Source organism: Sturnira hondurensis, unplaced genomic scaffold (assembly GCF_014824575.4).
Source record: "Sturnira hondurensis isolate 20B ecotype Veracruz unplaced genomic scaffold, ASM1482457v3 Scaffold0020237, whole genome shotgun sequence".
NCBI classification, from domain to species: Eukaryota; Metazoa; Chordata; class Mammalia; order Chiroptera; family Phyllostomidae; genus Sturnira; species Sturnira hondurensis.
Window position 1 is genome coordinate 3,158,327 of NW_028092868.1, and position 124,957 is coordinate 3,283,283.

General features: G+C 56.4%; 5 protein-coding genes and 1 pseudogene across 17 annotated transcripts; 4 read left to right on the forward strand and 2 right to left on the reverse strand.

Moving 5' to 3' along the window:
- Window positions 1–1,665: 1,665 nt before the first annotated feature.
- On the reverse strand, window positions 1,666–10,967 carry DNPEP (aspartyl aminopeptidase). Of its 2 annotated transcripts, XM_037029254.1 has the most exons (15): window positions 10,858–10,965; window positions 9,926–10,019; window positions 9,756–9,844; window positions 9,526–9,639; window positions 9,136–9,261; window positions 8,798–8,928; window positions 8,491–8,566; window positions 8,269–8,376; window positions 7,444–7,521; window positions 6,164–6,247; window positions 5,081–5,241; window positions 4,662–4,701; window positions 4,463–4,564; window positions 2,167–2,334; window positions 1,666–1,803 (listed from the first exon to the last, which is right to left on the reverse strand). In XM_037029254.1, exons 1-15 carry the CDS (start codon window positions 10,861–10,863, stop codon window positions 1,753–1,755), a joined length of 1,428 nt encoding a protein of 475 aa, XP_036885149.1. In that variant the 5' UTR covers window positions 10,864–10,965; the 3' UTR covers window positions 1,666–1,752. The 2 variants fall into 2 exon arrangements, with proteins under 2 accessions (XP_036885149.1, XP_036885150.1); XM_037029255.1 differs by lacking the exons at window positions 1,666–1,803; window positions 2,167–2,334; window positions 4,463–4,564; window positions 4,662–4,701 and adding an exon at window positions 4,711–4,859 and having other exon boundaries at window positions 10,858–10,967.
- A 22,254-nt stretch (window positions 10,968–33,221) lies between these two features.
- Window positions 33,222–34,832, reverse strand: LOC118975292 (transcription elongation factor A protein-like 3; annotated as a pseudogene).
- Window positions 34,833–36,564: 1,732 nt separating this feature from the next.
- On the forward strand, window positions 36,565–43,661 carry DES (desmin). Its single transcript, XM_037029220.1, has 9 exons — window positions 36,565–37,142; window positions 38,107–38,167; window positions 38,286–38,381; window positions 38,537–38,698; window positions 38,891–39,016; window positions 39,421–39,641; window positions 40,896–40,939; window positions 42,583–42,665; window positions 42,857–43,661. Exons 1-9 carry the CDS (start codon window positions 36,565–36,567, stop codon window positions 42,896–42,898), a joined length of 1,413 nt encoding a protein of 470 aa, XP_036885115.1. The 3' UTR covers window positions 42,899–43,661.
- Window positions 43,662–50,197: 6,536 nt separating this feature from the next.
- On the forward strand, window positions 50,198–105,887 carry SPEG (striated muscle enriched protein kinase). 4 transcript variants are annotated; one of them, XM_037029077.1, is made up of 43 exons: window positions 57,439–57,515; window positions 58,657–58,699; window positions 59,579–59,608; window positions 60,199–60,288; window positions 60,371–60,707; window positions 63,434–64,737; window positions 66,518–66,661; window positions 66,983–67,165; window positions 75,844–76,019; window positions 76,243–76,331; window positions 77,237–77,412; window positions 79,778–80,038; window positions 81,093–81,251; window positions 81,355–81,544; window positions 81,635–81,858; window positions 84,433–84,552; window positions 84,795–84,899; window positions 85,500–85,706; window positions 86,106–86,229; window positions 86,343–86,518; window positions 89,062–89,174; window positions 89,523–89,691; window positions 89,941–90,037; window positions 90,158–90,358; window positions 91,374–91,431; window positions 91,984–92,061; window positions 92,169–92,347; window positions 92,863–92,889; window positions 93,554–93,706; window positions 93,887–93,929; window positions 94,952–95,020; window positions 95,284–97,270; window positions 97,645–97,776; window positions 100,461–100,577; window positions 100,721–100,888; window positions 100,999–101,121; window positions 101,292–101,459; window positions 101,590–102,211; window positions 102,662–102,901; window positions 102,988–103,211; window positions 104,057–104,132; window positions 104,360–104,509; window positions 104,844–105,887. In XM_037029077.1, the coding sequence occupies exons 1-43, from the start codon at window positions 57,483–57,485 to the stop codon at window positions 105,034–105,036; spliced, it is 9,558 nt and encodes a 3,185-aa protein (XP_036884972.1). In that variant the 5' UTR covers window positions 57,439–57,482; the 3' UTR covers window positions 105,037–105,887. The 4 variants fall into 4 exon arrangements, with proteins under 4 accessions (XP_036884971.1, XP_036884974.1, XP_036884972.1 ...); XM_037029076.1 differs by lacking the exons at window positions 57,439–57,515; window positions 58,657–58,699; window positions 59,579–59,608 and adding an exon at window positions 50,198–50,703; XM_037029078.1 differs by lacking the exons at window positions 57,439–57,515; window positions 58,657–58,699; window positions 59,579–59,608; ... (3 more) ...; window positions 66,518–66,661; window positions 66,983–67,165 and adding an exon at window positions 74,784–74,942.
- A 2,364-nt stretch (window positions 105,888–108,251) lies between these two features.
- Window positions 108,252–110,713, forward strand: SPEGNB (SPEG neighbor). Its single transcript, XM_037029090.1, has 5 exons — window positions 108,252–108,359; window positions 108,488–108,615; window positions 108,955–109,262; window positions 110,139–110,280; window positions 110,471–110,713. The coding sequence occupies exons 2-5, from the start codon at window positions 108,488–108,490 to the stop codon at window positions 110,607–110,609; spliced, it is 717 nt and encodes a 238-aa protein (XP_036884985.1). The 5' UTR covers window positions 108,252–108,359; the 3' UTR covers window positions 110,610–110,713.
- Window positions 110,714–111,275: 562 nt separating this feature from the next.
- On the forward strand, window positions 111,276–118,973 carry GMPPA (GDP-mannose pyrophosphorylase A). Of its 9 annotated transcripts, none has more exons than XM_037029083.1 (14): window positions 111,276–111,356; window positions 112,205–112,265; window positions 112,347–112,444; window positions 114,104–114,207; window positions 114,507–114,693; window positions 115,057–115,116; window positions 116,215–116,345; window positions 116,898–116,912; window positions 117,296–117,430; window positions 117,535–117,632; window positions 117,816–117,862; window positions 118,065–118,157; window positions 118,270–118,438; window positions 118,705–118,973. In XM_037029083.1, exons 2-14 carry the CDS (start codon window positions 112,226–112,228, stop codon window positions 118,803–118,805), a joined length of 1,278 nt encoding a protein of 425 aa, XP_036884978.1. In that variant the 5' UTR covers window positions 111,276–111,356; window positions 112,205–112,225; the 3' UTR covers window positions 118,806–118,973. The 9 variants fall into 9 exon arrangements, with proteins under 9 accessions (XP_036884978.1, XP_036884979.1, XP_036884983.1 ...); XM_037029084.1 differs by having other exon boundaries at window positions 111,283–111,356; window positions 112,211–112,265; XM_037029088.1 differs by having other exon boundaries at window positions 111,330–111,353; window positions 112,211–112,265.
- Window positions 118,974–124,957: the final 5,984 nt, after the last annotated feature.

A 124,957-nucleotide genomic window follows, 5' to 3' on the forward strand; every position in this document is an offset into this window, starting at 1 on the left:
TGTAAGAATAGTACGATGGACACCCATCATCTCTCCATCTGCAGGCAACACTTTTGACCTAGAACCAACCCACATTACTATTTTGTATTACTCACACACACATACATCAATATGGTTTTGCTGAACCCTCTGAAGCCAAGTGGCAAAATGGACCAATTATTTTTTATTATCCCATTTTCCCCACTCAATTAGTTCGAAGTTGTATTAGTTTCCCAGGGCCACTATAACAAAGCATCAAAAATTAGGTGATTTAAATAAAATAATAGAAATTCATTGTCTTAAAAGAATTCGCTCGGGAAGCTAGAATTTTGGAAGTCAGGTTTTGGCAGGGTCGGGCTTCTCTGAATCCTGTAGGGGAACCCTCCTCACCTCTTCCTAGCTCTTTGCCAGCGATCCTTGGCATCTCTTGGCTTGTCAACGCATCTCTCCAGGCCCCCATGGCCACATGGCATCCCCAGTGTCTTCACGTCATCTTCTCTGTGCCCACAGTTGTCCTTTTTGTAAGGAGACTGTCATATTGGATCAGGGCCCACCCTGATGACCTTGTCTTGATCATCTGCAAACACCTATTTCCAAATATAACCACATGGGCAGGTACCAGGGTTTGGGTTTTAGCATCTTTTGGGGGGAATGCAATTCAACCCATAACAGAAGCTACATGCTCTTAATATGCTTTTAGTGGTTTTCCTAAAACTCACTGTAGGTGTCCTTGACCTCAAAGTATCATATTAACCAGTTCCTTTGCTCTCTTCCCAGACAGTGCAAGAACCTGAGTGCACTCGAACCTGTTGCCCTCTCCCGAGTCTTATGCTATTGTGATAATAGTCCTTAATTACATATATTTTAAACCCTATTAGCATGGTAATTGTTTTATGATTATATTAAAAAACAAAATGGTTGTATTTATATAAAATTTTTAAAACTGGCATCCAAAGAACTGACAACACTTTGGTTAGAACAATTATTTTGATAAGAGTCTGTAAGGGGTCTGTGACTTTTCCTACTTTGGTATTTTCAGTGGCAACCGTTTTCCCTGGTAATACAGGGTGGGCAAAGGTGGGTTTACATTCGTAATACAAAAAAAATCATAATAATAACGCAAGAATAAACTGTCATGTACTCACAACTGTAAACCTACTTTTGCCCACCCTGTATATCAGCAATCAAGTCAGGCCAGCAGATGCTGGGAAGTGGACTGGATGATGAAGGGCGATGCTGAAGCCCCGCTGTGCCCCTCTCTTTGCGGTGCCTGGGAGGTGTAGGGAGGGGAGGTGGAGGGTGGGGAACAGCCTGGGCTGCCCAGGGCAGCTGCTGGGCGGGAGGAGGGGCAGCAAGGGGGCCGATGCTGAGCCCTGCTGAGACCTCAGAGGGTTGAGCTGGGCTTCAGGATGATTCTGGGCGTGGACGTGGGGAAGAGCACTGAGGTCACTTCCTCGGGAAAGGACTGAGGATGGGAGAAATGGCCTTCCCACTGTGGACCCACCCACCCTTTGCCCACTTCAGCTAAGAGCTTAGGAAAAAGAGATTGGAAATCATGCCTCCATCAGCTCCCAGGAGCAGTGGTCTCCTCTCCCTGCACCCCAACCTCCCGGCCGTTCTGGCCCCAGAGGTTTGAGGTAGGCCGAACCTCCACCCTCCCCATTGGCAAATAAGCACGACAGAAAGTTTGAGTGAAAAATGCACTGTAATAATCTATCTTCAGCTCAGCTGAGAACTTCTCTCCAAGTGAAAGAGTTGTTTTTCCAGGAGGCCTCAATCCACCAAGAGGTTTCGGCTCAGAGAAGGGTACAGTTCAAAAAAGCCCTAAAATGGGAGGCAAATGGGATCTGGAATCAGTGGAGACCAAATGGGGTGGCCCCCCAACTTGCCTCCTACCAACAGAGGCCCCAGCAAGAGAAGCGTAATCGTTTCTCCCACCCATGACAATGGCTCCAGTCTTCCCATCTCTGGCCCCTTCTCTGTCCCCTCATTATCCTCTGGAGGCTGATCAGGGCCCTGAGCCTTGAGAAAATTTGGAGACCCTTCTTTTTCTACATGGTAGCACCAAGAAAACCGGTCCCACCACCTAGGCCAGCCACTACTGGTGGTGGTGTTGCCCAAGCAACCAACCCCCGCACGGCAGGGGGAGGGAGCCTAGCCCAACGGTGGTGAGTGGGGGAGAGTCACCTTGAAGAGGGTGATGGTCTGGAGGACTCCAGTGGTGCAGGCTGTCTCCCGGATGGAGTGCATGGCCAGCTGTGGGCTGCCTAAATCCACAACACGCAGACCCAGCCGGGAGGCTAAGATAGGTCCAATGGTGGTCCCACAGGGGGAATCATTCCGCACCATGAGATCCTGGGGACAGGCAAAGGGGTTTATGAGCAACATGCAGTCTGCGCCATTGAAGTCCAAGAAGGAAGTCACCTTACAGTTGCAGGGCCGAAAGGGGCTTGGCAGGTGGTCTGCTTCTGCCCCCTTGGAAAGCAGATGTGACCAGCATAAAATCACAAACCCAGCATTGAATGGCAGGCCCACAGGACAGTATGCTCTGAATGGGCCCCTTCTCTCCATCTGCACTACCACTACTTAGTTCCAGCCACCATCATCTTGCCTCCCATACAGAATCCATTTTCGCCCTGGCTGGTGTGGCTCAGTTGGTTGGAGTGCTGCCCCCCAGACGCAGGGTTGTGGGTTTGATGCCCAGGTAGGGCACATGCCTAGGTCGTGGGTTCTACCTCTGGTGGAGGTGCGTACGAGAAGGCAACCAATCCATGTTTCTGTCTTACATCGATATCTTTCTCTCCCTCCCTCCTCTCTCTAAAAAAGCAATGAAATAACATGTCCTTGGGCGAGAATAAAAACAAACCACCACCAACCAAGAGAAAACCCAATCGCACGGTTTAGTAGCCACCGGCAGTGTCCACCCTGTGTCCTGCTTCCTTGCCACGCTTCCACACAGGCCACTTTAGGCATTCCTTGCTAGCTGGTTGCATATCTTTTTCTTTTTTTATTAAAGTAGAGAGATGGGAAGGGAGGGAGAAAGAGAGGGAGGGAAACATCAATGTGTGGGTGACTCTCACACACTCCTAACTGGGAACTGGCCCAAAACACAGACGTGCGTCCTGACTGGGGATGAACCAGCGACCTTCAGGTTCCTAGGCCGGCACTAAACCCACCAAGCCACTCCAGCCAGGGCTAGTTATTTACACGTCGTAAAGCACCTGCAACGTTCAACTCAATCTCAAAGCTAGAACCACGCTGGATTCTTAAAATGTTGTCTCCAAACAGTATCCTGGGGAGAGATGGCATATGCAATGATCAGCTAACTTCACATCTGGCGACCTCTTGATGTGGGTCTTGGTCACCATCAACTTCCAGGGCCTGAAGGAGAAGTCCCAGTGGCAGCTCTGGGAGCCACGGATCACAAGGCCGAGGCAGGGTGCTTGGGGACCGGTGGAACAGGCTGGAGAAGTGGCAGCAGTGGACCAAAGGGCCCCTGCCTCCATGTGGCACAGCCTCTCAGCTCTGGAGCTGTTACCATGCCTGGCCATGGTAAAATATTAACTTTATATTAATAAAAATTAATATAAATTGATTAAATAATTAACAAATCAATTAATAATTGATTAATGATTAATTAATACCGCCCCTCAAAATATTGCTCCTTATTGCACCTGGTCACCCAAGAGACCTAGTGGAGACTACTGTTCTAACTCCTGCTAATGAAATACCCGCTCTGAAGCCCAGGGATTGGAGAGTAATTTTGACTCTCAAGTCTTATTATCTAAGAAATACATTTTGGCCCTGGCCGCTGTGGCTCAGTGGACTGAGCACTGGCCTGAGAACCAGAGGGTCCCCAGTTCAATCCCAGTCAGGGCACAGGCCTGGGTTGCGGGCCAGGTCCCCAGTTGGGTGTGTGCAAGGGGCAACCACACATTGATGTTTCTCTCTCTTTCGCCCCCCCATTCTCCTCTCTCGAAAATAAATAAAATAGAAAGAAAGAAAGAAAGAAAGAAAGAAAGAAAGAAAGAAAGAAAGAAAGAAAGAAAGAAAGAAAGAAAGAAAGAAAGAAAGAAAGAAAAGGAACACTCAGAGTTCCAAACTCCCCAGCCCTGGAGTTCCCGTGTGGAAGTCCCCAGGGTGTGTAAGAGAGACACAGAGGAGCCAGGGGGTGCTGGCTCGGGAAAGGGCAGGACTAACTCACCATGTGCTTTAATCGTCAGAGAAATCCAGCAGAACAGCCACTGCTATCAGCCCCCCATTTCACAGGTGTACAAACTGAGACTCCGAGAAATCAGGAGACTAGTCCAAGGTCACGGGGCTGGTAGCACCATGTCTGAATCAGCGCCAATCCCAGCTCTGTCTGTATTCAAAACCCGTTCTCCTCACTCTCCTGCAACCCTCTCCACTGAAGGTTGCCTACCATGCTCCCTGCTCACTGGGGGCCCACCTAGCACCCCTCCCAGGCAGGGCCTGCCCTCACCTGCAGGGGCACCCCCACATTGTTGGCCACCTTGCGGATCAGGGCCTCTGAGACCGCATTCGAGGCGTAGCGCTGCTTGCTGTTCACCTTGATCACGGGACCCTGGGGAGAGGAAGCCAGGGATTGAGAGTGAGGCACAGATGAGGCCCGGAACTGGCCAGGCTGACGAGTCTCTAGAGAAGAAACCGGAGCGCCTCACCTTGTGGAATAAGGGCCGGTGGTTCTCTTCATGCTTGTCCCTGTGAGAGATGGTTTAAGGGCAAGGGCGGCAAACAGGAGCTGGGCCTGTCAACACCCACCAGCACCCCCATGGCAGACATGGCTAATGGGTCGCAGCGCGCTTTCCCACCAGGCTGGCAGGACCTCGCAGCCATGCCGAGAGTGTCCCAGGCAGCCTCTAGCAACAGGTGGAGATAAGTTTGGAGAGAGAGAGAGAGAGCCCGTTCACCATCCCTGGCTTAGGGCTTACATGACTCCACCCAAGCTCAGCCCTGGAGCCGTAAAAAGGAAGTCTCCAGTGCACCTCTGGGTGGATGAGGCAGCGGAAGGGGGAGGAGCCCAGGGCCCAGGTCTCCAGAGTGTGCAGACGGTGTGACTACCGCCTGGCTCGGCACTCACACGTAGTTGGGGTGCACGGCATGGGCCATGTCTGCGCTGATCATGTAGGACTTGGGAATGGCTTCCTCGAAGGCCGTCAGGTGCTGGGACGAGGCTGAGATCCGCCGTAGCACCAGCTCTGTCAGCAGGGACTGGGCCCCCTGGGCGCTCTCAGACCCCACCTATCAACAGCAGAGACCTGGCTCTGGGGGTCTGTGCTGAGGGCCTGAGTCACAGGCTTGGGAGAGGGGCCCGATGCCCATACTGGCCCAGGACCCCACTGAGTCAGTGGGGTCTCATCCGCAACTTTCCCAGTCTCTGCCACCAAAACCCTGACGGTGGGCTGGGGTCAGATTAACCCTCGATCATCTCGGGGGCAGAAACCACACTTTCCAGTGGGCTTCCTGCACTGCCCGCTTCCTTCTCCCCTGGCGCTTGTAACCAGGGCTCAGCACGCACGCCCCACCATGAGGATGAGTCTTCTCTCATGGGTGTGACAGAGACTCCAACTGTCCGTGATACCATCCATAACAGAACACCACAGCTACAGCTAAGCACGTGACCTCCCAGGGAGAAAGGACACTCCCGGCTTCCCCTGAAGCCACTTGTGGCCACGCTAGGCTCTGGGCAATCAATGTAGGCAGGGGTGAATGCCTCCTTTGGGATGGGCCTATAAGACGATGGGCACACATGCCCCACGCGCCCTTTCCCCACCTCCTGCTAACTTAGAACAGATGTGATGGCATGAGCTGGAACAGCCCCCCCGGACCCAGACATCGAAGCCCTGTGTCCTGAGCGGCTAACTCTGACCTGTGCTGCCCCATGAGAGAGAACTAGCCAGCTGCTCCCGTTCCGTTACGGCGCCCAGGAGTGACCCCCAACACAAGCAGGCAAAATGTGCTGAGCCCCAGGGCTCTGAGGCTGGAAGGGCACTGTACACATGGCACACAGGCAAACAGGAGAGGGATGGTAACACTAGAGGCAGATAAATGATGAGCTAGAGTGGACCAGTGCTAAGGGGGCACAGGCCTCCCCTGCAGGCTCAGTGTGGGTGCCTGGTGCAGGCTGGCTATGGAATGCCCCCCAAGGCTCCCCCCTGAATACCTCTTCGTTGTCATAGAGGGCAATCACGCGCACGTGTGAATCCGAGGCCAGGGAGGCAGGGGCTGCACAGGAGTCAATCAAGGCCTGGTTTGGGGAGGGATCCAGAGCATCATCTTCACCCCTCATGCTTCCATAACAGCCCACCAGCACCTCAGAGGGGCCACCCCAACCTGCCTGCTGTCGCCAAGGCCAATGAGAAGCAGGAGTGGGCTTTCACTGGCCTTCCCCTCCGAGAGCACTGCCTGGGACGGGGGTAACCTCTGGGATGAGAGAAGCCACCCTCCGGGTGTCCTTCTCCCACATTTTCCCATGCAGAAGACAGGCGGGTGTGTACGGTGAAGGGGGAGGGCTGAGAGTCCTATAAAGTCAAAGGAACCACACAGATCACGCAAACTAAGTGGCCTCAGTGAAAAGATCAGGGTCCAAGAGCGTGGCAGGAGCTCCATCAGGTGGCATGACTGGCTGGCTGGTGGTAGAAGTGGGTACAATTCCCAGGTCTGGCTGTGGTCTCAACTACAGCCGAAAGCCTATCTCTAAGGACGGGATGGGGAGGGAGGAGGCGTGCAAATAGCGGAGGGAGGGGTTAGTGAAGAAGGAGAGAAGGTGGGAATATCAAGGTGGCTGGGAGGAAGAGAGACCACGCCCTGAGATCCCAAGGCACAGAGAAGGCTGGGGGGGGGGGCGGGGGGGCGTAAGTCTGGGGTATAGGGGGAGGTGAGTGACACTGCCTGATGGGCTAAGGCACAGGTGGCAAACACAAGGCCCACGGGCCAAATCCGGCCTCCACCTTGTTTTATCTGGCCCAGCACCTGTTTCTACTGGGCAGCAGCGCTGAGCTCTCACTTAACTTTAAGGAGTAGTTACATTTATACAGTCCTAACGTTACATTCGGCCCTTTGAAGGCAACCATGAGGCTGATGTGGCCCCCAGTGAAAATGAGTTTGACACCCCTGGGCTAAAGTCTTTCCCTGGAAGCTGAGGTTAACTTTAAAGGCAGGCAGCAGGAACAGGGTTAGGACAAGACACTGTGGTGCCCGAAATAAGCTCTCAGCCTCCCCCACTGCAGCCCCAGTCCCCAGACCAGTGCGGGGATGGGGCCGAGAGGAGTGATGCTAAGGCTGCAGCATTCAGGCCCCTGCCTGTGATCCACCAGCACCAGCAGACTGCGGGGCTGGCCGGCAGCTGTCTCACAGCTTGCTGGGGCTGGAGGCCGTCCCTGTACCCCAACATCCCATCTCTTTTGGTACTGTGTGCTGCCTGGGGGTGTCCCAGCTCCTCACCTGCAGGGCACAGAAGCAGCTATGCAGGTTGTCCAGGCGAGGGGCAAAGATGAACTCCTCATAGGCACCACCCAAGACCTAGAAAGACAGAGTAAGTCAGTCTGACCTTTAAACCCTCATCCCAACCTACCAGCTTTTCCCTGCTCTCAAGGGCTGAGCTGAAGCTACCTCCTTGGCACCTTGCACAACCTCTCCCTGACCTCTGGCTTAGGACTGCGACACTGCTGTGCAGGGCTGAGTGGAGAATGGTGGGGGGGGGGGGGGGGGCGGTGTGCTGAGGGATAGAAGTTGCAGTCCTGTAGTTCCTGACCAGTTCCTATGGGACAGGAAAAGGGTGAAACCGAATGGTCACAAAAGCTAAAGAGATGAGCAAAGAAGGAGACCAGCTAAGACACAGGAGCTCAGTGCATGTTCAAACAGGATCGAACGTCCAGAGCCTCAGCAATCTCCTGTGGTCGGGAACTGGGAGGGGCACAAGGGCAGACTCCAGGAAAAGGCCACCTCGAGGCCTCTTGCCCTCAGAGGTCAGAGCCAGTGTGCGTCACAGTGGACAGGGCCACCCGTAGTAGAAACTCCAAGGGAATCTGTGGGAAAACTGGTTCCCAGGCTCCATACCAGAGTTGGAGGAGGCAGGTCTAGAGTGGGGAGCGGCCATTTTTGAGAACCACTGCCCTGGAGGCAGAGGTGAGTGGTGTCCACTGGGAAGAACAGGAATGAGAGTAACTGGGGGACTGGCAGAGCCGATGAGTGCTTCAGGGGACACGCTGAGGCAGGCCGAGATCCCCGAGGTCTCCCCCCAGCCAGGTTCCTGCAGCCACTCCTCACCGCAGGCTGGGTGTCAGCCAGGCAGAGCTCCATCTCCAAGATGTCCTCGGGGCTCAGCCCCAGATGGCTACACAGCAGGGAAATGAGGACCGAGTGGTGCCGGTCATCCTGCAGGGCAGAGGATGCTGGTGGGAGGATCTGCTCTCCCACTCCTCTCCCCTTCTCGGGACAGGTCCCCTCCCCACCTGCTCACCCTTCCCTGTGAGCAGCGGACTGTCTTACTGTAGCACTGAGAGGCCCTGGCTCGGGAGTCCCCTTCTCCAGCTCCTCCTGCACGGCTGTGGCAAGAATGGGGACTCTGTGGGGAGACACAGGAGGAGGGGTTGTGGGGAGGGCTAGAGGGCACCGCAGCGCAGGGCACCCCTGAGCTCAGGCATCTCCTGCTGGGGCCCTTGGACATCAACTGAGACCCAAGAGGAGAACCTGACTGTGGCCACCACCAGGCAGCATTCTCCCAGGTTCTACCGGGGCCTATCACCTGGTGCCACGCCCACCCCTCCTGTTCACCACAGCCTGTGCCCAGTCTCACAAGTGCATCTCCATGTTGGGCCCAAAGTTCTCGTTGACATTTCGCTGCAGATGGATGGCCAGGTGTGGGATGCGAAGGATGGGCCGCTCCACATGCACTAGCCGCTGCTCCAGTCGGCCTGAGGTAGGGCACTGTGGCCAGGCAGGCCTGGTCAGTCCAGGGGGCCTCTCAAGCACAGCTGGTTAAAGCCCCCACTTCACACAAACTAAACGAGGGGTCCTCTGACCTGGACTGCCCCTACCCACCTTCCCCAGGGCAGGTCTCCACAGGCACCCTGCCGCTCAGTCAATCTTCAGGCAGCTGAAACTGAGAACCTCCCAGGTTCAACCTGTTACTACCTTGACAATGACGCGTCCAGCCAAGGTCAGGTCACGGTCAAACCAGGTACTCCAGATCCCACCACCATAGGTCTCCACACCAACCTGGTGGAAGCCCACCTGGCTGCGGCGGGACCGCCGTTTCACCTGAGGGTGAAGGCAGGGAATGAGAAGTCAGAGACCACTGAGTGACATGGTTTGGAGATGAGACAGGCTGGTCACAAGCTAAGTAACACAGAATGAACACTAGTGACACAGAAGGGCCTGAAGTATGGAGGAAGAGGGCAAAAAGCCTTAGTCCTTGCTCCGCAGAATGGTGTCCCCAAGATGTACCTCCTGGCTCCCTTCTGCCTGTTTCCCCCCACCCCCCACCATGCCTTCCGTCATTACAACACAGCCCAAGTTCCTTACCCGAAGGCAGGGGCTGTCCGTGTGAGCACCAATGAGACTAAAACCATTGCCGGGAACATACTGGCCTCCCACAGCAAAAGCGATGATGGTGGAGGAGTTCCTGGTCAGGAAGTACTGGTCGTGGGGGGAGGGGGAGGGTTGTTGAATTGGATTAACCAGCAAACTGGCACACAAAACTTTGAGCCCCAGCCTAGGAACCTACCTTTTGGTCCCCACCCCACTCCTAGTACCTTGCTCTCCGGCTTGATATCCCAGGTCTCTGTCTCCTTGAGTTCACGGAAGCCAGCCTGGAGAAGGCGGCTTCGACACTCGGCCACAACTGTAGATAAAGAACTCGCCTTTGCCGCAATGGAAGCCGGTAGGGGGCACCCTACCCTCCTCTGCAGCCCTGGTCATTTACCGTGGAAAGGAGAGGGGCTCCGGTTCACAAACTTGAGGAGCTCCCGGGCCGCAGCCTGCACCGCCTCTTTTCGGGCTCTGCCGCTCATGGCCACCTAGGGGAGACTGGGGCTCAGACTCTTCGGGGACTTCCACTCAAACCCCCAAAGTGACCGCTCCTAGGCTCAAATCTCTACTTCCTTCCCTTGCAGGACGGAGACACGCCCTCGCCAGGCGGAGAAGCTCACTCCTCCGCGGAAAGCTTCGACCCTCCAGCAGAAGTATGACATCCCCAATAGCGATCTCCGCCCCTTCAGCCAAGACGCCGCGCCCCTAGCCCCGCCCCCTAAGTCCCNGGGAGAAGGGGGCTCAGACTCTTCGGTGACTTCCACTCAAACCCCCAAAGTGACCGCTCCTAGGCTCAAATCTCTACTTCCTTCCCTTGCAGGACGGAGACACGCCCTCGCCAGGCGGAGAAGCTCACTCCTCGGCGGAAAGCTTCGACCCTCCAGCAGAAGTATGACATCCCCAATAGCGATCTCCGCCCCTTCAGCCAAGACGCCGCGCCCCTAGCCCCGCCCCCTAAGTCCCCTCCCCCCGGAAGGGCCCGCCCGGCTGAGAAATCCCGGTCGGGTCCCAAACTCTTGAACTCCCAAGCCGGTCCCTAAGTCTGAGCCCGCCAGCACAACGTGCGCGATCCCTTTTCTAAATTAAAGTCCTGTTCTCCAGGGAATACCTTGTCTCCCCTCCACCCCTCTCCCCCGACCACCAGTCTCTCGCAGTCCACCCCTTTCCAACCCCAGGAAGGTCAAGTCACACGGGGCCGAACTTTCGGTTTCGCTTTGGGACCGGCTCGGCCCCCACCCTAGAGCGCTCCTAAGCTTGGGCCCGATCCAGCGCTGGGCTGAGTCCGAGGGTAGAGAAATTCGAGCGGGACGGGCGGTGGCCACCTACCTGCATCTATCCCACTAGTGGGCTGGACTTGACTCGCCCGGGGCCTACGCTGGGCCAGGCCCACCTTGCTGCCAGGTCCGCCCCGCGCCGTGCCGGCCTCGCCGTCCCGGCCACGCCGTCCGCCCCGCCCCCGCCGTCTGCCCGGCCCTCGCCGCGCACTCCACGGAGACCTCGGGGGCCCTCTGCCGCACAGGAGGTGGTAGGACACCCGCCAACCAATGCCCGGATCTCTCCAGGAGGTGGGAAAGTCTGAGAAAAAACTCGACCCCGCCTACTCACCTGGTCGGACGGGTACTGTACGAAGTGCTCTCTCTCGCCACAGGCACCCTGTGATGATAAAAACAACATGGCTAATGGTCATGGAGCGCTCACCACGACCTTCAGCTTTATGATAAAGCTTAACGTGCCCTATGGTTTAATCTTCACGTCTGCCCTGTCAACTTCATACTCTTTACTGCCATCATTTTATACATGAACAAACCTACATAGAAAGACCAGTGACCTTGTCCCAGGTAGTAAATGGCAGAGGTGGGTTTGGATTTGATTCCAGAGGCCTGGGGCAACCCATTCTCAGATCTTTCCTAGGCCTTCCTTTTTCTTGGTAAATCTTATGTTACATGGGAGGTCCCTGAGGGGTAGAGAAGTTAACGACTTGCCCAAGATCACACAGCTGTTTGGAGGCATCTGGGGTTTGACTTTGATATATGTACTCTTTCCACATCTTAAGATAGGAAGAAAACAAGCTCCATATGTCCTCGGAGGCATTTCTAATATTCCTATGTCAAGATGGGTATCAATCAATAAAAAAAAAACTGTTCAGCTGCCTAACCACAGATCGTGGTCAGGGCTCTTGGTTGTCCCTAGGTCCTGCCTCCAGGGGTGTCATCACCATTGCAGGGATGACAGGTGAATAGAGCCATCTTTGTTTATGTATGGGGGTGAGAATGTCCAGGGAGTGGGGAGCATTTGGAAAGTTCCTGCAACCCTCACTTCAAAGGAGTAGACATTGCAAGGGAGTGTTCAAGAATATACACACAAGATGATAGGTTAAGTTCATGCCATTCTCTAGCCATTTACTGAAGTGACATTATGGCCTTGGCTGGTGTGGCTCAGTGGATTGAGCACTGGTCTTCTAACCAGAAGGTCACCGGTTCTTCCCAGTCAGGGCACATGCCTGGGTTGTGGGCCAGGTCCCCAGCTGGGGGCGTAGGAGAGCCAACCTATCGATGTTTCCCTCTCTGCCTCCTTTCCCTCAGGTAAAGAATTACAGATCAGCAAATTTATTAGCATGCAATCAGAGTTTATTAGTGATCTGCTCCCATGGAAGAGAATGGGCCTAGCTAAGGGGGGGGGGCGGGGCGTGAAAAGCATAGTCCAGTGGCAAAAGTAAGGACGGCTGAAAGCCATGGTGGCAAGCCCTGGGGTGGCCAGAGGCCAGGAGGCCAGAGGGCCAAGAGCCAAGAGAGCAAATCCTTTGTTCTGAGGACATAGCTGGCGGGATGAGAGTAAAAGTAACACATTGACTGATGAGTAAATGTGGTGCCAGCTTTCCCAGGGGGAATGTGACTACCCAAATTCAGGTATATGTGCAGGTCTGTTAGACTAAATCCTTCCTTTGCTCCAGACTCTACTTGTTCGTCTTTTTGAAAAGCAGACATGTGACAGTAGGCAGTTAATTAAAGTTGGGCGGTTACCCAAAGTCACTTATGGGCTATTTCTTTGGACACTGTGGACCCTCTCCCGCATCCTAGGTCCTGGGATGAAAGCACAGTTTCACAAAGTTTTCTTTCCCAGAGAGTGGAAATGCTACGAAGACTCTGAAGGACTTTCCTCCTCCCGAGCTAACATAGTGTTTCTTGTGATGTTGGAACACCTGGCAATATTGTTGGATCAGGCTCAGGATGGCTGAGTTAGCAGATGAGACCTGCTCCTTCCACCTCCCTGCCTCGGTTTGCTGTTCACTCTACCTAAGTGCTAAAAGACATTTCCTGGCAACCAGGGTGCTAGACGCTGGCCGGTAACAGCCTTGCAGTCTCAGAGTTCTTCCTGTGCCATTTCCTGCCTCGGGATGGGTCATGAAGAGAACATTCTTAGGGAAGGGACTCATTCGAGGTCAGTGAAGACAGCTGGACCAGGGCTACAATGTATAAGGGAAGGACACTTACAGAAAAATACTTAATGTTCTTCTGATCACAAAAAAGAGAGAGTACATGTAAATGTGAGAAATTCAAATAGCACCACAACATGTAAGTTAGAAAGTGAAACATAAACTGAACATCCATCCATTCTTGATAAAAACCAAAACAAAATCTTCTTAAGAAACCAGGAAGAGAAAAGATAAACACGTAACCTCAAGAGCATAGATTTACGGTAAGATAATTAGAAAAGTGATGATTTTTGAGTATTATTCTTTCCATTTGTAATATAATTTACTTAAGTTTATATAATTTAATTTTTTAAATGCTTGTTGTGTTTAACCACAGGATCGCAAATTCCTGGAAATTGGACAATCGGCCCCTATGAGCTGGTTCAAGTCTGCCCTTCGCCTGCATTCCAGCTACATCTTTGTTCCTCTGTCTGTGATGTGTGCACTTGGGAACATTTTAGAAATGCAGAACAAGATCCCTGGCTGATTTGTCTGAATGCCACATGTAGTAAAATATAATATGAGGTCAGACTTTATGTATTATAGAAACAATTCAAAGCATATTGTTGAGTGAAAAAAAGGGAATTTGCAGAATAACATTTACAGGGCATTTGAGTAAAACTCACACAATGAGCTGATTTCTAGATTTTTAAAAAATAGACATGGCAATGCGTGGAAACAGATTTGGAAGGAGAGGTTCTCTCTGGACAAAGGGTATGAAGTGGGAAGATCAAGGGGGGATCCTAGCTGGTCCTAGAGTTTCGGTGAACCATTCATGCCCTCAGCCTGCGGAGGAAGCCCTCCCCACCAGTCCTTAGCTGGTGTTTACAACACTGCCACGCGCTCATCTTCTGGGGTTAGCGCATGCCTGTGTGTTAGCATCACAGTTGGTGTCTCACACTTCGGTGTGGGTTGTGTGATACGCGTGTCTCTTCTGATCCCCCAAGTTTATTTTCTTAAAAAGACTTTATTATCTTTAGAGAGAGGCAAAGAGAGGGAGAAAAACATTGAGGTGAGGGAGAAACATCGATTGATTGCCTCTCCTATGTGCCCCGACTGAGGACCAAACCCACAACCGAGGCATGTGCCCTGATGGGGAATCAAACTGGCGATTCCTCGCTTTGTGGGAAGACACCCAACCAATGGAGCCACATGGGTCAGGGCTGATCCATCAGTTTATGAGAGAACTTTCTAAGCAGTAATTTGTCACATAATTGTTAAGGGGGATTGGGCTACAGAAAACCAAAGCAATGCTGTAAGAAAGAGAAGGCGTGGTACATGTGTGTCTCCTGCCCTGTCTGCTAAAATGGGTGCAGAGCCAGGGCTGAATCAGATGATCTTGATTTCCTGACGCCAGACAGTGCTGGGTATCTCATTGCAGGTAGATATCTTGGTGGTTTAAATGAATAAATCATTTGCTTTTGGGTATAAGGCTAGGAACTTGCATAACACGGTACAGTTTATCCTTTGACAGTGTTGTTGGAAGGGTGCTTTAGTTTCCAACACGTGTCTTCTGCTGAAGTCCTGTTTTCCAAGTAAGACTGAATTGATCAAGAACTACATCTCCCAGGATGCCTTGAGGTGAGTAGCTCAGGCAAGTTACAATTTCCAACCAATTATATTCTAGGACGGAGGTTTACAGAGTAATTTATACAGTTCTGAAGAAAGAAGCACCTGTATAGATACTAATAAGGAACAATTTCCAAGATATACCGTTAAGTAAAAAAAAATCAGGTGCAGAACAGCAGGTATGAGATGCTGCCATTTGTGTGTGAACACACAGACACACATATGTGTTCTCACATGTTTAAAATATGTCACGAGAAAATGCTGACTGACTCTGGGAAGGAGAAATGGAGGGGCGGAGGGGCTGGGGAGGAAGAGACGCTTCTTTTTCTCCTATAAATCCTTTTGCACTTTTTAATTCTTTTGTACATATACAAATCACATCTTTTAAATTTTTTTGTCATTCTCTCACAAGTATGTTTTTATTGATCTTAGAGAGAGAGGAAGGGGGAGAGAGAGAAGAGAAACATTGATTTGACAGAGAAACATCCATCATTGCCTCCTGTATGTGCCTTGAAGGTATCGAGTTGGAAACCCAGGTGTGTGCCCTGATGGAGGATGGAGCCCACAACCTTTTGGTGTACAGGACGACACTCCAACCAACTGACACTCAACCAGGTGACACTCCAGCCACCCAGACAGGGCTACTTTTAAAAACCAGATAAGGAAAATTGCAAAGTAACAGGTGGAAAGCTGATTTTTGGTGTCTTTTATGACTATAATTTTTGTTTTCTTCTGTACCCTAGTTGTTAGTAAGCATGTGTTGGTCAGCCTCTACTGTTAAATCCTGAAGTTTAAAAGGCCCATAGAAGGCTGTGTTTCCTTCTGTATGAAAAGCGTGTCTGCATGAGGCAGGGAGAGTGAATGGAATGCTTCTTTTGATGTCGGTATTTTAAAGAAAACAAACTGGGGATGAGATGGGGCGACCTTCAGAAAAAGGCGCTGGGCGGCATGAATGCTCCACCTACCCAAGAGCTCCTGGCCCTACCTGGTCCTTGTTCCTCTCCGCTCTGGTGGCCACTTCCCTCCCACCCAGTGTCCATCTGATGCCCCACCATCATCATCACTCCCTTGCATATGCCTTCAAGGCCCTTGCTCGTGTTGGATTTGCTTACATGCCCGGCAAAACCCCTCGCCCTGACTGCAGTCCGCTCCTCACCTGCTCCATGTCTGTGCCTGGCACCTGGTAGCTGTACCGTAACTATTTCTTGAATGAATGAAATTTTTAAAAAATAATGTGAAAAACGGCCCTTGTAGAATATTTCTCAGCAATAAAAATGAACAAACTACCAACACCTGCTGTAACAACTTGGATGGATCTCACAGGCATTTTGCTGAGTGGAAAAATGACCAAATTAGAGAGAGAGGAAACAGGTGGATTGGTTGCCAAGGGTCAGGAAAGGTGGGGGAGGGGTGGGTGTGACTCTAAAGGCCAGGTGGTTCTGGATCTCGATTCTGGTGGTGGTGGCCTGACGACACAGGTGCTAAAATTAGGGTTGCCGGATGACATCCACACAGGGAACCCAGTTAAATTTCAGATAAACAAAGAATAATTTCTTAGTATTAGTATGTCCCAAATATTGCAGGGAATATACACAAAAAAAAATCCACAAAATATAATTGTGTGTCCTGCATTTTTATTCATTAAACCTGGCAATCCTAGAAAAAAAATGACGTGGAACTAACTCTACACACACCGATGTCACTTGCCTGGTTGTGACCCAACCAGGGGTCACAACGGCCAAATGCGACCCCTGAGAAAAACTGGGTGAAGGGCACACAGGCCCTCTCTGTACTATTTTTGCAACCGCCATGAGTGTCTAATTCTTTCAAAATAAAAAAGGTGTTTTAGATGGCCCACAAAAGAAAACCCACTGCCCCTGTTGGTGATAAAAAACCGAAGAGGTATAGGGAAGTGCTGATTATCAACCTTGGAAGTTTTATAGAGCATTGTAAAGCTGGCATTTCTCAAAGGCCTTCAGGCATGTCTCTCTTGAATGTCAATGATCTTGTAGAGTTACTGACAGTAAAACAAAGTGGTTATATGGTGGGCTCAGGATCAGAGAGACGTGGGTTCGAATCCTGGCTCCTCTATGGATTAGCCGTGGGTCGTATTTGCGGTGGCTTGCCACCATAGGCTGGTGGCCTGAAATCGGCCTGGCAGAGCTTATGCTACCAAGACTGGCAAACACAACAAACAGCACTTTTATTTTTTTCTTCAGGAGAGAGCTAGTTGTTCAGTATTTACCATCATACCACAGACACTGAGCCTCAGTTTCCTCATCTGTAAAATGGGGAAAGATAACAGTAATAACCTCATAGTGTTGTGAGGATTAAATGAGGTCATGCCTCTAAGGTGCTTATCATGAAGTCTGTCAAATAGTGGTAGATGTTGGCTATTACTCTCTCTCACATTAGTGCCTCTCACAGTAAACCGTGAGCAGCCTGAGGCCAAGTGCATGCCTTGCTCATCCCGATATCTTTAGTGACTGGCGTAGGGCCTGAAACACAGTAAGGGCTATACAAATTCCCGCTCAATTAACCAACACATGGCAAATCATAGTGACTTGAGATACTCAACCTCCAGGAAATTTTCACTGTATCAGGGGCCTTTTAAGATGACACTTTGATCTTTTGTCATGAGATTTCCGGGCATCCTGGCAGGCTGCCAGGGAGGTCTGGGGAGCACTCACACAGCCCACCCCCGAAGGGAGAGTCAGCCCTTGCAAGCTAGCCCTGGCTCCCCTCCGTGGCACTCTGGGAGCACACGCCTCGATGTGGGGGACGGGTCCCCACCTCCCCTTCCTCAGCAAGCCAACACGGGGCGTTTCTGGCTCCGAGCTTGTCTGACTAGAGGTCATTTAATCCTCTCTGGATTTGTCCAGTTTATTTTAGTGGACAGGGCTATTTACTTTCAGTTCGTATTTCTAGGGGTGCTTGCTCATTTTGCTTCCCTTTTATTTACTTTCTGCAAGCACTTGGCTTTGAGTAAATATATCTATAAAGTTCCAGGGACTAGTTTATTCTGTGTCTGGGATTTTAATGGCCTTTAAACAGTGTCTGCTCAGGTAAGCATTTTATAGATGGGCCGAAAATATAGAGAATTCTGTTCTCGGTGGCCTCTGCTTCCTTCCAAGCCGACAGCTGGTCACCAGCAGCCTATGAATCGTGGCTTTTCATCTGTCATCAAAACACGAAAAGCTCGTTCCCGTCTCGGACAGAGAAACAGTCCCACTTTGGTCAGCCAGACGCGGGACTTAGGTACTGTGGGGGGGGTTTCAATCCTAGGGCAGTGGTTTGGGTGAGGATGACAGAGGGTGGTTTTTTAGATGCGCATTCGTGAGACCCACACTTGCAAATTCTGATTTGGAAGGTTTGAGCTGAGGCCCAGGGACGTGCATTTTTGACCGGCACCATGCTGCAAACAATTCTTCTATCCTGAGACCACCCTGAGAAACACTCGTCTGCAGTCTCAGAAACACCATTGGGTGGGTGTTCTGCCCTTGGGCCCGCTTGCCATGTTGTGGGGCAACATGGAGAGAAGCTCAGGCCCCAGAAAGGGCTGGGTGGAGCGGCTCCGTCACGCTCCTCCAGAGCTGGCCGAGGGGTTGACGAATATTGTTCTGGTAACCCCCTTGCTCAGGGCCTAATCTGTCATAACCTGAGGGCAGGGACCTCAGGTCTTGTCATCCCCCACAGCCCCTAAGACAGTGCACGGCTCACACGTTGTTGCTGTGCACTGGCAGGGATGCTCCCACCGGAGACAGACCGAGACACAGCCCGTTACCTCAGGGTAGCCTGGGAGCCAGTGGTTGGGAACAGATGTGTCGGAGAGGCTAAGCGCCATGGTCAGCTGCTCACGTCTTCCTGGGCTGGGCCGGGTTTTCCAGAGGCTGAATGGACAGCACCTGGACCTACAGCTTTTCTTTTCTTTTGCCGGTCCCTCTCCCTGTCCCCACCCCTTTGCTCCAACTTGCAGGACCCATTATGACATCATCAATGCAACTGAACACAGTAACGTCCTCAGAGCACCCAGGCCTCAGGTTAGTCTATTGTGGCCAGTGTCCGAGTGCTGACCCCTGAGTCATCACTTGGGGGCTATAGATGGAGACTTTCTTCCTTTTTATTTTATTTTTTATATCTTCTTTTTTTTTAAAAAAAAAGAACATTTTCTTTAATCCTCATTGGAGAATGGATATATATATATATTTTTTTTTTAAATTTATTTTAAGGGTGAGAGAGAGAAACATCAATAAAAGGGAGAAACGTTGATCAACTGCCCCTCACACGCACCCACGCACCCTGACTGGGAGCCAACCCGGCAGCCCCTTGGTGTCCAGGATGATGCTCCAACCAAACAAGCCACCTGGCCCGGGTTAGACTTTCTTCTTTATATGTATACACTTATTTTCAGAGAGAGGGGAAGACAGGGAGAGAAACATCGGTCAGTTGCCTCTCCCACACCCCCTACTGGGGACCTGGCCCACAACCCAGGCATGCGCCTGGACTGGGAATCAAACTGGCGACCCTTTGGTTCACAGGCAGGCACTCAATCCACTGAGCCACACCAGCCGGGGCTAGACTTTCTTCTCTGTGTGGAGACCTCCACCCTCATTCTCCAGCTCAGCCCCTTGGTTACCTGCCTCAGTCAATGTGCTACTTATTTTACTTGTGTGTTTTCTTGTGCACTGTCTGTCTCCCCACCAGAGGGTGAGCTCCAGGGAGGCACAACCCACAGCTGCCTTGTTCACGGCCGAGTCCCCAGGGCTCAGCACGGTGCCTGACACATAGTAAGTGCTCAGTAAAGATTTGGGGGGTGATGTACAAACACATGAATGAGAGGCTTCACTGGCTCCAGCCATTCATTCATTTAGTCATCTGACAAGCAGATTTTGCACATCTGTTGTGGGTCAGGCTCTTGTCAACCTGAATAACTCCTTTTCTACCCCGAGGAGCTCCCAGCCCGCTGGTGGAACGCTGGAGACACATCCTTTGTGTAATGCACCCTGACAAGGGCCATATATCCGAGGTTTAACGGAGATGGGGTTGCAGGGAGGAGCACAGGGCGGCAGTGACAGGCTCTTAAACCAGAGAAATGGCATGTGGCCTGGAAGGGCTTCCCGCGCTCGATTCAGGGAGCCTCATCTGCCCCAAGGCCTCTGCCGCTGCTGACAGCCACAGCGGCTTGTTTCTGCTAATACCGCAGCAGGGCGCTCCTGTAGAAGCAATCCATAAAACACCACTTACAGCCATAGCTAAACCACAGAAATCAATCCCCAGCGCTCGCTCCCGTCGACAAACGCGTGTGGGGGTCATTCTGAGTGTGGTGGACACTTTAAGGTGCTGGGGAGATGCAAGGGTGAGTGAAAGGAGGACTCTGAGCCTGGGGGCTCCTGATGGCCCAGGGGAGACAGGACAGGGTGGGATGAGACTGTGGATGCCAAATAGCGAAGGAAGGCTCTAGGACGGTGTGGCCCAAGGCAGGAGCCAGCGGCCACAAGCAGCTGTTGAACACCGGCCACAGGCGGCTAATGCAGATTGAGAGGGACCAGACACATAAACTAATGCACGCAACATATGTCAATTGCACAACATTGATTACATGTTGCGATGACAATATTTTGGATAAAATGCATTAAATACTTACCTGTCTCTTTGTCTTTTTTGAAATGTGGCTACTAGAACATTTGAAATGGCCCAAGTGTGCCCTGGCTGGCATAGCTCAGTGGATTGAGCACAGGCCTACGAACCAGAGGATCGCGGTTCCATTCCCAGTCAGGGCACATGCCTGGGTTGCAGGCCAGTTCCTAGCAGGGGACTCACAGGAGGCAACCATACATCGATATTTCTCTCCCTCTCTCCTTCCCTTCCCCTCTAAAGATAAATAAATAAAATCTTTAAAAAAAAAAAAGAATAACCACGGGGATGTAAAGTACAGCATAGAAAATGGAATAGCCAAAGTACTTATACATGTGACCCATGGATATGAATAAGGTGTGGGGATTGCCTGAGAGAGTGAGGGGTGCTGGGTGAAGGGGAATAAAGGGGGGAAGTTGGGACAACTATAATTGCGTAATCAATAAAACATAATAAAAAATAAAAATCATTTACACCTGAAAACTAATACAAAATACTGAATGTTGACTGTAATTTAAAAATAAAATAAATAATTTATGAAAATTATTATGTGGTGTATGTGGCTTCCATTGTGTTTCTGTTGGACAGCATCGCTCTAGGAGTTGGGGGACACAGTGAGGGACTGGTGCTACCGCAGCTGCAAAAAATTCGGAGGAAACCGGGATTAGGAGCAGCAGGGGGCTACTGAAGAAGAGGCGGACACGTGGAGAAGTTTGATCCTGAGGGGAAGGAGGGAGGATGGCAGCCCAGGGAGGCCACTGTGTCCCAGGAGCAACAAAGACACTCGCCCAGCTTCTTCCTCCCTGTCAGGCCATCTTCCAGAAAGAGTGTCCAGCCACCCTCCCACCCAAAGACTCCAGAGAAGGCTCCTTCTCCTCCACCGTGGACACTGAGTTGGCCAGGGAGCTGCTGGGTTTGGACGCTAAGTACGGAGGAAGTTACTTAATCCCTGCTCAGGCCCTTCATTGCAAGGTGGGTTAACAAACACACTGCCCCTCTCTGACTCCCAGCCCTGCACCCTGGGCGAAGCGCAGGGGTGGGAAGGTGAGCGGAGATCAGGGCCCTCAGTGCAGGTGGAGCTGGGAGTTTGGTCGATGTCTGAGATGCGGAACATTTCTCAGAGGAGCAGGGTGGCCCAGGAGGAGGAAGTCAGCCCCCCAACCTGGCCGGACAAAGCTTCCACTGCGGGCACATCTCATCAGGGGCCAACAGGCAGCCTGGGTCTGACGCTCCTGCTTCCACCCTCCCTCTCAGCCACACGGAGAAACTGTAAACACTCAAATGCAAGGATTAACTCTGCGTGTGGTGTCTGGGACATTGTTAACAACTCTTGGCAGCAATGTCTGTATTAGACGGATCTTTGTAACCCCCAGCACCTAGGACCTGAGGCTTGCTAACACAGCCACTGTTCCATAAGACTGATGGAGGAAGGAGGGAGGGAGGGAGGAAGAGCAAATGACAAATCCGCTGAAGCCAAGAAGCAGATGCTTGAAATGGGCTACACTTGTTCTATGCTAGATATTTGGATGTGGCCAGCAAGGGGGGGGGTCCCTCACTGGCCGGACGCACAGCACCCGGGTCAGAGGAGAACAAATGCCCAGTACCCAGCATTCCGCCGTCCTTCCATCCTGCGGCAGGCACTCAGCCCACAGCTTTGGGAGACAGTTTATGTTCAGGATGAGTCCTTCCTGGGCTAAAGCTCTGCCCCTAGTCTCTTATCCTATTAAGTACTTTTTAAAGCCCCTAACGTCTTCTGTAAAAGGAAAGAAAGTGAAGAATTCCAGCTGGGTTAGGTAAGCCTGGCATGGGGGTGGGGGAACTGAGCTGTAGTTCCTGGACTAGCAAAGGGACTTCCCGAGCACATTAGGAGGGCTGCAGTTCCCCAGTATGGCCACTGGAGGGCACTTCGACCATAAAATACCAGATCTTCATCTCCCCGTGTTTGGAGAGCTGAGATTCAACTCAACAAACATTTAAAAATCAGCACAATATTGATAGTTCTCCAGTGTTGAATATCCAATACACGCTCAATGCCTTAAACTCTGTTGTTTAAATTCACTACAATTGCCGTGAGTTATCTTGGCTATTTAGAGGAAACTGAGGCTTAAAGAAGCCAAAGAATTTACCTAAGGTGGCTCAGCGAAGTACAGTTTGGGAATAAGGACTTGAACCCAAGCCGCTGGGTGCCAACCTTCAACAATGAATGCCCACAAGCCAAAAAGGGACTGGGTAGAAGAAGACATGAGTGCGCTACACAAAAAATTGTCTCTGAACAATTCACACATATGTGAAGCTTACAGGCAATTTGTACATTTCACGTGATAACGTTTCTCTTCCCCCTGAAATGGTGTTATTAAATAAATGAACGGTTTCACAATTCATGGTGTCTTCACCTGGAGCAAATAAAGTCATTGCAATACAAGGCAGGAAAAAGGAATTTTTTGTTTAACAGTTAAAAAACACTTACAGCCTCCCTGGCTCGTGTGGCTCGGTGGACTGAGTGCCAGCCTGGGGACTGAAAGGTCACCGGTTCGATTCCCGGCCAGGGCACACGCCTGGGTTGCAGGCCCCCTCCCAAGTGGGGGTGTCATTCAAGAGGCAACAGATCAGTGTTCCCCTCACACCTCGATGTTTCTCTCCTTCTCTCTCTGCCTTCCTCTCTCTCTAAGAATAAATAAATAAATAAAATTTTACCTGGGGGAAGCACTTACTTCTTACCCAGAAGTGTTCTAAGCACTTCACATAAACTCAATTAACCCTCACAACTGTGTCCGTCTGACACCCGCACTGATGGGATCCCCATTTCCAGGTGAGATACAGAGACCAGAAGAGGGACGCACCCTGCTCAAGAAACCCAGGCAGTCTGTCTGGTCCCCTCTGGCATTTGGGGACCCTTGCCTTGAGCAAAGGTGGGAAAGCAGGCGGCGAGGAGGCAGGATTGTCTCAGGCCGGGGACTCGAGAAGCTTGTGCAGCCAGAGCCCCTGGGGCCTCCCGGGGCAGGGGAAAGAGGAGGGGTACAGCAGCAGGAAGGCCCGGGAAGGGGAGGAGGCTGTTCCAGTCTAGGGGAGAGCGGAGGCCACCCGGCCCCCACCTCTCTCCAGGGACTGGCAGTTTGGGAAGTGCAGTGTGTGGTAGGAAAGGGCCAGATTGGATTACAGGGAAGATTAAAGGAGCTAAATTGGGCCTGGGGCTGGGGGAGGTGTTGGAGAAGGGAGCTGCGGAGGGCCGGCAGCTGGAAGGCCGGGAGAGGCAGCCCGAGCTGAGAGTGGGGGCAGGGACCTCACTGGAGGCAGGAAGCCCTTGTGACCCCTTCAAGGCTGGAATGTGGGGTCATCAAGCCAGGACATCCTCTTAGATGGAGCTGGGGGTGGGGTGGGGTCAGAGACGGTGACATCAGAGCTGGGGAGCCATGGGGGCCGGCACCCTAGGGGTGGCGGAGACAGACCTAGAGCTAGAGGTGTCCTGGAGGGAGAGGGGAAGAGCCCAGACCTGGAGAGGGAGGGAAGAGGCAGAGACCAGAGAAAGGGAAAAAGCCGGGGCAGAGACACAGCCTGAGCCCCATCCTAAGAGAGCGCCTGGAGCTTCAGGAGTGTCCTGGCTGGGTGGCAGGGACACTGTTGTTTGCAGGGTGTTGGCAGGGAGATGCACAACACAGAGTGGCAGCTGGAAACTTCCCTGGAGTGCCCTCCCGCGGTGCCTCCCCTCTCCTCTCTTCCCAGCCCCTCCCTGGCCTGAGTGGCAGCACCGGCTGTGGCCCCTGCCAGTCCCTAGGGCAGGTGGTCAGTGGTCTATTCTAGTATGCAGGGTAGTCAGGGAGCCTGGGGAAAGACAGAGGGGGAGAGCCTGGTACATCTCTTTGAGGCTGGATGGGGTGCGGACACCAGGGGGGCTCTTTGGAACAGTTAGGGGATAAGGTCTGGCTGCCGTGGGTAGGGAGAAAAACCTTCAGCACTCCATTTTCAACATTGTATCTCAGGATCTTTACAGCTGGGAAGGACAGTGTGTCTGGGACGTTCTGAGGGGCTTTGGGCTGGGACTAGGGCCATGGAAAGCCACAGCAGCTGACAGTGGACTCCCCAGCTGCTTTTGAACCCTAAGGCTGCAAGAGCAAGCCGGGCCCCCAGCCCCAGTCCTCCAGGGCAGCCTCTCCAGGACAGAATTACTGCCCAGGTCCTCTCCCAGGCCAGTTGAGGGCAGTCTGGGACCAGGGTGCACTGGGGGGAGCTTCTCCAGCTTGCTGGGGAGTTCCCGTGTCTGGCTGGCCTGAGGGCAAAGCGACCCCCACTGGCCTCTTTGTTTCCCACACAGGAGATCTTCAGTGCCCCCCAAGTCCTGTGAGAAAGGCCAGACTCCTCCCCCCATGGGGCCTGGCTGTCTAACAACCCACACTCTCCAAGCACACACCCCTCTCTGGAGAGCAGTGGGACTGGGGAGAAGAGCCAGGCAGAACGCTGGGAGGGGCTTTCCCACTGGTGGGCAGTGAGCTTTGCTTGGAGATGCCGGCATGAGGCTGTCAGAAGGGGAGGACCTGGAACTGAGCCCGCCAAGTCGATCTGTGGCAAGGCCTGAGAGACCACGAGAGAAGGAAGCAGGGCTTCTGCAAGCCATCATCCAAGCAGGGGTGTCCAATCTGCAGCTCACGGGCCCACATTGTGAATGTGGCCCAATACAAAATCGTAAATTTACTTAAAACATTATGAGATTTGTGTGTGTGTGTGTGATTACATGTCACAATGTGTTTAATGTGTGTCCCAAAACAACTCTTCTTCCAGTGTGGCGCAGAGACACCAAAAGGTTGGACACCCCCAAAGTTACAAATCCAGACTGTGCATTTACTTGCTGTGCAACCTTAGGGAAGTTATGTAGCCTCTCTGAGCCTAGCATTCCTAATTGTAAAATGAGAATAATCATTATATCCCAGTATTGTGAGGATTAGAGATGCAGTGATTATTATGATCATTTATGCATTTATTATTTTAAAAATATTTTATTTATTTATATTTAGAGAGATTGAAGGGAGGGAGAAAAAGAGGGAGAGAAGTATCAATGTGAAGAAACGTTGATTGCTTGCCTCTCGTACACACTTTGATCAGGGACTGAACCCACAACCCAGGCACACGCCCTGACCAGGATTCAAACCAGCAGCTCTGCTTTGCAGGATGATGCCCAACCAGCTGAGCCACCCTGGTCAGGGCCGAGATCCAGTGATTTTTACACGGCAGGTATCGCACCATGTATAGAGTAGGTGCTCCATAAGTGGTGTAACTGTTATTTTCAGAGGCAGCATAGCCCCTGATAAAGAGCTCTGGGCTGAGAGCTTCGGAGTCAAGCAGCCTTGGCTATTAATCTTGGCCCTGCACCTGCTGACCTGAAACAAGGATTCGAGCCGGTCCCTGGACATCCATGAACCGGTTTCTTTATCAGACGAAGGAGGCGCAATTTTCGCAACGGCCGACACTCACCGCGCGCTTACCGCGCACCGGGCACTGGGCTCAGTGCTTTGCAGACGCGTTCTCATTCAATCTTCCCAGAACGCCTCGGCTGTTACTATCATTTTACAGACAAGGAACCCAGGCTCCAAGAGGTAAAGCAACTCACCCCGGAGTGGCAGGTCCGGGATTTAAACCCAGGTAGTGACCCAGCAGCTGCTCCCCAACTTTCTCGCTTTGCCTGCACCTCTGTGGCGTCAGGTGGGACTTCGGCCACTGGCCGTCTGCCTGCACAGGTGAGAGGAGACATAGGGAGGAAGGACTGGAGCTACGAAAACTCTGAGGGCCTAAGACGGGGCGTCTTATGGACCCCAGACTCACGTTCGTTGCTCGGGGTGCTGTGACAGACAGTGGCCTGGAGTGGCAGAGAAGGCCCTGGGGTCTGAGTGGACTCAGCTGGTTGGAGGAAGAGCGGGATGATTCCATAAGGCTATATATAGCAGCTGTGCATAGTGACCCCGTGAGGTCATTGTCAGCCTGCTCGGGCCCTGTTTAAAGAAGCCCGCAGCCTCAGAGGGCTGTAGGAAACCTGGAAAGGGTCCAGGACAGCGGGGAGATGACCAAACTGGAGGGGCTGAAACCAAAAAAGCCTGTGAGGGAAGATGAGAGGAATGAATGAATCAGGGCGAAGAGAGACTGAATGACGGCACTAAGGACCTGGCAGAGAATTCCAGGGAAGAAAGGGCGCTGCCTTTCTCCATCTGGGTTGCCTTCTGAGAGAGACAGAGGGGCTCACAGCGCCACAGAGGGTTTCAGGTTGGGCCTTGAGAGGCCCTCGAGGGTGCGGGTTCCTGCTGAGGTGAGAGAGCCTGTGAAATCTCCGTGCCTCAGGGCTGAGTACCATTCTGTGCGTCTCAGCCGTTTCTGAGTCACCCTGACACCCTTCACCCCAGTTCTCACACACCCCGGACCCACCTCGGCCCAGGTGCCCCTGAGTCAGGTCAAAGGGCATTTTCTCCCAGTCTCCTTGGGGCTTTCAATGTGGGGAAGGGTGCACATCTGTGTTGGGGAAAGGGGTCCCCTCTGCCTCCTCAGGGGATGGATCAGGACCGGGCAGCGTTTGGAGAAGTTCAGGGGCACCCCCTGCAGACTGTGGGGAGTTGCGGGAGGTGAGTGGGTGTGATGAGGGGACAGCTGCGACTCTGAGAGCCCCATCTGTTGCGCTGGGCAGGACCACGTGCTCACACAGCGGAGGGAAAAATGTGGGGAGAGGTTGGGAGGAGGGCCTGGTAGGATCAAGGAACCTGGGACCAGGGAGAGCAGGGTCTGAGGACGTTGACAACACCTATGCCAGCAGGTGTAGCCCCGCCCACCAATCAACGATTGGTGGGATTCGGGCTGATCCGGGGCCGTGCCAATGGTCTGGGTCCCGCCTGAGGGTCAGTCTCCAGGGAAGCAATACAGTTTGGATTAGAAAAGGGCCTCTCTCAGCCCTGGCTGGTGTAGCTCAGTGGCTTGAGCGCGGGCCTGTGAACCACACGATCGCGGTTGGATTCCCAGTCAGGGCACATGCCTGGGTTGCAGGCCAGTCCCCAGCAGGGGACTCACAAGAGGCAATCATACATTGCTGTTTCTCTCCTTCTCTCTCCTTCTCTTCCCCTCTAGAGATAAATAAAGAAAATCTTTTAAAAATTATAAAAAAAAGAAAAGGGCCTCTCTCACCCCTTTCCTTGGGGTCACAACAGAGAGGGATATTTCACTTTAAGCAAAAGAAACTGAGACTCAGAGAGGCCCTTGCCAGCCCAATGTCACAGCCTGCCCGGACTCCCAGCCCTATGCTGCTCCCAACACATCAGGATTCCTTCCAGGGAACCTGCTCTGAGTGTAACAGGGCGCAGCCAGGGTGTGGGGCCCCCAAAAGGATTTGGAATGGGGTCCAGAACTCAAAGTTTCCAGGAAATATTAAGGTGTCCTCCCCACCCCCCAGGGGGAAGGGACAAATGGAGCTGGCAAAGTCCCCTCCCTTTCCCTCCACTGGACCTCTGTCCCCGTCCCCCCATCTCTTACTGATGCAAATAACACCCGGAAGGTACAGGATGCTCAGAGTCCATGAAGCAGTCTCACCTCCACCTTTCTCACTAGCTCCTCCCCCTTGAGGCTCAGCTTTAGCCCCCACTCCCTTCCCCCCTCCTCCACCACCTCCACCACCACCACCTCCGCCTCCCCAAGTTTGCCAGACGTCCTATTTGGTAGGAGAGATTGGGAGCTGAGAAGGAGATGCCGTCCGTTAGCTTCAGACTTCTCCTACTTTGGCAGAAAACCCGCAGAGCTCCATGTCTGTAAAAGGAGTGTGGGGAAGGAGGGGGCTGGAGCCCAGAGAAGGAGCCAGGTCCGGGATGTGGGGGTGATGGAGGGAGGTGGGGGAAGGACTTGTGAGAGCTGGAGTGGGGGTGCCAATGAAAGAAAGGGCCCAGGAGGGGTTGGGGGTCTGGCAGAGAAAGTTGGGAGAGGCAGGCTGTGCCTGAAGGTCTTACACTAATGAGACGTGGAGGGTAGCAGATGAGAGGGGACTTTGGTCCCCTCAGATGAGTGGGCCGCTGCCTGAGCCTAGGAAAGGGGAGGGGGTGCCTCAGGGAGAGACGAGTTACAGGAGGAGTCCTGCCTCCCCCCGCCATCTGGCTGGGCCCCCCAACTCAAGCCCCCCCCAGTGATATCAGGAAGAAACAATCGCCTGTGGACATTCCTTCCCTTTTACAGCCACTGCGGCTCGTCCTCAGCCCGCGGAGGTCAAGCAGCCCTTCAGCTGAGGAAAGGTGGATGGAGGGGGCAGCATGGGAGGGGGCTGTTCAGGGGAGGGGGCTCTGGGAGCACGGAGGCAGGGAGGAGTCAGGGAGCAAGGGTTCCGCTGGGAATACTCACGGTCCCATCCTGAGACTGGGCCCAGAGACTCAGGGTGTCAGATGCTGAAAGGACGTCAGAGATGACCTGGCCTGGTCCCCTTCACACCTGGACCTGAGGGGGGTGGGGGCATAGGGCTTGCCCAGGTGGCACAGAGAGTTAGTTGGTGAACCCTCAGGACGAGTGCCATGTCTTAGCCTCTGGATGAGCAGCCCGGCCCCACTCCCCCAGACTTGGGCCTCCTACCTGCCCACCAAGTGCTAGAGCTGAGGCAAGAGCCGGACTCCCTAGGTTCACATCTGCCACACTGTCCCCAAGGCTCTCATGCAATGGTGGCCTCCCAGCCCAACATGGCTCAGGAAGCGTGAGGTCCTTGGCTGGGAAACAGAAAGAAGAGGAGGAGGATGAGCCCTGGAGAGAGGGGCAAAGGGCGTGCGTTGGTGGAGGGAGGCGTCAGCTCTGTCTCACCCCAGGGACTCTGGGGTGGGCCTGGGGTAGGTGAGGCGCTCCTAGACGGGGCAAAGTGGAGGAGTCCCTTCTGTGTCTCCTTTTGGACCTCCTTCAGTTTTTCTCAACCCAAATGCTCTGTGCTGTCCTGGTCAGTGTCTCCACCCAGCTGTCCACTAACACCGGCCACCTGCCCCCTATCTGTGGGCTCTGGGAGGTCCTGTGGGTAGGCAGGCCCCTTGTCTTCTGGGGAGCCCTCTGTGAGGTTCAGAGACTGGGCGTCTGTGAACCCTGCAGACGCTGAGCACAGGGGAAGGCGGGGGACAGCCAATGCAAAGAAGCCTGGGGGCTGGAAAGAGCTCAGCAGTGCCCCTCAACAGAATGGGGTCAGGGGGCAGTGTGCCCGAGGCAAAGAGCGCACAAAGGAGGTGGGCAAGGTGGGCTGGGCCGGTCCTCTGGGGACCTGGGGGGCACCATGAGTTTGGGTTTTGCTGGTTCAGTAGTTCCAAGAAGGGAGAGAAACTGTCAGTGGTGAAATAGGGAGCCTCCAAAAGGCATGAGCACTCCCCAGAAATAACCGAGGGGCAGAGGTGTGAAAGGGGGTAGCCTGGCTCTGTTTGGCTCCCCGGTTAAAATAAGTGGCATAGCAGAGACACATCACCTGGGTTCAAAAGTAAGGAGGCATTTCCAACAGCAGAACTGTGCACTGTGCCGTGGTGGAGAGGTGCTAGGCACCCGATGCCTCTGTATGGAATGGAATGGGCTGCCTGCGGGCGCCAAGTTCCCCGGCAGGGGAAGGATTCGAGCTGGAGCCACAGTAGAGAAGATTTAACTGAGAAGTGGGGGCCTGGGACTGGTGAGCCTCATGATTTACGAAGTTACCTCCAGCCTGAAATTTCCAAGACTCTCCAAGGTCAGAGCGACCCGGGAAGATCTCAAGCAAACCTCAGGACTGGCTTTCTTCTTTAACTGATTCAAGTAAACGCACGGAGAACACCCACTGTACAACCCGTCATCTCACACACACAAATATACAAACTGTCTTCTTTTTCTGAGAAACGTTGAATAAACTGGTGTTGGGATGGCTCTTCCCATTTCTAATATCAATTAGCTTAAGTAAGAGGTGTGACCATAAAATAATGTGACCGATGAATTTGTATACGTTAAGTGTGTCCTGAGGATGTGCATAGTAGCTTTGTTTATAATAGCAAAATACTGAATGCACTATAAATGTCTGTCAATAAAAAATTGGCCTAATAATCTACGGCAAATTCATATAGTAAAAATACAAATGAGGGTATGCAGAGGAATGACTGACAACCTCCCATCAGAGAAAAATAACTGGACCAGAGGGAATTCTACCAACCATTTCAGAATTTATACCAAACTTTCTTTTTAAAAAAAAAGACTTTATTTATTTATTTTTAGAAAGAGGGGAAGGGAGGGAGAAAAAAGGAGAGCAACATCAATGTGTGTTTGCCTCTTACACACCCCCCACTGGGGACCTGGCCTGAAGCCCAGGCATGTGCCCCGGGATTCGAACCGGCAACCCTTTAGTTCACAGGCTGGCACTGAGTCCACTGAGACGCACCAGCCGGAGCTCAAACCCTTTCAATAATTTGAAAAGGAAGGAATTCTTCCTAACTCATTCTGTGAGGCCACCATTACCCTGATGTCAAAGACAGACAAAGACAAGCAGATGATAAAACTACCAGCCTTAAGGATATTGATGTAAAATTTCTCAACAAAATGGAGCAAACCAGCCCTGGCCGAGTGGCTCACTCAGTTGGAGCACCGTCTCATACACCAAAAGGCTGTGAGTTCAGTCCCCAGTCAGGGCACATACTTAGGTTTCCGATTTGACCCCCAGTCCTTCCCTGGTCGGGGCTCAGCTGAGGCCTGTGTGGGAGGCGGCCGATGGATGTTTCCCTCACGCATCATGCTTCTCTCTTTCTCTCTCTCTTGCTCTCTCACTCTCTCCTTCCCTCTCTTTCTAAAATCAATAAACATATTCTTGAGTGAGGATTAAAAAAGAACTACTAACAAACTAAATTCAGCAGCATATTAAAAAAATAAGGCACTTTATTTTTAAATTTTTTATTGATTTAATTTTTTTCAGAGAGAAGGAGGAAGGAAAACAGAGACGTAGCACATCAACTTGTTATTCCACTGATTTTTGCATTCATTGGTTGTTTCTTGTGTGGGCCCTGACTGGGGATTGAACCCCCAACTTCGGTGTTTCAGAGCGATGCTCTAACCAACTGAGCTACCCAGCCTGGGCCAGCAGCATTTTAAAAGGATTATATACCACGATCAAGTTGGATTGATTCCTACAATGCAGGGATGGTTCGAGAAATGAAAAATCAATTAGTATAATACACAATAACAGAATGCAGTAACCCCTCCCCCCACAGGATCATTTTTATTTACAACAGCATCAAAAGGAATAAAATACTTTGGAACAAATACAACCAAGGAGGCATCAGACTCGCACACTGCAACTAAAAAACACTGCTGAAACATACCGATGAAGACGGGAGTAATACAAGGGCACCTGTGTTCACCGATGGGAAGATCTAACGTTCAGCTGTCAGTACGACCCCAGTGATCCCCAGAGTCAGCGTGATTCCTGGCAAATGCCCACCAATGGCTTTTGAAGACACAGGAAAATCCATCCTAAAATTCATCTAGAATTTCACAGACCCCGAATAGCCAAAACATCTTGGGAAAGAAGAACAGAGCTGGAGGACTCACACTTCCTGATTTCAAAACTCACTAGAACTATGTACAGTAACCTAAACAGTATGGTACTGTCATAAGGACAGATACATAGGCCAGTGGGACAGGATAGAGAACCCTGAAATAACTCTTCCCATACCTGGCTGAGTGGTTTGCAACAGCAGGTGCCTAGACCATTCGGTGGGGAAGGGACGGGCTTTCCCCATACTCGCACTCCAAAGAATGAAGTCGGACCCTTACCTTTGCACCCCCTACAAGAGTTAACTCGAAATGAATCGAAGACATAAAACCATAAAACTCTTAGAAGAAAACACTGGGGTGAAACTCATGACATTGGATTTAGCAACGATTTCTTGGATCTGGCACCAAAAGCACAGGCAATAAAAGAAAAAATAGATAAATTGGACTTCATCAAAACTAAAAACTTATGTTCATCAAAGGATAATATCAGCAGAATGAAAAGGCAACCCGCAGAGTGGGAGCCCTTGCGCGCTGCGCTGAGCCCGGTAACCATCCAGACGGGTCCTCGTCATTTTTAGCCCACCAGGCCTGAGCGGTCTCCTGGGAAGGCTGCTCTCTCACTCTGCCCGTGCCCTTGCTGACACAGAGCATGTTTGGGGGTGCTCCTTTCTCACTTGTCTTCCACGCCTCAGACTGTTGTTTTACTGCCCTCCGTGGTAGCAAATCCTAAGGGGTGAAAGTGCATTTTGAAAACAGACCCAAGTGGTTCCGAGCCAAGTCTGGTAGAGATGGGGATTTTGATGAGGGAATAGATGGTTTTATTTGTTTGTTTGTTTGTTTTCTGCCTCACGCTGGTCAGAAGGGCCATTTCCTCTGGCGGGGGTGGGGGCATGGTGTATGTGGTGCTTGGTTTGGAAACTCTTTTCTTGATTGTTTTTTTAAAAAGATTTTATTTGGCCCTGGCTCGTATGGGTCACTGGTTGGGTGCCAACCTGTAAATCAAAGGGTTGCTGGTTCAATTCCCAGTCTAGGGCACATGCCTGGGTTTCTGGCCAGGTCCTCAGTAGGGGGTGTGTGAGAGGCAACCACACACTGATATTTCTCTCTCTCTTAAAAAAAAGATTTTATTTGTTTATTTTTAGAGAGAGGGGAAGGGAGGGAGACAGAGAAGGAGAGAAATACCAATGTGTGGTTGCTTCTCACGCAGCCCATCCTGGGGACCTGGCCCACAACCAAGCATGTGCCCTGACCGGGAATTGAACCAGCGACCCTTTGGTTCACAGGCCGGTGCTCAATCCACTGAGCCACACCAGCCAGAGCTCTTCACTATTTTACAAAGTGCCATGCACATGGAAGCAAAGAGCAGTGTAGAGTGAATCAAAAGGCTACTGGCAACAAGAGGAGTGAACACCTAAAGCAAAGCATCCGCTTAAGGTTAGGATGCATCACTTGGCAAACGCCCACTGGGGAAAGCAGGGTTGGAATATTTTCATCAGAGAAATCAGTATTGAAACCCAAGGGCTTTCAAAGACGTGGGGCATCATGGGGCCTGTGCATTTGGCAGCCAATGAAAAGCACTCATTTTCTACTTTATCCTTAGCTCCTCCTGAGCCCTTGGCCCGACTCGACACTCTTTCATCATCTCCTCACTTACAGGAAAGGCCCAGATGCCTAAACGCCTTTCCTGCAAGTCCCCCTGCTAGTCCTTGGGGGAATTGTCTGTCCCCCTGTCCATTTTTTGGTTGCTTTCTGGGGCACAGAATCTTCAGCTGGGCGCTTCTCGGCAGCCCGTGGCCAGCTCTCTGGCTGGCCCTCATCGCATACTTTCCCTTCACCTTTGAACTTGTCCCGATTTTCTTGTTTCCCCTTATCTGGCTGGCCCCCGCCCTGGTGCTCTTCCTCACTCACTTCTGGCTTTCTTCCTTCGCTGGCTTTTCTTCATCTTCTCTATCTATTTCACCTTCTGGCTTTCCCTAGCTCCCCAGCTTCCCTTCATTTTCACTGTAGAGTTTTTCCATGTTGAGGTGTCTCCTCCTTGTCCTGTCCTACAGGGACTCTGGAAAGGTTCCTCTTCCTTTTCTAGCCTTGCAGGGTGCTTGGGACAGCCCTGTGGGCCTGGGTGGAGGCGGCTCTCCCCTGGCCTGCAGCCGCCCGCCCTCGGCAGCTCAGGGAGCTGGTACTGCACAAGGCAACGAGAGGGAGTGGACAATGCTCGGAAGAAGGGCAATTTCCTTATGTGGTCTGGAGACTGTTTACAGAGAAGTGTTCCACAGACGTTCTGTTCTGCCCAGCATTGTGGAAATAGGTACACAGTTTACTAGAGTACATTAGTTAGTATTGTTTTGACTACAAGTGACAGAAGACAACACCAAGTTCCTTAAGTAAAAAACAGAAGGAAAAGTTTATTGGCCTGAAGGCCAGGCAGGACACTGAGAAAGCTCACCAAATCAAGGAAGAGCTGCATGCAGAGCCAGGGTCCTGGGGCTGGAATTTAGGATTACCTGGCTGGCATTCTCCTTCTCTCCAGGTGTCTCTTCTTCTCCTTGCGTGTTGACTGATCTTTCCTCCTGCTGCAGAAAGACCTCCCCAGTGGGCAGAAATCCTGGTTGTCACAGGCTCCAATTCAATAATCCCAATTCCATCTATAAATCCCAGGGAAGATCTCTGATTGGCCCTGCTCAGATCCAGCCCCACCCCTCAAGCCAATCACTGCAGTGAGAGGGATGCAGTTCAAAGACTGACTGGGAGCTAAGTCACCTATCCCCTCCTGGTATGTGTGTGTATGTCACTTGTTACCAAAATAAGGGGATGGAAGGAAAGCTCACAGGCCACTTTTAACTACAACAAGGGCAGTGCTGCCTTACATGTGCTAAGAACCCACATGGTCTCCAAAATTCTCCAGGAGCCTAGAATCTAGTATGGGAGATGAGACACAAAAATAACCAGAACGCAACAGCTTGCAGTGACTCGAGGCCTGGATATGAATAGCTGGAACTCCCCGCCCACCTCATAAGCTTGCCTCTGGGGTAAAAATTAGACACTTAATGGGAAAGGGCTTTGAAAAGACAGCAGTAACAAAGCCCTTTAGAGGTCACCTGGCACATGCATACCCACTCTGGGGGTACAGCAGGGGTGCAGGAATCAGACCCATTGTGTAGCTTCCTGAGCTACACAATGGGACTGATATTAGTTCCTACCTCACAGGGTCCTTGCCGAATTGGGGAACATGGGTGTTGAGCACTCCACAGAGTGGTATACAATAGGTGCTCAGTACAGGTAAGGTATCATTATTATATTTGTTACCTGAGCCTCTTCAGACAGCTATAGATTCAACATGGCGAGGCTAACATTCTCACTTTATAAGGAGGACACAGGGAAGTCAAGGAGTCGTCTGCTAGTAATTAGTCCTGCTGGTGGTGGACGAGCTAGGGGAGGACCAGCGCTTTATTTCCAAGGTTTGCCTTCCAAAAAGGCAGGCCTTAGAGAGGCCTGTAGAGGACCGGGTGGAGGTGTAGGGACAGCCAATGTTCACGGAGAAGTGGGCATGTCCTTTGGGGTCATGAGCCGGGGCCTTGCACTGAGGAGCAGGGCTGTGAAGGGCTGGGCAAGCCCTCTGCAGAACTCCATTCCTGCTGGGGGCTCAGAGCACCAGGGGGGGGGGTGGGAACCGAGGGCGGCTTTTCACCCCCAGCCTCCCTCCGACTCCCAGGCCTGCTCCTCAGGTATGGCCGCCACCCCCCTGAGCGTCTCCTGCGCGCTTGTTTACCGGACCCATGCATTCTCCTCTATAAATACCAGCTCTGGTATTTCGGGTTGGCAGCTGTTGTTGCCAGAGAGATGGCTGGGTTGACATGGGGCTCCTGACAAAACACAAACCCCTGGAGTGTGTGGGCGTGGGGTGTGGGCGTGGGTGGTGTGCGTAGGGAGATGATTCAGAGAGGGGTGGAGTGCACACAAGGGGCAGAAGCCAGGTGAAGTTGGTGGTGGCGTGGGGGTGAGAGAGTGTTTTGGTGACTAGAAACTGAAAGAACACCAGACCCTTACTGGAAATCACCCTCTTGTTTATAAACTTGAGGCCCTGCCCTCATCAGCAGGAGGGGGGCAGAAAGGGCCTCTACTAGTCTAAGGGGGAAACTGAGGCTCCTAGCTAGAACACAGGTGCAACTGGACACACCTGAGCAGGCCAGCTCTGGCCAGCATTGCTCTCTGCCCTTAGGGCCCACCCGCTCACACCTCCAGGCCCTAGAGACCCCCCTTCTCCTCCAGGTCTGGCTGGTCGGCTCCTGACCTTTGAGCCCTCCCCGACCTCTGTCGCTACCAGAGAATCTTGAGAAAAAAGGTGACTTGGAGGCCTTCTTGGGAGCAGGCCTTGTCCTATCAGGAAATGACTCAAAGTCTCACCTTGGAGCAAAAAAAGAGACCCACAAACGAAATGGAAGCCTCTCCCACGCTCTCCCTGACCACCCCCAGGAGGAGGCAGGCACCCAAAGGCTGCCAGGGGCCTGCCAGGGGTTCCAGACGTGCTTGCTGCCCTGGTGAAGTTATCAGCAGGCCGGGCCATCTTCCGGACCTCCTAGGTTGGTCAGCCTCTCTCCTACACCTCTCGCAAGCCCCCCACCAGCCTGCCGAGGAGAGAAGGCCTCTTGCGGGGGAGCTAGCCTCCCCGCCCCCACGCCAGTGGCCGCCCTTTCCTGGCAGGACAGCCGGATCCTGCAGCTGTCAGGGGAGGGGCGGAGGGGGCTGATGTCAGGAGGGATACAAATAGTGCCGACGGCTGGGGGCCCCGTGTCCCCTGCTGCATCCACTTTACAGCCGGCCGGCCGCCTGCCCGCCGCCTCCCCGCCGCCTCCTCTGCGCCGCTCAGCCTTGCCTGCCCCGCCACCATGAGCCAGGCCTACTCTTCCAGCCAGCGCGTGTCCTCCTATCGCCGCACCTTCGGCGGGTCCCCGGCCTTCACGTTCGGCTCCCCGCTGAGCTCGCCCGTGTTCCCTCGCGCTGGCTTTGGCACCAAGGGCTCCTCGAGCTCGATGACGTCCCGCGTGTACCAGGTGTCGCGCACGTCGGGCGGGGCTGGGGGCCTGGGATCGCTGCGGGCCAGCCGGCTGGGATCAGCCCGAGCGCCCTCCTCCTACGGCGCGGGCGAGCTGCTGGACTTCTCGCTGGCCGACGCGGTGAACCAGGAGTTCCTGACCACGCGCACCAACGAGAAGGTGGAGCTGCAGGAGCTCAACGACCGCTTCGCCAACTACATCGAGAAGGTGCGCTTCCTGGAGCAGCAGAACGCGGTCCTCTCTGCCGAGGTGAACCGGCTTAAGGGCCGCGAGCCCACCCGGGTCGCTGAGATCTACGAGGAGGAGCTGCGCGAGCTGCGGCGCCAGGTGGAGGTGCTCACCAACCAGCGCTCCCGCGTCGAGGTCGAGCGCGACAACCTGCTGGACGACCTGCAGCGGCTCAAGGCCAAGTGAGAACCTAGTCTCCCAGAATCCCCTTTCCACGGGCCAGGCATCCTCTCCTGTCCCTCGCAGGGAGAAGGCCATCTACCTGTGTCCTCTGAGCCGAGATGGACTCCACATCTCTCTCCTGTGCTCTCCCTCTGCAACAGAGGCGTTTCCTTGGGGACACTATGGGGTGGGAATGGGAGACCTGTGGGCAGCCCCGTTTAAAAGCATCTTAAGACGATGGGGTGATGTTGGTGGCTGACAGGCAGGCAGATGGGTGGAGGAAGGAGCCCCAGGTGCAGTCAGAAGGGAAGGCTGGGTGGACAGGAGATGAGGAAACCGGGGCCAGCTTCAACTTGGAAGGGCAGGGGGTGGGGAACCCAAGCAGCAGCTCTCAGCTCACCTGTGATGAGACCCTGGGGAGCCGGTAGGGCGGGCATCTTGGCCCCAGGGCCTGGCTGAGGCTGTGCTATTATTTCACAGGGGAACAGATAGTCTAGAGGAAAGGGGGGAGAGAGCGGGGGCTGCAGCCCTTGGGAAGCTGAGAGGGCAGCTGGAGGGTTCCACTGGGCTCTCGGTGCCAAGGGGCAGCAAGTGTAGCGAGAGTGCTCTTGGGCCCTGCTTCCGACCACCCAAGTGAGCAGGGTCGGGGCCCTGCCACCCAGGTCACAAACGTGAATCGAGCGCCTCCGTGGGCCACGCTGGGGCTCCGAACCAGGAACACAGAGGGGGATAAAATAGAAATGGTTCCTAACCCTAGGGAGGTCACAATCTGATGGGGACATAGACTTCCAGGGTGTGGCTGTCAGGCAGTGATGGAGCCACTTCCTGTCCCCTCCCTGGCTGGGCGGGGCCTCCTGCTCTACTTGGCAGCCGCCCCGCCCGCTTTCTCTGTCTCAGCCCACTCTCTGGGCAGTGCCCCGCCCTCACAAGTCCTCTCCAGGGCCAGGCTTACCCCCACCAGCTATATCTGTTGGTCCCCACCAGGCTGCAAGAGGAGATTCAACTGAAAGAAGAAGCAGAGAACAGCTTGGCTGCCTTCCGATCGGTGAGCCCTGTCCGAACGCCCAGCAGCCTCACCCCTCTGCCCCTCAGTGTGGCCCCTGGTCTCCCTTGGCCCCCCTGCGTGACCAGCCACCCTCTCCCTCTCGCTTGGCCTCCCCCAGGATGTGGATGCAGCTACTCTAGCCCGAATTGACCTGGAGCGTAGAATCGAATCTCTCAACGAGGAAATTGCATTCCTTAAGAAAGTGCACGAGGAGGTATGCTCTGGGCCTCCTCCTCGGGGTCCTTAGACTGGTGAACGCAGGCGGAGAGGGAGAAAGGGAGAATGGTGGCTCTGGGTGTGGGGCCGTCAGGGTGCTTGCTGTGTGGGGCCTGGTCAGGGACTGAGGCTCAGGTGCACCCCACCCTGCAGGAGATCCGAGAACTACAGGCCCAGCTTCAGGAACAGCAGGTCCACGTGGAGATGGACATGACCAAGCCAGACCTCACTGCCGCTCTCAGGGACATCCGGGCGCAGTATGAGTCCATTGCGGCTAAGAACATCTCCGAAGCCGAGGAGTGGTACAAGTCCAAGGTGGGCAGCTTGGCCCCTAGCACGGTTTGGAGGTGCTTCCAGGGCCTCACCCCTGGGCTCACTTCCTGGCCCCTCACCCCGGTTTGGAGGTTCACCCTGGGGAGGAGGGTGAACCTGGGTCTCCATGCTCCCTTGCCCACCCCGACCTGCATCCTGCATCCTCCTTACCTCAGGGCCCCCCTCTGCCCTTAGGTGTCCGACCTGACCCAGGCAGCCAACAAGAACAATGATGCGCTGCGCCAGGCCAAGCAGGAGATGATGGAGTACCGACACCAGATCCAGTCCTACACCTGCGAGATCGATGCCCTCAAGGGCACGGTGAGCCCCTGTCCACCTCGCCCGGCCGGCCCTTCCTGCCTGCCGCTCACACCCTCACTCTGTGACCCTGGGCCCATTGCATGCCCTCTCTGGGCCTCTGCCTCCTCAAATCTACCACAGGGGTAAAAACAGGTGGATTGCCAGCTGGGCTTTCAGGACATCGTGAGGCACCCACGTGGGGGCTGAACAGCAGTGCTGGCTTTTATCCGTCCCACTCTCTGAGCCCCCACACCGCAGTTTGTTTGAGGTCAGGGTTCCCTGGGTCAGAAGAGTTCGACAGCTCCCTGACCTGACCATCTGGGCTTGCCCCCAGCCCTGAGGCTGTCTTTCCCCCATCTTGGACCCCCCCATGTCCTCCCCACTTCCCACAGCCTGACCTTGACCTGGGTGTCCCTCCCCTGCAGAACGATTCTCTGATGAGGCAGATGCGGGAGCTGGAGGACCGCTTTGCTAGTGAGGCCAGCGGCTACCAGGACAACATCGCTCGCCTAGAGGAGGAGATCCGCCACCTCAAGGATGAGATGGCTCGTCACCTGCGCGAGTACCAAGACCTGCTCAATGTCAAGATGGCCCTGGATGTGGAGATTGCCACTTACCGGAAGCTGCTGGAGGGCGAGGAGAGCCGGTGAGGGGCAAGGCAGGGCTGGTGATGGGGTTCTGAGGGGTGCTGGGGGCTCCCCCCTCCCCGGCCCCGTTCCTGCCCTGGCGTGGGGCAGGGGGAGGCGCTCAGCATCACCTCAACAAGATCTGGAAACAATTTTATACAAGAAGTCACCACTCCACTAATTGCAGAGAGTTAATCAAGGCCACCTGGGTAAAATTCATGATTTAATTAATAGCTTTTATAAAAAGAAAAATACAACTATTCCCTCATCTACCTTCAGGATTAAGAACCAGCAGCATAAAACCATGTTCAGCAAATGGTAATAAAATATTACTGCCAGTCAGGGGAGAGATGAGAGCAAAGTGGGGAATGATGAGGCAGGAAAGGGAGGGGGCAGACAGATAGCGACAGAGGGGGACACAGAGAGCCTTGGATACAGGCCAAGAGAGAGACTGCACATGCCTGCACACACACACGCACACCTGTGCTGATCATAAAAGTCTCAGAATGACATGCTCAAACATGTCAACTCACCTGTAGACACCGAAAACAGCATGCAATTGGAAGAGGACATGAGGTCACCTGCTGGGGTGAAGGAAATGTTCTGTATCTTGATTTAGACTTGTGGTTACACGATGTAGACTGTGATCGAACCCCACCAGATCGCACACTGAAGATCCGTGCATTTCACTGCTCGTAAACTGAACTTCAATTTAAAACAGGTCATTAACTCAAAATACACGATGCCCATGGATACTCATACAAACGATAATATCACAAGTTTTTAAAAATCAGCAGACATGTTTAGATGTAGACTTAACACGGAATTCGGGTTTCATGGAATAACACCCACATGGGATGACCTTCAAGGTGGCTGAGTGGCAGTTCCTGGACCGTGGCCTCGGGGGGTGGGTGGGGGCTCCCAGTCCCCCTGGGGGGTGGGCGCACACCATGGATGTCCCCCAGAGCTGCTGTTCACTCTCCTGCAGTGACAGGACAAGAAGGACATCCCAGAGAACCAGAGAGGGTGGCGGGATTGGGGGTGTCGGTGTCACGTCAGAAGGTCAGAGGTGGACCGGGTGATCCTGCCAGAGGGACAGATCCTGGGACAGCTGAAGTTGGCCTTTGACCCCATGTCCTGAGCAATGTGACAGTGAGGGTGCTGGGACAGCTGAGGATAGTGTTCAGATGGGACCAGGGCTAGCTTGGGTAGGTGGTCACAGGGGGAGATGGGGCATCCTAAGCCTTTTGGGGGTTTGCTCTCTCCCTGTGCAGGATCAATCTCCCCATCCAGACCTTCTCTGCCCTCAACTTCCGAGGTGAGTGTGGGGGCAGGAACCTTGCATGGGCACTGCCGGGGGGTCGGGGGAGGATGGAACTGAGAGGACAGGACTGGGGTCCAGGAGAAAAAGGGGCCCGGGGGGGCTTAGGTAGAAGTGTCTTCTGACAAAGAAGTCACTTAATTTTATTATCTTGTGGTATTGTGGTAACCGTGTGCCCTGCACCTTCTGGAAGTATTGAACATCAGCAAACAGCTTCTGTCTCATTTTTTAAAATGGGGTTGAGAGAGAGAGAGAGAGAGAGAGAGATCATTTTGATGTTCCACTTATTTATGCATTTATTGGTTACTTCTCATATGTGCCCTAAGTGGGGATCGAACCCACAACTTTAGCATACCAGGACAATGCTCTGACCAACTGACCTACCTGACTAGGGCCAGCTTCTGTTTCTTGATATACCCAAGCTCTGAGGGAACCAGGGGTGTCCTTGGGGGCCTAGCAGCAGAAGCATCTAGAACCATACCCCTGGGGCTATAAAGCACCCCCCCACCCATTGCCTTTTTTGTAAGTTGCCAAATCCCACCCCACGCCGCTACCCCTTTCAGCTGCTTGCAGGACACCTCCAGTTTGCTGGAGCGAGCTGTTGGATGTGCCTTTAAAACAATGAACCCAAACCTGAGTGAAGCCAAACAATTAGAAGGAGCTCCCAGGGCACGCTGCCATGCTGCCGTTAGGAACGTGGAGGGTGTATGGCTTTCCAATCCTGGAGAACAGAAAAACACGCTAGAATGATACATTAGGAAAGGAAGTTGGAATTCTTGGCAGCTTTGCCTTTCCTAGATCAAACCATTTGTATCTTCGATGTTCATTTCCATCAGGAAAAAAAAAATACACGCTGGCTCCTTGCAGTTCCAGCATTCGCCACAGGCTGGTGGCTGGCTGAGGAGATTCACAAGCAGACACTCTTAATGCCAGGGACCTAACTGGGACCCCTCCTATAAAACCCAGAACCTCTCTTTTTAGTTAGGAGTTTATCCAGACACCGAGGGTGAGCCTTGCATTGAAAACTGCTTCAGGCTTTTTTTGAGATTAGTAGTCCTCTGGCCATGACAGGGCAAGGATCACTGTCACCATTTCACAGTGAAGAAACTGAGGCACAGCAGGGCGTGCCACTGGCTACCAACACACTGAATCGATGACTGACTCCTGTCCATCTCTCTCTCTCACTGAGACTTCAAGTTGCTCATCCAGAGTCTTAAAGGGGGCTGGGCTCCATGGGGCACTCTAAGACAGTATCTTGAGACTGGGGTTTGGAGTTCTAACTGTCAGGGTACAAATTCATGCAGGGCTGTCCTGCAGCCAGAGTGGGAGGGGGAGCCAGGAGATGTGTGGGAGATGGGAGTGCTGGGTGGCCTGGGCCTGCGGGGTCCTTCCCTCCTGAACCAGCTCTCACCTGGTTCCTGATCCCACCTCAGCCATGGGACTAAGCCTGTGGTCTGCAGAGCTGCCTCCTGGGCTGAAGGGCAGGTGATAAAGGCCTGCTGAAAACGCACCAGGTCCGTCTGGAGGGGGTGGAAGTCTTCTGGGCTCCATCCCAGAGAGGACCAGGGCTGGACTCCCAGCCCCTGGAGCAGCCTGGGCCTAGACTGGTTGGGCTGAGCACGTGGCCGGGTCTGTTCCAGAAACAAGCCCCGAGCAAAGGAGTTCTGAGGTCCACACTAAGAAGACAGTGATGATCAAGACGATTGAGACCCGGGACGGGGAGGTGAGCTGTCTTCCGGTCCCTTAGCCCTGGTGGGGGCGGTGGGGTGTGTCTGGGGGGCTGCCAGCCAGGTGTTTGCCACCGGCCATGCTTGTGTGAGTCCCTGTCTGAAGGAGAGGGGCGTCCTGCTGTTCTGGCTGTGGCTCCGTTCTTCTTCTGGCACTGGATTACACTGGGTTTCTCTTCCTCCCTAGGTCGTCAGTGAGGCCACGCAGCAGCAGCACGAGGTGCTCTAAAGCCAGAGACCCCTCTGCCACCAGAGACCGTCCTTGCCCCTAGACTCACCGCCCCCTGAAGCCCGCCTCCTCCCACCCCAGCACAGTGCTCCCTCACAGCCTCTGACCCCCGCTCACCAGCCACCCCTTGTGGTCCCCACAGGGTGCATGGCCCCTCCCTGCCCCACAGGGAGCCCCCAGCAGTGCAAGTCCTGAATGTTGGAAGTGAGCCAGCCTGGCTCTTGGCCAGAGCTAGAGTGAGCTGGGCAGGGCCCTGGTGGAGCCTCGGCAGAGCTGTGTCCCTGCCCCTCCACCTCCGTGACCTCAAGCCCTAGCCTCTGGCTTTGGAAAGGGACCCCCACCCCAGCAGGGTGTTAGGACCCACGGGGTGGACCTCCCCACTACCCAGCCTGGGTCAGAAAAAAGAGAGGGCCTCCTCAGCAAGCTGGGTGGGTAACTGGGGGAATAGTCCCCTATGGAGACTAGGGGACATTAAATTAACCCCATAGTCCCTGTGGAGACTGGGGGCACTAAATTAACCCCAGAGTTCCTTCCACTCCCAAGGTAAGCTTAGAAAGCAGGGGCTACAAGAGGGAACCCCCGAAGGTGCCAGATGTGGGAGCATGCAATTCAGAAGGAGAGAGGGTGGGCGAGATGCGGAGAGGAAAGGAGAGGAGAGAGGCAAGAGTGGTCTCAGGCAGGTGGCAGGGCGCCCACCCCCTGCCCTGCCCCTCCCCCACTGCAGGGCTCGGGCAGAAACAATAAAAAGATAAGCACAAGCCTAGCACTTGTCCCCTGTTGTTGTGACTGCCAGGTCTCCTCTAGCAGCCCCTCAGGGCCCTGTCAAGTCAAGTGATGGCCTGTGTGCTGCCCTCCTGTCCAGACAGACTGTCCCTCGGGGCCTGTCACCCCTTCTGTTCCCAGAGCCTCTCAGCCATGCTGTATGTGTAGCTTATGGGAGAAGGAGCTGGACAAGGGGTGTGTGTTGGGGAACCGCAAATACCTCCTATTGGGCCCCAATTCTGGGGCTGCTTCCCTTGGGCCTCCATCCCCTTCGGATCCTCAAAGCCCAGGGACACCCCATGCTCCTCTTTTTGAAGGTCACAGCTGCTCCCCACAGATGGGCTGTGACGTAGGGCTCCCCCCACCCCCGTTCCTTCCTGAAGGAGGCTTGCAGCCTTCCCATTAAACCTGCTTGAGCGCCTTTCATGCCCAAGGGCCAATTCAGGAAAAACAACAATGTTAAGAAAAATGAAAAGCTTTATCCTATTCTTGGAGAAGAAGACCCAATACTCTAAAGATGTTAATTCGTCCTTCATTAATTTATCATTTTGTTTAAAGATTCTATTTGTTTACTTTTAGAGAGGGTAAAGGAGGGAGAAGGGGAGGGAGGGAAACATCAATGTGTGGTTGCTTGTTACATGCCCCCTACTGGGGACGTGACCTGCAACCAAGGCTTGTGCCCTGACTGGGAATCGAACTGGTGACCCTTTGGTTCTCAGGCCAGCACTTGATCCACTGAGCCACACCAGCCAGGGCTGATGTTCCTAAGTTTTTTTCCCCCAGAAACTTCAAAAAGCCCTTGTGGTATCTGCCTTCCCTCCCTTCCTTGATTGCATTCCTCACTCACAAGTTGCCCCTCCCTCTCTGGGCTGTGGAATCCCTCCCTCTAAGAAGGCCCCCTTCTGGGTATTCCTTCACCTTTGCCCTGGGAACATCTGGGGCTACACTCTTGGTCCCCACCCTCGGTCCCCACCTTCAGCCACTGTTGACTCATGGCCATTGCTTTCCCCCGGTGTCCTGATGGGGTGACCCCATGGGCCCGAACCACCCTGATCAGCCTTTAGCAGGGCTCCAAGTGAAATGAGAAGGGGCCTTTCTAGGGTCTTCACACTGGGGTAGAGGAGGAGGAATGGATGAGGGGTTCCGTACCCTTGAGCCTGCTGGGGTCGCTGGAATCTGAGCTAGTCTCTAGGTAAAACACCTGGGAAGGCTGGGCCCTGGTGTATCTGTGAGTAATTTCTGGAACCTCTCTGCCCCTTCTTTCCCCTCAATGAGTTATGTGCACTCATCTACCCCACAGAGGACAAGGGGACACATAGGTCAGGGAAGGTCTGAAAGGCAGGCCCCATCCTCCAAAGAAAAGCTTAGATGCAGACTAGGCGCCAAGGTGGTGGGAGTGTAAGAATCTTAGACTCAGAGTCAGAGCTCAAAGGCGCCGATCCCCACAATGCCCAAGTCCCTCCCCCAGCCTTGCCTCCACACCTTGATGAGCAGTCATCGACTTCTGCTTGAATGTCTCTGGTGTCATGGAACTCACTACCTCCAGCGTGGCCCCTTCCAGCTGAGGACTCCTCTGAAAGTCAGAAAGCCCTCCCTTCTCAGCACATATCTGTGTCCTGTGATGACGAAACACTTGTCTTCAGAGAAGAGAGGAGGCCCAGGCCCACCCATGCCCCACAGCAGGGAAGTGTTCTCTGAGCAGAGCCCTCCTGGGCCTAGAAACTCTGGCTGTGAGTCCTCGGCTTTGTCTCTCTCCTTGGGAGCTGGCTGGTGACCCAAGAAAGCCAGGGTGGAGTGGCAGGTGCGGTGCTCCTAGAGAACAGACAGAAATAACCAGAGGTCTGGGTCTCCTGTGGTCACACACACACACACACACACACACACACGCACATACACCCCACCTCGCCCCCAGCATCATCACCATAGCAAAGCCTCTCCCTGCTACAAGGGGCACTTGGCATCTTCTCCTTCAAGACTCCGAGCATCCAGAGATAAGAGGGCTCCCAGAAGACTGACAGGCTTCCCATAGGAGTCATGGGACCAGGTCCGGACCAACTATGATCCCACCTGAGGGCGTGGAGGACTAGGAAGGACTGTGGAGGCAAATATGGCCCTAAGTCAGGAACTAAGGCCTCAGGGGTCTCTTTCCGACCCTGTCTGTCTGTCCACCCTGGCTACCCTCCCACCCCCTGCCCCTTGACACAATACATGACATTCATTCACCACTTCCTCGTCCTTCTCTCACCACGAGCTTGCCCAGGACACAAATGCAAATACAAATATACCAGTGACCTTTGGTTCAACACCTAAAATGCCAGCTACCAGGGGCAAGGTTCTTACTGGTTTTACTCACTCCTGTATCCCTGGTGCCCAGAAGAGTGCTTGGTCCATAGAAGGTGCTCATTAAATATTTAAATACCTGTTGAATGAATACCCACTGAGTACTTGTATTTGCTTTTCTCTAAATTGAATATTTATCAGAAAGGTTGAAGACCCCCACTTTATTCACTCATTCAGCCGCCATTTCCTGAGCTTCTACCATGTTCTGGGCACGTGGTATAACACTGCGAGCAGAAGGAAGNTGTATCCCTGGTGCCCAGAAGAGTGCTTGGTCCATAGAAGGTGCTCGTTAAATATTTAAATACCTGTTGAATGAATACCCTCTGAGTACTTGTATTTGCTTTTCTCTAAATTGAATATTTATCAGAAAGGTTGAAGACCCCCACTTTATTCACTCATTCAGCCGCCATTTCCTGAGCTTCTACCATGTTCTGGGCACGTGGTATAACACTGCGAGCAGAAGGAAGCTCCCATTGCCCAGAGAGATGGGGTGAACTGCCAAGGTCACACAGCGTATCTGTGGCAGAGGAGGGCTGGGCCCCGGGCTCCTTGGCCTCCACAGCCCAGATCTCTTTCCATGACACCATAGGCTTGTGATCGCTGGTCAGTGCAGACTGGCAGCACACGCCCAGCTTGGCGCCAGGCTGCGGGGCACTGTGGGGCCTATTCTGAGGGACAGATGAGCGCCTTGAAGACAGCTGCCCTGGGCAACAGGCGGGGGTCAGTCGAATGGCTTCCTGCTGTCACAGCTACTGTGGGCTCCTCCAGGAGAGGGCGCCAATGACTGGAGCAGGTCAACGCCTTCTCTCCCCAGGCCCACAGGGAGTTGCGTGCACACCAAAGAATGCCCCGTCACAAATACTGGACAGGAGACACACAAGCCATGTTCCAGGCTCTGGGCCAGGCCCTTTTTAAATAGTTAATATTTATTTTTAATATTTAATGTAATACTTTAAAGCCATTACAAAAACCCAAGTCAGATCTTGTAACTCCTCGGCTCAAAATCCTCTGAGATGACTCTCTGGGTCACTAGGATTCAAAGTGCCATGGCCTACAAGGCCTACAAGATGCCAGGCTGCTGACCTCAGCCCCTCCACTGTCCCTGCCACTCTGTCTCACCTCGCTGGCCGCCTGGCTCCTCTGGGCACCCACCTCTGCCTGGAGCAGTCCTACCCAGACCTCTGCGCCATTTGCCTCCTCACCCAGCAAGTTTCTAACCCCCCATTTGAAAATGCAAGCCCCCTCCACATCCCTATCCCTTATCTCCAGTACCTAGTTCTGTTTTTCCCACTGTGCTCATCTCCCAAATATCTTTTTTGAACAAACTTTATTTATTTATTTTTAGAGAGAGGGGAAGGGAGAGAGAGAACAAGAGGAAGAGAAACATCGATTGGTTGCCTGTCATATGTGCCCTGATTGGGGACTGAACCCGCAACCTGGGCGTGTGCCCTGACCAGGATTTGAACTGACAAATTTCTGCTTTGCAGGACAATGCCCAGCCAGTTGAGCCACACTGGTCAGAGCCTACATATCTTTATAATTTCTTTATTTTTTATACTTGTTTATCTCCTTCCTCATATATAAGCAACACAAGGGCAGGAATCCTTGCCTGTCTCGTTTACTGCTATACCTCCAGTGCCCAGAACAACACCAGGCACGTAGTAGGAAGTCAAAAACATTTGTGGAATGGCCCTGGCCGGGTAGTTCAGATGGTTAAAGCATCATCCTAATACACTAAAGCTGTGCATTTGATCCCCTGCCAGGGCACACATAAGCAAAATGCTTTTTTAATTTAAAAAATTTGTTCAGTGAATGAATAAATCTTGAGTTGGATCACCTCCATTTTATAGATGGGGACACTGAGGCTTAGAGATGTCAAGATCGCACAGGTCTTTGTTTCAACCAACCAACCCACCAACTAGCCAACATGTACAAACCACCTACTGCATCCTACACAAAGTGTAGGTGGCTTTGGGCTATTGGTTTTTAAAAACAGTCTCTGGCCCTCTGTTCTTGGTGTTCCATCTGCTTTCAATGTCTTGCCTCTACATTGTAACCTTTTATTTTTTTAGAATTCAATTTATGGTTAAGAATTCAGTTCACCGTCAGTGGTTGCCCACAAGGGGGATGCACAGGCAACTGTTTAGGATGCTCAGGCTGTTCTATATGGTCCTGGGGCAGCAGCTACACGATGCGTGATCCTTTGCATGTTTCAAAGCTCAAGACCCGCGCAGTACAAAGAGGAAGCTTTGACGTATGCAAACGACAACAAAGAATGCCATTTCTCAAGGCTTGTACTCCCTATGGACATACTTCAGTGTGTGAACAGTTTCTTCTCCACCCTCTCCGTGGACACACATGAGCCTGCGCTGGCTCCGGTCTCCCAGGATGAAGGTGGCGGGTGATGGCCACGTTGAGAGTACTTCTTGCCATCTCCAAGTGACCCAAGGCTCCTCCTGTGGCTCCTGTCTGCCTTCCCAGGCTTTATCCCTCAGAGCTCAAAGTCATACCTGGATCTCTCACCTGGGCTTTAAAAAAAAAAACAAAAAGCTTTTCATTTTGAGATAATCGTAGATTCACATGTGGTTACAATACAGAGAACAATACCCTCTTCACCTGGTTTTCCCCAATGGTAACATCTTGCATAAATATAATACAATATCACACCCTGGCTGCTGTGGCTTAGTGCATTGAACGCTGGCCTGCAAACCAGAGGGTCGCTGGTTCAGTCCCAGTCAGGGCACAGGCCTGGGTTGTAGGCCAGGTCCCCAGCTGGGGGTGTGCGAGAGGCAACCACGCATTGAAGTTTCTCTCCCTCTCTTTCTCTCTCCTTTCCCCTCTCTCTAAAAATAAAGAAATAAAATCTTTAAAACATATATATATATATACATATATATATATATATATATAATACAACATCACAGCCAGGAAATTGCCATTGACATGGTTCACCCACTGTCTTCAGATTTTACCAGGTTTATATGCACTCATTTGTGTGTGTGTGCATGCACTTGCTTGCACACATCTGCATGCATTTAGTTCTGTGCAGTTTTATCACTTGCAGATCCATGTGACCACTGCCACAGTCAAGATACAGAACAATTCCGTCACGAAAGTGTCACTTGGACTTCTTAAAGCAGTTTTGTCCTGTCTTTATTTTCTCAAATGCAGCCCTTCGCTGCAGCAGCCTCCGGGGACACTCGCTAGATGTGCAGCCTCCTGGACCTGCCCAGCACCCCCGCTGAACCTGCATCTCTGGGGGTGAGGCTTGATCATCTGTATTCTTTACAGGCACCTGTTTTGAGATCCACCGCTCTAACTGACCTCCAACTACCCCATCTGCAATCCGCCCTCCACGCTGTGCCTGCCCGAGGGATCCTTCTAAAACACAGCTCTGGCCATGTTGTCCTGCCGCCCAACACTCTGCAGTGGAACCCACCTGTCATCAGGATGTGGCTTTAGCAAGAAAATCTCCCTGGGTCGGGCCCCATTTCCCACCTCCACTCTCCGCTCCGCACTGCAGTTCAATCCCTCCAGACTCCTCTGATTCCTAGAACACGTCACCTGCTTTATCAGGTTCCAGTTTCGGTCATGCTGTTCCTTCTGCCTCGAATGTCCTTCCCACTCTACTCTGCCGATTGCAACCCTATTCAACTCTGCGTTTTTACGGATGACTTGGTTCAGAGAGGCTTGATGTCACCCAGCAAGTACAGGCAGGAGCAGCTGGGAGCCAGAATCCACCTGACTCCGTGCTCCTGGTCTTACTGTTTACCACACTGTCATGGAGGCTGCGGGAGGCCGCTGGCCTCTCTTCTCTGGCGGTCTGCTCACTTCCACTGGGCCTTCCTTCCCATCTGTCTCTCAGACATCTCACCCAAGACCTTCTGTCCCTCTCCCTAGCTGAGTGGACCTGGGAATCAGGGGCTTGAGAGGAGGGAGGAAAGGAAATGGGACTGAGCCCAAGGGTAACCCGACTCCTCCGCGAGTGGGCTTGGGTGCAGACACACCACCAGGGACAGTTTGGGAATGGTCCGTTAAGCTTGAGGGGGTGCATGGGGGCTCCTGGAGGGAGGGAAGGAGCAGAGTGGAGTCCAAGTCCCCTCCTCTGCTGCCCCCTCCCTCCACAGCTCCCTCGAAACTGGAGCCGGGGGGCCTAAAAATAGCCCCCGAGGAGCAATTGCCAGCAGGCCGCCCTGGTGACCTTCTGGGTAGCACAGGCTGAAGGCGGGCAGGCAGCAGAAAGGCAGGGCGCCGGCCCCCCGGACTCATCTTCCAGGGCACCATCCCCTGGTGCCCCTGTGGCCGTCAGTTCCGGTGTCCCCCAGCCATGCAGAAATCCCGGGGCACGCGAGCGGAGGAGGCGGGCACGAGGGCACCCCCCAGCCCCGCGGTGCCCCCGAAGAGGGCCAAGGTGGGGGCCAGCAGCGGGGCGGTGGCGGGGGCGCCAGTCTTCCTTCGGCCTCTGAAGGACGCCGCAGTGTTCGTGGGCTGCGACGTGCGGCTGCGGGTGGTGGTGAGCGGGACGCCCCAGCCCAGCCTCAGCTGGTTCCGAGATGGGCAGCTCCTGCCGCCAGCCCCTGAGCCCAGCTGCCTGTGGCTGCGGAGCTGCGGGATGCAGGACGCCGGCACGTACAGCTGCAGGGCCCAGAATGAGCAGGGCCAGGCCTGCTGTGAGGCCGTTGTCACAGTGCTGGAGGTCGGAGGTAATGGGAAGGTGGGGGCTGGGTGGGGTGGTCGGAGGTAGAGAAGGGCTGCCCAGGCCACGAGGGTTCACCCAGACGTCTTCCCAGGTGCTTTGGTTTCTCAGCTGCACTGATCCAGAAGTGCCCCCAGAGAGGAAAGGGCAGGAAAAGGGGTGTCAAGGTAGAGAAGCTCCCCACAGGAAGGTCAGAGGTCAAGGGTCAGCATTGGTTAAGCAAAGCCTGAGCCCCACTCCGATTCCTCTGGGAATTTCATGGTGGAAACACCCTCCTAGTTTCCCTGTAATGACCAGTGGAAAATCATCTTCATCAGTTCCTGTAACTTAGACTTGAAACTCCTGATCAGCCCCCTGGACAGGTGTGTGGGTATTAGAAGGACAGAGCCAGCCCCCCTGGTCTCACCGCACTGTTGAGGGGGTAGGGCAGCGCTCCTCCCACTCTGCTGCTGGGGCAGGTTGGTTTGGTCAGCACCAGGCTGGCTGGAAGAGGCCAGTGGAGGGACAAGTGTGAATAAACAGGGCTCGGGGCATCAGGATGTAGAGCGAGGGCTCCCAGGTGTGTAAGGAGGTAGGTGTCTGAGAATCCACATGCCGAGTGTAATTGTTCTTGTGTGTGTATATGTGTGCGTGTGCAAGCGTGTGGGCTGTGGAGGGGTCGAGTGGTATAAGCAGATGAGGGACAGGAGTGTGTGGACTGGTGTGGAAAGTCCATGGGCCAGCCATGTCTAGCTAAGGTTTGTAGAGTGTGGAAAGGGGATGCTCGGCAGATGCCTGGGCCCCTGCCTATCTAGGTGTGGAGGGCTAGTCTCCTGTGGGAAAAGAAGGGTCATGGTCCGAGGCAGAAGGAGAGAGGTCTGAGGCTCAGCCAGGTGCTTAGGGTCTGCATGTGCCTGGCCAGGGCCCTTTCCCCTTGGATCCATGTTTGGGCTTCCTTTCTGACCTCTCAGCCAAAGGCAGAGAGCCTCAGGCTGACTAAGCCTTGAGAAACATAATTCTGAGGAAATAGGCTACAGTTAGGGGAGATGGCAAAGAGCATGGGGGTCACTGAGAGTGTCCTGGGCACTTTCAAGAGGGATTTCTCACTCTAACTGGGTGGTGACCTGTGGAGTTCCTCCTTGGGGGCTGAGGGGGAGACCCAGGAATGAAGCACCTCAGTAGCTGGAGAGGAAGGAAGGTACTAAGGTGCAGCCACAGCAGGAGATGGGGCAGGGGCTCAGCCTCCCTCTGTCCGACCTCTCTCCCTAGCACCACCCTGCCCTCCCTCCTACAGCCTCCAACAACTGGTTCCTGGGAGCTCCTGTGACCAAGCCTGGGACAGGGGGAGACAAAGCCGGCTTCTCTTGGTTGGCCTTGTATTTGGCCAGGTACAGGCTTTCCCAGCCTTGAGTCAGAGGATGGGATCCATCCTGGAGGAGCTCTGAGCTGGGGAAGGATTGGACGGACACCTTGGGGATCATAGCTCTGGTCTCCTAAGGGGACTAAAAACAGAAAGTAAATCAAAGGGCGTGAGAGACAGAGTGATGTGACTACGGCTTGGGGGAAAGAGATATCAGGGAAGGGAAAGGAAGTCCTGAGGAGCGTGGTGGTCACAAGGTTTGCGTAGAGCTGGAGAGGACCACGGGAAATGAAGCTCCAGATGCTTCCTTTGCAGGCGAGGACTCTGTGGTCCACAGCAGAGGAAGATTGGTCCGGAGACATACAGCCAGTTGTGGCCACCCCACAATTAAGAACGCTGTCCTCTTAGTTTTGTCTTTGGAAGCTTTTTACTACTCACTGAGTTCGGGAAGAGGGAGAGAGAAAGAGAGGGGGAGCTGTGTATTGTATGCAGATAGCCTAGGAAGAGCCTCCTAGTCCCCCAAAGTGGGCAGAGTGACGGGGTGCTAGAGCCCCCCTCCCTGGCAGGGCTGTCTCCTCAGCACCTTTGTCATCTGGGTGGCATGGCCGACGGAGTGAGCCCTGGCTGGCCTGCCTAGATGGAGGCCAGGGCGATGGTCTCCTGGCTATTTGGCTGGAACAGCATGTGGGGGGGCCGTGGCATTGGATTTGGGGGCTTTTAACAGTCACATTGAACAGGTAGAGGTTCAGGCTGCAGCAAGTCACACTTAAGAACATTTTCCTACCTGTGAAATCTTTACCCTGAGAACAGGGTAATTTTTATTAATTGATAATAAATTACAAGTACCTTCCTTATAATTTTTATTAATTGGTAACAATTCTTAGTAGTAACTTATAATAGTATGACCAGCTACTGTGCAGTGGTGTGGTAGGCAATATGCTGTCACATCCTTTGACATGTCCTTTAAGTCCCACAGCATCCCTGGGGAAACTGAGGGGCAGAGGGATTAAGTGACACGTCCTCTTGTGCAGAGTGGAGGTGACAGAGCTCGGACAGAAGCCTGTTTGTTCCACTGCAATGAACCATGTGATTGACCACTGCACCCCTCCCTGGGGACTTGGGGAGGGAGGCACTTTGCTTTGGTGATGTTGGGGACTGACTGGGTGAGTCTGGCTTCTTCCTCTTCCTGTTGCTTGCCCCGCCCCCATCAGTTCCTGCCCAATGACAGATTCCGGTCAGGGACAGCTGGGCCTGCAGCTCAGCACTGCTCAGACTTACTCAAGGAAAACTTTCTTGGTTGGGATCAGCAGGGAGAGGACTTCAGGGTTCTCGAGGAAGCCCAGCCAGGACCTGGCTCCAGGGGGAAGGAGGCAGTCTTCTGGCTGGGACTGCTGTCTGGCTTAGCAGGATGGAGTTGGTGCTAAGGTTCCTGGCACTCTCGAAGGCTGAGATGTTAGCTCCAGAGTGGAGGAATATTGGCATGGCTTGGGGAGGCTGGGCCCTGGGGAAGACAGGTGGGCTGCAAACTGGAAAGTTTGAAAGATAGGAAGCAGGAGGGTAAAATTTAGGGCATAGAAATGAGGAAAGAATAGAAACAGTGAAGATGGCAGAAATACAGGAGCCTTAACATGTATAAAGCACCTTATCTCATTTCATTATTTAATTGCCTAAGCCCCAGGTTATTGTTATGATATATGTGGGTGTGTGTATGTATGTATGTGTGTATGTGTGTGTGTATATGTATGTATGTGTGTATATATATATATATATATATATATATGAATGAAAATTGGTGTTTGAAGAGGGCATTTACCCAAGGTCACACAGCTAGTTGGCTAGGCATGGGGCAGAGCCAGATCTGAAAGCTGGGTTTCTGGGTCTGGGTCCACGATGCCTGTCCTCAGAGAGGAAAATGTGGGAAGACTAAGGCACGGGCCTGTCATCATAAACACCCTTCTGTCAATATCCCCAAAGTCATCTTCTGGCCCAGTCTCCGAAATGGGCAGTCACTCCTTTCTTCCCAAACACCGGGCTTCCATCTTTACACACTAAGGTGCCCTGTGCAAACAAAGTGATCAGAGTCAGTGCCAGCCTCGAAGCTTGGGACACGTGGCTGGAAGGGAAGGCCTGCACTAAAGGACAGGGGATAAGGAGGAACTGACGATGCTCACCGTTTAGCTGGAAGTTCTCTAGCCAGGGTCTGGAAGAATCTGGTGTCAATCAGAAGTGTCAAAGGTCAACAGATGGTAGTGAACCATGTGGGGGTGGAGGGACTTGAAAGCATGGAGAGGAGAGGGTAGGGATAGGGAGACAGGGCCAGTTTAGGCAAGGCAGGGAACCCGTGAGAACTGCAGTGAGGTATAGTCTGCAGGTGTCGTAGTCTCACCTGGAATTTGGAATGTCTGGATGAAAACCCAGAAGGGAAGTAGTATGGTGTTGGGAATGGGTATGGAGAGAGTCCCCATCCATTCCTGCCGGGTCCTGATCAGAGGAGGAGGAGGAGGGGCCAAAAAGGGAGCAGTGAGATGCTCTGAGAGGGAAGACAGGGAAGAGCAGAGAGGCCCTGAAATCGGTCTAAAGCTTCCCTGAAGCAAGGTAGGTCCTCCCGGGCATATCTGGAGTGGAATGCAAAATGGTAACTTCTCTGGCTGTTTCTCCAAAAAGGTCTGTGTCAGGACAGAGAGGGGAGGAAGGCTTGATGAATGAGCTGCTCTTGAAAGATTTGCTGTCCCCATCCCCACCACCCCTCATCCTCTCCACTCCCAGTTCTACCATCCCCCGACCGTGTTTATCATGTGCCTACTGTGTGTCAGCACTGTTCTCAGTGCTTAGGACGCGTGGTGTGGGGAGGGGGTAAGGACCAAACTTTCTGTCCTTCTGGAGATCACACACCAGTGTGGGGAGACAGACAACATTCAATACACATAATAAATATGCAAAAATCATATCGTGTGTTAGAAACGCAAAGCTCGTGAAGATTTCACACTCAGGGTGAGTGAAAGAAGGCGAGGGATACACGGAGCCTAGGCATGAAAGGGAGGCAGCAAAGAGGAGGGGAGCGGGTGTACCTGGTTCAGAGGAGTGTGTGCGAGGGAGGTCAGGCAGGGCACGATGACCTGGGTTTTCTCTGGAAGGGAAAATACTGGCTGTGCAGAAATTAGAAGTCTGGGTTTGGGGAAATGACGGGGGGGGGGGCGCAGTTCAGCCAGGGAGGAAAGACGGGCAGTGACCTGCACGCATGCCCAGGTCAGCCTTGTGGGGGCGAGCAGAGCAGGCCCAGAGCGGGAACACAGAATCCCACTGGCCTCTCCTCAGCCCAGCTGTCCCGTCACTCACACCCGCTGCTCATTGGTTATTTTTGCTGTGGAATGTGCCAGCCCCTCGGATTCTCCTAGAGAACAGGGACTCAAGTTACCCCCTCTCCTCACTCAGCTCCCCCATCTGTGAGTGGGTGTGTTTAGGGGTGGTCAGGGAAAGCACCTGTGGGTGTTCGGGGTCTTCTGGCTGGAAGTGATATGGACACGCGTGAACCCTCTGTATGTGTCCCCACATGTGTGTCAGTATGTGCAACATTTGCCCCCCACCCCCGGGAGTCTGGAAAACAGGACAACCTGCAAGTATCAGAATGTATAAGACATGACTTTAAACTTGAAAATAAAGGGGCTGCAAACTCAAATAACTTCAGGAGCCAAGTAGAAACTGATAATGAGCAAGGTGCTGTTGTCAGTGGCTGAACTTGAGCATGCTTGCCCACCTAAAGTATGTAGTGTGTAGGCTGAAAAATACTCATCAGTTGGCTCTATATTCATTTTGGACCCATGCTTTCGAGAAACAAAGTTAGGGAAACTACTGACCCATCAGCACGTGAGGCTTCATGGCATAGTGGTCACTAACTCAGTCACAGTGCCTGGGCTAGAATCCTGGCTCTACCAATTAGTGGCTGTGTGACCTTGGACAAGTAATCTCTCTGCGCCTCAGTCTCCCTCCTCTTTGCGAGGGTTAAATGAGTTTATTCATGCAAAGTTCTTACCATGATGCTAGGTGCGTACCAAGCATGCAATAATGTTAATGATAATGACTCTGTAGTCGCATTCCAGCAACCAGGGTTGGCATTACTTACGGACGTTGAGATGGAAATTTGGATCTGGGGGCACGTGGAGACACAGAACTTGTGTGGCTTTAGCTAAGTGATAGGACTTTTCTGAGCCTTAATCTTGTAGGTTAAACGGAGCCAGTTAATGCTCATGAAGGTTTCAGGCTCACGGAGTTGTCATGAATGAGGAAGCATTGATAAAGTTCTTCGCACTTAGTACATGATTAAGAAACTTAGTTACAGCGCTTAGGTGGGAAGTAGAGTTTTGTGCAGGCAAAGTGTGCATGATGCTGAATGGGAGAACAAAGAAAGTTTAGTGAGTATGGTCATCTATGAGAAGGTAGGTCCTATTTGTGAATATCAGGGGAACCTCTTGGCACCTTAGCTTGCGTGTGTGTTCATGCGCCAGGGCGCAGGGATAGAGTAACTACCATCAAGAAACTCAAGAGCCCTCTTTGGCTTTCCTGAGAGGCCTGGGGCTTTTAGAATCTGGGGCCATGTCGCAGGTGCCCCCACCCACAAGGAACCTTGCCTTATGAACGACCTAGACGCCCCCACCCGGTGCTGGGGTCTAGGGCGTACTCTGGCCACAGGCGAGTTGGGTACCGCCTGGCACAGGGTCCATGTGCGCGTGTTTGTAGAGTGAGCAAGTAGAGATNAGGGATAGAGTAACTACCATCAAGAAACTCAAGAGCCCTCTTTGGCTTTCCTGAGAGGCCTGGGGCTTTTAGAATCTGGGGCCATGGCGCAGGTGCCCCCACTCACAAGGAACCTTGCCTTATGAACGACCTAGACGCCCCCACCCGGTGCTGGGGTCTAGGGCGTACTCTGGCCACAGACGAGTTGGGTACCGCCTGGCACAGGGTCCATGTGCGCGTGTTTGTAGAGTGAGCAAGTAGAGATGCGCTGCCCTTCCAGAGCGGTCCCGCGAGAGTTGGCAGGGGGTGGCTTGGAGGTCGCATAGGGCTGCCAGTGAGAGAGTGGCCGGATCTTTCATGAGGGCCATTGAACCGCTTTCTGTGCCTCAGTTTCCCCATGTGTCCAGGGCCTGGGGCAGATGCGGGGGTAGGGGTGCAGGGAAGCAAGTGATAGCTGCCCCAGGGGACGCAGGGAAGGGGCTCCAGGTGGGGTGCGGGCTGGCGGGGGAGGGGCCGGCTCTGGGCGCGGCCGCCGCCGCCTTCCCTACCCCCCACAACCCCGCCTGGGTTCCCGCTGCCCCGAGGCTCCTTCCTCCACTAGCGCTGGCTCGCGTCCGCACCCCTGCTCGCCCCCGGCCCCGCCTCCGACTCCGGCTCCGCCCCGCCCCCGCCCGTCCCCTCCTCGCCCGGCCGCCCGCCTGGCCCCCTCCCCCGCCATGAAGAAGCTGTGGGTGAAGAAGCGTTTCCAGGTGAGGGCTCCGGGGGCGGGCGGTGCCGGGAGGGGGCAGGAAAGGCTGGGCGACCTGGAAGGGAGGGCGGGTCACTGCAGCTGGGCCCGGGGGTAGGGGGGCTGGAGTCGCGCCTGCCCCGCCCGGACCGCCGAGGCTGCCGGCCGGGTGAGGTCCGGGGGCTCCTGGATCTGGGGTCTGAGCACAGAGCCCCTCCCCTCCCCTCCCCCCTGGTGCGGAAGGCCAGCCCTCCCCATCGCCTGCATTACCCACGACCACCCGGGGAGGTCCCTGAGCCGCCTTTGGCGTGAAGTGCCCACTGGCCTCTTGGGCACCTTGGCTCCTCTAGCCTCCAGCCAACCTGGGCGCTGGGCCCTGGCCCCTGCCCGGCTTTTCCCAGCCCCCCACTCTGGAGCCTTCCATCTTCCGGAGCTCCTGAAAGCCAGGCACTGGGATCCGCGCTGAGCTCAATAAATTCCCCAAGCCCTGCCCTGTCCTCGCGTATTTGGGCCTCCTTCCTGCATTCATGAGCCCCCGGCCCTTTGGGGAACCTTGCCCTCTGTCCCCCGTCACCCTCCCTACCCTCTTGACACCCATTCCAGAGATCTGTCTTCTTATCGGCAGGAATCTGTGGCCTCCTTCCTGCATTCATGAGCCCCCGGCCCTTTGGGGAACCTTGCCCTCTGTCCCCCGTCACCCTCCCTACCCTCTTGACACCCATTCCAGAGATCTGTCTTCTTATCGGCAGGAATCTGTGCCCTTCTCCCTCCATCTCCCAGTCATCCATGCAACCCCCCATCTCTTCCCTCATGTCAGTCAGTCCCCTATCCTGTCTCCTAGCCTCTGTCTCCCTGGGGGTGTCGCTCTGATCCTCACTCCTGGGAGTCTCTCCATTTTGAGTCCCAGCGTTTGACCCACAGCCTTGCTGCCCTCTCTCTCCTTCCTCCCCTGCTCTTCCCCAGAGCCAAGCTGAGCCCCAGCTGGGGGGGCCGACAGGCAAGGGAGAATGGGGACATTTGGGGGGGGGCACCTTGCATTTCTGTTCATCCTCCCCCTCACACACACACTGACCCCTGGAATGAATTTCTGTTTGATGTAGATGTTTGGACAGGAGGTATGGGAGCCTTGCCCTCAACAACTCATTCTGGCTTTTCTCTTTCAGAAAACCGGCCACTCCCGCCGGGCCTTTAGCCGCCTCACCCATGGTGCGTGGACTGTGAGCTTCCTGCTCTAACCCGTGCCCTCTCCTTCTCTTGGTCCATTTGCCTTCGTGAGGCACCCAGGCCCTGAAGACAGCCCATGAGATGTGGGATGCCCCCCCAACACACATGCACCCATACTCACCTACCCTCCCAAGAGGGCCCCTGTACCCTGCAGCTGAGAGAGGACCTAGCACAGGGGTGGGGAGTCATATACACCCCATCGTGGGTTCACTTTTCTCCATCCATGGGGCCAAGTGGGGATGAGCTCATAGCTGTTCTGTGGCCACCAGTACGCGGCTCCCGCCTCATGGCACTCAGAGAGAAACTGAGGCTCAGAACCTGATAGAGTCTGGCAAAAAACCAGAAACTTTGCTCCAAGCCTACCCACTGGGCATTTGTGAGGACCAATCAGCAGAAGAGAGGGGTGAGGAGAAGGGTGCCTGTCCTACCATGATGCAGAGCAGAGGAGAGAGGGCAGTTTGTAAGAAGGGGCCAAGTACTGGCAGGTGAGCCTGACCCCTAATGGGGGATGGCTGGGCTGAGCACGAGCAGGCATGTGTGTGCATATGTGTATGTGTGTGTGACCAGTGAGTACACCAGTGAAAGTGCCAAGGGTACAGAATAACTGGGGTAATGGGAATAACCAGGCAAAGCACACGGGCTTCCCAGCCCCGGGCTCTCTGGGAGCTTGCAGGCAGTCAAGAACTAGAGATATTTTGCCCATCCCAGATGTCTTCCTCCCCTGCCCAGTCCCCACAGGGCGTCTCTGGGCACTGGGTGCCCTGGTGCCCTCGGTGCTGCCTGCCCACCGTGCCCTACCCCACAAACACTCTGATAACAGTCTGTCCCTGTCTCTCTTCTGCTGCTCCTATGGAAGCGAAGTTTTCCGCTCCTGCAGAAAGCAAAGTTACGGTAGGAAACTGGCTCCTGCCCTAGCCCTCCACTCCCCCTTCTTCCCTGCCCAACCCGGCCTCTCCTCACCCTGCCTCAGCTGCGCCCCGATGTGTTCCGGCTGGCTTGGGGTGGAGGACAGGCTGGTCCTGCGGTTGGCCGAGTGCCCTGACAGTACGACTCTGAGGTGACTCCTCTTTGTTCCTGGGGCGCAGGAACCCAGGATTTAGAGCCTTGGAACCTAGGACCTTGTTATTTTGGGGGCTGCATGGGAACTTAAGCTGCCACTGACAGGGAAGGAGAGACAGGGGCTGAGGGGCATTCACTAAGTGGTTTGGAGGGGGACAGCAGGTAGCTGAGGGCACTACCAGGGAGGCAGGGATGAGTAGTTAGGGGCCCGGAGATGGAGCCAGGGAGCTGGCATGGAGGGGTTACCCTGAGCAGCTCAGGATGTGCAGCGGGGTGTGGGGAGCAGAAGAGAGGGGAAGATAGGTGCCAGAGGCCCTTGGGTGGTAGGAGGGAGCCTGCTGTGGGGGAGGCAGCAGTGACATCGGGAAGGGTTGGAGCGCGAGGGAGGAGGGCCCTGCCCACACAGACCCCTGTTTCTCCAGACTCGGAGACAGGTGAGGATGACATCAGTGATGTGCAGGGGACCCAGCGCCTGGAGCTTCGGGATGACAGGACCTTCAGCACCCCCACAGGTGAGCTCTTTGGGTGCTCAAAGAACAAGTGGGTGGGCCTCCCATGAGAGATGCCTGGGCTTCACCATGCTCCTTTCTCTAGGGGGCTCCGATACCCTGGTGGGCACCTCCCTGGACACGCCCCCAACCTCCGTGACAGGCACCTCAGAGGAGCAAGTGAGCTGGTGGGGCAGCGGGCAGACGGTCCTGGAGCAGGAAGTGGGCAGCAGGGGTGGCACCCGCCGCCCCCTGGGCAGCCCAAGGCAAGCACAGGCGGCCGGGGCCGGGCCACGGCACCTGGGGGTGGAGCCGCTGGTACGGGCGTCTCGAGCTAATCTGGTGGGCGCAAGCTGGGGGTCAGAGGATAGCCTTTCGGTGGCCAGTGACCTGTATGACAGCGCGTTCAGTCTGTACCGAGGACGGGCGCTCTCGATCCACGTGTAAGTAATGCTTCCCCTGGGCCCATACTGTCCTCCCTCACGGTGCTGTCCTGTGCTGCCCCTCACGCTCTGTCACCACCCCCCCCCCCAGCACCATCCACCCTCTGTGCACTTCTCCACCGCTCATTGCTTCCAGTCCTGGCCACCGCTCTTCACTCAGTCTTCCCACACTGCTCCATCCGTCTCCTGTGCCATCACTACCCACGTCCTCCCACACCCACTGTTCTGGCTCACCGTGCCATCCCTGTGGTCTCGGACCCCTTTGTCCCTTCCTCATCTCCTCCAATATCTCCACTTTCCCAAGGGCCCTCTCCTGCCTCGCCCATTCAGGCTCCAGTTGTCCCCAGGATTCCCCCCCCACCCCCGGGGCCCCCTCCGTGCCTGCTGTCTCAGCAGCTGCTGCCTTTTCATCTCTCTGCACATTCCTGTTCCCATGTGGGCCTTTTTCTGGGAGGAACGGAACCACGGCAGCTCCCGGGAGAGCAGGAGAGAGCAAGGGAGCAAGAGCACAACCAGGAGAGAGAAGAGAGTGAGGTGGTCAGGGGGCAGATGGGGCCAGGGGCCTGGGAAAGCGGGAGGATGTGGGGTGGGGGGAGACAGGGGTCAGGGCAGGGAGGGATGGAGACAGGCGGCTGGGGTGGAGGCAGAGAGCTTGGAATGCTGGAAGGGGGTGCCTGTGATGGTGTGGGAGCCCCCGGAGGGTGGGGTTGAAGGGTGTCCTGGTCGGGGTGTTAAGCCAGAGGTTTTGCAGTGAGACAGTAGAGCCATTTTTGGAGATTTGGGGATTGCCATAGACAGGAGGGAGTGCTATGGTAGAAGAGGGGAGTGGCTGATCATGGAGGTTTTGGGGGGCACCTGGGGGGCCGACAGGGGCCCTGATTTGTGACGGGTGTGAGTGTGGGGGGGAGGTACCGTCGTGGAGAAGGAAGGGGCCTGGCGTGGAGAAGGCGGTGGGAGTGGCTGTTGGTGGGCAAAGGAGAGGCCTGGGCAGGGGCCAGGGAGGCTCCTTGGCTTCTTCTGATTGGCATTAACCAGGTGCTCCTGTGCCCTGGACTTGCCTTTTCCTTTCCTGCCTCTCTTTGCCAGGCCCCAGCCGGAGCCTGGAGTTGCTATGGCAACTTCAGAGGAACCCATTTCCTTAGTGATGTCTGTGGTACAGAGGCTGGCCTGGAGCTCGAAACTGCTGGCAAGAGGCTTCCCCTTGCTGTCCCAATTTCTCTCTGTGCCTCACCCAGTTCCCAGAGGCCATTCCTCAGGGACTCTGCTGTCCCTCCCCGAGAGTAGGCTCTGCCTCCCTGCAGGTGGCTGGCTGAGGTCCCACTCCCTCAGGATGCTATGGGTCACCATCCTCACCCTCACACCCCCATCAGAGGTGGGCTCTGCGGTAGAGGTGGCTGGCCCACCTGAAACAGCCTTACAGTCAGGCACCCTTAGAATTTCTGCTTGTGGCCGGCACCCAATTTCCCCTTCCTTCTGAGCCACTGGGGTCTCAGACGTTGTGGAGGGAATGAGGGCTCAGGAGTCAGAGTCCCTGGGTCTCAATCCTAATACCGACCATTTCCAAGCCGCTCCACCTTGCTAAGGCACTTTCCCTCTTTAAGCCTCAGTTTCTTCATCTGTAAATGGACCTACTAACAGTTCCTACCTCAGAGGACTGTAGTGAGGATTAAATGACTCAGTGCATTTAAAGCATTTAGCACATGCTCGGCATACAATAAGCCCTCAATGAGCCATTTCATAACTTTGTATTAAGCTGTCTCTCATGTGTCAGGTGTGCTGCTAACATCTCAGATTCCTTTTCTTGCGAATCTTTGTTGTGCTCCCCAAGGTGGTTCAGGTGGGGGTGACTGAGGCCCAGCTCTTGGACCTCAGAGCTCTGTCGGTGAGAGGGGTACTCTGGGCTGACCAGCTCCTTCCCGTCTCCTCTTCTCCCGCACTCCCGATTCAGGCCCACGCAGTAGTTATTTCTGAGCTGAGTTATTTCTGAGCATACCCCTTTGGGGAGCTTCTGTGCTTCTCCAGGGAATTCCAAGGACTCAGGTAACTTTCTCAGGGGCAAGACAAAGTTAAAGGCCTGTGCTGGGGGCAGACTGATTAAATGGAGTGGGAACCGGGGTGTCCCAGTCTCCTGCCCTAGGGACCCCCAACTACCATCAGTGCTGGACTCAGGTCTGAGTTGGTGTTAGGTCACCCGAGGGCTGGGGCATTGCTCTGGAGGGAAGGCTCAGGTTTGTGCCCGCCCTTCTGCTGTGAAGGGGGTTACCTCCCGCTGAGGACCGGCAGGGCTGTGGAGGCCGCTGGGGGCAGGAATGAGTGGGAGGCTGCGTTCCCGAGGGGGCCCCTCCCCACCCTGCCTTTCTGCCTCCCATCACCACTTCATCCTTTGGGTCCTGAGCCTCATTCTTTTCTCTCCCACCGCTCAGTTTTGTTTCTGCTGTTTCCCAGCTTCCGGGGCCTGGGGGGAGGGGGCTGGTCAGAGCCCCCGAGGCTGAGTCTGTACCTGGACCCGTCACTAGACCAGTCTTCCGGCGCCAGAGCGGCCGCCTCTCCCCAGCACAGCACCCGCTCTGGCTGTGGCTTCCTCTTTGGGGGGAGGGGGCGGAGGTCTGGCCCATGTCACCCCCAAGCCTTCCTAGCATGCCCCACTGCCAACTCCTGTCACGAGCTGAGGGTCTAGGAGAGGTGGCCCCCTGAATTTTCTACCCCTCTTCATCTTCGTTCCGCAGCAGTGTTCCTCAAAGCGGATTGCACAGGGAGGAGCCCGACCTTCGGCCCCAGCCAGCCAGCGAAGCCCCACGTCGCCCGGCCCTACCGCCTCCCTCCAAATCCGCGCTACTGCCCCCACCGTCCCCTCGGGTGGGTAAGCGGCCCCCACCGGGACCCAGCGCCCAGCCCCCGGCCACCCCCACGCCGCCCCACCGGCGCACTCAGGAGCCAGCGCTGCCCGAAGACACCGCCGCCGAAGAGAAGCGAGGGAAGAAGGCCAAGTCGTCGGGGCCCTCGCCAGCGGGCACGGCCGAGTCTCGGCCCCAGACACCTCTGAGCGAGGCGTCGGGCCGCCTGTCGGCGCTGGGCCGCTCGCCGCGGCTGGTGCGCGCCGGGTCCCGAATCCAGGACAAGCTGCAGTTCTTTGAGGAGCGACGGCGCAGCCTGGAGCGCAGCGACTCGCCGCCAGCGCCCCTGCGGCCCTGGGTGCCCCTGCGCAAGGCCCGCTCGTTGGAGCAGCCCAAGTCCCAGGATGGCGCCGAGTGGGGCTCGCCCGGGGCCTCTCAAGAGGAGCTGCGGGCGCCATCGGGCAGCGTGGCCGAACGGCGCCGCCTGTTCCAGCAGAAGGCTGCCTCGCTGGACGAGCGCACGCGGCAGCGCAGCCCGGCCTCCGAACTGGAGTTGCGCTTCGCCCAAGAGCTGGGCCGCATCCGCCGCTCCACGTCACGGGAGGAGCTGGTGCGCTCGCACGAGTCTCTGCGCGCCACGCTGCAGCGCGCCCCGTCCCCTCGAGAGCCCGGCGAGCCCCCGCTTTTCTCCCAGCCCTCCACCCCCAAGACGTCACGGGCCGTGAGCCCCGCCACTACCCAGCCGACCCCTTCAAGCGTCGCGGGGAGGCTCGGGGACGAGCCGGGGAGGCCCCGGAGCCGCGGGCCGACAGGCAGGACAGAGCTAGGGGAAGGCCCGCAGCAGGAGGTTAGGCGCCGGGACCAGTTCCCGCTGACCCGGGGCAGAACCATCCAGGAGAGCCGGAGCCCTGTGCCACCTGCCGCCCCAGCCAATACCCCCGAGGTCAGGACGAAAGCCCCACCAGGTCGAAAGAAGGAGCCCCCGGCTCAAGCCGTGCGCTTCTTGCCTTGGGCCACGCCGGGCCTGGAGGGCGCTGCTGTGCCCCAGACCATGGAGAAGAACCGGGCGGGACCTGAGGCCGAGAAGAGGCTGCGTAGAGGGCCGGAGGAGGATGGTCCCTGGGGGCCCTGGGACCACCGAGGGACTCGTAGCCAGGGCAGAGGTCGTAGGGCCCGGCCCACCTCGCCTGAGCTCGGTAAGGCCTCCAGAAGCACCGAGAAGGTGCTGGGACCTGGGTGGAAGGGCTTTTGGGGAGAGCCAGGCTGCTAGGCAGTTGCAAGGGTATGGTTTCCCAGGGGCATGGACCCAAGCTCAAGTTGAGGGAAGGTCGATGTACTAAAACTTGCCTTCTGGTGAGGCAGTATGTGTGTTTTAGGGAGGTGGGGTGGAGCCCAGGAGTGAGCAAAAACCTGGTGCCCAGACGTCTGCTGTAGACCCCCTCGGGTCCAGCGGCCTGCTAGTCTGCTGGGTCAGGGACCTAACTGTGATGGAAGGCACTGGTGGGAATCGAAGGAGCCCCTCAGTGGGGGAAGAGATGGAACCCCACCTCAACAGATAATTCATTAGGTCTCTGTTACAGGCAAGCTTTGGACCAGCCAGCTCTCATCTCTGTCCTCCACATCCTGGTACCCTCCCCTGACCCATCTGTGGCCACTAAGATCCAACCCAGCCTTTCTTTCTGGTCACCTCGCTCCCATCCTTGAGCCCCTGCATTGCTGAACTGACTGTGGTCCCAGGCCAGCCTGTGTGTGGTCTCCCAGTCTTCCTGTGGGTGCTGGGCGAGGCTGGACTGCCCCTGTCCCTAACTTTGCTCATCCTGAACACCAGCTTGGGACCCACTCCTGGCCAGAGGAAGAAGGAGCCATCCTTCCCTCACTCCCACCCCCTGCTGCTTCCTCAGGCCAGAGGCCCCTACTCGCTGCTCCCTGGAGACCCTGTGCATGCCTTTTTCGTTGCACTTACTACCCTGTATTTTTTTCAGCATAATTACTTTATTTTTCATTTAAGCATTACAGCCTCAAGGCCCTGTCCTGCGTTGTGCTAGCCATCATTGTTGCATGCTTACAGCCCTGTCCGAGGCACTGTGTTAGCTGGGCATTCAAGGCTGTTATTTTAACTTAATCTGTAAGCTCGCTTTGCAAGATACTGGGTATTGTTTATTGGCTCCATCTTACAGATGACAAAACTGAGGTGCAGAGAAGTTATCTCATTTGCCCAAGTTCAAGTAGCTAGAGAACAGCATGATTGCAATTCTCACCGCTCTTTTGGCCCTGGGCTTTATCTGGTGGATAGAAGGCCAGAGTCCCAAATACCCAGAGGGGTCAAGTGTCCTGTAAGCAGGAACCACATCTGATTTCCTGTTGTATTCCTGGTGCCAAGCAGAACTTAGTATGCACTCAGTGTAGTGTTATTGTTTGATGAATGGACCAAATCAAAGCTGATTTCCATGAGACCTTGTGGAGGGCTGGCGACCCCACCTGCTACTTCCTCTTGTGAATCGGCGGCGTCACCTACATGACAGTTGGCCATGCGTTGCCCTGTGACTGCACTGTCACTGCTTACGTCTCAGGTTGCTGTCAGCTTGTCTTCTGTCTCTGTGGACGCTTGTACCCTCTTGTGCCCCTCACAGTGCCTCGCACGGGGTCTGCCCTGCCATCCCTGACCACTGAGTGGTGTAAAGACAGCGCAGCTCCTGCCTTCCTCCAGGAACAACCCTGTGGCTGAGGCTGAAGAGCAGCCGCACTAATGTGGGGTCTCAGCTGCCTTGGCTCGCTCGAGAACCCCCCTTCTGTCTTCCTTCCTTCCCTGTCTCAGGACGTTCAGGAGAGAGACCTTCTGCTCCCCACTCCCCCTTCTAGAAGCCCCTCTTTCTGGGCTCAGATGTCCGAGATTTGGGGCTGCCATCACACTCCCTCCCCTCGAGTCATCCCCATGGGGACCATGTCGCTTTACCCTGCCTGCTGTGTCTCTGGCAGAGTCTTCAGACGACTCGTACGTGTCTGCTGGAGAGGAGCCCCTGGAGGCCCCCGTGTTCGAGAGCCCCCTGCACGATGTGGTGGTGGCCCCAGGGGCGGATGTGGTGCTCCAGTGTATCATCACCGCCAACCCCCCTCCCCAAGGTGAGCTCTGGAGTTGGGGGCTGGCTACAGTTGAGCCGGGGAGGGGTGGGGGAAGAGGGGAGATCCTCCGCCACTGCGGGGGTGGGGGAGTGGGGGGGTGGGGGGGCTGGCCTGACTCCTGCGTGTGTGTCAGAGCTTTCTGAGAATTCACTGAGAGGCGGGAGGGCAGGCCAGGGCTCCCGGTGAGGGAGGGGAGTCCTCCGAATTCCCTAGGGTGGGGAGAGGAGTGGTTTGGGTTCTGTGTGGGGTGGGGTGGGGGGGTTGTCCCAGTGGGCCCCTGCGGGGCCGTGGCGACTCGGTCACCCTGCTGCTTTCCCACAGTGTCCTGGCAGAAGGATGGGTCTGCACTGCGCAGCGACGGCCACCTTCTCGTCCGGGCTGAGGGCGAGCGGCACAGCCTGCTACTCCGGGAGGCACGGACAGCCGATGCAGGGAACTACACGGCGACCGCTACCAATGAGCTGGGCCAGGCCAGCTGTGCTGCCACACTGGCCGTGAGACCTGGTAGGCAGGCTGTGGGCCCCAGGCCCAGGTGGGGTGAGCAGGGGCCCTTCCCTTCGGGGCCCGGCGCCCTTCCCGCTCCCAGGTGGAGCTCGACTATCAGCCAGTGTGCACAGTCTGTCCTCTTGTGTCCGCTGCTCTGGTGGAAACATTTTAAATGGCCTTGGCTCCAGGGCAAAGGCCAGATTCCTAAGGCATACAGCAGGACAGCAAATTCCTGAAGTCGCTGAAATTTGTCTTCAGACATCATGTAAACGCTGTCCTTCCATGGCATTTTCCTGAACAGGGTCCTGTGGGGAAAGCAAATTATCCATGAGTCTCTGAGAAAAAGACTCTCCCAGCTCAAAGGGCTTAAAAGCCATCAGGAACCTTCTGAGGTTATTTCTTCTCTAGAACAGCCCCTTTGCCCCTCTTCAAAGAGATGCTTTTAAGCGCTTCCCTCCCTCCCCTGCTCCTTCTGTTGAACCCAGAGTTCTAAAGAGGGGGCAGCTGGGACCACTTCCTGGGAACTGGTGGTGGCCAAGGCCACCTCTTTTTCTATTTTTGTGAAAGTCCTCACTTGGTGTTGGACGACTTCCTTTGGGTTTAAGCCCAGTTTCTTTCAGGTTCAGGGTAAGGCTGGACTGGTGTCCACGTACATGGCCAGTTCACTCATTCAGGTCGCCGGGCCTGACCATGTGCTGACCCTAGGCAATGGGGGTGGGGGCGGGGGAGACTGGGGAAGGGGCGTTCAAGGGAAAGACGCAGATTCAGCCCCCAAGGACGTTACCACTAGTGATGACCCTCAATCAGAGGACTGAGGTGGGAAGAAAGCGCGGGGCAGGTGAATCCTGTGCGGAGGACAGCCGAGTGGCCAGCAGTGTTGTGGGATATTGGGCTGGGAGGCACCAGGGCCCTGAAGGAGGCTGGGGCTTGGAGCAGCAGTGGGAGGGGCTGGACACGCCCCAAGGAAGAGGAGGAGGAGGAAGGGCACACGCTGTGCTGGCCCTTCCTTTCACTCAGCCTTGCAGGTGACAAGATAACAGAGTCAGGCTTGCTGTGGTCTCAGGGCCTCAGCACCTTCACGGTCAGGGGGTCCTGACTGGTATCTGACCTGAGTCCAGGTCTTGTTTTAGATCCTTTTGGTTTTACTCATCTGGCTTTGCAGAAGGGCTGGTCTAGCCTACTGACCTGCCCCCACCAGGAGCTCAGGTTTTAGGCTCCCCCGCCCCCACCTCGATGAATCATACCTGTTCCTCCACTGCCCTCCTTCCCTCCTTCCATCACCCCTGAGATCTGGCTTCTGACTCAGCTCTCAGCACCGCTTAGGGGGCCCAGGTCCAGCTCCAGGTCTCCAGTCATTACCTGGCTTGGACTGAGATTTGGCAAGGAGTTGAAGCGGGGGTGCCCCAGTGCTGGCTCGGGGCCATCTGGGCGCCTTTTAAGGTTGGGAAGGAGGCTTGGGGCAAGGCAGCTGTGTGCACTTGACTGGGAGTTTTGTCTTTGCCTGCTAAACCTTCCTGCCTTTCGGTTTCCTCATTTGTAAGCCAGAGATAATTATACTGTTCTCAGGAAAGAAAGCAAATGTGTGAACAAGCTTTATGAACTGTAAAGCTGTAGACAAATGTTGGTTGTTAGCATTATTAAGTGGAACTGTTGTGCGCAGGAGCTCAGGTTTCCACGAGGGAGGCTTCGGGAGGCAGTCTTTTCCTTTCCTTCCCTGTTTTCGTACTGTTCATGCCCTGGGCTCATCTCCCCACCTTGGCCAGGCCCACACCCCAACCCTGTCGTGTTTCCCAGCCTGTCATAGCATCTCTGTGCTGCCTCCCCCCGGGGGGAAGCCAGGCTTTGCACCCAGAGAACAGCTCCTGAAAGGCACACTGGTCCAGGGCTCCAAGGCTTGAGGGTCAGGCACGTGGGTCCAGACTCAGCACTCGTGGGGGAAGCAGACTTTGTTACCCTACAAGGCGCTGTTTGGTCCAGAGCCGCTGGGTGGAGGCCAGTGGACTGCCGAGAAGCAAACGTGGGTGGAACCAATGGGTGGCAAAGACGTTTGGCAAAAGCCAGGGTCCCAGGCCTGGAGTTTGCAGGGAGTTGAGGGGGGTGGGGCGAGGGAAGGGTGTTAGGCGGTGCAGCTGTGGGCAGGATAGGAGCAGGTTGAGGGACGGAGTGTGTAGTGTCCTGTGAGAAGAGGCCTGTGGAACCACTTCCTTTTCTGGCTCATCCCCCACCCGTTTGGTAACCAGGACTGGCTACCCAGTGCCCTCTTGGGGTGCACACAGGACCTGCCTTTGAGGGCCCACAGATCTCAGTTCCTGGTTGGGAGCCACTTGGACAGGGAATTGGTGATTAGAGCATGTAGTTACCCTGGTGCTGTAGTTCCGGGGGGTGGGGGCATGGTCTGTCCTTACCAGCTCTGACAGCCCCACCCAGCCCTGGACCCCTCCCTGCCTGCCTTACCCCACCGAATGATCACTGAGACCACAGTTGAGCTCCCAAAGGGTATGTGTGTATTGGGGCAGGGGGTTGGAGGGTGTGAGAAGTGTGCTCATCTTAAGCCAGGCATTCCGCAGCTGCCTGCGTGCACCATGCGGGTCTTTATTGAGTACCAACAGGATGCCAAGGCTCCATCTCTCAGAGCAGAGCTGTGCATTTGGAGAGCACCATGTACTTCTTCCGGTCCCTTTCCCATCTCTTCCCTTCCTTGACCTACACCACACCATGGACAGGGGACCCTTGCACAGCGCGGGAGTTAGGGTCACTACCACCACTGCAGTGGAAAATCCAGGTTTAATTTAGTCAGCCCTGCACGTAGGCGGGTGCCCAACCGCCAGTTGACCCTCGAACAACGCGGATTCGAACTGCTTGGATCAATTGGAAAAAATCCATTGCCGTTCTAACCCGTGTTGTTCAGGGTCAGCTGTGTATCTCTCGGAGGGTCGTGACAGGTGGCGACATTCCCAGTTTATAGACCAGAGGATGGAAACCTGGAGTGTGAAGTGGCACAGAGCTGGCGCGAGGCCAGCACCTGTGATCTGCCTGGGAATGCTGGAAGCACCAGGGGCTGAGATGTGCAGCGGTGAAGCAGACAGGCCTAGTGTGATGGCGGATGAAAATGACAGGACCAGGTAGCGTTTCCTGAGCGCTTCGTATGCACTGGGGCCCGGATTGATTGGGTCTCACATTTAATCCACCCCGTAAGGTAGGTCCTGTGGTTATGCCCATCCTACAGATAAGGAAACTGAGACCTGGAAGGCTTTAGTAAAGTACTCCCGAGTAGCACTGACCAACAGAACTCTCGGTGATGAGAGAAATGTTGTGTATGTGTATGGTCCTTCCCTAGCCGCTAGCCACGTGTGGCTGTTGAGCACTTGAGATGTGGCTAGTGCACCTAAAGAGCTGAGCACTTTCTCATTTCATTTTACTGCAATTAATGCACATTTGAGTAGACTCCAGGGCTGTTTAACATACATGGACATGAACTCACCTGTAGTAGGACCAGAGGGCCAGAGGGAAGTAGGGTGATGATTTGGAGCCTTGTCCCTGGATCTCCCAAGTCTACACCCCCAACCACTGCACCATGCTGTCCCCTTTCTCCACTCTGAAGGGAGAGGGTCAGGGTTCAGGCTCTCACGAGCTCATGCTGGCAGCGGTGGAGGCGGAGACCGCCACTGCCTTCTGTGGGTGGCTCAGACTTGGGGTTTTCTTTCCCTCCTCACTTGACCTACCCCCGCCCCCCACCATGGCTGTGGTCCTGCTTGTTTCCCTGCACGCCCGGTGCGCAGGTGGCTCACCCACCAAGGGTCCTGTGGTCAGGAGCGAGGGAGCCGTGGGTGGCTCCATGTGCCCGGCCTCCGTCCTGCTGCCTTCAGGCCTCCTCTCAAGCACAGGTGTCATGTCTCTGAGCTCAAGGTTCTAGCATTTTCCAGGGGAGACCTTGGCCTCTTCACTGAATCTGGCCACCATGTTCTCTGTACAGCAGGGATCATTATAGCGCCTGGGCTGCTTTCTCAGTGCAATTTGCGATGCCATGTAGGGCTGAGGATTTAGCTGAGGACACGTGGGTCAGGGGCTAGGGCTCGTCAAGGCTCGTTTTGGTCCCATCTGTATGATGGCACTGTCACAACAGAAAGGAGGTCGTGTGGGGAGGTCAGGAGTGTCAACGGAAAGGGAGGAAATTACAGCTCTGCTCCCTGCCCCCTTCTCCTGCTGCCCCTTCTCCTGCTGCCCCCTTCTCCTGCTGGCCCTTCTCCTGCTGGCCCCGGCAGGTTCTCACTTGTGACGCTCCTGGCTGCCTGTGGAGGGGTCTTGGAATGCCACGTGCCCTGTCATCCATCCTTGGTGGGGTTTGGGCAACATCTGAAGAAACAGGAGGTCACTTCACTCGACTCAGCCCTCCCTCCTCGCTTCTGTCTATCAGAAGCAGGTCTGCCCCCAATGGGTGTTCCCCCAAGGCTGCTGCCTCAGAGTGGGGGCCGTCACGCAAGCCTGTCAGAAGAGCGGGGACCTAATTACTGTGGGTGCCAGTGCTTCCTCTGATAGGGAGCAATCCCAAGTATCCCGTGTAAGAAATTGACCACTTCCGTGCCTCGGTCAGGCTGACCACGTGTGTGAAGTCTGTCTGCTTCCTTGTCCATTTTTCAACCCAAATGGAAACATTCTCAGCACCTCTTCTCCTTTTTGCTCACTTCCACGTGAGGGTGGAAGTGATCTGAGGGTGGCTTGAGGCAGCTGAGGCAGTGGGAGGGACCTGCCCCGACGTTGTCCCATGCCATCTCGTTCTTCTTTACCTAGTTCCGTAGCTAGAGGGGTTGAGCTACAGTTCTCTGCACCTACTGTCTGCCCTTGAACGTTCGCTCATGTGGCTTCCTCTTCCAGTATTGCTTTTGTCTGCTTAAACTAAACTCTTAATTTTAATACCACCCCTTCCTTCAGCCTCCCCGTCTTCCCTAAGCCGAAAGGAGTGTTCTCTTTTCTGCACTCCTGTGGCCTTACTGCCCCTCCCATGCCACCTTATTCCTGTTTGCTGCTACAGTCATGCGTGTGTGTGTGTGTAGCTGTCATCCCTATCAGCCAGAAGGCTCTTGAGGTTATGGCCATGCTTTGGCTACTCTTAGCCCTTGTGGCCATACCTGGAGGCCCTCCTGGACAGTCCGGGGCAGTGTGTGAGCTGGCAGTGGGGGTTAGAGGTTTCCATGACTTTCCAAGCCCCTGCAGCAGCCTGGGTAGCACGCAGAGGCTGGGTGAGACACACATCTGCAAAGGGCAGTGAGGCTCTGCCTGAGAGTAGAGTGGAGGGAGATGGAGGAGACCACAGAGCGCTGGTCTGCAAAGTGTAGCCCCCAGACCCGGAGCACTGGCGTCACCTTGAGAATGCATTAGAGACGCATGTTATCGACCCCAGCCCAGACCTGCTGAATCAGAGATTCTAGGCAGGTCCCAGCAACCTGTGTCTGCCTTCCAGGTAGTTTTGGCGAGTGGTGAATTTGAGGATCACTGGCACAGTTAGGGACCTTGTGCAGGTGGCAGGTGGTAGAGTGGGAAGCACATGGGTGTGGGGTCAGACCTCCAAGGTTCAGAGTCTTGACCTGAAGCTGGGTGGCCGAGTGAGACGAGACTCCTTGCTGCCTCTTCTTCCTCCCTGTAGGGAAGGTTGCTTTTGCAAATGCAGTTTCCTGATCTCCGTTTCTGGAAATCTAATTTTTCAGGTCAGTGCAAGGCCCAGGAATTTATAGTTTAAATGGGCTCCCAGGTGGTCTTGATAGGAGTGGTCCAAGGGCCATCCTGAGAAGCCCTGATGGAAAGGGCCTTACATGGCACCTTTTATGCAGGTGGCTGTGACTGTGTCTATCCCGGGAGCACCTCTGGGGGTGTTGGGGGGTACTGAGCTGGACGCACGGGTCTGGGGAGGGGGCCCCCAACTTACAGGCTCACACGGCCAGCACTCTCGTCCAGTGAGTCTGACTTGGGAGTGGTGTAGGAGGCCAGATGCCTGCGCAGAGCCAGTGTGGTTTGCAGTGGTGGGTGTGTGAAAGCAGCACCCGCGTGGTGGGCCTGTGTACATCTCAGGGTGGGGGGATACCTGCTCTCCAGTCCCCAGGTAGTGTAACTGTGTTTCCCACAGTGAGACCTGACCTTGTGGGTGCAGTGGGGTTGGGATGTAGGGACGAGCTACAAGGTGGGTCCCATGAGAAGTGGGGAGGCACTAGAGCCTGGTGTGGAACCTGAGAGGATTTGGGACCTGGAGGCAGAGATCCCTGACCAGCCTCCTTGGCCACACAGTTTCGGGGGTACATAGGGGTGGGGGCCATGGCCTTGGTTCAGGGAGGTCTAGTTCTTCTTCTGTAGCTAGAGCCTCCTCCTAGCTAGGCTGCTCTCACAGCCCCCTCTCTGAGGGGCTTGAAGGACTCTGCTTAGCTTGGTTACTGGATGCTCCCAGGGTGCTATTCCTCTAGCGACCACCAGGGGTCTCTGAGGATCCCTGCAAACTTTGCCCATCTGCTTTAATCTTTGCTGTCCCTCCCTGGGCCATGAGTGGCCTCAGCGCTGCCCAACCTGGAGGTGGTTCAGGAAGTCACCAGAATCCACGGGGGTTTGGCGGGTGCCCACCACCAGGAGTCACGCCTGTGATCTCAGCATCAGCTAGGGGCAGTCCCTGAGCAGATGCTCACCAAGTGGCCGTTCTGACTTCCTTCCCCACCCCCACCTCGGGACAGCCAGCTTGAATGGTGCTCCCCCCTCTTTCTTCACTGGCATTGATGGGAAACACAGGTCATAGCTTGGGAATGTGGCCCTGGGCATGGGTGACAGGAGGAGGGAGAAGGACATGTGACCTCTCAACAGCTTCCCTACTCCTGCTCTATGTCCAAGCCCCTTCCTCAGCCCAATGCAGATGGGTGCTGGTTGTGAGGAGTCGAGGGGTGGGGTGGGGCGGCCCCTGCCTCCTGATTGTCGTCCCTGGAGGGGCTGATAGGGCGAGGCACAACTGCCAGCTGGTGTGCCAGCAGGAGCAGTGTTGGGCTCAGGCCCAGGGCGTGTGGTAGCTGCTACACTCAAGGCAGAGGTGGGGTTCCGGCCCGTGCAGGTGGAGGGGGTGTCTCTGAGAAGCAGGCTGGAGGTCCTGACTGTTCCCTGATTCTCAGCACCGGAGGCAACAGGGTGTGGTCTGGCTCTGTGTGTTGGGGGTCTTGGTGGTTTGGTCAGAGCAGAGGGCATCAGAGAGGCTGTGTGCCTTAATTGCCTCCTCTGGTGGACACACTGAGATGAATGGATCAGGGCAAGTGGCTTGGATGCCGCAGTGCAGCGCCACCCCCATCTTTCCCTGGGGGCCAAGGCCCTGACACTTTGAATTGAGGCGCCACTGAGGGGGCTTTGTGCTTGTCAGGGTCCAGAAGCTGTAAGGAGAGAAAAGGCAGAGCCTGCTGCTTGGGAATGAGCAGGGTGGCTAAATACAGCCCGGCCGCCTCTGTCCCTCCCCTCTCCTCCCCCTCCACTCCAGGCCCAGGCTGCTTGTGGTCTCAGCAGGCACCACCTCCCCAGCCAGCTGCCTGCCTGCCACCCAGCCTGTCCCCTCCAGGCCAGCCCCCACCGCCTCCTGCCCCTCTTCAGGCTCCCTCCCCTCCCCCAGGACCTCCTGCGGTGCCTCGGCAGGGTCAGCCAGTGAGTGGGGCTGGGCAGGCTGCGCTCTTTGCTCCCTAGGGAGCCTGGTGGGGTGGGCAGTGGGCAGGCAGCAGAAGGGCCTGGTGCCAGGGCCCAGCCTTCGGGACAGGCACAGGCTGGGGTTCATGTGCAGAGTCTCTCGGTGAGTTGGGGTGCAGCACTGTGGGGGTCCGGACCACAGGGGCTTGGGGTGGGGGAACTAGGAGGAGGGGCCAGGGGGCTGTGGCAGATTCATGTCTGTATTTGGCAGTCGGCTAGGAGCCAGCTCAGTGAGGCTGGGCCACTGGCCAGTTGCAGGGGAAGGGCGTCAGGGCCCTGGGGACACCCCTCCCCCAAAGACAGGCTGGTGCCCCCTCCTCTTCCCCAGGCTGAGCTACCTTTCTCTATGGATGACTCAAACTCTGCTTTCCCATCCCCCGAGAGTTTGGGGGTTCATGCTTTAGGGCTGGGGCCAACAGGTGCCCTGGGGTATCTGGGGCAGGAAGCTGAGAAGGGAGAGGGGGAAGGGCAGACTGGACAGTGTTAGCTCATTGGCTCTGGCGCTGAGGTCAGGATGAGGCTTGTCTGAGGTGTGTGTTCCTCTGCACTAGACCCAGCTCATCCAAGAGACCGGGGTCCTGGTTGTGCCACTCTGGGGTCCAAGGTGTGAACCACCTGCATTAGGAACCTGCGATCTGTACCAGGAATGTGGGTTCCAGGCCCCAGTGGGATTCCAAGTCTCCCATGAGGCCCAGGAATGGCCCCTCTGCTGCCTGAGTCCTGGGCCCCTGGCCCTTCCCCATGGTTTCCCGACTCAAGTGGACCAGCAGGGTCAGTGTGGAGAAAGTCGGCAACAGGAACACCTGGCAAGGTCACATAGCAAGCGAGTGTGAGCCCGGGGAAGGGAAGTGCAGGAGCCGTCTCACCTCTCGGGCGCTGCCATTCCAGGCCTTCTCAGGCTCTTGGCCCTCAGGCCGATCCACTTAGCTCCCCCAGGCTCTCTGCCCCCTTCCTCTTCTGGCATCTCTCTGAGTGCCACTGTCTCCCCTCCATCTCTGTTGCAGGTGGGTCCACATCCCCTTTCAGCAGCCCCATCACTTCTGACGAGGAGTACCTGAGTCCTCCGGAGGAGTTCCCGGAGCCTGGGGAGACCTGGCCCCAGAGCCCCACCATGAAGCTGAGTCCCAGCCAGAACCGTCGCTCCTCAGACACTGGCTCCAAGGCACCCCCCACCTTCAAGGTCAGACCCCTGAGCCCAGCCTTAGCTGGGCACCTCCATTCCTTCGTGTGGCCTCTTGTTCTCAGGGCCGCACCAGGCTCCAGTACTGCCTGGAGCTCGGCCCCATTAACCCTGTTAACCCAGGGCCACCCTCGGTCAGCCTGGGGTGGAAAGAGGCCTCTGCCCCAGATGCCCTACCCCCAGGAGCTGAAGCTGGGCTCTGACACTTTGGGGTCCCCTTCAGGTCTCCCTTATGGACCAGTCAGTAAGAGAAGGCCAAGATGTCACGATGAGCATTCGTGTGCAGGGGGAGCCCAAGCCTGTCGTCTCCTGGTGAGTAGCAGCCACTAACCACCACCTGCCAGCGCCCCTGCCTCCAGCCTTGGCCCTGTGGGACCGGGCTCTGGGTGGAGGGGAGTGGCCCTTTGGGACCTCCCCACGACCTGCGGGGAGGCCACACCCCAGGTACAGCAGTGCCACTCCCCACAACCTGCCCCCGCCTCTGCTTGGGGTCCAGGGCTTCCTCCTCAAGGGAGGGGTTGGGGAGCACATGGTGTCCTGTCTGTCCACTTGGGGTGAGCAGCCTGGAGCCACCTTGCTCCTGAAAAGGCTGCTCCCCCACCCCCACCCCTTGACAGCAGGCTGAGCTGTGAGGCCAGCCCTGTGCCCAGCCCTGGGCCAGGCCCAGATGGGAGCGTTCACCTCTGAGCTGCCAGAGCCCAGAGTTAAATGCGCCTCCTCCCCGGGCTCCTGGGCATCCTGGGGGCCTGGGACTTTGACTGGTTTGCTTGGGTCTCTTTATTGGTTTGGGCTCTGTTTTTCATTTATAATTGATTGTCTCGTCCCCAATGTGATTTCTTCACATTGTAAGTTATTTCACGTCCCTTTTAGAAAGTGGGAAAGTTGCCATTTATTCTAGGTAAATAAAAATAAAACATGAGGAAACCTCAGAGCCATCACGAGCCGAACAACACGGCACTGCTCTAACTAAGCACAGTTAGGTTCCTAGAGTGGAGAGACCCTGGTGGGCGGCCATTATCTTGAAGTTCCTGGTGAAGGTGGGATGACAGTCAGAATGAAACCCTAATCCGGGGGTGCCTGTGGGCAGTGGGACAGACCTGGGGAGGGGACATATGACTTGCGGGGAGGAGTGGCCTGCTTGGGTCTGTCCCCTACTTCCCCTGGATGTGCAGGGGAGGACCCTGGGCCCTGGGGCTGAGTTCTTGCCCCTTTGCCAGGCTGAGGAACCGCCAGCCCGTGCGCCCGGACCAGCGGCGCTTTGCGGAGGAGGCAGAGGGTGGGCTGTGCCGCCTGCGGATCCTGGCCGCTGAGCGGGGCGACGCTGGCTTCTACACTTGCAAAGCAGTTAATGAGTATGGCGCTCGGCAGTGTGAGGCCCGCCTGGAGGTGAGAGGTGAGTACCTCACACTCTCCGTGAACCCCCCACCCCCAACCTGGCCCAGCGTTGATCCTGCCCAGTTGCCAACATTATGGGACAAGGGCCTTAGAGATCCCCAAGTTTAGCTGCTTATGCTGTAGTTGAGTAAACTGAGGTCCAGAGAGGGGAAGTGACCTGCCCAGGCCACAAAGCAAATTGCTCAGTGCTCAGCTCACTACACAGTAGTGCCCTCCCTCACACTCAGTCGTGCCTGCCCCTGACATCAGCCAGAGACCTGCTTCTCCCCACCGGCCATCCTCTCACTGCGCCCTCCTAAACCTTTGCCGCCCTTCCCTTCCCAGGCCCCTCCCTCACACCCACTCCCCTCTCCCACGCCCCTCGGCCCCTGCCCCGACTCATCTCAGTGCTGTGCAGAGACTCTCTTGTGGTTGGGAGTGGTGGGGAGAGTGTCTGATAGTTGGACCCGTTCGGAGGGGCCCTTGGAGTGACTTGGGCATGGAGCATCTCAGGGACCCCAGGGGTGCCAGGCTGAGTAGAACTGTACAATGTGCAGAGGGCTGGGTCCCTGAGTCAAGCATAAGGGCAGGGGACCCTTCAGGCATCCAGAAGGCAGGCCCTAGCCAGGCTGCCCTAGGGCGCTGAAGCTTTTCCTTCCCAGGACTGGCTGTTCACTCCACCTTTTGCCTCCCCTTTCCCTGTGGGCAGTTCAGGGCTGGGAACCCCTCCTCAGCCATCTTCCCGCCCTTGCTGGCAGAGGCCTGCTCTGAGAGCTGCTAGGATCCCCCAGACCCCTGCTGGAGCCTGGCCCCTAACAGTGGTGACCACCGCCAGCCTCGCCGACCTTGGTTCCCCCGCGCCTCCTGCTCCTGGGGCTGCCTCCTCCTCAGTCTCTGAATTCTTCCATGTCCGCCCCCACCCCCCATCCCCACAGCCTGGCCCTTACTCCCTGGCCTGCTCCTCTCCCTTCAGGGTCTGGTTCTGCCCTGCTTCTCCGTGTTAACTCATGTTTCGGTGCTTCTCTCTCTTTGGGATTCATCCCGGCATCTCTCAGGTTTTGGGGGTGCTCCTGACACCTGTGAATGCCTTTCCCCCGGGCGCCCAGGCCTCTGGCTGGCTGCCCACCCCACACCCCAGGGTCGCTCTGGGGGGAGCTGAACCCACAGTGCCACCCAGCAGTTTGAGAGGCGGCTGTCCATGGGGTGGGGGGGGGCTAGCCAGGCCGCGTGCGTGCCTGTGTGTGTGCGTGTGCCGCACTAACCTGCCGCTTGCTGACTGAGGTTTTTGTCTGTACACAGGCGAGTGAGCTCAGGGGGCCGCCTGCGCTCCCCCCGCTGCCCTCCGAGCCGCACCCCTGTCTCAGGCACCTCTCGGACCTCGCTGTGTTTCACTGCCTCCTGCCTGGACCCTGTTCCAGCCCCCGCCCCCTCCCTTCCCCGTGCAGTGTCCTGAGATAGCCATGGGCCCCTGTGGGCCCCTCCCCCCAAGTGGACATATGGCTGGGCAGGCCAGGAGCCCCCACGTGGACTGAGTGCCAGGAAGGGGTGGCCCGTGGGGAGTATCAAGACCCCCCTCCCAGTCTCTCCCCGCAGGGGAGCACCCAACGAGCGCATGTGCTACCACTGCTACAGGCCCTGTCTGTCTGTCCATGTGTCTGTCTGTATGTCTGTGACAGTCAGGGAAGGATGCCGTGGGGTCGGGCAGAGGGAGAGAGACAGGGCATGGCACCCGCAAGATGGCGGTGCCCATAGGGATAGGGACTGCGACAAGGGGCCCCTAGAGTAGGGGCAGAGCACCAACCATTCCAGAAACGGGCTTCACACGGCACAACACTTCATTTCACGAGAGACCAAAAGCCAGAGGCCCCTGGCCCTGCGCTGATGTGAGGCCTGGCATGTCCCGGCTGCGGGCAGGTGTAGGGCCACCTGGGGCGCTCTTCTCACTGTCTGGGTCTGGGAGGCCCTGTCTGGGCAGGAGAGAGTTAGCCAGGCTTGGCGCAGGAGAAGGGACCTACTGAAGAGGGTACGGAGATGCTCAGAAACACCTGTTTCTTAGTTCAAATAAAGTCCAGTTTATACCCAGCTGGTGTGCTGTTTTTTATTCCCCGCCGCCGTCTCTACCCCTACGTGGCCCTCGGTTGCCCTGTCCTCGACTCCTTCAGCCTCCCCTAAGTTCCCTCTTTCTGGCCCAGTTGGGGTGGCCATCCTGAATCCAGGCCTGGGACCTCCTTGCTGCCCTGGTCAGCCAGGCGGGCGGGCTTCCCCTCTGTCTCCAAAGGAACAAAATGCATCTTTCTCTCTGTGTCTGTCTCTCTGTGCGTGTGTGTCTCCCTCACCCTGTGTGTCTTTGCTCTGTGTGTGCCCCCCATGGCTGCTTTCCCCAGCACACCCTGAGAGCCGGTCCCTGGCCGTGCTGGCCCCCCTGCAGGATGTGGACGTGGGGGCCGGGGAAATGGCGCTGTTTGAGTGCCTGGTGGCGGGTCCTGCTGACGTGGAGGTGGACTGGTTGTGCCGCGGCCGCCTGCTGCAGCCTGCGCTGCTCAAATGCAAGATGCATTTCGATGGCCGGAAATGCAAGCTGCTGCTCACCTCTGTGCACGAGGACGACAGCGGCGTCTACACCTGCAAGCTCAGCACAGCCAAAGGTAACTGCCCACTTGGGCCCTAGGGCTGCCTTGGGTGCCTGAGAGCTGGAGGAAGGGGGCTGGATGTGAAGGAGCCAGGTGCAGTGTAAGGGGCTTCATCTCCTGGGGTGAGTAGTGGGTGGACGATGGTGCAATACGCCTGCCTGGGTGAAACCAGCACCTGGAGCAGCACCTGGCACAAATGATCTTCTGTGGGAGCCTGTCTACTGAGGTAATGGCAGACACACCTGGACGTGGGTTCCAGTTCTCGCCCTGCTGCATACCAGCCACGTGACCTTGGACAAGTCACTCCATCTCTCTGAGCTTAGACTATTCATCTGTGAAAAAGGACCGTGATAATGCCTAGCTTGGGGATCGGCAGGATTAATGAGATAATGAATGTAGAGAACAAAGCACAGCACCTGGCGAAGGGTGCCACCTAATAAATGTCAGCCATTATTATTATTAATGCCATCTCTGACCCGGTGCCCATCCTTGTTCGAAGAGCGGAGACAATGCCTCAACAGGCTGTGGTAATGAGCACCTAAGGTGACATTGGAGGGACTTTGTAGGCAGGGAAGAACCAGGTCAGCGTTAGGTGCTATGCCTTCCCTGAGAAGACTCCGTGGGGCAGCAGAATGGGGCACAGGGGCATACACTCTGGGTCCGGGGTGGGTGGGAGGGAGTACGGGCACAACCCAGGCGCAGAGGAGAATTCCAAGGAGGCGGGAAAGGGATGTGGAGGAGAAAGGGAGCTTGGCTTCCGGGCTCCTTTTACTGCTGAGCTGAGCGTCATCCTGGGTGGGCAAGGTGAGCTCCGGAGGGGAGGGCCAGGCCAGGGCCCTGGACAGCCTGCTGCCACCCCTGCCGACTTGCAGCCTTCTGAGAAGGTCCAGTCTTTGGATCCTGCTCACTGCCTCACTCCGGTCCGATGCCCAGGGAGCTTGCTGGGCTCTGCGCAAGCTCCAGCACCTGACCCCGCCCCCTTTCCCACCCAGTGTGAGGGCAGCACCTGTGGGTTGGGGTGGCTGGGGTTCCCAGGCCCTTCTTGCTTCAGTGCCGACCCCTCCCCCAGACGAGCTGACCTGCAGTGCTCGGCTGACTGTGCGGCCCTCGAGGGCCCCCCTGTTCACCAGGCTGCTGGAGGACGTGGAGGTGCTGGAAGGTCGTGCTGCCCGCTTCGACTGCAAGATCAGTGGCACTCCACCCCCCTCCGTGACCTGGACTCATTTTGGTACGGCCCTCCACCCTGCGGATGTTGCACTGGGGGACCCCCGAGGGCATGAGGGCAGGACCCCTCTCTGAGCCTGCTGTGCATTCCAACTCCTTCCCCGCAGGCCGACCCGTGGAGGAGAGTGAGAACTTGCGCCTGCGGCAGGATGGGGGTCTGCACTCCCTGCACATTGCCCATGTGGGCACCGAGGACGAGGGCCTCTATGCGGTCAGTGCCTCCAACACCCATGGCCAGGCCCACTGCTCGGCCCAGCTCTACGTGGAGGAGCCGCGGACAGCCGCCACTGGCCCCAGGTATGTCCTGGGGCCGCTAGTGCTGCTGGGGTCACCTCTGTGGTAGGAGGCAGTGCTCTGGGACTCCGGGCAGCTGTGTGGTTTTTACAGCTCAAAGCTGGAGAAGATGCCGTCCATCCCCGAGGAGCCGGAGCAGGGTGAAATGGAGCGGCTGTCCATGCCCGACTTCCTGAGGCCCCTGCAGGACCTGGAGGTGGGACTGGCCAAGGAGGCCATGCTGGAGTGCCAGGTGACCGGCCTGCCCTACCCCACCATCAGCTGGTTCCACAACGGCCACCGTATCCAGAGCAGTGATGACCGGCGCATGATGCAGTGTACGTGTCCAGGAGGGGACCCTGGGAGCGTCCCCTCCACCTGCTGCTTTACTTGCTGTGCCTTCCCTTTTCCTCAGCCTCGGGCTTTCCTTTTCTTAGCCTGCTCAGCTAAGGGGCAGCTGGGGGAGGGGAGCCCAGGGGGGCCTTGAGGTCCCTGCCTCCTCCTTTGAGACCACACAGCACCATCTACTGAATCACTACTCCAGGCCTCGGTGGCTCTGTTAGAATTTACTAGACAGGCGGTACATCTTGCTGCAGTCTGTGGCCAAGTGATAGACCCTCTGTGATGGACTTGTCGAGAGCATGAAATCAGAGAGTATATGTGAGGCCCCCAGAGTGGCCCTCATCGGGACGACAGAGAGTCCAGGGGGAAGGCCGGTGGGGGCGGGGTCTGGCACCAAAAGGGTGCTGGACCGAGGCCATTACCGAACAGCGGGTAAAGAGGGAACTGGGGGAACACAGAGGAAGGTGTTTGGGGCCATGACCTCTCTGCCTGAGGTACTTCTCATGGGAAGACCTCAGCTCCATTTTTTTTGTTTTTTGTTTTTGTCAGATTTTATTTATTTATTTTTAGAAAGAGGGGAAGGAAAGGAGAGAAATAACAATGTGTGATCGCGTCTAACGAACCCTGTCCTGGGGACCTGGCCCACAACCCAACATGCACCCCAGCTGGGAATCGAACCGGTGACCCATTGGTTCAGTCTGAGCTCAGTCCACTGAGCCACACCAGCCAGGACTCAGCTCAGGTTTTGAAGGAATCTGAGTCTCCCAGGGAAAGGCCTCCCTATGCCCCAGGACGACCCCCTCTTGCAGCTGCAGCGTGACCAAGCTCACCTTTATTAAGCGCTTCCCTGTCTGCCAGGCTCTGAGGACTAAAGCCCTGCCGTGCCCAACCTCACCATCCACCATGGGCCTGGAGGCAGGGACCGTTACTCCTGGTTACAGATGGGGAAACTGAGACTGACAGAGGGCGAGGACTTGCTCAAAGGCAGGCAAGGACCGTCTGACTCTGGCTCCCGCCTGCTAACCAGGTTGCCGCCTGTCACCTGGGCCCCATCTCCAGTGCCACCACGGTGGCTCTGACCCTTCCTCTCAGTCCTCTTCCGCAGCGGCTGTCCACTCAGCCTGCAGGCTCCCTCCCTCTCTCTGCTGGAGGCCCGAGTGGGCGTTTCTCTCAGGATCTGAGCCTGCGTCTCCTCTGTGTGCGGGGTCAGTGGCAGCCCTCGGTTTCACTTCTTTTATAAATAGTGTCAGGAGAGATAAATGAATGGGTGACTGTTCCATGCAGAGATAAGCACTGAGAGAAGGGAGGGGTGTTTGGGGACGGCCCTCACATGAAGGAGGATCATGTAGGCCTGCGCCCCTTCCTGTCCCCACTGGAGATGGCTCCCTTATCGTCGTTCTGGGGGCATGGTAGGAAAGGACCTTCGGATTCGGAGGGACCAACATCAAGCTATTGCTCCACCGTTTTATTAGCTGTGTGACCTTGGACAAGCCCATGAATGTCTCTGACCTCATCAGCGCGCGAGGATGATTTCGCAGGGTTGTTGAAAGTATTGTGGGAAAACAGTACACATCAAGTAGCTGGCATAGCAGAAAATTCTTACTGGGATGTACAATATATTTGGCACTGTGTGCAAGGCAGTGGGTTCCTCTGAAGGTCCTGGGGGTATCAAGGATGGGGGTGCAGTGTGGGGCCCCCCGGGAATGACCCAGGAAGCTTCCTAGGCTGGTGCTTACTTGAACTGTATCTTGAAAGAGAAGAAGGCCTTAATAAGAGAAAAATGTTCCAGAAGGGAGGAATTTTGTGAGCATAGACCTGAAGGTAGAACTCCTGTGGATTGTTCAGGGACCCTCCTGCTGGCTTGTCAGGGTCAGACCATGGAGGACTAGCAGGAGACGTGGCTGGATGGCAGTTGAGTTTAGGGGCTTTGGTTGCTCTCCATATGCAGTAGGTGCCTTTAAAGTTTCCAGGTTGAGCCCTGGCTGGTGTAGCTCAGTGGATTGAGTCCCAACCTGCGAATTGAAACGTGGCTGGTTTGATTCCCGGTCAGGGCACATGCCTGGGTTGCGGGCCAGGTTACCAGTGTGAGAAGCAACCGATAGGTGTTTCTCTCACACATAGATGTTTCTCTTCCTCTCCATCTCCCTCCCTTCCCTTGTCTCTAAAAATAAACTCTTTAAGGTTGAGAGGCACTAGTGGAGAACTTGCATGGGTCTGTGCCCTCAGTGGGAGGATCCTTAGTATCTTTGACACAGAGGTGTGACCCCTGCCCCCAGAGGTTCAAGGAAGATGTGGGAGGGAGGGGAGAAGCTGCAGGCCCTGAGGGGCAAGGGACAGCCGAGAGGGGACAGGAAAGAGGGGCCCAGGCTGCAGGTGTGGACCTGGCCGTCTGGCACTAGGGTTTGCCGCATGGAGGACACACTTCTTGCTTGTCTGCCTATCCTTTCCCCTCACCTCCTCCCTGAGTGGGTCGGGGTGAAGGGCCAGGCCTGGGGTGACATGGGCCCACCCCTCAGAGTATCCTCCTAGCTCAGGCCTGGTGTCACTGTCCTTCCCACCCCCACCCCCAGACAGGGATGTCCATCGATTGGTGTTCCCTGCTGTGGGGCCGCAGCATGCCGGTGTCTACAAGAGCGTCATTGCCAACAAGCTGGGCAAAGCTGCCTGCTACGCCCACCTCTACGTCACAGGTACGGCAGGCACCTTCCTGGCCAGCTGTGTGCATAGCCTGGCCTCCGGCCCACCCAGGGGGCTGCGTGAAAGAGGCTTTTTCACCAACATCCTTCCTTTGGACCCCTGGGGAGCCATCTGGCCTTGCCCCTGCCCCTGTGGCTGTACCCCTGGCTCCCAGCTCACTACCCTGAGGCTTGGTGATCCTGCGGAGCCATGGGGACCTAAAGGACCCAGGGGATGCTTGGCCTGTGGCTTTCAGATGTGGTTCCAGGCCCCCCAGATGGTGCCCCGCAGGTGGTCGCTGTGACTGGGAAGATGGTCACACTCACATGGAACCCCCCCAGGAGTCTGGACATGGCCATCGGTGGGTCAGGGTCACACAGGGCTGCGTGATGGGGATCGGGACATGGACAGGGAAGGCTCAGGCAGGGGTACCAGGGGGACAGGAGGGGAGGGCAAGGCCCAGGGAAGCAGGCAGAGTGGGGAGTGGATGGAATGTTGGGACCATGGTCGGGAGCAACCTTGACTGCGTCCCTTCCATGGTGGAGGAAGCCCTGACTCTGGGTCAGGAGAGGGGACAAAAAGGGTCACCATGTTCCTTTCTCTTTCTCAGAGGGTTTGGGTACTTGGGTCGTGGTCTAGGGAACATGCTCTTCTTCCCTGTCCACAATGTCTTCCTGCTCTGTGCCTCAGTTTCCCCACCTCAGATAGTAACAAGGAATTGGGATATAAGTCAAGCTCCCTCCATGCCTGTACCTGGACCTCGGGCCTGGCACTTTGTTGACTCTGAGCCTGGCTAGGCCAGTGGTTGGGCAAGAGTTGACAGGGGGCAGGTAGGAGCAACACAAGAAACAGGCAGGTCCTCAGAACAGACTAAAGATTTCCTGGGTCCTGAGGAACTGAGTCGGGGTGGGGAGGAGGATGCCCCAGCAATGCCCACCTCTAGCAGCTGCCTCCCCATCAGACCCGGACGCCTTGACCTACACTGTGCAGCACCAGGTGCTGGGCTCAGACCAGTGGACAGTGCTGGCCACAGGCCTGCGGAAGCCTGGGTGGTCAGCCACAGGACTGCGTAAGGGAGCCCAGCACATTTTCCGGGTCCTCAGTGCCACCATCAAAAGCAGCAGCAAGCCATCACCCCCGTCTGAGCCTGTGCAGCTGCTGGATCGAGGTGAGCCTGGCCCCTCTTAGGGAGTGGGGGTGGGTGCTGCTGGGCTGGGGAACTGGGCCCCCGTGGTGGAGGCTCAAGGGCTGGTCTGGACAGTAGAGCTTCAACAGGAACAGTGTGGCTGGATGCGACCTTGACCATCCAGGTGCTTCCCTCTCTTCTGAAGAAAGCAGCACTCACAGCGGGCGGGGCTGAGGCTCTGGAGTCTGATGAGCTGGGAAGGCAGTCCCAGTTTCGCTGCTCCCAGACCGTGTTCCCTGCACAAATGGCTGAACCTCTCTGAGCTCCAGCTTCCTCGTCCGCAAACATGGAGCTCACAGGGCAGCCGGGAGGGTTCAAGGAGCAGTGGGCACAGAGGATTTGGTGTCACCCCAGCATAGAGCCTGTACTCTGTCCCCCCAGGCCCAACCCTGGAGGCGGCACCTGCTGTGCTGGACAAGCCAGATGTGGTGTATGTGGTGGAGGGACAGCCTGCCAGTGTCACCGTCACCTTCAACCATGTGGAGGCCCAGGTCGTCTGGAGGAGGTGGGCCCCTGCCTGGCACACCCCACTCCCACAGGGGCAGCCCAATTTAGCCATCCTAGCCTGACCTCCTTGTGGCTGGATCCTGGGTGACCTCCCTGTCACATGTCCCTTAGCTGCCGAGGGGCCCTCCTGGAGGCACGGGCCGGTGTGTACGAGTTGAGCCAGCCGGATGATGACCAGTACGGTCTCCGGATCTGCCGGGTGAGCCGCCGGGACTTGGGGCCTCTCACCTGCACTGCCCGCAACCGCCATGGCACCCAGGCCTGCTCAGTCACACTGCAGCTGGCAGGTAGGTGATAGCAGGCCCTCTTCCCCCCTCTCCCCCAGAGGCCCACGGATCTCTCTTTGCACCCCCAGGTGCACACACCCACCTGCCAGGCCTGGGTCTTCTCTCTTTCGTGGCCATAACAGTACTGGTGTTACTACTAGTAATAGCAATAGTAATAGTACTAATAAGGTATCTATTAGCACCTCGTACGTGCCAGGCTTGGCGCTAAGTATCTCACACGGATCACCTCATTTAATACTTCAACCTTGTGAGACAGGGGTTGGTGATTATCCCCATTTCATTGTATTTTTTTAAGGATTTTACTTATTTATTTTTAGAGAGAAGGGAAGGGAGGAGGAAGAGAAGGAAAGGAACAACAGTGCGTGGTTGCCTCCTGTGCACCCCCCACTGGGGACCTGCAACCCAGGCATGTGCCCTGACGGGAATCAAACCAGCGACCCTTTGATTCGCAGGCTGTGGCTCAATTCACTGAGCCACACCAGCCAGAGCTATTATCCCCATTTTACAGGTGGGGAAACTGAGGCTCAGAGAGTATGCTAAGTAACAGGTTCAAGGTCACACAACCTGATGAGATTCAAGCTCTGATACCCACTCCAAAGCCAGAGGGTGCTCCCAGCTCCCAGCTTAAACACAACAGGAAATAGTACCTTGAGTAACAAGTATGGGAAGCTGAGTGGGTTTAAAAAATAGAAAAGCCCGAGGGAGCGCATCTGATCGTGAGACGCTCAGCTCTTGTGATCCTGGCTGCCCTTTGCTTGACCTGCTGGACAAGGCCTCCCAGCCTTTGTAGTGAGAACCTTTTTGGGAATTTCTCCATCAAAAACGTAGTGTCTCGGTCTCCAACGTGCGTTAGGTAATAATTGCCTTGTTTCCCCATCTGTTCATTAACTCTCAACATATGTAAATGCCACTCAGAACTCCAGACCAGCACCAGCGAAACAGTGTTACCTGCTGAGTAAATACAGTTCCAAGCAAATGCAAAGGAAGTGATATGTTAGTTAGCACAGGCAAGCTCGCCATGGGTCAATGTCCATTTTCTGGTGCTTTTAAAAAATTGTTCCAGTTCAGTCGAACCACCCCAGTCCTTTGACTTTCGTAGAATCCACCCTGCCACCCGCCATGTCCCCCCACACACTGTAAGCCAAATTACTAGAGAGGAGGGAATGCATGTTTAAAGGGAATGAGATGCAGCAGGAGGGTGTGTGAGGAAGAGATGGCAAAGCCCTACTCACCCCCTGTCGATAGTGGATGCCGTTGGGCTACAGATCGTGGGGGGCCCTGATCTCCCTTTTATGTGTCTTTCCCTTGCTCAGCTTCCCCTGTCCCATCCCCTGTCACTTCCTCCTCAATCTGCAGGGCTCACGGTTCCGGTTGTAGGGTGAGGCCTGGCCACCCAGAGCCCTGCAGCCCGGCCTGGCTGGAACAGTGACAGGGAGACTGTGTTCCAGCTGACCAGGGCTAGAAGAGGCCTGGGGTTTGGCTCTACGCTCTCTCCCACTGTGCCTCACCCCCACCCCCAGGCAGGATGAGTGGAATGGCCCCCTTCCTCCACATCTGCTACCTCTCACCCCATCTTCCCCACTCTCAGGATGCCCTTCCCTTTCTTCTGTATAAAACCAGGCAGTGTGCTGGTGATGTGGTGGCCCCTGCCAGTGCCCTGCTCTTCCCTCGGGGCGGGGCCTGCTCACTCCTGCTCTCCTTAAAGCCGAGATCCTCAGCCATGCTCAGGAGGGCAGCACCAGGAAGTCACAGACTCTTCTGCGAAGCACATTGGAATATGTATTTAATTCCATCATGAAACTTGGGAGCCACTTTATGAGGAAATAACATGATCACATAGTATGTGCAACAAATAAAATCACAGTCACGTGGGAGAACTAAGCAGAGAATCCGTGTCAGCTTGTTCGTTTTGCCATCTCCAAGGTGGTAGAAGACCCCTTAAACATTTAAATGAGATTCAGAGAAAAAACTTCAAGACAGAGGCAATGCCATCAAAAACTTGAGTTAGGGTCACAGGCTGAACTTCCTGGAAGACCTAGGCAGTCAAGCCCAAGAAGCCCTCAATGGGACTGTGCAGAAGGACCATGACCTACAGGGGGCAGCATCGAGCCACTGTGCACAGCCCACTAACACAGGGAGGGAAGAGGCTCAGTTTGGCCAGTCCCGATTTGTCAAGAGCAACAGGAAATCCAGGTTTCTTTGGTGTGAAAATCTCCTGATTTCAAAACTGGCACTGAGGGTCAAACAAAGCAAGCCTGCACCCTCTGGCTGAAGTTTTCAGATTTGGAGAAAACCACATATAGATTTATAGGGCAGGCACTTGGTCCAGACAAGGAACTTTGGGACTCTCTGGGGCCAGTTTGAGAGCCCCAGTGGGGGAGGTGCTGGGGATCTTGGTGGCAGGAGGGGAGGGGAAAGGGGGGGCTGTGGGTCTGATGACGTAGTTGCTGAGGAAGGGCATGGAGAGGAGCTGAGCAGCCAGGCCCATGTGACCCCAACATGTTGTCCCCCTCCCTCACCCACCCCCACCCCCTGTGTTTCAGAGGCCCCTCGGTTTGAGTCCATCATGGAGGACGTGGAGGTGGGGGCAGGGGAGACTGCTCGATTCGCTGTGGTGGTTGAGGGGAAACCACTCCCAGACATCATGTGGTACAAGGTCAGAGGGTGATGAAGGCCTCAGGGGAGCCCTAGCCCAGGGGCAGGCCAGGAGCCTGGGAGGAAGGAGGAGGGGTATCTTCTGAGGGAGGGAGCAGGCAGCTTTAGGAAGACGAACTGGGACAGAGAAGAGCAGAGTAGCTGCCAGAATACAGATAGAAGGAAGTGGGACCCAGTGGACTAATTGGGGGATTCAGGATTATTGGTGGGAGGCAAAGGGTGGAGCTGATTCTGGGTCCTGGGAGGAAGCAAGGCCCCTGGGTAGGAAGGTTCCTGGCCCTGAGATAGGGGTGAGACTGGGTCCCTGGGGGAGGCGAAGCCAGGCTGGAGGTGACGGTCAGCTCTGTAGGATGAGGCGCTACTGACCGAGAGCAGCCACGTGAGCTTCGTGTATGAGGAGAATGAGTGCTCCCTGGTGGTGCTCAGCGCGGGGGCCCAGGACGGAGGCGTCTACACCTGCACGGCCCGGAACCTGGCTGGAGAAGTCTCCTGCAAAGCAGAGTTGGCTGTGCATTCAGGTGAGCAGGAGCTCAAGGGGAGAAGGGCTGAGTGCTCACCCCCAGGATCCGATGTGAGTCGATGGCCCAGAGCCACTCCTCTGGCCCTGCACTCCTTGCTTGGCCCCCGTATCTTCCAGCCCAACACTCACCTTGGGCCCTGAACATTCTCACTCCTCTTCTGTCTCCTCCACCCACCCTGCCAGTCTCAGGCTCTGCCCTCATTCCTCTGTTGTCCTGCACATCTAACGCCAGGCATCTCTTCCGCAGCTCAGACAGCTATGGAGGTGGAAGGGGGCAGGGAAGACGAAGAACAGCGAGGGAGGAGACTCAGCGACTTCTATGACATCCATCAGGAGATCGGCAGGTGTGGGGCGAGGAAGGGGGGTGCTGTCTGGGGGCCCAGAGAGGCTGGGTCTGAGGCTAAAAGGGTCCAGAGAGGGTCCAGCAATGCCTGCACCCATCCTCTCCCCGTGTCATCACCCAGGGGTGCCTTCTCCTACCTGCGGCGTGTGGTGGAGCGTAACTCTGGCCTGGAGTTTGCAGCCAAGTTCATCCCCAGCCAGGCCAAGCCAAAGGCATCAGCGTGGCGGGAGGCCCAGCTGCTGGCCCGGCTGCAGCATGACTGTGTCCTCTACTTCCATGAGGCCTTCGAGAGGCGTCGGGGACTGGTCATTGTCACTGAGCTGTATCCTGGAACAGGCTGGGTGTCTGGGGGATACCTGGCCCAAATAACTGGGCCTTGTAACAGCCCATTAGTAACATGTTTCACACTTAACAAAGTTGGGAGGGGCTGACTAACCTCACAGAGGGGAGTCTGGAGACCTCTGGGAAAACCAGCATTTTCAGCCCCACCCCTTTTTAGAGCATAAATTTGCATAGCACTTACTGTGTGCCTGGCCATGTTCTAAGAGCTCTATCTATTTAACCCTCATGTCTGCCTACCTATCTCATGGAATTTTATCATCCCTATTTTACAGATGATGAAGCCGATGTACAGAGAGGTTAAGTGACTCACCAGAAGTCACACAGTTAGCAAAAGGCTTGTGACTTTTATCATGAAATGCAGTACAGTGTATTGAACATTTGAAGTGACCCCATCTTGGATGAGCATCAGTACTTGGCTCTATAAGTAGGCTGTTTCCATAAAGAGTGGGTTTTAGCCATGCGTGAGAGCTGCTATTAAAGGCACGTTATGTCAGGGTGCTGGGGGGTTGGCCTGTCACCCCCACTAGCAGGGCGACCATGTCCTCACACCAGGCCCCCAGCCTGCACTGTCAGAACCCAGATGTCAGCAAAATGACCCATTGTTATGTGTCACGAACCTTCTGGGTCATTCCCCAATAGAGTCAAGAAGTTCCATTTACAGTCAATGAAATTCTCTTCTAATTGATCCCTATGCATACCTCACAGTGGGGCAAGAGGAGATGTTGTCCTGTTTTACTCCTGAGGGAACTGGGCTCGGATGGCTTGCCTGGGGTCCCCCAGCAAGAGAGTACGTGCAGGGTTGTCCCGCCTGTGCACCCAGGTGACAGGAGGAGGAGTGGAGACGCTCTTGCAACTGGAGTCAGAGGTGCTTTAAGAGAACAGAGAATCCGCGCTGGGCTGGGGTCTGACTTGAGCTCTGGGGAGGGGGAGGCACTGCCCCGGGGAAGGGCAAGGCAGTCAGCACTGGCCACTGTTCTCCTTGACCTGGGGCCCAGCTGCACAGAGGAGCTGCTGGAGCGAATGGCCAGGAAACCCACCGTGTGTGAGTCTGAGGTGAGGGCAGTGGGTGGCAGGGCAGGCTGGGCAGTGGCATTCGCCTGCCTGTGCTCTGGGAACTGAGGAGTGGGTCCTGGGCATGCCCCCGGTGCCCATGAAGAGGCCCCGGGCAGCAGCGGAGCCCCCTTCCTCCATCCCACCAGACCCTGCCCCCTGCCCTGGGACTTACCGTGTTCTCTGTGAATCTCAGCAGACCACCATGTCCCTCCCTCTGTTGTTTCCCAGTCTTCCTCACACGTGGCTCCAGTAAGAGTGCCACCTGGACTCTCTTCAGTCCACTGCTGTCCTGCTGTAGAGGCCTGGACCAACCGTGAACTGCACGGTCCTGTCAGTTGTCACGTGCCTGGCTCCCTTCTGTAACTGTGGTGTGCCTGACCTGTGTACACGCAGGCCTGGGGTTTCTGCAACCCAAACCTGTGTTCCAAGCCCCTTCACCAGCCAACTGAAAGCCACTTAACAGGCATGGCATGACCTCCTGCCATGGCCCCAGTGGTGATCAAGCATAACTCCACTCTTCCCCCATGGACTCTGGGTCGCCTGTTCCCACAGATCCGGGCCTACATGCTGCAGGTGCTGGAAGGAATATGCTATCTGCACCAGAACCATGTGCTGCACCTGGATGTCAAGGTGAGGTGCTGCAGGGGCCAGGGAGCAGGTGGCCCCTGTGGAAGCCAGGCAGTGGGGGGGCCCTTCCCTCTTCACTCAGCCTGCACACTTTGCCTTGGGTCCTGCAGCCAGAGAACCTGCTGGTGTGGGACGGTGCGGAGAACGAAGAGCAGGTGAGGATCTGTGACTTCGGGAACGCCCAGGAGCTGACTCCGGGGGAGCCCCAGTACTGCCAGTACGGCACACCCGAGTTCGTGGCACCTGAGATTGTCAACCAGACCCCTGTGTCTGGAGTCACTGACATCTGGTAATGTTGGCACACTGAGCTGCTGGGGTGGGCCAGGGCAGCTGCCCCCGTGCTGGGGAGGTGATCCCTGGCAGCGGGGAGCTTCACTAAGCCCAGATGCCATCTCCGACAGTCAGCAGGTGGCACTGCTCACGGGTTCCTTGTTCACGTTACTACCTGCCCCTCATCCGTCGGGGTGACCCAGGCACTCAAGGGCTCAGACCTGTCAATCTTTGGTTTCTTGTCTCTCCTGGGTGGTCAGCCACCCCCTCTGCAGCCACCTCGCCTCCCCACAGTGAGGCAGGCACGGTCCCTCGACTCCCAGAGTCCTCATGGCTTCCTGGGCTGCTCCTGCTGTGACCCTTGACTCCCCCAGGGACGTCTGGCCCTCCAGGTTCAGAGTTTCCCCCGAAGGAGGTGCCCTGTCCATTTTCCATGCCAGTGTTCACAGGGAGGACACTTCTCACTAGATTCTCTGCTCACTTCCGGCGGGAGGTGCGCTGTCCTCTCACGACCTCACTCTCCTTTTCCTACAGGCCCGTGGGCGTCATTTCCTTCCTCTGGTAAGAGCCCCTCTGCACTCGGGCCCCCAGTCTCCAGTGGTCTGTTAGCGACGCCCCCCCACCCTGACATTTGCAGGGCGTGGGGCTGGAGAGCAGTTGGGGGTGTGTAGCCCAGCCCTCTCTTCCACACCCCCTCTCCCTCCTGCACAGCCAGGGGCCTCATATGCATAAATGTGGGCACCCCAGCCTGGGTGTCTAAGTCTCCTACCATCAGCCTCTCCATGAGGGGCAGGCACACGGGCTGGATGGGGAGAGGCCAGTGCAGGCTCGGGGCCACTTAAGCAAGAACTACGGGGTCCTGACTGTCCAGCAGGGCCTGGAAGGCGTAGGCTCAGGCTCAGGCTCAGGGAGGCACGTCCCCTGAGCACAGACTCCTTACCTCGAGGACAGGCCACAGCGGGAGGAAGGACAGAACAGGTCCTCTAAAGCACCGGCCCAGGGCAGGGACCGGGTTGCCCAGGTCTCAAGGTGGTAGTGCCACCCCGCCGGTGCCCCGGGGTGGTGGGAAGAGGACAGGCAAGTGTCTGAAAGATTCTGTCCAGATTTGCCTAGCCTGTGTGTCTGCCCCACAGCCCTGGGGTCCCATGTCCCCACTGGCACCCTCTCATCTCTGGCTGAGCCCCAGGGCCCTGCCGCCCTCACTCAGCCCTCTCCACCCCTGCAGCCTGACGGGGATCTCCCCATTTGTTGGGGAGAACGATCGGACAACACTGATGAACATCCGAAACTACAACGTGGCGTTTGAGGAGACCAGGTTCCTGAGCCTGAGCCGGGAGGCCCGGGCCTTCCTCATCAAAGTGCTGGTGCAGGACCGGCTGTGAGTGTGAGGCCTCGGGGAGCCCCCCGCCTGCAGACCCCCCTCATGCCACCCTTACTGCTGCCGCGCCTCTGCCCTTTGACAGCCCATCTTCCAAGTCCCTGGAGGCCCCGTTTCCCCAAACATCGACTGACTGGCTGAATTGATGACTGATGAATCCCTTCCTCCTCCCCCTTCCAGGAGACCTACCGCAGAGGAGACCCTGGAACATCCTTGGTTCAAAGTGAGTCTAGTTCTGCAAAGTCACGGTAGGAGAGGTGGAGGGAGAGAAAATGTTAACAGCTTCATTTATTGAGAACCTACTGTGTGCAGTTAGCATGATAGGCGTTTAGTCTACTTACGATCTACCTGCTTCAGATAGCTCTGGGAGAAAGGCACGATTCTCATTGTGTCGATGAGAAAACAGGCTCACGTTGGGAGATCATGGATTCCAAGGCATAGGTCTGGACTTCCCCACCCCATCCTGCGGGGTCCTCATCAGGGTTTCTTCTGGCTCTTGAGACCAGCCCCGGCCTTCCCCACTCCTGAGTGCCCACCTCTGTCCTGCACCAGTCCAACCCGCTGTGGTTAGTATGTGGCCTGGCCTCTTGGTTGTGAGCTCTGTGTGGGCAGAGTTCTCATTCATCTTCAAACCCCAGCACTGCAGGGCATAGCGCCAGGTGGGGGGATGAGTTTCAGCAAATGACCCAGAAAGAGCAACGGAATAGACCAGCCATTGAGCTTTGCACTGGGTCAACTGAAGGCTGAGGTAATTCTAGTGTCTGTCCTTGGAGAACGAGCCTGGTCTCCCAGATCAGAACCAGCTCCAGTGAGGAGTGGGTGGCTGAGGGACGCATCTGTCTGGACGCAGCCTGCCTAGCTCCAGTTATCCGGGGTGAGGGCTCCACGTGGAGACAGATGATGAGGTGGGCAGTAGGGCTAGGCCAGGGGCCTACTCGCGGCCTCCTGGGGCAGCCAGTGTGCTGGGATGGGACCTTGAGCCGGGCATGAGCTCTAAAGCCCATCCTGGAAGCCACCGAGTTTTGGCCTCTCCACTTAGGTTCAGGGAATTTGTCTACACGTGGGCACCTTGGCTGTGGGAATTGTTGGGACAGATGCACAGGGAAGGGGGTCCCCCAAGGAGCCTGGACTTGTTACTGCTCGGCTCACTGTCTCCTCCTGTGCACTTGGTTTCTCCATTGCCGAACCCTGAGGGTCTCAGTTGCCAGAGGACTTTCCTTAAGCCCTGATTTCCTGGGTTCACAGACTCAGGTGACTGGTGCAGAGGTGAGCACAGACCACCTAAAGCTATTCCTCTCCCGGCGGAGGTGGCAGGTAAGTTTGCCTGGACCCTGCTTCTGTACCTCCCACCTTCTCATGCTACAGCCTTCTCTCCCTGACCCTGTGTTTTTTTATCATGTGCCCTCACTGGCTGCATATCTGTCTTCACCTGCTTTATGGTCTCTCAATTCCTAGCTTCCCTCCAGCCCCCTGACCCTCTGCCTGCCTTAGGCCTTCTCTCTGGGGCTAAGGGGGGCCCAAATGGGGCGGTCTGGCCCCAGGGTCCCCCAGGTCTGACTCTAGCCCTCTGTCTCCAGCGCTCCCAGATCAGCTACAAGTGCCACCTGGTACTGCGCCCCATCCCTGAGCTGCTGCGGGCACCCCCAGAGCGAGTGTGGGTGGCTGTGCCCAGAAGACCCCCACCCAGTGGGGGGCTCTCATCCTCCTCTGACTCTGAAGAGGAGGAGCTGGAGGAACTGCCATCTGTGCCCCGACCACTGCAGCCCGAGTTCTCGGGCTCCCGGGTGTCCCTCACTGACATTCCCACTGAGGATGAGGCCTTGGGGACCCCAGAGGCTGGGGCTGTGGCCCCCATGGAGTGGCAGGAGCAGGGAAGGGCCACCTCTCAGGACCAGGAGACCCCCAGCCCTCAGGACCTCCCCTCCCCAGGCCAGGAGCCCCCAGCTGGGTCCAGCCCTCGGCGGGGAGAGCTCCGGAGGGGCAGCTCTGCTGACAGCGCCCTTCCCCGGGCCGGGCTGAAGGAGCCGGGCCGGGGCCTGCACAAGGCGGCGTCTGTGGAACTCCCGCAGCGCCGAAGCCCCAGCCCGGGGGCCACCCGCCTGACCCGGGGTGGCCTGGGTGAGGGTGAGTATGCCCAGAGGCTGCAGGCCCTGCGCCAGCGGCTGCTGCGGGGAGGCCCTGAGGATGGCAAGGTCAGCGGCCTCCGGGGTCCCCTGCTAGAGAGCCTGGGGGGCCGTGCCCGGGATCCCCGGCTGGCACGGGCTGCTTCCAGCGAGGCAGCACCCCGCCACCAGCCCCCACCAGAGACTCGGGGCCTGCAGAAGAGCAGTAGCTTCTCTCAGGGTGAGGCAGAGCCCCGGGGCCGGCACCGCCGTGCTGGGGCGCCCCTCGAGATCCCTGTGGCCCGGCTTGGGGCCCGCAGACTCCAGGAGTCTCCCTCCCTGTCTGCCCTCAGTGAGACCCAGCCACCCAGCCCTGTGAGGCCCAGTGCCCCTAAACCCATTGCCCACAAACCCAGTGCCCCCAAGTCTCCAGAACCTCCTGCCACCATGCCCAGTGATGCTCCCCAGCCCTCGGCACCCCCTCCTACCCAAGAGAAGGCCCCAGAGTCCAAGGCAGAACCAATTCCAGCCCCCAAGCCTACACAGCCCCCTGTGGCCGTGCAAACCCCAGTGGCCCCCCTCACACCCTATGCCCAGATCATGCAGTCACTGCAGCTGGCGGGTCACACGCAAGGCCCTCTGCAGGGTCCTGCCACATCTCCAGCGGAGCCCAAGTCCCACCCTGCCGTGTTTGCCAGGGTGGCCTCCCCACCTCCGGGACCCTCCAACAAGCGGCCTTCAGCCGCGGCTCCCTCAGGGTCAGCTGAGAAAGCCAGGGTCCCCACGGTGCCCCGCAGGCCCGGCAGCAGTCTCAGCAGCAGCATTGAGAACCTGGAGTCTGAGGCCGTGTTCGAGGCCAAGTTCAAGCGCAGCCGTGAGTCGCCCTTGTCTCGGGGGCTGCGAATGCTGAGCCGCTCGCGCTCCGAGGAACGCGGCCCTTTCCGCAGAGCCGAGGAGGAGGACGGCATATACCGGCCCAGCCCGGCGGGAACGCCCCTGGAGATGGTGCGACGACCGGAGCGCTCCCGCTCCGTGCAGGACCTCAGGGCTGTCGGGGAGCCGGGCCTGGTCCGCCGCCTCTCGCTGTCTTTGTCCCAGCGGCTGCGGCGGACCCCGCCCTCGCAGCGCCACCCGGGCTGGGAGGCCCGCGGCGGGGACGGGGAGAGCTCGGAGGGCAGCAGTTCGGCGCGGGGTTCCCCGGTGCTCACCGTGCGCAGGCGGCTCAGCTCCACGCTGGAGCGGCTGTCCAGTCGGTTGCAGCGCAGCGGCAGCAGCGAGGACTCGGGGGGCACGTCTGGCAGAAGCACGCCGCTGTTCGGACGGCTACGCAGGGCCACGTCCGAGGGGGAGAGTCTGCGGCGCGTCGGCCTCCCGCAGAACCAGCTGGCTGCCCAGACCGGCGCCACGACGCCTTCCGCAGAGTCCCTGGGCTCTGAGGCCAGCGGCACGTCGGGTGGCTCAGGTGAGGAGGCTCAGGGGCGGAGTGAAGGATGGGTGTGTGGACAAGTACGGGTGGGTGTGGGTGCAAGATTGGGATGACAGATGCAGAGTGTGGAAGAGAGTGGGGTTCTCTGGAGAGAGGCTGAGAGGAGGAGAAGGCAGGGCCACCCCCCAGAAAGAGGCCGAGCAGGTGCTGGGCCCCCTGAGCGTGGAATTGGTGGGGCTGATGCGGCAGGAGGCCGAGGAGCAGAGGCAGGGTGGGAGCAGACCAGGGCTGGGCCAGGGTGTTCTCTGTTTCCTTGGGCCAAGGGCTGCAGGGAGGTGGGAGCTGTCTGGCCCTGGCTGGGCGGGTGCTCAGGCGCCTGGGTGGGTGCTCAGGCGCCTGGGTCTTCCCAGCTCCCGGGGAAAGCCGGAGCAGACTGCGCTGGGGCTTCTCTCGACTGAGGAAGGACAAGGGGTCATCACAGCCAAACCTCTCTGCCAGCGTCCAGGAGGGTTTGGGTGACCAGTACGTGCGCAGCGAATCAGGTAAGAGAGGCCTGCTGGGTGAGTACGCCACCCTGCCCCAGGGGGCAGTCCTAGCTGGATGGGAGACGGACCACTCTGAGGAGCCCAAGCGGTGAGGGAAGGGACCTGGAATCAGTAAAACAACGACGATCATAACAGCAGCAACTGCCGTTATTAGCAAAGCTGAGGGCCCAGTTAGGCACTTTACAAGGCCTGCCTCACTCAACACCCGCCCCCCACATTGTTGAGGAACTGTTATTTGTATCGTGTCCGTATTTTACAGATGAGGAAACAGAGGCTGAGCCGAGCTAAGTAGCTTGTGGAAGCCGCAGAGCTGTAGTCAGACAGTGGGGCTATGCCACCCTGTGCAGTCAGACCCCAGAAGCAGCTTTGGGACACCAGACTAGTGCCTTTCTCTGCTTTGGCCTCTCCCTCATGGGAGAGCCTAGAGGTCCCTGTAACTGCGTGTAGTTCTAAATGGGGTCAGGGTAGGGCTCCCCGCCCACAGGGTCCCCGTGCCAATGTGTGTTTGCTTGAACGTGCACACACACACTTTCTCTCCTGGCCTGGAGGCCCGCTGTCTGGACTGTGTCCCCAGTTCTCTATTTCTCTACAGCCCTGAACACCCACCTGCCCCCACCCCCAGCCCCTGCAGGGCCTCCAGCATCTTCAGCACCCTCCTGGCTGTTTGCCAGGGGGAAGGGAACATGGGATATGCCCTGGTCTGTTTCTCTGCCCACGTGGTCTGGGCCGCCCAGAGGCAGGTATTTCCCACCTGGGGTGACCCCGTCCCTCACCCCCAAAAGGGGCATTATTCAGGGACTGCACACAAAGGCTCAGGAGGCCAGATTCCCAGGCCAGCATGCAGAATGGAGCAGGCCCACCACACCAGGCCGTGTGCAGGGTCTTCGGCAGTCGCCAGTTCTGTCCTTCCCGGTCCCCCATAAAACTCCTCAGGACTGTCCCAGCTGTGCCTCAGCTGGGCTTAAGGTGATTGTGTCCGGCCTTGGCTGGAGACTGGGGGCGTCCTTCTCGAGGCAGTGGGCAGTGGGGACTGTAGGAGGGAAGAGCAGCAAGGGAGGCCAGCTGGTGGGGCAGCGGGGAGGAGAGGGAATGAGACAGAACCAGAAGCCAGCCCGGAGGCCTGGGGACAGCTGATCCCTTCCCACCTGGGGCCTCCCTCCCAGGTCCGTTTTGCTGGTGCAGCTGATTTCCTTCTGAGGCAGTGTCCCCTTACCTCATCCTCCACCCGCCCCCTTGCAGAAGAAGCCTGTCCCATTTGTCTCATGTCCACTTGACCAACCAGGGCCAGCCCCTGGGGGCATGGAGGTAGAACTGGCAGAGCTGGGCCAGGGTCACCTTTCACCTCTCCTCCTGGCCTCCCTCTCTCTCCTGCCTACCCAGCACACTTACTGGATCTGAAGGCGGCCAGTGACGAAACTATATATTCACTTTATGTTATTGGAGCCTCAGTGTGGGACCCCTCCTTGGGGAACATGGGTGCAGTGGGGAAGGTGGGCATGCTGCCGTTCTGACCATGCACTCTTGCTGAGCATCCCTCTCCTGCCCAGCTCACCCCACCCCTCCTCCCTTCTGGTCCTTTAGACAGGCAGCAGCTGGGGCTCCCAGGGGCACGTATCCCTCAGCTCTCTCTGCCCATGTGAAGAAAACCCACCCCCACCCCCAGTGGCCAGGACCAGATGGGGATATTTCTAAACACACATGCCAGGGGGCAGGAGTGCAAGTCCTCACGGCACTGAGGAGCCACAGGCCGTGGAGACCTTGGCCGTCTGCGTCCTGGCCATAGCCTGTTCACCAGTCAGCTGTGAAGCCGGCTTTGCCAAAACGGCCTCTTTCTCTGGGGGTCTGTGCCTGGCTCTGTACTGGGCATGTTCAGGAGCTAATGATCATAACAGTAATAGGGGCTAACATTCATGATCACTTATTATTATATCTTAGACACATGCTAAGCACTTTATATGCTCCTTGTAATTCTCACAACAGCCCTATGAGCTTGGTGTTATTCTTTCCCTCAATTTAGACAAGACCTGGTTCAAGGTCATGCAGATACTGGCTTTTTCCCCTTCAGAAGCCCTCACCACTCAGCTGACCTGAAGGAGTATAAGAAAGCCTAGCACTGTATCCCCAGGCCCCAGGGGGAACAAGGGGTGGCCGAGGCCGACACACTACCTGGCTTGGCCCCCGCTTTGCCTTGACTTCGGACCTTCTGAGACTGCATATTTTGATTGAACTTTATGTTCAACCCCAGGATTCCCAGCTGAGGCCACCAGCCCCTCTCACTTGCCCCGAGGTGCCCCAGAGGGAGTGAATATTACCAGATCTTAAGCACTGCAGTTTTTCAATATTTGTTTGTCTTTATTTTATTTAACAAGTGCACACAGAGCACATAAAATGTAGTGCCAGGCCCTGCTTGAAGCCATTTGCAAGCAGATGAGGTCACTACCATGTGTCTTCAATAGTCAGGGAAAGGAAGAGATAAGCCGTACACACAGTGAGTGCCTGGGGCCGTGATGCGCACCCCAGAGAAAATTCTCAAAAGTGTGGAGTGGGGTCCCACTTCTCACGTCCAGCTGGGAAGAGACAAGCTTTCACTCCGCTGCCCGCCTCTCCTGCGCACCCTCCCCACCCTCCGTGGTAAGCGAGCTGCAGTCCTCACAGCCCTTGGCTGTCTGCTCTCCCTCCAGACTTCCCCCCAGTCTTCCACATCAAACTCAAGGACCAGGTGCTGCTGGAGGGAGAGGCAGCCACCCTGCTCTGCCTGCCAGCAGCCTGCCCTGCACCCCACATCTCCTGGATGAAAGGTAGGGTCACTTCTCCCTAGAGAGGGTCATAGGCAAGTGCCCCCAGGCTTGGGGATACTTGAGGGGGAGTAGCAACCGGAGGGTCCCAGAAGACCCATGCACCGCCCCACTCAGCAGCCTCTTCTGCTTCTCTCTGCCCCCAGACAAGCAGTCCCTGCGGTCAGAGCCCTCAGTGGTCATCGTGTCCTGCAAAGATGGACGGCAGCTGCTGAGCATCCCTCGGGTGGGCAGACGGCATGCTGGACTCTATGAGTGCTCAGCCACCAACGTCCTAGGCAGCGTCACCAGCTCCTGTTCCGTGGCTGTGGCCCGTGAGCCTGGGGCAGGGGCCAAGGAGGGCAGTGATGGGGGATGTTGGGTGGGGCTAGATGGAGCTAAGCTGGAGCCTAGGGGCTCACTGGGACTCCCCTCTTCTTGCCAGGCATCCCAGGGAAGCTAGCCCCTCCAGAGGTACCCCAGACCTACCAGGACACGGCACTGGTGATCTGGAAGCCAGGAGACAGCCGGGCGCCCTGCACATACACGCTGGAGCGGCGGGTGGACGGTGAGGGACTGCACAGGTGGGTGGGGGGAGGGGTGGCAGGTGGAAGGTGAGAAGCCAGGGAGACGAGTGCCTCCCCAGGCAGACCTTCCTTCCCCAGGCTCCTTGCAGAGAGCACTGGGAGCCTGGGCCAGCCCTCTGTGGCCTCAGCCCCTCCTCCTTGATGCCTGCAGGGGAGTCCTCCTGGCACCCAGTGAGCTCAGACATCTCCGACTGTTACTACAATGTGACCCACCTACCGATCGGCGTGACCGTGAGGTTCCGTGTGGCCTGTGCCAACCGTGCCGGACAAGGGCCTTTCAGCAACCCCTCTGAGAAGGTCCTCGTCAGGGGCACACGAGGTCAGTGGGATGGGGTGGGGCATGGCCAGAAAAGGAGGAGGACCCTAAGCCCAGGATCCACCCCCTTCTCAGAGTACCCGGGTGCTGCCTCCAAAGGCACCACGGTGATGTTTTCCTTGTCTCCACTCAGATCCAGCAGCTCTGCTGCCTGCTGCTCACCAAGACACCCCCGTTACCTCAGGGCCAGCCAGGGCCCCGCCTCCGGACTCTCCTACCTCACTGGCCCTGTCCCCGTCCTCGACCACCTCTGCAGCTCCTAGTCCCCCAGGTCCCCAGCCAGCTGCTCTCAGCTCCTCATCTCCCCCAGCACCCCCCAGCCAGGCCTTGTCCTCACTCAAGGCTGTGGGTCCACCTCCCCAAACACCCCCACGAAAGCACAGAAGCCTGCAGGCTGCCCAGAAAGTAGAGCCCTCCCCACCCAGTGGCCAGGTTGCCCCCAGTGAACCCAAGTCTTCTGTCTCCGACACTGGGACCCCAACCCTAGCCTCCCCTCCACAAGAGGTTAAGTCAGCGTCTTCCTCTACTCCCCTGTATATGGTGACCTCCTTTGTGTCCGCACCACCAGCCCCTGAGCCCCCAGCCCCTGAGCCCCCTCCCGAGTCCACCAAGGTAATTGTTCAGACCCTCAGCTCAGCCAAGGAGATGGTCAGCTCCCCTGGAGGTGGCCCCCCCAGCTCTCCAGGGCCGGAAGGCACCACTCTTCGACAGGGCCCCCCTCAGAAACCCTACACCTTCCTGGAGGAGAAGGCCAGGCAAGCAGGGCATGGGGAAGGGGTGGAGGACAGAGGCGGGAGCGTAGGGGACACAGGGATTCGGAGAAGAGACCAGACTGCCCCCTGGGGGTGGGAGAAGGTGGTGAGATACGCGTCCTCAGTACTATTGAGTTCAGATTTCCTCTGGGCCACCGCGGTGCTAAACTCGGTAGCCATATGATCTCATTTAATCCTCATAACTTGGAGAGGAAGCCACTGCATTATCATCATCACCCATTTCACAGATGGGAAAACTGAGGTTGGAGAGGTTATGGGGTTTGCCTAAGGCACAGAGCCACTGAGGCAGAACTGGGACTCAAACCCAGATTCCTAGGGTTCCGCTCCAGCGCCCTCGTTTGGGTCCCTGCTCTATCCACCGCAGCCCCCTTAGCCTCCACAGTGGTGGTGTCCCCTCTCTCCTCTGAGCCTGTGGTGTCCCCCAACCCATAGGGGCCGCTTTGGTGTAGTGCGCATGTGCCGGGAGAATGCCACCGGCCGAACGTTTGTGGCCAAGATCGTGCCCTACGCAAGCGAGGGCAAGCGGCGAGTCCTGCAGGAGTACGAAGTGCTGCGGACGCTGCACCACGAGCGGCTCATGTCCCTGCACGAGGCCTACATCACCCCGCGGTACCTCGTGCTCATCGCCGAGAGCTGCGGCAACCGGGAGCTCCTCTGCGGGCTCAGCGAGAGGTAGCTGGGCCTTCTGGAGGAGCAGGGAGCGTGCGAGAGTGGGGCCGTGGGGCTGGAACACCACCTGCCTCTCCTGCACCCTCCAGGTTCCGATATTCGGAGGACGATGTGGCCACCTACGCGGTGCAGCTGCTACAAGGCCTGGACTACCTCCACGGCCGCCACGTGCTGCACCTGGACATCAAGCCTGACAACCTGCTGCTGGCCCCTGACAACGCCCTCAAGATTGTGGACTTTGGCAGTGCCCAGCCCTACAACCCCCAGGCCCTGCGGCCCCTTGGCCACCGCACGGGCACCCTGGAGTTCATGGGTGAGGGCATCATGCCAGTCAGGGCGGCAGGGGGGTCAGGGTACGGCCAAAGGGGCAGCAGCCAGAGCTCCTCCCTCACTTCACCCACACATGTGCCATTTATTGAGTGCTTACTGTATGCAAGCAAGGAACAATTCTTTCCATGAGTTTTTTTTTTCAATTTATCCTCACAGTAGCCCAAGAGATTGGCATAACATTACCCCCATTTTACAGATGAGGAAACAGAGGCATGATGAGGTTATTTGTTCCATATAAGACAGTTTTAAATGGTCAAGCCAGGATTTGATAAAGCTGGAAAGATAGGAGAATCAGTTATTAATTTATATAAAAAAGGAAAACCAGCTACCATTTAGCTACCTACTAAATACTTTATGTTCATCATCTCTATCCTTTAGAGTTAGTCTGAAAGCCACACTTTACAAATGAGGGGATGGAGAGCTGGACAGGTTTAGTACATTGCCCAGGGTCCTGTAGCTTAGCGGGCAGCCTGGGATTGGAGCCAAACAGGCTGATTTCAAAGATTCTTAATTTTTGTGCTGGCCACGTTCATTGTGAATGGGCACCTAGGTCAGAGCTGACCCAGGGGGGCCAGCATCCCTGGTTCTCAGCGACTTCGAGGTCTGGGTGACCCCCCACCACTCTGTGCCTGGGCCACATCTCCCCTGGGGGGCCACCCTGGCCCCCATCCTGACTGCTGTCATCCAGGACCTGCTGCTCTGGTCAGACCCATGGTGTGGTGACCTGGACAGTGTTCTGCTCCTCAAGCCCCCAGGGACCTCCCCAGTCTTTCCCCTGCTTCCCTGCCACCAGGAAACTGTTTCAACTTGCACTCTGTCTTCTGTCAGCTCCTGAGATGGTGAAGGGAGACCCCATCGGCTCTGCCACAGACATCTGGGGAGTGGGTGTGCTCACTTACATCATGTGAGTGCCCCCGGGACCCACCTTCTGCCTATACCCTCTTCCTACTCTGCACCTCCACAGCACACGTGAGTGTGCACAGGTGCATGCATGCACACACGTGTGTGTCCCCAGGTTCCTTATCCCTGCCCCTGAGTGCTGTGCCCCTTAGAATCCCCACACTACTGTCCCCATGGACCTGTGAGTTGAGTCTCCATTCACAGGGGTCAACTGAACTGTCTCCACCACAGGCTCAGTGGACGCTCCCCATTCTATGAGCCAGACCCCCAGGAAACGGAGGCTCGTATTGTGGGGGGCCGCTTTGATGCCTTCCAGTTGTACCCCAACACTTCCCAAAGCGCCACCCTCTTCTTGCGAAAGGTCCTCTCAGTACATCCCTGGTGAGTGGGCCCCACACCTGAAACCCCCCCCAGCATTACTGGTGACTGGCCTCAGGCTGCTCTGGCCCAGATCATGGCTAAGACCCGCCCCAACTCTTCCCCTGCCCCCAATAGTTACACTGTTGCTGCTTCTGCTGCTAAATGGTTGTACTACCCACCACTGAAAACCTAGAGCACCCCAATAACATAAGCAGAACCCCTGCCCCCACTCCAGAGATTGCCCCAGAGTTGCCCCGAGTCACTTCTCTAGGGGTGAATCCAGATTGGGACTTGGACACAGGGGAGGACAGAGCCCCGTCCCGCTCCAGGCTCACCATCTGGCTGGGCCTGGCAGGAGCCGGCCCTCCCTGCAGGACTGCCTGGCTCACCCATGGCTGCAGGATGCCTACCTGATGAAGCTGCGCCGCCAGACACTCACCTTCACCACCAACCGGCTCAAGGAGTTCCTGGGTGAGCAGAGGCGACGCAGGGCCGAGGCCGCCACCCGTCACAAGGTGCTGCTCCGCTCCTACCCAGGCGGCCCCTAGTGGCTCGGACCCCAGCCCGGCCCGGGCTTCCACGCGGGGCTCCCGCTGATGCGGCGGGACATTCCAGGGCCCACTCTGAGCTGGGTGGGCTCCGGGCTTCGGACACCACCAGCAGCAACATCCAGCCGGGCTATTACCTCATGGGCCTGCGGGGACAGAGGCCCAGGGCTTTGGCCAGTGTCACCAGGCCCGAGCCAGAGCTGGAGACTCATTGGCCAGGCTGGGTGGAGTCGGGAGCAGGAAGAGGGGCAAAAACAGAATGGGGAAGTGAGAGAGAGGGATGGGAGACTGCAGGAAGGTTCTGGTGGGGGGGGGGGATACAGTGCATCTTGGGGAGAGCCAACCGAGGAGGGTGCGAGTGGCTGAAGAGGTGGAAGAGGGAGGAGCCCAGGGTGTCAAGGCCATGGGCTGGAAGTGTCAGTGAAGCAGGGACAGGATGTGAAGACAGTGTCAGGGTGCCAGAGGCCGAATGTGAGAGAGGGCAGTGAAGTAAGGGAGGGAGAGGAGTGAGGACTCAGGTGGAGATGGGGTGGGCCAGCTGCCAGCGTCCCAGAGGAAGAAGTGAGGACAGTCGGAGGCAGGAAGCAGCGGTCACTCAAGCCAGCGCTCTCCTGGTGCCCCAGTGGGGGCAGCTCTGGGCTCCGTGCTGGCCCAAGGACGTCCCCGCCAGCCTGCCGTGGCCTTCGCCCTTCTTCCCATTCATATTTATTTATTTATTGACTTTTATGAACTTTCCCTTCCATCCAATCCTAATTGCTCATGTTGTCCTGACCCTCCCCCCAGCCATCCAGCTGTCTGTGCAGCTGTCTGTCTGTCTGTCACAAGAGAAATAAAAACAGCAAGCAGCAGGACCTGTGTGTGGTTTGTGGGCAGAGATGGCTGGGAGTGCAGGGTGCTGGCACAGGCATGGTTCAGCCCGATCTGGGCCACGGAGAGCCCAGGTATACCAGCCAGCACCTTCGGACCTTCCTCCTCCCCCCCAACCCTCCTGACCCCTTACCTCTCCTTATTCCTAAATCAAGGAGAAACTTCGATCTGCTTCTCCCTCTGAAGTTTCTAGAATCCTGGCAGGACCACTGAATCCCCACCATTACCCTCTAACCAGACTCTGGTGGCCCCCACCTTTTCTTACCTGTCCCATCAACATACCTTGAAGGATATGAGACTCTGCAATGGACTGGCCCACACCCTGGTCCTGGCTCAGCCTTCTTTCCCCAGTACTTCCCAGCTCTGGTCCTGGACCCCGGAGCAGAGGGGTTTAGCGTGATGGTTGTGAGGGCAGGTGGTGTGAAGAGCTGTGAAGGAGACTGGGCCGGGCCCAGGCCCCTGCTCCCAGTGTTAGGGCTCCAGTCAGGGCACCAGCTGCACAGGGCAGATGTGAGCCCTCAGGTCTGTCTGCAGTGATGGTGCTGCAGACAAGCATTTTCCTAGACCCCAGGGACACTCAGGCCGGGCCTTCTGATCCCCATGGCAAGCTGAGGGTCTGCTGGGTGTGAAGGCACCTTGGCTCCAGCCGCAGTGCCACAGAATGGTCACGGGGCTCCAGAACTGAGCTGCCTTGCCCTGAGGTGGGGAGAGGGGAGAGCCAGGTCTCCTTGGGTCCAAAGGGACTGTCCTCCCCACTTCACCCCTGGAAAACTCTGTTCTTGACAAAGTGATAAGAACAAAGCTTCCGCTGTGAGCAGAGAGGGCTGGTGCTGGTGTGCTGCTGATCGAGTTTGAGGGCTCCTTGGCTGGAGCCCAAACATCTCTCCACGCAGCCCAGCCCAGCCTCTCTGGCTTCCCAGGGTCTTAGGAAATAGGCAATCTCCATGATCATAAAATAACAGGATGTTGCCCTGGGCAGGTAGCTCAGTTGTATATGCCAAGGTTTTGGGTTTGACCTCTGGTCCGGGCACATATGAGAATCACCCCATGAATGCATGAACAGGTGGGACAACAGATCGATGTTTCTCTTTCTCAAAGCAATAAATAAATTTTAAAAATGTTATAAAATAATAGGATGTTAAAGCAGCTGGAAGGGACCAGACGGATGCCTTGCCTTGCTCAACTGTCATTTTAATGATGAAGATATACAATTTGCCCGTGAGAATCTGTAATTCCCTACTCACTGCAAGTGTTTTCATATAAAAATGAGGTGCCTGAACTCATATCTTGATAAATGGTAATATCCTTCTCCCGTCCCCCCTCTGAGCTTGAGCTCTTTCCCCATCTCCATTGGAAATGGCATGTGAACTGCTTACTCCAAACCCGGAGGAGCAAAGGTAATTTATGTCAGCAGAGCTGTGTCAAAATTGCTCTGATCAGAAGGTGACAGTGAGCCACGCCTGGGTTTGCGGTCACGTGAACGCCAGCAGTTCACATGACCTGGCCTGGGGAGGCCTGACTCCAGGCACGGCCCGGAGGTGCTAACTGGACCCCTTCGCCCCTGGCGCTGGGATGCCCCTGTGTGTCAGCTTCGCCGCACACGGGCTTGGGACGACCTCAAGTCGATGAGTCAGCATTAGTGTCCACCTCCAGGGACAGTGCAGCCCAGCCACACCCTAGCATGTCAGCTGGAGGTGGCAGGGCGGGACGCGGTTCTCAAAAACCTTTTCTGTCCCCTCTAGGTTTATCTCAATTTACCGCCAGGGGGCACAGTGCGGAAAAGACAACCGTAGACTCTGGGGCGGGGCGGGGCGGGGGGGGGGCAGTTAAGGCGCTTCCGGATTGGTCTCGACAGCCACGTGGCCCTCGTATAATTGGCTGGATGGACCGCTAAGTCCTTCGCTAGGCTGACTTCATTCAGGGACACCCCCGCAAACACTCGCACCCCTTAACCTACTGTGTTTGGGGAAGGGCCCATTGTCCCATTGTCCAAGGACTCACTTGAGTGTCAAGTTGCCCCGCTGGGAGCTGAATCTCCTGTCGGTTTGGGGCCTCGTCTGGTCCTCTCGGCGGTGGGATGGATACCCCCTGCCTCGGGAGGGGATGGGGCCGCGTCCAGCTGCCCAGCTGTCCAGGCAGTGACGCTCAGTGCATCTCAGAGCTGCTCGAGTTTCTTCCCCCCACCCCACCCCCGGCCTGTCCCAGCGGCTGAGCCAGCATCCCAGGCATCCTCGGGCTAAATAAGGAGCCTGCTTGGGTCAGGGGGCGGGGGCTGGGGTCCCGGGGGGCTCGAGGCAATCACGCCAAACAAGGCAAGGAGGGGAGCGAAGTATAAAACCAGGGCCCAGGGCTGAGCACCTGCCCGCACCCCTACTGTGCCATCGGAAGGGCTCCGTACCGTCCGCTACCCAGCTAGTTGGACTTAAGTCCCGAAGTCGACGCCCCCTACCCCCACGGTGAGTCCCGACCCTCACACCAGCCCGAGACACTTCCATACCCGGACTATACTGAATCTGGAGGCAAAGACTGGAGGCCGCAGTGTCTGGGTCAGCCTAGACCCCAGTGCTTGTTTTCTGCTCCCCAGATGTCCAAAGCAGCTCCCGCCAAAAAACCGGCGGCTACGGCCCCGCCTCCGGGATGTACCCTGGACATCAACGACCCCCAGGTCCAGAAAGCGGCCATTCGCATCCAGGCCTCTTACCGGGGCCACAGGTGAGGGGAGGCCCTGGAGCCTCTGAAGGAAGCGAACTGGGGCTGCAGAAACCGCACTCCTGCTTCGGGGAAGGGCGGTACCGAGCACAGTGCGGTGGACTGCTAGGTCATCGGGGTGAGGGCACAGCAGCTACTGCAGCGTAGAAGGGCGGCCCACAAGAGTAGATCATTTTATTAGGGTAGCGATTCAGGAGCGACCCCTCTCCCTCCCCATCCTCGGTGTGTAAGGGTCTAGTGGGCCAAGGGAGCAAGCAGGGGAAGGTGTGCGGGCAGACAAGGCTGCGGGCGGGTGGGGACAGTGTCGGGGGAGCTCCGGGCCCTGACCCTGCCCGCGGGTAGGTCCCGGAAGGAACTGCGGGAGAAGGGGCCGCCGCGAGTGCTGGAGCCACTGAAGGACGTAGTGCTGATCGAGGGCAGCGCGGCCAAGCTGACCTGCCGCATTTCGGCGTTCCCGGACCCATTCATCCGCTGGAGCAAGGATGGCAAGGAGCTGCGCGATGGGCCCAAGTATCGCTACGTCTTTGAGGACCCGGACGTAGTCGCATTGGTGGTGCGGGATGGCGAGCTGGCGGACTTGGGCCAGTACAGCATCAATGTAACCAACCCCTTCGGCCAGTGCTCCGACTCCGCGCGCATCCTCGTGGAAGGTACGCACGCTTCGGGTGCAATGCCACGGCGCAGAGCAGCACAGGCGTCCTCAGGCGGGTTCAGCCGCGTGTTTATCGCTGGGCCTAGTCGAGTCTGTAGGAGGATGTGCCCCCCCCCCCGGCCCCCGCCAGCACCTGGCACAGCCTGAGGCACAGAGCAGGGTGCAGCGCTGCAGGGGCTGAGTAGTCCTTCCCTACCTCGGGATCCTGTCCCACCCAGGCTGAAAAGTCCGCTATGGGTTTCAATCTCTCACCCAGGCTAAGTCCGTTGTGAATTTCAGTCACTCCACTTCAGGGCCCCAAGGTCACAGCAATCCAGAGACAGAGCCAGGGCTAGAGAGAGCCCTGGTTTTCCAAAGTAGTTTCCACTACCCAGAACTGTCGTCTCCAAGGGACCCGGAGGCGTGTGAACATTCCAGAGCTTTCACCCATAGGATCGTTCTCTCTTTGTTTAAAAACAAAACAAAACAAAACAAAAACAACACCTGATTGATTTTAGAGGTGTAGGGGGGGAGATACTGATTTGTTGTTCCACTTATTAACGCGTTCTTTGGTTGATTCTTGGATGTGCCCTGACCAGAAATAGAACCCACAACCTTCGTGTATCAGGACGCGTTCTAATCAACTGAGCTACCCGGGAAGAGACTTAGTATCTCTTTTGACTTTCATTCAATCCTAAGAAAGTAGGAGAGGCAGGGACTAGTCTCCTTTAGTAGCTGAGTTGCTGGAACCCCCTGAGAGGCTAAAGACTTGTTCCAGGTAACGGTGGGAGTTTAAATAGGTCTCTTATTTAGGGCCAGGTATTAGCTGGGAGGGTGATGTCCCAACTAACCTCTAGGTCCCTCACTGGGTCGAATTCCCTTTGCCTTCCTTTAGTGCCGGCGAAAATTCAGAAGGGACCGGATAACACTAAAGCGCGCAGAGGCGCCACGGTGACGCTGACTGCGGAGATCCTGGGCGAGCCTGCGCCCGACGTGGGCTGGACCAAGGACGGCAAGGACATCGAAGAGGATGACAGGCGAGGGCGGGGACCTGTTGCAAGGGCAGGGCCTGGCGCAGGAGCCTGGGCCGGATGTGGCCCAGAAAACCCGCGGGAGAGGGACGAGGGTGGGGAACTGGGAAGCGAAGAACAGAGCTGGCCAAGGGGCCGGGCCCGCCGAGCACGTAACCTGACCTGCCGCCCTGCCCCGCCTCTCCTTCCCCCGCAGGGTGTTCTTCGAGATCGGTACTACCACCACCGTGCTCACTATCCGCCGGGCCACACCCCAGGACAGTGGCAAGTACGAGGTGTACGTGGAGAACTGCCTGGGTATGGACCAGAGCTTCGCTCGCGTGGACGTGGCCTGAAAGGGACCCGTGGAACTTTCGTTCCGTTTCCAAGCCCAGGGGTGGGTGGCACCGACAGCCCCCCTCCCCTTGCTTAATAAAGCTGCTCCCTCGGACCCTTCGCGTCTATTCTCTTCTTTGGAGTCGCTGTTTCCACTCCCCGGCACCTGCACACACACTTATTCCAGACCCACACACAGAAGTCACAAAATGCTGGGTCAGCGGGAAGTTTGGAGGGCGCCTAGGCCCTTGCCTTCTCTACAGACAGTAAGTCTGACATAGGCTTCTGTCGCGCTGGGAAGGTCCTGCAGTTTCAGCGGGAGGGCGGGGGCGTCTATGACTCCGCCTTCTCTCCTTCTGTATACCTCAAGCCTCGCCCTCTCGTGAGGTCGGGGGTTGTGCGCTGGCCAGTGTGTTTCAAGGGTGACTACATCCCCTCCCGTCTCCAGCCTCGCTTCTCCTCGTGACCTAGTCCTCTACTTTGGCTGCTACCCCTGGGCCCATGTCCAGGCAGCTCGTGGTCCTAACTCGGGTTCCAGCCTCTGCTTCTTAGGCTCCACCCTTCTTCTCATTTAGACCCACCCCCTTAATCCCATGGCCACGCCCCCACGCTCTCTCACAAATTCCATCTCTCAGAAGAGGGGGAAAGGAACTTCAGAACTACAATTCCCGGCAGGCTTTGCGAAGTTCTCGCGTATTGCGAGAAGACACGTGCGCGGAAGGAGCAAGCAGTAGCTGGCCCCAGAGCTGGAATAGAGGGGACTAGTGGTAAAAGGGTTTGATGCGGGGGCGAAAGGGGTTCAGGGCAGGAACAACTCCTAGACGGAGGGCGGCTCGGAGGTCCCGGCCGGCTCTCCGCACGTCGGGTACTGTGCTAGTCCCACAGACTCCGGGTACGCATTAGGGTTTATTAAGATAGTTGTGAGGTTCACAGAGTCGGCAGTCAGCCCTGTGAATCCGCAGATTCAGCACTTGACAGTATTGGGACTCAGGGGATTGGTATACTGTGTTTAGAATGTCAAGGGAAACTGTCTTTTGATTCGGGATTCATCACTTAGAGATTAATTTTAGGATTTAGGTTCATCGTATTTATCGGGTTTGGATTTATCAAATGCAGATAATGGTTAGTTTAATGCTTGAAGTTCACTCTTAGGACTGTAGTTAAATATTTGATGCTCACTCAGGATTTGAGGTTCAGTATCAGGGTTCACTGTTGGGATTAGGGCTTAATATCTAGAATGAGGATGGACCAATTAGGAAATCAGTGGCTTGGGGTTTTGGTTTTTTTAAGGTTTGGGGTGTTTCAAGGAGGTCTGTTGCTGGGTTTCTGAGCTTGCTGAGTTGGTGGGGAGACGGAAGTCTATTAGGGATCAATTGCAGGGTATGGATTTCAGAATTTGGGAGGGATCACTGTGGGGTTTGAAGGCCGACTGGAATTAGTTTGGGATTTCAGGTTTGTGTGGCGTTGTGCCCAGCGAGGAACTATATCGAATCTTGGGTTTACATCCTGGGAGAGAGAAGACTCAGTGTTGCTATTCTGCGTTCAGGGTTTGGTTGGGTATGAGTGGGGTTCCTGGGTTGGGTGTGAGATGAGCCTGACTTCTCTGGGGTTTGAGGTTTAGGTAACAGCCGCTGTCATGCTCAAAGCTGTGATCCTGATCGGAGGCCCTCAAAAGGGTGAGGAGCCTGGGAAATGGGGGGAGGGGTGGGGGCAGAGGGAAGCAGAAAGCTGACATTTGCTGCTCTTTCCTCCCTCAGGGACTCGCTTCAGGCCTTTGTCTTTTGAGGTGCCCAAACCCCTGTTTCCAGTGGCGGGAGTCCCTATGATCCAACACCACATCGAGGCCTGTGCCCAGGTAACCCAATAGGCGCCCCTCTTGCACACCACTTCCCGCTCACCTTCGCGCCGTATTTCCCCCTTTTCCAACCATGACCTCTTCCCACCAGGTGTAACTCCAGGGACCACGTTTTACAAATGACACTATGAATGCCCCTCCCCCCAGGTTGTGCGCTGCCGCTCTCTTGCCGTCTTCTCTCCTAATCTAGTCTGTCATCTGGCCCCTTCTTGCTTAGATTTCACTCCTATATTTAAAGCATGGAATGTGAAATTAGGCAGGAATCTTGGAGACAACTTAGAGCCGTAGCATGGAAACCTTCGTGATAGCAAAGCACAGAATCACACTACCCTTGCTCACTCTGGAGTTAATTTCTTTATTGCTTTTGGTGCTGGGACTGGCCAGGTTTTGATTTGAGCCCAGTCTCTGCCTGCTGGGTCTCCTTATTTGTAAAGTGGGGTGATTAGACCTACTTTGTGGGGTTGTTGAGCGCAGAGATATTTGCAAAGTAAGTAGTACTATGTAGGCACTTGATAAATGGCATCCTTACCTCATGCTGATCTCAAGCTCAAATTGACAGATAATAAATATGAAGGAAGTGAATGGATTATCCTTTAATGCAGGTTGGTAGACAAAAATCTTTCCTAGGGTGAGCTTCTCTTCAGATGTGGGGGTAGGGGGATGGGTTGGCGAAAAGTTCATTTGGTTTTTTTCTGTAAGATGGCTCAAGTATTGCTTAGTTGTCTTTAATTTCATTTGAAACAATTTTGTTAGGTTGTATTGTGACAGCTGTCACGTCAGTGTGCATTTATTAAAAATTTTTTAAAAGATTTTATTTCTTTTTAGAGAGAGGGGAAGAGAGGGAGAAAGAGGAAGAGAAATATCAATCTATGGTTGCCTCTTGTGTGCCCCGCACTGGGGATGTGGCTCACCACCCAGACATGTGCCCTGACTGAGAACCGAACTGGTGACCCTTTGGTTCGCAGGCCAGCACTCAATCCACTGAGCCATACCAGCTAGGGCCTCAGCATGCATTTAAAAAAATGTATCAAAATTGGTGAAATTTTGTGTAGCCATTTTCATATTGAAGATAGAAGAAAATACCCATTTTGGGCATACTATGTGTTATTATTTCAAGAAAGGTAAAAACAACTGAAACACACAAAAAAAGACTTGTGCAGTGTAGAGAGAAGGTGCTGTGACTGATCAAAAGTGTCAAAAGTGGTTTGCGAAGTTTTTTGCTGAAGACTTCTTGCTGGATACTGCTGCATGGTCAGGTAGACCAGCTGAAGTTGACAGTTATCAAACCGAGCTGTTAATTGAGAACAATCAGCATTATACCACACAGGAGATAGCTGATGTACTCAAAATACCCAAATCAATAAAGTTATTAGTGAAGATGAAAAGTGTGTATTTTATTTTATGGGGAAAAAACTCTAAACAGACTTTTTGGCCAGCCCAATGGAATAAAAAAGGATGAAAAGATCAGTGACTGAGACTTTCTAGCTTCCTTGTTTTCCAGAGAAGAAATCAGGCCAGCTTGGAACGTGAGTGCCCAGGGCCACAGCTGAGACTGAAACTGTGGTTTCTGAATTTGGGGCCAGTACCAGGGATTTCTCCCTCTTGTCATTCCTTCCTATAAGATGTTATTTTTCTCTTAACCTCTTCCCTTGTCCTCAGGTCCCTGGGATGCAGGAGATTCTGCTCATTGGCTTCTACCAACCTGATGAGCCGCTTACCCGGTTTCTAGAAGCTGCCCAGCAGGAATTTAACCTTCCAGTCAGGTCAGGTCAGGTGTTAGTGCGCATGTGCTGCGTGGGGGTAGGGGTGCCGTAGGCATCTGAGTTCTCTGTCTGAGTCCTCTGTCTGAGTCCTGTGGAATGGGTCAGGTCAGCATTTGCCAGAAGTCACCCTCACACACTAGGAGGTTTCTTATTTGGACATTCCAGAATCTCTGTATATTTTGAGTTTCTCTGTGGGCCTTGGGCAGGTATATCCTGGGAATAGGAGGGGTCAGTTCCCAGGCTCAAGGTATCTGTCTCCTGTTATCTCACTGAGCTGGCTCTGGGGTTTCTGGGGACAGGTACCTGCAGGAATTTGCCCCTCTGGGCACAGGAGGTGGTCTCTACCATTTCCGGGATCAGATCCTGGCTGGGGGCCCTGAGGCCTTCTTCGTGCTCAACGCTGATGTTTGCTCTGACTTCCCCTTGAACGCCATGTTGGCTGCCCACAGACAGCAGCCTCACCCTTTCTTGCTCCTGGGGACCACGGTGAGGGACCCTGGAGAGTTGGAGGGGGTCGAGGGAGTGATCCAGAGAGGTTCCTGGAATGCAGGGCTTTGGGGAGGCAGGGACAGGCCAGGGAGTTGCAGTGGGAATGGGCGTCAGGAGGGAGGGGTGCTAGAAACCCCAGCAGTAATGGTGGTGGCGGTGGAGAGAGCCCTTGAGCCCTTCGGCTGCTTAGAAGTAGGAGGGGAGGGCAGCTGTCAGTTCTCACCCCAGCTGAAGGCTTGTCAGTGGCAGAGCTGCAGAGCTGCGTGCCAGGTGCTATAGGGGAGGGGAAACAAGAAAGAGAAAACAGACCTTGCTGCCCTGGAGCCGGCTGGTCACTGTCTCAGGGTGTCTGTCTTTCAGGCTAACAGGACACAGTCCCTCAGCTATGGCTGCATCGTAGAGAACCCACAGACACATGAGGTAAGAGCAGAGAGGAGGCTGGCTGGGTGCCTCTTCCGTGTGCCATTATTCTCTCCCTCCTCAGCCTCTAGACCATGCTGGAGCCCTGTGGGGTGGGGCCCAGTCTCGTCAGACAGGTGGGGCACGCCCTCAGTTGTTCCTCTTCATCCCTTTAAGAAAGATTGGTGCAGGGGTATCAGCTAAGTGCCACAGTGCAGTGCTCCAGTAGCCACAGGTGCAGGTTGCTATGGCAACACAAAGGGGGGCCCAACCCAGCCTACCTGGGAGAGTGGGGAGGGGTCCCTGGAGGAGGGGAGGTATGAACTGAGTTAAGTTTGTTAACGTGGAGGAGACAGGCGTTGCAGGCAGAGGGAATGATACATGCAAAGGCGCAGAGGCAGGGAACAGTGCCTCCAGAATCATGGCGGTGAGAGCATACTCAGCAAGGCCTGGGAGTGGCGGGGATCTCTGAAACTGTCCTGTCTCTGAAACTCCCTGTTCTGGAGTCTAGCTGACTTTCCTACACCCCTCTGGTTTGTTCAAGTTTTAGAATTAAAAAAACATGGGAACATATACACACACACACACACACACAGTTTTATGTTAGGCGCTAGCTAGGTGTGAGAGAAACAGAACCAGAAAGACACAGTCCCTGCCTCTCAGGAAGCCTCAGTCTGGTGGGAGATAGTCAAAACCAACCATTGCAAATGATGGAAGTGCCACTGCGGGGGTGTGTGGCTGGAGAACAGGAGTGCCCAGAGCTGAGGCGCTAACTCTGGGGCAGACAAAGGTGGGTGTATCGAGGGAGTGACGGTGTCAGCTGGGTTTTCGAAAGCAAACTTTTCCAGGTGGAGAGTTGGGGAAGGGCATTTTGAAGGGCACCAGCATACAGCGGCTTGGGGCTGTGTTCTGGCGGCACTGGGGGGTGGGGAGGGCCGGGAGGGAGAGGGCTCATAGTTTGGACTTACCTTGAAGGTGAAGTTGAAGGGCAGTGACAAGATGTGCTCTGCTGTTCAGGACGACCCCCATGGCAACAGGAAGGACCCGGAAACTTAGAGGGTCTGTAAGGATGGTGGCTGTGGCCCCTCCTCTCCTGACCCAAGCCTGCTCCCTCCTCAGGTCCTGCACTACGTGGAGAAGCCCAGCACCTTTGTCAGTGACATCATCAACTGTGGCATCTACCTCTTTTCCCCAGAAGCCCTGAAGCCTCTTCGGGAAGTCTTCCAGCGGAATCAGCAGGATGGGCAACTGTGAGGCAGACCCCATGGCCCCATAACCCTGAGTACCCTGAGCCGCAGGCCACCCCCTCCTCCGTCTCTGCTGGCTGCATCTCCACCTGCTCACCTTCCTCCTCCTTTTTCTTCCACTTGTCATCTCCAGCCGAGCTTCCCCAGTCCCTCCCCTTCTAACCTCATTCTGTCCCTCTTCCTTATCCATCCCAGTTGCTTCTCTGTCACCACCTGCCCACTCCCCTTCTGGTCCATTTCTTTCAAGCCCTGAATGTCCCCAAGATGTCTTCCAGAACAAACAGTACTACATACACACACATACACACACGATCAGGCTGAGGAAGCTCACCACCTGCCACGGTCCCAGGGAGGTCTCCTAGGTCTGGGAACTGCCCCTTCTGTGGCTCCCCTGCCTGCCTTCCCTCTCCCGCCTCCTGCACCCACAGCCATCTTTCCACTCCCACCCATGTCTCTGCTTCTCTCTCCATCTCTCCTGGCCTCTGTGTTTCTGCTGAACTGGCATCTCTACCATCTCTCTCTCCCTCTTTCTGTGACTGTCTCTGCCCTCACCAGCTGCCTTCCTCTTGGGTGAGTCTGTCTGTGTTTCATTCCATCCAGTGAGAGGGAGGGGCAGGAGGTGGGGTTCACAGGTCAGGGTGGGAGGAGAGTGGGATAACTAGGCGAAGCCAAGTCTGGCCAAGCTCCTCCTGGATGTGGGGCAAGAGGGGCAGCAGGTCCGTGCCTGGGGCTCCTCTGGGGTAACCAGCCCCCCAGCTGGGAGAGTAGGGGGCTGATGTACCTAAGTGGTGGGAGAGCTGCCTGGGACCTGAGCATCTCTTTGGAGAGGATCTGACCAGACCTTTCAAGGCAGTGGGGTTGGTTCCCTTCAATTCCCATCCCCAAGAGACCATGTTGGCTACCGGGTTGGCTGTGTTGGGGAACTGATGTCAGCACCCCACCCGCTCTGCCAGGGAGGACTCTTCCGGCCTGTGGCGGGGGGCAGGCACCATCCGCCTGGAGCAGGACGTGTTCTCCGCCCTGGCTGGGCAGGGCCAGATCTACGTGCACCTCAATGACGGCATCTGGAGTCAGATCAAGTCTGCAGGGTATGGGAGCGGCCCCTGGTGGGGCGGCTGAGGGTGGAAACCTCGGGATGCTGGGCACAGGCCCTGCCAGTCCCTGAGCCCCTGCTCCACTCTGTGGTCCCCAGCTCAGCCCTCTACGCCTCCCGCCTCTACCTGGGCCAGTACCAGCTCACTCACCCAGAACGCCTGGCCAAGCACACCCCGGGGGGGCCACGGATCCGAGGTACCACCTCCCCACCCTCCCCCCTGCCACAGTTCTTAACCGCTGCCCCAACCCCAGCCCCCTCTGTCCTCAGAGCTGTGACTCTTGACCTCAGAGCCCAGAGGTAAAATCCCCACCCCCCGCCCTCCCTGGACCAGGAATGGTTTGGGGTATTTGTCCCCAGGTCCTCTCTTCTGCTTCTAGGAAATGTCTACATCCACCCCACAGCTAAGGTGGCCCCCACAGCTGTGGTAAGCCAAGGCGCAGGCTGGGGAGAGAAAGGGCTGGGGTGGGGGAGTGGCGGGGGGTTGGATATCCCCTGATCTCGGTACCGACTCTGCTTTGTCACAGCCTTTCATGCGGCCTCAGCAGGTTCCTTCCCTGTTATGAGGGGGTTGGATTTGGGGTCTTCCGAGCCTTTCCAAGGCTTATGGTCTATGTTCCTTTCCACAGCTGGGCCCCAATGTCTCCATCGGGGAGGGCGTGACCGTAGGCGAGGGTGTGCGGCTCCGAGAGAGCATCGTCCTCCATGGAGCCGCGCTGCAGGTAGGCGCCTCCGCAGGCGCAGCAGGGCCAGGGGGCAGCAGGGGGGGGGGCGCCCTGGGCTCTGCGTTTGGTCCCTTCTCGTCCCCTCAGCTCACACGCTCCTGTTTGGCAGGAGCACACGTGTGTTCTGCACAGCATTGTGGGCTGGGGCAGCACCGTGGGGCGCTGGGCCCGCGTGGAGGGCACCCCCAACGACCCCAATCCCAATGACCCCCGAGCCCACATGGACAGTGAGAGCCTCTTCAAGGACGGGAAGCTGCTGCCTGCCATCACCATCCTGGGTATGGCTTCCCCGGGGGGTTCGGGCCGTGAGAACCCTCCACAGGTGATAGGTGGGCTCTGGGGGGAGAATTTGCACGAGCGTGTGGCCGAGTTCTCCTTCAGCAAACATTTACCAAGTGCCTGCTGTGTGCCAGTCCCAGTGTGAGTTGCTGGGGGCATGCGAGATGGGCAGGGAGGGATCCCTCCTGAGGGTGGTGGCCCCCAGCTCCTTGTCCTGACCTTCTCTCCCCATGGCCTCCTCTCGGTGCCCTCGCCCACACTGCAGGCTGCCGCGTCCGGATCCCGGCTGAGGTGCTCATCCTGAACTCCATCGTTCTGCCGCACAAGGAGCTGAGCCGAAGCTTTACCAACCAGATCATCCTCTGAAGGGGGCCGCCAGAGCCGGGCCCCCGCTCTTACCCCTCCAACCTCTGCCCAGAATGGACCTGGGGGAGCCAGGCAGAATCTCCACAGACCTGGGAGCAGTGTGGGTGGGCCGAGAACTGCTGGCCTCCCTCTCCACTCCCTAATAAACCCCAGGAACCTTGGAGCCAGCACGGACTCAGCTTGTGCCTGGACTGGGGTGGGGGTAGAAGGGGGGCAGCTGAGTCAGGCCCCCCCACATTAGCATTTAAATTGGAGTCGTTGCTGCGGGCTCATGAATAATGAATCTGGAGCCCTGGTAAGTCTCCCCCTCCCACAGCCTCGGCCTCGGCGCTGCTGCTTGGGAGTGAGGCCCTCAAGGCTCCCAGCCTGGCGGCCCCGCCTTCAACCCTACCCTGCTGCTGCCGCCTGCTCGCCCGCCTCCCTGTTCCTCTTCACTGGGCCTGGCTCAGGCCCCAGAGTGGAGGGCTTTCAGAAGGAATGATAAAGGCTTGCAGTTGGGCAGTGGGGCACGGGCGGCAGGGACCGGGAGCCACAGTCCGAGGTTGGATCACCCCGCATCCTGTCTTCGTCCCTGCCAAGCCCCAGCCCAGGCCTGTGTTCTGCTCTGCCAGCTACGTCTGCTCCTAGCCCAGCTTTCGGCAGGGTGGGGGTTTCTCCCTCGCCCACCCGAGGCCCTGGTGTCTTATCTTCTCCTCCACTGGCAGGCAGGGTGGGCCTAGCTGGTGCCTTCCCCCTGCAGTCACAGTAGGCAGCCCTGTTCTGGGATGGGAGGGTGCCTGGCCACTGCGCTGGAGTACAGGAGGTCCCAGTGTTCCACTCCACATTCCTGAAACCCCAGAGAAACCCAGTTCCGTTCATGTTTGCCCATGACCCCCACTTGCCTCTCCTGGTGCCCCCCCTCCCCAGCTGTGGGTGCGGTGCTTAGTTGCCAGATGAGCTGGTAATGATCGTAATCTGCTAATTGAGAGGAATCTAATTACCCGAAGAGAATGGGGGGGCAGGGCGTGGGTAGGAGGGAGGAGGGGGTCCTGGCAGCAGGCTGGGGGGACAGGCAGCAGGGTGCTGGGCCTTGTCATCAGCACCAGGGTCTGGGACAGAGCCCAGGATTTCAGAGCTTCATAGCCAGGCGGTTAGGAAGATGTGCTTTTTGGGGAGCTGGGCTGAGGGTGAACGGGGGAGGGTGGGGGAGACTGGGTAGATGCCACCTCCAGGCCCTCAGGCCCTGCCCACTGTGGGAAAGCACCTGTGACATGACCTAGGGTTTTGAGCAGCCCTGACCTCCAAGCTGCCTTGACTTAGCCCCTTGCTGTTTCCTGAGATCCAGAGCTTCTCCAGAGCTTCTCCTCCAGCCCAGAGTTTCCGTCCTCTCTGCTGGGGTTGGGAGGAGGCTGCAGATGCCTACCCTGGGCCCGGGGTCAATTCCCTGAGGAAGAGGCTGGCAGAGGGGTGGGCAAGGGTCTGGGTCCCTCTCCTCCCGGCCCCCCCGTCCTGACCCTTCTGTTCTGAGTGGTTGGCAGAGGCCATGGCAGCTCCATCATAAATATGATAATTTAATTATTTTCTCAGCAAAACACCGTGAAATCCAATAAGTCTGTGTCAGGCCCAGGCCCTCGGGACCCCCTCGGAGGCCCAGTGGGGGTGGGGACATGGTGGGGAGAGGCACTGGGAGGGGAAGGGGTCAGTGTTCCAAGCAGGAAGGGGCCAGTGAAGCTGAGGTCTGTGTGACATGCCCCCCAGGCTGACAGTGTTTGTGTGTATTCGCTTGGGTGGTTGGGGTGACTGAGAAAGAAGTTGCAATTCCCCCCCTACCCTCCTCTGCAGCCTTATCTGCCCTGGAAGGGACACCTAGACCCCCATCCATCTCTGAGGACACCATCCAGGCCCAGGGTGTGGGAGGCCCCCTCCCACATTATGTCTGGGACCTCATCCTTGTAGGCTTAGGAGGGTGCTGGCCCCCTGGAGAGATGGAGGAGGGAAAACTGAGGGAACTAGGGTGGGAAGTGGGGGAGGGATGCGGGGGAGGGGTTTGCTCCTGCCATTAGTGCTTTTTCTCAGTTTCCATAAAAAGATTATTCTGTGAAGTCAGCGAGGGGGAGAGAGCTGGGGGCCAGGGAGCTGGGTAGGTCCTTGGCATCAAGCTGGATGGGGTGACTAGGGAGGAGAGCTGGGGATGGGGACTGAGCAGAAAGATTTGGATGGGCTTCAGGAGCCACCCAGGGGAGAGGCCAAGCTATGAACAGATTGCCAGGAGTGGGGCAGGGACAGGGACAGAGCCGTCATCTCCTCTTGCCCCTTTGGTGGGGTTGCCCTGGGCCCTAGTTCCACCCCCATCTCCATCCTCCCGACGCCCCCTCACCCAGCATTTAGCAGCCATTATCGGGGGAGCAGATTGCAGCCCCCTCCCCCTTCTCTGGGAAGTAGGCACAGCTGGGGCCCCGCCACATCTGCCGCATCAGCACGCAGCACAGCTGGGTGTGCCCAGAGCCACGATCCACCACCCCCCGCAACACAAAGCGGGGTGGGGGCCAAAGAGAGCTGGAGCCCTGAGACAGACGCACTCCTGGAGGTGAAGCCACACTCACCACCCGCACGCTCCCTCGCATGCAGAAGGAACTGACAAACATGCAATTACTCTGCCCCACCCACCACCCCCGCTCCCCTCCCCCCCGCCCCCTCCTACTCCTCCTCTTCCTTCCCTCCAAGGTTCCCCTCCGTCACCACAGCCACCCCTGAGCTGCCCCAGGTTCTCATCTGGAAGGAGCGGGGCCTCACCATCCCCAAGCACATCCTTCTGGGAGGCTTTGGAGGATCGGAATGCTGGGGATGATGGTAAGGGGCTTCCAATTCAAGGCATGAGCCTGGAGAAGCCTCCCCCCAGGTCCATGGGGACATGGGGAGGGGTATGGACATGGAGGTCCACAAACAAACTCCCTTTGAAATTCTGGTCATCGCCACCAGCAATGGGCGTGATGAGGTCTCCATCCCAGGATGGGCTGGCTGGGTACTCTCTTCCCTTAGACCCTGGGTTTCATTGGCCACCTCAAGGAGGTGCCGTGGGCCCTCACCCTACTGCCAGGAGCTCAGCAGCTCCCAGTGCTGGCCTCTGCCGCTCGCTCTCACCCAACGATCTACCAGTTCCCTGCCCGCAGCAACGCACCCATCTGCTTAGCTCTGCTACCCCCGTGGCTCGCCAGTGGTGGAAAAGACCCGCCTCTGCAGAAGAGATGAGCTGAGGTCCCTTCTATCCTCCCTCTTTCCTAGGCAATCACCTCTTGGCTCCTGATTAAATCCTGTCCCCTTGGCAGCCCTCCTCTCTCCCACTCGTCTCCTTGGTCCTGATGTCTTGCCCTCAGCCCTCTCCTGCCTACCTCCCCACCCCCTCGGGTGTCCCACGCCTCGCCCCCGCCCCCGCCCCTCAGAGCTTTAATCCCTGCTGCTGCTGTGCTGCCTTATCTGTTCCCAGCAGCTTTCGCTGCTGCAAAGCCCTCTCCCCCTCCTCTCGTGGATCTTCTCCCCCCTCCTTCCCGGCTCTTTCTTCTCTCTGACCAGCACTGCACCCCCCACCCCCACCCTGTCTCTGCCTCTCAGGGCCCGTGACGGCTCCTGGCTGACACCAGATCTGCACCCCAATGGCCTCTCTCCAGCCTCAGCTCTGAGGTTGCCAGCTACCCACCCACTGCTTCACTGGCCTCTCCCCCCCTCCCCCAAAGGCCCCAGAGACTTGGTCAGTTTCTGTCCAGCCAAGATTTTTCATCTTCTTTTGCTCCCTTTCCTGCCCCCCTCAATCTTGGACCTGGTCTCCTTCAGTCCCCAGTGACCCACTGTCTCAGTGTGGGCATCAAAAAAGGGGGTGCTACAGGAGAGGGGTCACGGCTGGGGTGGCCCTAGGACGGCGTCTGGGGTGCAGAGTGCTGGTGGGCTGTGGGGGCAGGGCCTGGTGGTGGGGCGCTAACCCTCCTAAGTTGCCTCAGATCACGTCTGGGCCTCCCCACCCCCCTTCTCTGGGACTCTCATTAACCGCTTCTCCTGCCTCGTCCGCAGCATAAATAACCCAGATAAATCAGCCGCGGTCCGCCCCCCGCCTCTCGGCCCCCGCACAGCCCGTTTGTCACCGCCGCTTGCTCACCAGCCAGGACTGGCCCAGTCCCGGCCTCCGCCCCCATCCTTGCTCCTTCCCACCCACGTCTGTCCCACACTGGCTCATCCCTTAGTCCACACCAGAGCAGGCTCTGGGACAGGTGTGTGAGTGTGGGGGGTGGCATGGGGGTATCCTCTGGGACCAGGAGAAGGCTGAGGACTCTCTCTAGGAGAATGCTCTCTAGGAGTTTGGGGGTCATGTCACTCATGATTGGGGACACCCAGGGGAAGAGTTGGGCCCACAGGTGGTGGGGACGGGGCAAATGCCGCTCAGCCCGAGGGTCTCCCTGTGCCAAAGGAGGCCAAGCTCCAGGAGCCCTGAGCTAGACGGGTCTGGAGGCACCTTTGGAGCACGCCTAGCTGCATCCCGGGGGGTCTCCAGGTTTGCCTTGGGGCCACTTTGCTCAAATTAAACCTCTTGCCTCCTCCCAGATGCTCTGAGTCAGAACCCTCCTGCCCTCCGCATCACCTCCCTCATGCTTCTGCCCCCCGCCCCCGCCTCGTCAGGCTGTACGGATGCCACTCTGATGTCACCCTGAGTCCATCCACCACCCTCGCTCTGTCAGGAAGCCTAGTTCATCCCCTGCGGCGGCGGGGGGGGGGGTAGGAGGGCGGAGGATTGGGCTGGGAACAAATCCAGGGAATGGGGGCAACTGGAGGACAGAGGGCACCTGGCTGAGGCTTCACAGCCTGACCCTGAAGTCACACCCTCCCCCCACCCCGTGGCCCCCTGCACCGGGCACCCACACTCCCAACTAGAGTTCCCGACAGCCCTTTCCATTTCTATCACACCCAGTGCAGGTTCTGGACTGAACCATTGGCCCTGGTGCTCACTGCAGGGTGCAGCTGGTCCCCTGGGAGTGGGTGGGGGATGCAGGGAGGGGATGGGAGAGCTTGGGCGCTGGGCTGGGAGTGGGGGTGGGGAAGAAGCTGGGCCGGGCCCCAGGGACCAGCTGGGCAATGAGCCGGGGAAGCAGCCAGGAGGCTAAATGAGGGAGATTATCACCCAACTGCAGCCGGGCAGAGAAGGAGGCAGGCAGAGAAGCGGGGAGAGGGAGGGGAGAAAGGACGGGGGCCAAAGAGAAAGAGGGTGTAGGGGGCCAGGGAGAAAACAGGAGACACTGGAGTGGGGGGTTGACCAAAGGATGGGCTGGAAGACTGGGGGGTGCTCCCACTGAGCACAACCGGGATTCCTGGGCGTCTGGGGGACTAGATGCCGGGGACCTGGGGACAATTGGAGACAGCTGCCTGTGGGGCAACAGTGGGGGGCATGTGCTGTTCCATTTCCTGAGGCCTGAAGCTCCCCGCCCTACCACCCCCACACCAGGTTAGCTCCCAACTTCATTCCCTCTAGAGGTCAAAGGCTCCCCGCCAGGCTCTCAGAGGGAGAGAGGGTGTGCTTTGGGCTCGTGGCAGAGGCCAGTGGGGGTGGGGGGGAGCATGACCCCGTGATCTCGACGGGTGGTGAGGCAAGTTAGGGATGTGCATGGGGTCCAGGGCTGCCAGGAGCACTGAGGAAAGCTTGGGGGGCAGCTCCCCACTTTTCTGGCTGAGCCCCAGACTGAAATAACCTTAAAAAAGCAATTAAATCACCTTTTTAAAAAACTCAGTAAAGAAAAATCAATACCAGGAGAAAGGGGGAGAGGCTCGGGAGGACAAGGCGGTGGGAGAGGAAGCGCTGGAAGGGTCTAGACGGAGAGTGCAGCAGGGAGGGGCAAGCCCGGGAGGGGCTGCGGGAGCCGGGGCAGAGTGCCCACGCAGCAGCTCCTTCCAGGGCCAGCCCCACCTACCCGTTAGGGACCCCACCGGATGCAGCCCCTGGCCCCAGGGGTCTTATCTTCCCATCTTGGGGGAGCTGGCTTGTGGGGAAGCCCAGCCGTGTGAGCCCAGAGGAAGCTACTTTGATGAGGTTAGGGACAACCCAGCAGGGGGTTGCACATGGCCAGGGGTGTGTGTGCGTGTGACACCCGTGCTGGGATGACCTGTGGTGACTGAGGGGCTGCCCTGGTCTTGCA

Excerpts from the sequence above, each read along its gene's own strand:
- DNPEP (XM_037029254.1), bottom strand. Across the intron at positions 4,565-4,661 it reads ACCGGCCCTTATTCCACAAG|GGTCCCGTGATCAAGGTGAA; the intron begins GTGAGGCGCTCC and ends TCCTCTCCCCAG. Across the intron at positions 1,804-2,166 it reads AGACCATCACCCTCTTCAAG|GGCTTTTTTGAACTGTACCC; the intron begins GTGACTCTCCCC and ends CTCCCATTTTAG.
- SPEGNB (XM_037029090.1), top strand. The coding sequence starts at position 108,488 with ATGTCCAAAGCAGCTCCCGCCAAAAAACCGGCGGCTACGGCCCCGCCT. Across the intron at positions 109,263-110,138 it reads CGCGCGCATCCTCGTGGAAG|TGCCGGCGAAAATTCAGAAG; the intron begins GTACGCACGCTT and ends GCCTTCCTTTAG. Across the intron at positions 110,281-110,470 it reads GACATCGAAGAGGATGACAG|GGTGTTCTTCGAGATCGGTA; the intron begins GCGAGGGCGGGG and ends CTTCCCCCGCAG.
- GMPPA (XM_037029081.1), top strand. Across the intron at positions 112,266-112,346 it reads GATCGGAGGCCCTCAAAAGG|GGACTCGCTTCAGGCCTTTG; the intron begins GTGAGGAGCCTG and ends TTCCTCCCTCAG. Across the intron at positions 117,431-117,534 it reads AGTCAGATCAAGTCTGCAGG|CTCAGCCCTCTACGCCTCCC; the intron begins GTATGGGAGCGG and ends TGTGGTCCCCAG.
- DES (XM_037029220.1), top strand. The coding sequence starts at position 36,565 with ATGAGCCAGGCCTACTCTTCCAGCCAGCGCGTGTCCTCCTATCGCCGC. Across the intron at positions 38,382-38,536 it reads TTAAGAAAGTGCACGAGGAG|GAGATCCGAGAACTACAGGC; the intron begins GTATGCTCTGGG and ends CCCACCCTGCAG. Across the intron at positions 39,642-40,895 it reads CTGGAGGGCGAGGAGAGCCG|GATCAATCTCCCCATCCAGA; the intron begins GTGAGGGGCAAG and ends CTCCCTGTGCAG.
- SPEG (XM_037029076.1), top strand. The coding sequence starts at position 50,328 with ATGCAGAAATCCCGGGGCACGCGAGCGGAGGAGGCGGGCACGAGGGCA. Across the intron at positions 100,889-100,998 it reads CTGTTCCGTGGCTGTGGCCC|GCATCCCAGGGAAGCTAGCC; the intron begins GTGAGCCTGGGG and ends TCTTCTTGCCAG. Across the intron at positions 102,902-102,987 it reads CTCTGCGGGCTCAGCGAGAG|GTTCCGATATTCGGAGGACG; the intron begins GTAGCTGGGCCT and ends TGCACCCTCCAG.